Genomic DNA, 123,421 nt, shown 5'->3' with positions numbered 1-123,421 from the left:
ATATATACATATAAACACATATTATAGAAGATAAAAGACAGTCCATGACAAGAAAATAATTAGACCATGCGAAACATGTTTAGCAGTCTTTCCAGAAGACTACCATACTACTGCTGTGTGTCCATTCTTTGTCCAATGGGAGGTTGAGGTAGTCCAGTAAACGGACCCCTGCATTGCACCCAAATCACCTCCACCCTCTTTTCTGACAGCCCCCCAAGAACAGGCCACAATGATCAGAGTGTAAACATACATTTTAGCTACCATGTAACAAATACAATCTTAAGAACATTCCCCACTTCTTATTATATTTATCCATGTTGTTTATCATGGTATAGAACATTCTGAAAATGAGTGAATGTTAAAGCTGTAGTGTAAAGCAGCTTTGAGTCGTCATCAAGACTAGAAAAGAGCTATATAAATACAAACCACTTACTTTAACCATATATTTCTTTACACTGGTCTTGAAACAATAATGAAAGTTTTGCTTTCAGCACAATTACAAGTTTTATTAAACTTCTCACTTAGGGTTTGTGTTTTATATTTTTGGATGTCTTAATTAATAGATCCAGTTAGTCATAATTTACTTAACATCAGTGATCTCGATATCATGCTGAGAATTGAGCCAATACATGAAAAATTATTTGACACCGAAGACTTTTGCATCACCCTCGATGTTTCAGCAATATTTGGTAATCTTGTCTGTGAGCAATGTCACTGCTTTCACCGTAACACCTACAGTACAGGGGCACTAGAAATGGCACTGCTTTCACCATAACGCCTACAAGATGGCACTGCTTTCACCGTAACGCCTACAATACAGGGGCACTGGAAATGTCACTGCTTTCACCGTAACGCCTACAATACAGGGGCACTGGAAATGTCACTGCTTTCACCGTAACGCCTACAATACAGGGGCACTGGAAATGTCACTGCTTTCACCGTAACGCCTACAATACAGGAGCACTGGAAATGTGTTGACTGCTGGTGTTACTTCGGGGAAACGAATGACTGGCAGTAGCACCGTTGGTCAAAGGTAAACAAGGCTAACGCACAGCGGCTAGCGACTCTTCAAGATCCCGTTTCCACGGATTTAAAGAGGAAATGGCGAAGACAGCGGATGTCTCTGATGATTTATGGAAGCGTTTACGTTAAACAAATCTAAAACCACAGTATGTGTTTATCTTTATTCTTCGCTTCTGTAGCTATAGGTAGCATTAGCTTGTGGGGAACTAGCCGGGTGCTAGTCGGTTAGCTAAGCAACTTCCTATTTATACTGTGTTGTGGGTGTGTTGTTGTTGTTGTTGTTTGGCTCTGCTGGAACACCGAGGTTCGACATTTGTTTTTACATTTCTAACCCCCCCTGCGATACAGAGGGCGTGGACTTACTGTAAAGCGTACACAGTGGAAATGACTTTCTAAGTTGTGCTGTGTGTGTGTGTATGGGCCATGAGCAGCATGAGCAGCAGCAACTCTGCTCTGAGCTGTCAAGTAAACTCCGCTGGCACTTGATTAGAGCGAGCAAAAAATAGAGATTACGAAAAGAGGTTAACAGGCTGGCTCAACTCAATATACTTATGGTACAAATGTCTCCCAGTAGCAGAGTATTTATATATATAAATATGTATATATAAATATATATATGTACTCAGGATCCAAAATGAGCACACGCTTACTGCCATGTGTTTACCTAGAAGCCATAAGAATCGCATGCGTTCTAAAAAAAATGTCGAACGAAACAGTCTACATATATGAATTTTACATGTGTGTGTGTACATACATGAAGGAATACAAAGATGAATATAAATGGCTTCCAAAAATGTAATGTGTTTTTTATTCTTTCCAACATCCTTTCCGAGAATCCACTGATATTTCAAGAACATTCTAAAACCCTTAATGTTCTGGTTATTTTTTATTTAAACTTCATTAATTTCGGGGATGGGTGATCATTTATGGCCTAAAAATTTTACTCATTAACTTATTTGTTCATGTATTGCTTTTGTTAAATTTACATTCATAGACATTTTTGAAAATGTGATGTAGAGGCTATTATCATATTTAGTCCCTGGACAGATGTAATACAGATGTAATACAGATGTAATACTGTCTGTTTCCCTATAAACCAAACACAAATTGGAAAACAGTGTGCCAAAAAAGTACAAAATGAATAACAGAAATAAATGTGAAATGAGACATTCAAGATACCATGCATAAAAGCAGAAAAAGAGGAAATACATTCACATGAAATGAAGAAAACACAACAATTCAGTTTTTAGTGCTGACTAGTAATGGTTTACTAGTAAACCATTAGTTGTCTTGACAGCTGGTAACTTTCGTCTTCTGAGCATTCAGGGAATAAACAGCAGCAAGACTGGCACTGACCAAAGAAGTCTATTCAAAAATCATAGTGTGTAAAATTCTGTTAAATTTATTTGGTATACATTAAAGATAAAAGATAAGTGTACTTAATAGTTTGATGATTGTACGAATTGTTGTCTTTCGTGACCCCAGAATGAGCCTTTTTTAAATTTCTATCCAGAGCCAGGTCAGCTTTATCAAGACCATCATTTTGACCACTGTGCTTTTACAACAGCCCAAAATGAAGTGAAGGCTACATAGCACACTTGGAAAGAAAGGCTGAGGTGAAAATTAATTAGAATAAGAATGAGTAATTAAATGATATGATTGAAATTAAAGAGCCTATATTTAACTGATTCTAAAATATGACGGCAAAACAAAAAAAAAAAAAAACTTGCCCTTGCACCTCTTTCTGTGTAGGCCAAACACTCATCCTAAAATGTTACATAAGACAGCCATCACATTACAGATGTATAGATTTATACATTTTATCATGTCCAGCATCATCTCTCTGCAAAGTCATCCAAACAAACGTGACTGCAGTGTTTTTGACTCAGGCAGTCACAGCTGTGTTCAAAACAGTGAAGATGGTGTTTGGAGGCGAGTGTCTTTCATTGTGTAGCGGTAATCTTCAGTCTGCCCACCTGAAGATTACTAATTACTGATTACTGAAAGTAATCTTTCAGTAATCTTCAGTCTGCCCGCCTGCTGAAGATTACTGAAAGACGGCTAAAAATTATGCCCATGGTTTTCACCACACTTTCTGTATAAATATTTTTAGCAGCTCGTTCTCGCTGCAGTCATGAAAACTTTCAGAAGTCTGAATATTTCCTCACCTGATGAGACATCATTTTATAGTTTATTACTAATTATTTTACAGACCCACAGGCGATGGTTCATAGAGCCCCAGGCATCCTGAACCCCTCTTTGCGTAATACTGTTTTAGAGAAGATCAATGCAGGTTGGATTAAGAGAGTAAAATAGTAAAAATGAGGAACTAACTCTGAATTTGCTCAATGATGAAAGCAACATTTTGCCACAATCAGCTCAGAACAATGACGAATGTTTTAAGTAAAATTAATTAAGTCAAAACCATTTTTACAGCAACAGTTGCAAATGTTTTTGCTATGATGTATGGCTTGGAGACAGTGGATCTGTCCAAATGACAGGAGGCAGAGCTGAAGATGCTGAGATTTTCATTGGGAGTGACCAAGATGGACAGGATTTGAAATGAGTATATTCCAGGGACAGCTCAGGTTGAACAGTTTGGAAAGAAAGTAAGAGAGTCGAGATGAGATGGTTTGGCCGTGTGCAGAGGAGGGATAGAGATTATATTGGACAAAGAATGTTGAAGAATGTCCTGCTGGGCAGGAGGAAAAGAGGAAGACCACAGAGAAGGTTCATGGATGTTGTGAAGGAGGACATGAGGACAGTTGGTTTCTAATGGTCTGCAGTTTTCACTCATTGCTTCCTTGGTATTTAAAAAACCTCCACAGACTGAGCACAATGACTGATAATGAAGCAAACAATCATCTCTAGAGTCTCTATAAAGAGGAGCGTTACAGGATGGTGGTGCGACGGTGGTTGAGGTCAACTCTGCTAGTCTACATCATGCCGATGTGTCCCTGGGCAAGTTGGTTAACTTGGAACTGCTCCTGAGTCCTGACTATGAAAGCTGTTTGATAGAAAATGTGCGGCATGTGGATCTGCTGCATAAGTGTGTGAAACTTTGCATTATAAATAATAAGATCAAAGTATAAATGTGGGTTCTGACGATCATGGTAAGTTGTGACTGTCGTAACCCTAACCCTAACGTAGGCATCGTCCTGAAATATTAACAGAGGGCTGTACTACAAAGCAATATCAGTGGTTAAGCCAGTATATTTAGTTTAAAGTCAGACTTTGCTGTCATTTTGGTCACTTTCTATTAACCTGGCTAAATCGCCATGGTAACTTTTGCTGTGGACAGAATGGACCAGGTTGTGTTCAGCTTTACAATCATCCTCATTGGACAAGGTTCTGTCATTCTAATGAGATTTAGTGGAATTAGGTAGCATAAACAAAAATGTGATCAGACCCACTTCTCTCTCTCTCTCCATCCATCACAGTATCTGCACACTGATACTGACCATTGCTGCATGCTGTACACTATAAAAGAAAAGGTGGGAAATGTCTATGCGTTGCTTCATGTGTTTTGTCAATCTGCAGGTTTGTATACACAACAAAACCAGTGTGAATCCTCTGTCTTTATGGAGACGAACCATGTCTGATGCTTTACTGCTTCAGTGTCAGCCTTTGTGCTTGGGTCTATAGAGTTTTATAAAAAAAATAATGGGAAGCGATGAGAGAAAACTAATTCATTTCCTCAAACTCTCAACACAAGTACAGAAGACTCTGCACTCTGTCTTTATATTAAAACCACACTCGACTGTCAAAGCCCCAAATCGCCCGCTGAATCTATGGGAGGTGAATTGGAGCTGAGACTTCTGTGAGGGGGTGTGAGTGCTGGCATCTTTGATTAACTGTTCAGTGTTTGTCAAACCTGGAAATGGTGATGTTCTTTAATCTCTTGTTTTGTCCACAAACCAGAATGATTCAGTTTGAATGCTTTTTCTATAGCATATTATTATAAGGATGGAGTAAAGTAGTTGTTTGTACCTACTGAATGTGTGATACATGTTTTATTTTTCAGCTCCGTCCCTTCATCTGCACCTCTGTCCTCAGTCATGTCGTCACGTGTGCTGCTGCGGCAGCAGCTAATGCGAGAACAAACCCAGGAGCAGGAGAGACGTGAGGCCCAGCAGCAGGCTTCTGCCTCGCAGCTCCGGGCCTCGGACTCCACTCCTGCCATCTCTGTCACTCTTCCCCCAAATGCTGCTCGTCCCCCGCCAGCACAGGTGCCTGTGGAAGTGCTGAAAGTAAGCGTGATCATCACCTGTGTTCTTTACAAAGTGAATATATCAGAACATCTGCCTGACAGGAGTTTAAATATTTAATAACTCTCTTTAACCCTCCTGATCAGGAAATAGGACATATGTGATATTTTAAAGACTTGTTAAAACTGTTTTAATCTTTAATATATGTACATGGAACTGATTTACAAGACGCTGTATTCACTTAATAAGCACCATTTACACCAAAACCATTTTGAATAAACATAACCACAAAATAACCATTGTAGCCAAAGACAAATTTCCACATGTGTAAGCAATAAATGATTATTGTTATCGACCGGAAATGATTAGGTGCAGACTCATCTGGAGAACCCCACCAGGTACCACATCCAGCAGGCACAGAGGCAGCAGGTGAAGCAGTACCTCTCCACCACACTGGGCAACAAGGTGGTTACTCAGACCTTGAGTGTGTCTCCTGCACCACAGTCCAGTTCTGCCCCTGAAACTACCCCGGTCGCCAGCAGTGTCCCGAACAGCCCCATGGCTCTGCTCAACATCGGCTCCAACAAGGAGGAAGTAAGAGAAAATCAGGTCCAGCAGTTCCATTGCTTGTGTGTTGTTTTGGTTTTACAGAGATTACACAGCCTTGTCAAAAGTTGCTTTTCTCCAAAACCTTTAAAAAAGAGATTTGCTTCCTTCTTGTTTAATGATATTTAGTTTGTTCTTCAATGATATGAGCAAAGTTCCCACTGTAATGATACATGCCCTTTGTTATCATACTCTTGTTGACCTGATGTCACAATAAGATGTGAAATACTACACCCACTTTTTAACCGTGCCACACTTCTGTGCCTTGGAAATCATTGAAGCTGTTCCATTGGTTTGTTAAATGTCTGTGTTCATTATCAGTTATTTTCTAGACATGGTATTGTGATAGATGCAAAGCTTTAATCAGGAACTGGCAGAACTGAAAGGAAGAAACAAAAAGGCATTTCAAAAAAACAAAAAGTAAACTTCCAGTGTTTGATCAGGGAGCAACAATACCAACATTTCCCGTCACAGTTACCCTGACCACATATCTGTTATTTATTTATGTTAATGTAGTGTTGTAGATGTATTATTGTGATCATTGTAAAAAAAAAAAAAAAAAACTCTTAAAATGTCTCTAAAACCCAGCTAAAATCTCTTAACCTTACATTTTGCAGTGAAAGAACAAGACACTTCATTAAGGTCATTATAAAATATCAGGTTGTAATAAATCACTGGGACTGTATGCTGGTGGGATAGACAGCACCTGAAATATTATCAGTCTTCTCCATTTGTGATTATCCTGGTTATGGGACGTTTACCACAACCAATGTGTTCCGAGTGCTTTTTATTTCAATACACAATGAAATTCTTTATTGTCCAAAATGAGTTTTCTTTATTTTCACACATTTAACCCTGAGGGCTCCACTGACTTTTCACAACTGCTGTTTTCTCTCGTCTTTATCCAGATTGACGATGTGATCGATGACATCATAAGTCTTGAATCCAGTTTTAATGATGACATCATAACGTTGATTGACTCCGGTCTTCAGTTGCCCAGCACGGTACGAAGAACCACTATTTCTTTCAGGTTCTCTCGCGACAGGGACCGGATAACACTGTGGATTTCAGGCATTAACTTTTTATACTCGACGTGCTTTTTCTTTGTGTGAATGTATCTTTTCTGTGTGGAATTCTCAAGTCGTGGGAGTAAACATACACTTTTGGCACTGGGATACTATTCGTCACTCAAGTGCTGCTTGGGCGTGTTGAAGCTAGAGGCTACAAGAGAGGGAGAAGCCACACAAAGTGGATTGTGCTCATTAAACAAAGCGCATTAAAAGGCTGCCGGGTTAAAAGCTCATTTTCCCAGACATTCCTGTAATTTAGTGGTGAAAAATGAGGATTATGGTGTTGTTGGAGGAAAAGAAAAAGAAGCACATTGAGGTAAAGACCATCTCTGATTTCTAACATAGCCATAGAATTTCATCCTTTAATTGCATCTCATTGTTTCAACAGTAGATTTAAATCTAACATCAGTGTCTGCCTTTTCTTTGTGTATCGGCTGCTCTGTGTTTGATGCTGTGTTTCTGTTTTGTACTGGTAGCTCTGAACATCCGAACAGACATGGGATATTTGCGTCTCAGTTAAATATAGGATTATTTGGGTTGTATGTCTTAAGCATGTGTTGTTGTTTAGCTCCCAGGAAATCTGTTGGATGTGTACCACAGCCCTGGAATGGCAACAACTACAATGACCATCAGCAACTCGTGCCCTGCTGATCTTCCAAATATTAAAAGGGAAATTACGGGTACAGTAGCATACATATTATTTTCATGTTTAAGAAAGTTTGATTTCTTTGCATGATATGGAACTCTAAGAATGATGTCTTTCAGATGTGGATGCTAAAGTGCTAATGAAAGAAAGGCAGAAGAAAGATAACCATAACCTCAGTGAGTCAAGCTTCACCTTTACTTTGATGAATCTGAATCCAATAATAAGCAAGTAAAACATGCAGAAAGCAGATTAACCTTCTAAATGAACTGTTTTCTTTAAACTGCAGTTGAAAGGAGGCGGAGGTTCAACATCAATGACCGTATAAAGGAGCTGGGTGGTCTCATTCCCAAGTCAAGTGACCCGTAAGTGCTGTCTGATTTCCTTCACTTCGATAGTTTTATGTTTGTTTAGCTTTTTAAAGTGATGTTGTTTCTCTTCTTCTCTACTTTATTCATGGCATAATACGACAATGACGACAGAGAAATGCGTTGGAATAAAGGCACCATTCTGAAAGCTTCTGTCGACTACATCAGGAAGTTACAGAAAGAGCAACAGAGAGCAAAGGACGTCGAGATGCGACAGAAAAAACTGGAGCAAGCAAACCACACTCTGATGTTACGCATCCAGGTCAGTGTCACCACAGCAGTATTTGTCATGGTAGACTTCACAGGTAGATTTGCTAATGTTGCTAATGTGATGGAGACATGGTGTTAGCCAGTGTTTGCTGCCAGCATGGAGAACCACTTTAAGACATGACCGAAGGCTCACATAATAAAATCTTATGTACAATAAGACCTCTACACCTCTATTCACCTGCTTGTTTACACAAATATCTAATCAGCCAATGACATGGCAGCAACTTCATGCATTTAGACATGTTCAAGATGACCTGCTGAACTTTTAATTGAGCATCAGAATAAGGAAGAAAGATTGTAATGTGGTTGTTTGTGTGTCAGACAGGCAGGTCTGAATATTTCTGAAATATTCAGAAACCGTTGATGTACTAGGATGTGTGTCTGGGAGCTAAATGTCTAACCCTAACCCATATAAATACCTCCGTGAGCAAGGGCTGTTAAGATGTAAATACAAATCTGAAACAGCATTTTAGCTGAATAATGCAGTGAGGTGGTTCTTTCTTTGAGAGCAGGCTGGTTATGGTGGTAATGCTACAGCGCAAATGTGTTGTTAACAGCTTAGAATTTAAAGATTTAAAAGGATTGCAATGGCCTGATGTTGGTATTTTGAGATACGCAAGGTTCTGATACTGGTATCAGTATGTTTATAAAAGTATCAGATTTAAAAAGTGCTTTTGAGCCATCCCTGAGATTTAGTCAGTGCTGACAATGTTTCACTGTGTATCACATTGAAGCAAAACTGGATTTCACTTTTGAAGTAAACTTGTGGATCTCTGTGCAGTTTTTATCACTCTCATCATGTTTACAAAGGCTTGCACCTCGTGCCAAAGCGCTGACCATTAATGCCACTCTACCTACGATTTATTGATTATAAAATGAGTTGACAATTGATTTATTAATCGATTGATAATTGGTTAATAGTTGCAGCCCAAATACATAATAGTAAAATCCTACACCACTCAAATGTATTTAAGTCGATCTACAGGCCAGAGGTTCAGGAAGATCTCATTGGGACCATTAAAAAAAAAACATGAATGCATGAATAATCTTTTACTCAGCCCCTTTACTCTGCTTCTATTCCTCTCAGGAACTGGAAATGCAGGCACGGCTCCACGGTTTCTCCCACTCCTCCAGCAACTCATCTGGTGTGAGCTCTGATCCCTCGCTGCTCCAGCAGCAGGCGCTCTCTCACAGCAGTCAGTCTCTGGCCTCCCCTCAGAACCTCCTCAGTCTTGGAGCACTTGGACAACCTCTGCCTGCCTCCTTCCTTTCCCCTCCGTCGTCAGACTCTGCTGCAGTCACCATCAGCAGCCCTCTGGACTTGGGCAGCCTGAGCTTCGCAGAACTCGACGACGCCTCGGCCTCGGCGCTCTACCCTGACGTGGGCTTAGAAGACATTCTAATGGATGACGGGTGCACCTTGTCTCCAGAGAGGATGGCTGACCACGCTGTTTTCTCCCCTCTGTCACCCGGTGCCTCAAAAAGCAGCAGTCCCAGGAGCAGCCTTGACATGGACGATGACTTGTAGTGAGCCCTGTGTGGTGATCAGAGACTGTGTGAGGACAAAAGGAGCTCCTCATTAGAACAAAACTAACCAAGAGAAAGGATGTTCTGGGTTTATTTTTTTTATATTTTCAAAACAGAAACTATTATTATTGATTTATAAATGCAATCTTATTCAAGCTAAATGTTGTATATACACGTAGAATGAGGTATGAAGTTAACATTAAGAAATGATACATTGCGATAGAATAATTTTTAAAAGATGTTTAACAGGGATATAAGGTTTTCTTGAATTTATTACAGCACATCCTGTTTGTTTATAGAGAAGAAAACTACGACATGACACCATTTGACTGTTAAATGGCTGGAATCAGGGTTTGTTAATAGCAGTCACATACGTGTGGTCTATGTTGGCTTCTTTCACCAGCAGCTACAGAAGGGATCTTTTTCAAATGAATTGGCTCATTGTGAAATATTTCCTGCATATTGTACATATATATATATATATATATATATATATATATATATATACATACATATACATATACATATACATATATATATAAGAATATTTTATTTTGAGCAATTATATTGCTAGGTAGTTGATGCATTTGAATGAGGGCTCAGTTTATATTACTTCGACACACAGTGTACATGTATCTGGAACAAAGCTCCAGAGCTGCACCTCGTCTTCCTCCACAGTAGCAACTCATTGCAAATCCTATTTTTGAATACATGCACTTGGTCAAATAGAAATGCAACACAGTTTGAGCAATGCAGAACAATTTAATATTATCCTCAAACAGAAGTAGTTTCTTATCTGAAGCATAGATTTTTCACGCTCTCTGTTGTCAGTGACTTTCTCTTTATTAACGTCCGTGATCACTCAGTCAATCTGACAGTTTAGGCTGTTTTTTTTGTCACTATTAGTTGTGTAAATCCTGCAATGCAAGCCATTATATTCTCTTCAATTTGTCAGATGCTTCACTCATTAAAGTAAATGAACTTGCATGTGTGCAGTTATCACATACAGTAAGTAATGTATCTTAACCTTCAAGGTATTGGCACTGTTAAACTGAACTATTCTATGAGCTTTGACATTTAGGTGCCCCCTGCTGTTCACTCGCAAAGTTAGGGTATTTTTTTATTTTTGACCCATAAACAGTCTCCAGAGCTCTGTTTCCCTGACTGCATTGTTCCCGGTCACCTGTGGTCAGCTTTTTAATCCATATCCACAATATGAATCATGTCTTAGCCTGATACAGCGCCATGACTGTTAACCATTAACCTAACATTTGTTGGCTTTCATAATATTTTCAAAAAATAAATGAATCAAATGATTCTCAGTGCTTCTGGTCTGGATTTGGTCATTTATTAGCAGACCGTGTTAGTGGAAGAGCATTTGAGAGATCTCCATAGCCAGGTCCAGACACTCTGTGGCTTGGATGCAGATGTCACAGAGGGTACAGTCACACAGGAGGCAGCGGATGCCCACACAGCTGCACAGATCACAGTAGTGCGTGGCGTCGAGGAGAGGCTGAAGGCTGGCAGGTTTGCAGCCACACAGGTATGAGCACAGCGACCACACACAGTCATTACATCCTCTCATAGTGGCCAGCAGGCAGTCCAGTGGATGGCAGAAGAGACATGCCAAGAGGATTGCGGCACACAAGTCTGTGTCACATACAGAGTGAGAAAGGAGCGAGGAGTTAGAGAGAGGAAAAAGCTCATCAGAGAGGAGGAGACACAATAGTCTGGCATTCCTACCCTCTCCTGCTTCAGTGTGGACACTCGTAGATTTCAGGCCTATTTGACTCTTGCCTTTTGATGTGAACGACTGATTGACTTCATAAATGATGTGAGACTCCGTGTTAAGTGGCAACAGTGCACACTGAGGCTGTGGCTGGACTTTCTCCACATAGCTTGGGCTGCTGATGGATACTGATCTGGACACTCCTCCGTCATCTGGGTTCATATGCAGGTTTGATTCAACAGGGTTTTCTGCAGAAGAAATAAGAATGAACAAATCATTAGGTCTGCACTGTGGTGAACACCATCAGGTTTTTGTGACTATTGTTTCATGCATAGCTGGCCCAGTGCACACTGTAAGTGAACTAAGAGTCTGCTTGGGGCCCACAACATTTTAACATATTAAAAAAGTCTAGATATCTTTAGATACTTTATATATCTAAGCATTGTTTGTCTTGTGTCATTTGGTTGTATTTTGTATTTTTTTTTTTTTTTTTTAAACCCAAGCAAATAAACCAGTTTACTACTTTATGAGCAGAGGGATTCATTTGTTTCATTTCAAATTCCATTAAACAGCATTGGCCATTGTTTATTCTGTCTCTCATCTCCCTCTTGTCCTTTCTCTCCCTGTCCCCCATTTTTTCCTTTCACCCCAACCGGTCGAGGCACATCTTTGAGTCTGGTTCTGTGAGAGATTTCTTCTTGTGTTAAAATGGAGTTTTTTCTCTCCACTGATGCCTTATACGGTATGACCAACCTGCAGGGATGTCCTGAGCAGTGTGGTGTGCCTGTACATCAGTGGTGTCACAGTCATGGAGGTGTGCTTTCTCTTCACTCCCATCCACATCCACCTTTTCACTCATATCTGCAGAATTCCCTTTGGCATCATCTACTTTAGGACAAGACAAACAGAAACATGACAATTGGTGTTGCTTTATAATGATGATGATCTGTTGTGTAAGTAAGAAGAAATAAGTGTAATCACTGTGTGCTTATTACCACAGAGCCACAGTCACATGTATGGCTGCGGTTCTCGTGGCTGTTGGGGATGAGTGGACATAATGGATGTTACAGAAAAGTTAATCTATTATTAATCTCCACTTTGGGAACGTTTATAATGTTTAGATGAAAGGCAGCGCACGGACATCCTGACAGCTATGTGAGAATGAGATATCTCCGCCATTAATAATTCATTTCCTTATTTGTGTTAGTTTTAAAGAGCAGGTAAAACAGTATAATATTTAAAATTGTGCATAGTATAATGAATGTAAACAAGATTGAATTTAATTTAATGTCCACCACCATAAAATCTTAAATATTGTGTTTATAAAGGAATTTAAGGCTACAGTGTAAAGTGTAATGAGTGTCGTACACAGGGATCCACAAAGCCTCTTTATCTCTTTATCTGTACTTATTGTTCACGTCTAGATGTTGGTTAAGATATATATAAAGTATATTGTACTTACCTTTCTTAGCATAGTGCAGAGGAGACGACGAAGCCTCCATCACAGACACATCCTTTTACTCAAGTGTCAGCACTGGAGGTACAACCCCCCTACTCCCCCCTCTCTCTCTGATATGCTGAAGCAGCAATTTAAAAAAATAACAATTATTATTGTAGTATTTATTTCTTATATTCCGTAAATGTAAACGGTTCAATTCAATCAAAACCAAAACAACATTCTTATTCAGTCCAAATACAATATAATAGTAATATAACAAATCATTAAACTTGGTGAAAAACCTGTGTGCTCCTCCTCCTGACTGAGCAACAAAAGTGGGGTTTATCATCAGGAGAGCAGGAGAACACATCCTCTCGATAAAGTGTGAATTTCTCTGTGATTTGTGAATTTATCTGTGAGATGGATAAAGTATCTATCTATCTATCTATCTATCTATCTATCTATCTATCTATCTATCTATCTATCTATCTATCTATCTATCTATCTAAAGGGTGACAAAACAACAAAAATGTTTCTAACCATTATTATCATTATTATTATTATTGTTGTTATTAATAATATTCGTGTTATTGTTATTAATATTTCTACACACGTGTCAGTTCCCCGCTCGACTTCAGTGAAATGAAAAATATGTTGCTTCCTGTGAATTTCTACACTGTAATGCCATTTCAAGCAAGTCCAACAGGTGGCGACAGTGTTACACGATAGACGGTAACTTTTTAGAAGAAGAAGAAGAAGTAGTACTGACATCATCCGATTGCGAGCGAGCTACGCTACATCCGGTGTTAGTGTTAGCGTTAGCGTAACGCTAGCGGTGGATCTTTCTCTGTTTTTCGTTTGTTGCCTGCATTTGCTCACAATTTTTTCACTGTATTTGTACACAGACAAAGGATTGTGAGATATCATACAATGGTAAGTGTTCGGTTTCAAATAAACCTCATTTTAAAACAAGCTAAGTCAATTTGGACAAACTTGTCGGTTCCATGGGCCCCCGAGTTCATATCCGACAGCAGCACGTAGTCTAATCTAATGTTAATTACTTCGTTTAAGTCCTGCAAAAGCAGAATTGTTTAATAAACGAATGATATGACACGTTTGTGTTTAATTTGCACAGCAACCTACGACACTTAGGAAAGTTATTTGTAAACTAATGAAGTGGCTGATGCTAACAGACTGCATTTGCTAAGCTAACGACTTGAGTGTGCATGTAAATAAAGCAGGAGGTTTTACAATATTACACCAAGCTCGTTTTTTTTAATAAGAATATTCATGTAAAATGCAGAGGTCTAGGAGATAATCTCCTCATTCAAAGGACTGTATCATCACAATGTTGTCTGTTTCAGCCCAACATGAATAAACGGTGTCTGTGTAGTCAACAATGAACTGAAAAGTGATAATATTGTCAAATATTGTGTGTGTATATATTTGTGTATATATATGTGTGTATATATGTGTATGTATGTATATATATATATAGATAGATATGTATATGTATGTGTGTGTGTATATATATATATATATATATATATATAGATAGATATAGATATGTATATGAAATTCTTCCTCCTGTTATTGTATCCAATTGAAATTGACTGATGCGCCTGGCTGTGAGTTGTCATGTTGTGAATTACTGTACACAATGTAGTTGGTGTGAATTTTCTGGACATCTGGTGCTGTTAAGGTTAGAAAGGTGGTGCTAGTTCATGTACAAATGTGGGAATTATATGTGATTTATCAGTGGTTGTGGGGCCATTTAAGCCTTGGCCTCAGCGTGGTTTGGAACAGAACACTCATCATACTTCTGTTTCCTCTGCAAAGTAAATCTCTTATCAGTCCAGTATCGTGGTTTGTGACATGTGTTCTGCTTTTCAGGACAGTGACATGTCTGACATGGAGCCTGTACGAGGACCTGGAAGAAGCAGTGTTGAGGGGGAGAATTCACCTGTTTACTGTATATGTCGCAAACCAGACATCAACTGCTTCATGATGTATGTTCACAAAATCACTGCTGTTGTTTCTGGCAATTCCTGACTGCTTTTAAATGCTAAAATGCGCATTCCTTGTTTTCTGTTTTGGCTCCTTCCACTGACAGTGGCTGTGATAACTGCAATGAATGGTTCCATGGCCACTGCATTAACATCACTGAGAAGTCCGCCAAAGCAATCCGGGAATGGTACTGCATGAAGTGCAGAGGTGAGTAACTTTCATTTAAATTTTCCTTTCTTACCATGAAATTAATAATAATAATAATAATAATAATAATAATAATAATAATGAATAAACGTGTTTTGTCTATTGCCAGGTGGAAACCCCTCACTGGAAATTAAGTACAGATTGAAGAAAAGCAGAGATAAGGAATCTGAATCTGACAGAGGTGAAAGAAATTACAGTACACCAAGTACCCCAGACTATAAGAGTGAGAGGAGACGAGGATCAAAAGTAAGTTGTGTTTCTGGACCAAATGTCCAAAGGGTTTTTTGCAGCATTTTCTTAAAGGGGAATTCCAGTATTTTTCAACCTGGGCCCTATGTTTGCAAATGTGTGCGTGTGTGTGTGAATAGTACTTATAAAAAGTTTCATAATTGGTCCAGTAGATTGCCTCGGGCAGCAGCTGCGCCAGGCTGCAATGGCTTCAGACTAATCTTACTGGACAACAGCACATTCTGAGTTGTGTCCATAAAAAGTGCTTGTTTTTGCCAATAAATGGCTCGGCCCAGCTTGTTATTGTAAGAGTCTCTACCTTCTTCCTCTTTATCAGCAGCACCTGCAGCCTCACTGCAGGAGCAGTGCTCTTCTATCTGTTCTTCTCTACTTAATTTCTTCATCTTAAGGAATTTTATATAGCGTAAGAGCTTTTCTGTGTGTTTTTATGTCCAGGCAAGACGTTTGTGGGACAAGGACAACTCAGCTAGTTAGCAAAACAAAGGCAGTAGTGTATGAACAGGTGCAGTGACTCGCGAGTGGACAGGAGACCGCAGTTAGGCGCTGAGTTTTTAAATTGACACCATGACATCATAAAAAATTATGAAAAGACTGCTGCTAACTTTGCATGCTCTTAGACACTATTTTCTAACTTATATAATGTGTGAAGACAAGAAATCTTTAACTTATAAAAGTTCCCAGTCTACTTTGACTCTTCTCTGTCCATGGTATTTGTTTGCTCCTCATGTCATCATTTGGTGACCTGATATGAACAACATATTAATCAGTCTCATTGTATTTCCCTCCTTCAGGTGAAGCGTTCAGTTCGAATGTGTGGTGAATGCGAGCCCTGCAGACGGACTGAGGACTGTGCCCAGTGCGACTTCTGTAAGGACATGAAGAAGTTTGGAGGCCCAAACAAAATCAGACAGAAGTGCAGGTTCAGGCAGTGTGAGGTTCGAGCGAGGGTAAGTGACTCTACCTCTGCATTATAGTATCAGGAGCTAATTTCTTCAATTGAGACACAAACATTCTTCTCCTTCATCTAATCATTTTCTGACAGGCTGTACACCAATGCTTCCCTCCACGGGCATAATAAAATAATATTTATCTGTAGACCATTTGCATGAAGAACTATACTGAAAATTGATTTTCAGGGAAAACATGAGTTTAAAAACAACTGTTGTTCTGTTTTGAATTGATCACATGAAATAAAAGATGTTTAATTGTCTCTGAATATCCACACTGGCACAGACCATCTGGTTGTTTCCTATTATTTTCAAATATCTGTTAATCCACAATGCCCTTATCTCAGTCTAGTTAGGACAACCCTGTACTTTCTCTTTAACTTAATTGAAAACCACTTATTTCTAACAGAAGGAGAGTGATAATATCGACTCTTCTGTTCCATCTCCCACTCCTTCTGCTGCTGTTTCACCACCATGTTAGAAACACTGTAATTGCCTATAAATGTCGTCAAATTCTGCTTTATATCTATTCTGTTTAATATTTAATTTATAATATTTAGTGTATTTCACTAATTTATATTTATTCTGTTTAATATTTAATTTATAATATTTAGTGTATTTCACTAATTTATTCAATATAATAAATATGGTGATTATCAATGCCACAGCCTTTCAAACCAGGAATAGTCATCACAGATACCTTATCACAATATGATGATGACAAGAAATGACAAAATCTAAGCCGATATCTTGTCTTGTGTCGCAATATAGATCAAATATCGCCATATTGACCTGCCCTACACGTAGGTTTTCATTATGGAATTTTCTTCCATTCACACACCCAGGAATTTGAAGACTCACTCTAGAGGACAATCATTGATAAACCTGGCACAATTACTTTATTTTTCACAAACAACAAAGAAGAATTTTGAAAAACCTTTTTCTGATAGTTAATGAATCCTGGACTGGACCACATTTCTCCGATTTCTGGCCCCTAAATCCTGCAAAATGTTGTCTTTTTTGCATTCTTCATAGTTCTTCCTGCTAATGCTCCACATCATCACTTGTATTCACAAGCATTTTCCGCAATAGGTTTCTTACATACGTTTCCGAATGCCAAGAAGCTTGTATTTATTCCTTCCCCTCGGGTCAAGTCAGAAAATGAACAACCTTTTGTTTTGTTGTTGTTGTTTTGATAGAAAATGCTGCGCGTAAAGGAGGAGGAAATGTCTTTGCGTGAAAGGAGAGGCAATTCCTACCACAGACGGAGACGCTACTCTGATGACTATGACAGTGAGGCCGAGCTGTACAAGCAGTACAAATCATCAGGACTCGACAATGTGGTAGAACAACTAACATGATTTTGTTGCATTGTACTGTAAACCTGCTCATTTCAGATGTACTCTCCTAGCAACTAAAACATGCATCAGAGACTCAGAGTTGAGTTACTCTTTGCGTTTGTTTCAGGCGTGGGCCAGTGATGACGATGATGAGCTGCAGTTTAGTCCCGTCATACGTAAGAAAGCAGTAAAGGTGAAGCACGTCAAGAGACGAGAAAAGAAGTTTGACAAGAAAGTAAGACTTGTATACTATTTGAAGTACTGCCAGATGTTCAACCATGTGAATATTAGTAATGTGTCTGGTAACATCTGGTCTGCTGCCATTGCTCTTCTCATTTATCCAGAAGGAGTCCCGCCGCCACAAACAGAAGCAGAAGCACAAAGACAGAACCAGACACAGTGAGAGGGGGGATCTGCGAGATAGCGCAGGGCAGCGTCAGTGTCTGGGACCCAGCTGTGTGGAGGCAGCAAGACCCAGCTCCAAATACTGCTCTGAAGACTGTGGCATGAAATTAGCTGCCAAGTAAGAACTCACTGTCACTCTTCATATGTGGTGTGTTTCCCTTAGCATTTGTGACCAGCCACAAGAAAACCAGCAAGTGGGCCCAGCACAAGTTGGGTAAACAAAGAAAAATTGTCTGTTTGGAAATACATGGCTACTTCATATGCAGCCGCTGCTGTTGAGGCTCATTACTGTTATTGCTGCTTCGAGAAGCTGCGTGTGTTTCGTTTTCATCATTGAATGATAACAGACCAGGAAAAACGCATTGTAACACATTGTCATTGTAACTTTTAAAAGAAAATAATCAAAATGTTAACTTTATTAGCAGTTTGGTGAATTTTATAGTACAAAAGACATGGTAATAGGCCTTCTGCTTTTAATTAAATAACTTTTTTACTTATTCTTTCTTCTTTTTTTTTTTAAATCTACAGCCGGATCTATGAGATCCTACCACAGCGTATCCAGCAGTGGCAGCAGAGTCCCTGCATTGCTGAGGAGCATGGTAAGAAGCAGCTGGAGCGTATCCGCCGTGAGCAGCAGAACGCCCGGCTGCGCCTAACCGAAATGGAGCGTCGCTTCCACGAACTGGAGGGCATCATCGCCAAGGCCAAACAGCAAGTGGTTCAGCAGGATGAGGAGGTGAAGTGGCAATAGCCTGTATGCATGTTACACACCTGTGCTTTATTTTCTGCAGGGCATAGTTTTACTTTCAATAATGGGTCAATTTTTCTGACAATCCTTTTATATTTGTGTGAATTTTTAATGTGGTTAGATTCACATTGACTGACTTAATGATACTGGCTGTCTCTTCTATTTGTAGGTGAACGAAGGGGATAGCGAGGACACAGATCTTCAGATTTTCTGTGTGTCGTGTAGTCATCCCGTTAATCCTAAAGTGGCTCTGAAACATATGGAGAGATGTTACGCAAAGGTGATTTTTTTGTTGTTTTTAAAGAATCTTGTAAACAATGGAAACAATATGCAATACTGGTAACAATGTTATCTATATTCATCTTGACAGTATGAAAGTCAGACCTCCTTTGGTTCCATGTACCCAACAAGAATAGAAGGGTAAGAAAGAAAAATGATATGGAGCAGTTTCATCCAGGTCACCTGCTTTATAAACATATATATTATTATTATTTCCCCACAGGGCCACCAGACTCTTCTGTGATGTGTACAATCCCCAGAGCAAAACGTATTGTAAGAGGCTCCAGGTTTTGTGTCCAGAACATTCCAGAGATCCCAAGGTCAGTGAAGCTCAGAGGGTTCAAGCTCACATGTTATACTCTACTATATTTATTGCAGTACTATTGTTACATTGTGATAGTAATGTAGGTGTGAGAAGTTGGTGTGTGGTTGGAAAGACACACTGTGACACATATAGACATATTTTCAGGAGGAACATGGAAATAAATAATGTGTGTGTGTGTGTGTGTATATATATATATATATATATACATATATATGTATATATATGTATATATATATATATATATATATATATATATACATACATATACACACACACACACATACACACATATATACTGTATATATATACAACCGTCAATAATTACATTTTTAAAAAGTCTGGAAAATGTTGTGATAGCAGGGTATGCAGCAACCCTTATATCCCAGCCTCTTTCCTGTCAAAACGCACACATGCACTGCCTGAAGCCTGGAGAACATGCAAACTCCACATAAAAAGGCCCTCGGTCAGAACAGGTCGCTAACCCAGGTCTTTTTACTGTAACGCAACATTGCTAGCCACTGACTCACTGACTGGCATGTGTGAATCACCTGTAAGAAGACACTAAACATTATCATGATTATGTGCACAGAGACACAGTTGCTTCATCTCATCAATCCAGTTGATCAGAAATAAATGTTTGGTAGTGTTTTTTCCTAAATGTTTCTTTGAAAGATGAAGGTTTTAAAAGCCATTCTAAAGCAGTGTTTTTCCTCCAGGTCCCAGTAGATGAGGTGTGTGGATGTCCTCTGGTGAAGAATGTGTTTGAACTTATGGGAGAATACTGCAGAGTTGCCAAACGGAAATGCAACAGACATTACAACTGGGAAAAGCTTAGAAGAGCAGAGGTCGATCTGGAGCGAGTCAGAGTGGTAAGTTTTGCTTCACGACTGTTCATTCGGTTTACACGTTTACGTTATTTATTTGAAATGATGTAGATTTTCAGTTTTAAATGCCTCTTAGCCCCTCCACCCACAATGAATAAAATGTTTTCCTGCTTTTCTGTCTGCTGTTGAATGCTCAGGCCTTGTTGAGCTCCAAATGAAGTATTCATATACAGTACATGTATAGTAAAGCTATGACTTGTTGGTGCCCCCGTCCTCAGCATTAACTAGTGTTTCTGTTTCCCACAGTGGTACAAGTTAGATGAGCTCTTTGAACAGGAGCGAAATGTCAGGACTGCTATGACCAACAGAGCTGGTCTGCTCGCTCTAATGTTGCATCAGACTATTCAGCACGACCCCGTGACCACGGATCTCCGTTGCAACAAGGATAGGTAGCTACAAGATCTGTGGAGCACTGTACATAATATAATTAGATTACTATTTTAAAATCTTGCTATGTTAAATTGGTAAATGGTTCTATTTTCTTGACTGATAAACTACTACTGATTTAAAAACTGTGTCATGAATGCTCTGCATAAACACCTTAGACTTCAGTTGTATGTATGTTGTGTGTTATTAATGTACTTGTTATTTACTCATTTAAGGGCTGCAACAATTAATCATCAAATGTTCTGATAATCAATTAACTGATTTGAGTGTTCTGTGGTTTATTTTTTTCCTCGATGACATTACACTGAATATCTTCTGTAGACATTTGACACCATTAATCCTCATGTTTTGCTTAACATTAATTAAATGACGACTATGATCATCATTTGCACCCCTTGCTAATCTCAAAAATGTGTGTTATCTGTGGGCCAACACAAGCCGAGATTGTTGAATTGTGAATGTGAGAAGTCACATTTTATTCACAATATTTTCATTAGGATAGGAATCTGAGGTATATCCTGTTAAACAAGAGAGACTTGCATGGACTGAATACAGTGTGTATGACAATATATGGTACTGTGCAAAAGTCTCAGGACAACATCATGTCCGTCTACTTCCATGATCATTGACAGTTGGATTGGAATGAAAGTTGCTCTTGTACATTAGCAAACTGTCAATTTGTGAGTTGAACTCACACGTGTATGTTTTGAAATAAACCTGGTGTCATAGACCTTTTTCAAAGCAGAAGTTTGACATGAAATAGTAGGACAAATTCAGGTTTTACCAATATCCTTAATCATGGTTCCAATCAAGGTTTAATAGAGCCAGGGCCATGCTATTGTTCAAGTGTAAGGGTGAATCACACTACTGTTATCTGTAGAAGCTGTATTTTCTTTTCTTGAAAAATGTGTTTGAATGAAGCAGGGGAATCAAACTTGATTACAGAAGGGGCCGAAATTTAAAACTTGTAAAAAGCTTGTATAGTAAATAAAGCAGAGACCAAATTTTAAATTAAAGATACAGTATGTCTGTGAAGATACACTAGTGAAGGGGGTACTTTTTTCCATCAAATAAGATGAATTGATTTACATATGGAATAGTCTCAGAAGGGCTAAATGTCAACATTGGACTACGTTTGTTTTATGCAACTTGATAAATATGTCAGTGGAGGGGTTGGAAAGACCACATGTATAATCTCATGGCAGTGATTTGGTCCACGAGCCTTGAGTTTAACACATGCAATAAAGTGATTGAGAAGTAATTATACTGAATTATTGAATCTTGAATCGTTGAAGATTTAAATTTTCTGCCATTTTCAGGTATGGAGTCGGATGTTTTGCTTTTAATAATTAGATAATTGGGAGGAGGAGTAAATGATTGAGTTTCAGTAAGAAACTTTTTTGTTGTATCATTTGAATCCATCCCAGTCAATGTCAAAGTTATGGCTTTAAGATCTGTGAGAGCTGTAAAAATAGGTAGGTAGGTAGGTTAAGGATTCTGGGATCAGCCGATGGCTTTGTCTGCCGGACCCTGAATCCCTTTTGACATGAAATGTTGAAATGTTTTAGAATTTTAATTACTGGTTCTCATAAAATAATCCAACCTTTTTTTAATCCTAAAATCGGTCCTAAGAGTTTGTATACTTGACCATCTATCGACTTCATCATTTACAGTAGCAAGTCTTCACAAAACCAATGTTCAAATCAGAAAATATTTTTAATATTTCCAAACGATGTATTTTGAATCTCAAATACGATTTTTTTTTTTTATTAGTTCAAATAAATTGTGTTATAACCAGGAACATTTAGATAATTGTTGCAATTAAATCATAAGGGAGTGTCCATTTCAATCAATTTAGACACTGATTATTTTCCCAGTGAATTGTATGTGAGGAGAAGGAGACCCAGGACATTTAGCTGTTAATATCTTTGTTCCTACATTGTTTCTGTCAGTGTTGGAAACCTGTTAGATTCCTTTAGCTGAGTCTTTATCTCAATGTGACGTACCTTCTGAAGCAAGCATTTCAAGATGATGTGGAATATAAAGAGGTAGTAATAGAAGTAGAGGTTTAAGTGGGTCCAGAATACTTCACAAAATGCAGAAAGGAACCCCCCTGGGTACAGTGTGGAGCCCCCTGCTATTTAACCCTAACCCTGATTGAGCATGACATAGGAAAGTTGTTATATACTGAGTATGGGGCACTTGGCATCAGAGGAGTATTTAAAAAAGAAGATACAAACTGCAATAAAAATGATATGAACAAATACTGGATGAAAGTATTGGAGTTAATATTAACAAAAAGCTGACCTGCGGTCAACATATTTACCATGTTAAAACCAAATATAAAAAGGTCAATTATATACAACAATGTCTAGGCGGAGATGATGGATTTATCAGCCACTTATAAGAGCAGTCCTGGAGTGATAGAACCAGGAGTGAACAGGTCTCCCAATTTTTTAGAGGAGCTTCCTCCCCATGTAATAGAATGTGTCTTCAACCTGAAACTGTCAAACATGTACTGATAGACTGCAAGAAAGACAAGAACTAAAGAACTAAAGAACTAAACTCATAGCAACATTAACAAATAGATACCATTCAGAGAAACTTAACAACGTTGTAATCAATTACTTCAGCGAAACAAGGGTCATCCATCTCCCCTGCAGATCCACATTCCAGTCCAGTAGATGGCGATAATGCACCAAGAAGAGGAAGAAGAAGAAGAAGAAGAAGATGATGATGATGATGAAGAAGAAGCGCCCCCAACTTGGAGGCTTCAGCACACACACACACACGGGCGCCATTAACGGCTAACGTTGGCTAGCTATGCTACTCCCGTTATCACTTATGTCTCCAGCCGTCTAACGTAGGTGTTTCTCATATCTCACTGCTTGAAGTAAAATACGAAATACGTATTTTTCATATTTAGTTGGGAAATAACCATAAGTGCATTCACGTTAGCCGGGGTCAGTGACGCTAGTATCTGCTGCTAGCCACTTATTCTGTTGATATTTCGTTAGCTACACAATCATGGAAACAAGCTAACGCTAACCACACTAGACTAGTGTCTCGTGCTAGTTATGAATACCACACATTTGCTTATTAAATAATTGCCACTTAAAGAAAGCGAATGAGTCCGTTCAAGCTACCGTAGCAAGACTATTTATGGAAACGTATGGCGTGTGACACCTCTGTTTATTAACACACTTGCTCATTTCCGGGTTCATAGTGATTTATTTTAATACAGATACAAGATCGACTGTAGAGTTTATCGTATTCGACTTCAAGAAATCACTGTGGGCCGATTGTCGCCCGAACTGATGCATCAATGACCGAGGAGTCATCAGTGAAGCTGATCCCAGGCTCAGCGCCTGTGCAGGAGGATGAGGAGGAAATGATGATCAACAAGGCAGCCCACGGCTCAGAGATGGCTCCAGTACTGTCACACAGCCTTCTTACACCGGACGTAGAAGAGTCTCAAGGAGATGCGAAGGCCACGGCTGGTGATCCTCCTGCTGACTGGTTGGAGCCCCTTGAGGATTTCGACGATGGTGATGATGCAGAAGAAGAAAGCCTGGCAGGAGAGAGTGAGAGGAGTGAGAGTGTGGCAGGCAGCGAGAAGGCCTTCAAAAAGATTTACCCGTAGGTTGACAAGTAAATCTAGTCTAAAATAATGTAATCCTTCACTCTGTGGTCATTTTCGCAGCCTTGTAGCCTTGTTGTAGTATTTATCCTATTTGTTTCTTTCATTATTTTATTTTGCGACTATCTGCTGCTGTGCCAATTAGAATATCTCCAATTCACATCGCTTAACTAATGTAGAGCCTACAATTCAATTTAAAATCTAATTAGCAAAATGGTGCAATTCATATTCGAATAAAGCATGTGGAAATAGATTGTTTATCAGCAACCTCCACGAGATAGCTTTATGTTTTGGAAATCTGAAAGGTAAAAGCAAAGACATGACCACATAGCTTATATCAACATTTTCTTGGATGGCTTCCTGTGCAATCTATTTTCCCTGTGTGATACAAAGATTTTTACATCTCTTTCAGGATTTATGCTCCTCCGCGAAGGCAGTCACATCCTGATGAGGGATGGGAGGAATGGCCTGCACTTGGAGAAGGTTGGAAACGTAAAGAAGTTATTCGGCGATCAGGGAGCAGTGTTGGTCAGAAGGATATATATTATCTAAGGTGAATACTGTCCCGTCCTATCATAAGTTGATGACATCTTCCATTTTTGGCAACATGGGCTTAGAGCTGTCCACTTGTGATCAGATCACTCAGATCAATGATGATACCAGGTTTGAATGGGATCATAAATAAATGAAAATGGTTTGTATTTATGTGGTGCTTTTCTAGTCTTGATGACCACTCAAAGCTGCTTTACACTACAGTCATTCACACCCATTCACTCACACTTTTCATACCCATTCATGCAGTGCCATCACAGCCGTCAGGAGGAACTTTGGGTCAAGTGTCTCAACCTTGATAATTGACTGATAGCTGATTTTTTCCATGGACTTTATTGCAGGAGCGTGACCAGTTTACAAACTTGTAATGGACATTCTTTGGATATCGTAGAGTGGGTGTAGATTTTATTTGGTGAGCCTTTTGTTAATTGGTTAAAATTCTTGGCATCCCCACTGGCAGCCATGGCATAGCTGTGACCACAAACTATGTTTCTCTACCTTTATGAGCTGAGCTGGGTGCAACTTCTGTGGTGGATGACAGAGGCACGCCTCCTGCAGCTTTGTGACACCAAGGTGGAGGATGTCTCAACATTTCTGTGGGCACATCTTGGCATTTGCAGCCAAGCAGACGGGACAGTGATTTTTCCCCAGCTGACTTTTATTCATATTAAAAAGTTACACGCTACAGCTCACAGCATTTTCTTATTCAAGAATGTCATGACCAAAAGCACCTCAAACAGTCACATCAGCATGTAGACTAGCAGAGCTGGAAATCAAACCCACAACCTTCTAGTAGAAAGACAACTCGCTCTATCACTGATTCACTGTGTGAACTACTGTGGCTCTCAATCTGCTGGACACACACTTGTTGACCGGTGAACTCACTGTGTTACGCATATATTCACACACGGTGCCTTTCCTAGCCTAGCAGAGGAAGAGAGAGAGAGATGCTATTGCTTAAAAGTAATAGCAACTCTCCTCTCAGAACCATTATTGTCACGTTAAACACAACTGTGTAAGTAAATGACGTGAAGTGTTTAAAAAAAATCACACACACACACACAGTTATTAGAGGGAGGACAAAGGCAGTAAAAAAATGTATATGTGCCAACAGGGTAGATAACTTTTGCTGCATGATTTTGTCTGTTGGTGAGGTTGTGGTAACATCACACACTGCGCTGCTGAGCCACTTTCACTAACTGCACTAAGAAAATTAATTTACCATGACAGCCCTCACACAAAATAACCCCAATTCACAACTACCATGGTCAACTTATCGTGAGTGCCTTTATACATAATGTACAATAAAGTCATATATCATGCATGCCATCTGCAGTTAGGGCAGAAGGAGAGAGGCATGTTGTTGTAGTTGGCTGTGTTATGCTGTTGTAACTGCTTTTCTCCTTCACAGCCCAAGAGGTGGACGAGTGAGAAGCCGCGTAGAACTGGTATCAGTGCTGGATGGATACGTCGACATATCAACCTTTGATTACAGGACAGGGAAGTTCTATGATGGTGCGGTACCCCCGGCAAGGGTTCGAAACAGAGTCAAGGTATTTGCCTCCCTATCTATGGAAGATCAGGCCCTGATTTTCTTAATCTATGAGTAATCATGGTTATCAAGTTCAAGTTGACCACCAATGTTTATCACAATAACCAAACTCATAATTAGGTAGCTGTTGATAACTTACTTTCAGATCATTCACATGATCCTCCTGAGACCCACCAATGCGTTTTTGTCCCATGAAACGTGCAAGGGTTCACATCTTTATTTCACAAACAAAACAGTCTACAAGAATAAAACCAGTTTTGCTCTGGAGAGGACATTCTGGATGTATCTAGTGAACCACAAGATCTCTCTTTCCAGAATTTTCATACTGACCAGCATGTTTTATGGGCATAAGAAAAGTCAATAATTACATTTATCCAGATATTGTCTTTATTAAGATAAAATGTTGCTTTTTAATCAATAGTTTGAGGTGGTTTTGGTAATATACAGTCATTTTTAAGTTCCTGAAGACGACACATTTTTCCAATGTCCTCTGTGGTGGACATGGGGACTTAAACAAAACGGAGAACTGTCTAGAATCTTACTAAGAAGATCCAGAGTTCTCAGAAGATGAGATGCAGCAAATGTGACATTTCTGTGTAACTAGGAAGAAGAAGTGCGTCTTGAAGTGTTATTAATAATATGATTGAAGAAGTGTGACATGAAATTTAGAAAAGTTCAGCATGTTGTTTTCCCCCAAGACAGTTATTTAATGGAACATTGCAACATGTTTATTTTTCTGCGTCTCAGGAGGATGTGTGTTGATCAAAGCTTTTAAACCAAACTTTGTTCTTGGACAGTTGACCATTAGTGGTCAGCTCTGACGATGTTAAAGTTATTTTCCCTCTCTTTGTCATCCATTAGAAAAAGATGCGGGAGCGTTCTTCCTCAGAGTCCAGCTTCATGGAGAGAGGAGAGGGGGCAGACACACCTGACTCTTACTACAAACCCACACCCAGCCTGGGGCCCAAAACTATGTTTTCCTCTCAGTCAGGCGTCTCCTTGAACAATACACTGGGCACACCAAAACAATTCTCCCGCAGTGATGATACTTCTGATTCAAAAGATAAAATTAGACTTCCTTTCCCCTCATCATCCAAACCACTGCGGCTGCCGTCCATTAAAGGAGAATTCGGGTCAGAGGAGAGCACTCTGTGAGTCTGTGACTTCTGCTGATATTCCTAATGATCATTATTATTATTGTTTGAAGTACATTATGACTCTCATCATGTTCTAAATGTTTCACTGCAGGGTCTGTGCCAGGTGTGGCATTTCCTTCACTGGCACATGGTATGACAAACAGAGGAAGAGGCCTTGCTGTCCCTCCTGTTGGGGTATGTACACAAGTGTACTATTGGGTAAATTAGGGCTGCAACAATTATTGTATGTTGATTTACAATATTTAATGATTTTACTTAAATGTCACTATTGTGATTGTTTTCTCCATATAAAAAATGAATCATTAAAGCTGGACAGATTCATTGAAAATGCTGCAGTCCTAACAGTCCGAGTAATTCTCTGTCCAAACTGATGTGGAACAATCAGATAGTAGAACATGCCTCCTCCGTACAGCTGTACTCATCCTACTCCAATTTGTCTCTTTGATTAAAGCATCTTCAAAGACAAAGGAGCATCCGATGATTCGTTTCAGAAAGGTAATTCATTGTTTGTGAGCATGATGTGTGCATCAGCAGCTACATTTTGTCCACTTTAGTGATCCAAGTAATAGTCATAGTCATGACTTTCGACCATATTTAAATAGGTGTTTTTTTTTTTTTCAGAAGAGGATGTTGTATTTATTTGGGAAAATTAAGACAGGAAGAAAATGTGCACAGCACAAAGAAAACTTTGAAGCCCTCTAGTTCTGAGAGGACAATTTTCCTGTAATTTCTCCCAGTATTAAAGCCAGACATAGCAGCATTGCTAGATTGATATTAAATGTATGGTCTCATGAAAAGCAATGCTAATTGTATTAAAAAGAAAAATGCAAATGTGCACAGCTGAGATTATTAAAAGACAAACCAGACCTTACTCAAATCGAATGTCTGACGGACATCTTAAAGTCCATTCTGACAAAGTGCGATAATAAAGGCCCACCTCATCATCATTTCATGCTGACATTCCTTCCAGGAAGCAATTTTTCCCTAAATCTATTAATGAATGGTGTTATTTGAAGTGTCATGCTCTTTATTTGCATTATAACACTAATGTATAAACAAAACCACTTCTTTTTTTTCCGCTCCTATTAACTGTAGTGGATTCCTTGTGGACAGTGTGTAGGATGTCACAACACTGTCAATTGTGGGCAGTGTGCGAATTGCAAACATGGATTGCAGAGCCCCGAGTCCCGCAAACGTATATGCCGAAAACGCAAGTGCATATGTCCTATTCGCAAGGTAAGCAACATTAGACACAACAGCAGTTGTGCATGTTGCTGCCTAATATTAACCTTGCCTTCACTACCCTACTTTTTGTATCTCTGTGTCGCATCAGGGACCTGGCAGTGGGGGCTACCAGCAGCAGACATCCGATCCTGACATCCCCGACAACTTTGATGACACGAGTTTAAGTCTTCAGGTAGATGAAGCTTTTATAGCCAATGCAAACTAATTCATGTGTTTACTGTTGGATGGTCATAGTTGTAGAGTTCTGTGTGTTAAGTTAGTGTCACAGCAGCACAAGTCTTTCAAATACACCAATTCTGGGTCAAGAATAATCTGTACATACACAAGTTTATGGATCAGATCAGACTTGTTGTACACGTTTAATATATACTGTAAACAGCTTTAAAAATATAATATTAAGTAAAATAAAGTTCTAATGGCAACCATTTTATTTTACAGAGTGAATTTGCAGACGCACAGGTAACATTTTTTGGAATATGAGATGAAATTTGATCTTAATTCACAGTAGTTGGTGTTATAGCTTATTGTCTGCCTCACTCACTCATGTTGTTATTGCCACAGCTCCCAAGTTTCAAAAGCAGTGACACCGAGAATTTCTCTGTCAATATTGACGTAGAAGATGATGAAGATATGTCAACGGACGATGACGATGATGTGAGTATTTTTCTTTTTAACTGACATCTCTGCTGCTGCTGCTACTGCTGCTGCTGCATATATAAATGACATTGTAGTTCTATAAACATGTCATCACTGATTCAGAACTGGTCCTGGTCTCTTTCTTCTGTCTCTACCTCACCTCTCCTCTGTTTCCCCATTTTCACCTCAACTGGCTGAGGCAGATGCTTTTTCTCCTCTTTATAATATTATGAAGGTTTTTGCCTTATATACAGTGCCTTGAGATAATGTATGTCGGGGTTTGGCACTATACAAATAACATTGAATTGAAGTGTATCTGAAGTGTAACACATGACGCATTCAGTGTGAACCAGGCTTATTTGAATCAGTATTGACTGACCGATGGAAGTAAAATACATCAGATTAAGTTTGATGGACAGTATCATGAGCTCCTGTAACTCCTGTAACACTAACATTTTAGGTTAAATTATTTCATTTATTATCAAAACATTTGTTTTCCATTGAGGTATATTTTTTTATATATATATATGTACTGTTAATTATAATCCGATTTTCTCTTTTCTTATTACTCAAGCCAATACACATTACTGTCTAAGCAGGATTTTGACTTCTTTATATCGACCCAAAGTTCAGCAATACTCTCTAACTTAGGGGCCATACACACAAAAGGTTTACGTTTTTTGTCACATTGGCTTTCTTGCCACGTGGGAACCAGTGTTTGGGAACCCTAAAAAGATACTTTTTGAAAAGGGAGGCCAAAGTGGGAACATTTCAGAATGCGTCTCTTGCCATTTTTTTGTAACCAAAGTTCTACTTTGGGAAAGCGACGTCTTGCTCTGGCATTAGCAGTTGCTATCATTCTCATTTTTGTCGCCCTCTTGTGTTTGGAGATTGTTTTGTTTATTTCCTTAGTTGCCCTGGCTTGGTCAGTTCTTTCTGTTTCTGTGATTGTATACATCGTAATGTATACTTGTTTGAATAAAGCTTTATTTAAAAATAAATAAATACACAGCAACCATGCTTTATGCACATGCTCAACATCCCTGTTTTTGGTGTAGCAGCGTTACAGTGCCACATACAGGCCTGGCATATTTACTGCAGCGTTTAGAGTTGTGTTCTCTCATGTGGATGAAGACATTTCCTGAAGTGATGCTGTGTTAATGGAAATCTTTTTAAAAACAATGAACAACACAATTGTTTCGGGTGCAAAGTCATTTGATTCTTCATATTTACAGTGGCACAAGAAGCGGAAACGACGCTCGTGTGGAGAGTGCAAAGCCTGTATGTGCAGGAAGGACTGCGGCACATGTGATTTCTGTGTAGACAAACCAAAGTTCGGAGGCAGCAACAAAAAGAGACAGAAGTGTCGTCTACGGCAGTGTCAGAGACAGGCAATGGTGAGACCATAATCTTTTTATATGACGTACTTGTTCCTTGAAGGAATTATGTCATTGTGTCGTCTCTAATTATCTCTATGCCAATGTTTGGCAGAGACACCTATTGCCCTTCCAGATAGGACAAGGAGACTGTAAGCCAGAGGGTCCAAGTCTTCCAGGCAGGCCCAGACCCCACTACACATACAGTCGCAAATCAAATTTAAAGAAAAACAAAGCACCGCAAGCTGGCTTGGACCTCACTGACAATGAAGATGATGACAGTAACTTCCAATCAGTGCGTACACAATGCTCCTCTTAGCTTATAATGAGTGACATTTTAATCCTGCCGGCAAGACGTTTGATTAAAGGTTCCTTTGACTTTCTGGCTGTAGATGAGTTGGAGCTCTGAGCCTGCCAGCAACAGTGAACACAATGAGCTGGTCACGAGAAACCACCAATCACCTACGCAGGTTTGTAAATAAGTTGATATCTGATAGAAGCTTAACAACTTCAGTCCAAACACAATGTTAACTTTGTCTTTCAGCCAATGAATAATGCCAGATTGGGACAGAGGAATGGACTTGACAGAGTTCCTCACATCGGCAACCATAAAACCGATCAGCAAGTAAGTTGATATTGTTTCTTCTGTTTTGTATGGGTTTTCTCTTTAAGTTCCACCATCGATGCTTCCCTCGGGCTCTCGTAGTTTACAGTGGGCTGTTCCCTCCCCCCACCGGTCCATACATGCACACTGCACGGCTGCAAACAGGAAAGAGCCGCAAGTATTTAAAAAAAGGCGTGATCTGTAAAAAAAAAAGACAAAGAAAATAAGCAAATTTCTACCCGTTTAATTGGGCCAGTATAAGCTGAGCTTGGACTACCACCTTATCTTACCCCTGACCAGAAGGAGTTCATGGATGAGTTTTGATAGAGAATATACTGGAAAAAGAAAAGGCCACAGACCGGGTTAGACGATAAGCGTTGGTATTTTGTGCCCACTTGACGAAACATTGAGGTTTTTGATTTTGTAAATAAAGCAAACAGTTATAAGACTTAACTGACCCCCTGTCCGGGGATGCTCGTGTCTGTGTTTCCTGAAATAGACCAAAGGAGGGAGACACTGAGCTCACTAAAACAATAAAAACAAACATTCTGTGGTACCTTGACGACAAATACAGCAACCCTGTGACAAATGAACTCCTGCGACAGATGACCTGGCCTCACTGTTGGACCCCAAGTTCTGAACAATTTACAGTATCGTGCAAAAGTCTCAGGGCACCAGCAGTTTGTCAAAGTCTGTGACATAAGACCAACTGTGACCGAGTTGGACCAGTATATTAGCAAAGCGTGTGTATGTCTCTAAAAAAAGTGGTTTAATAGATCAATTGCACAGCAGATATTTCTCAACATGAAATAGTAGGACAAACAAGTTTTACCAGTAATATTAATTCAGTTCCACTTCAGGTTTAAGAGACCCAGTGTTAAGAACAAGTCACAATAAATACGTGTGTTTTTATTTTAAAACTGCATACAGGTTTCCTATATTTTCTGGATATGTTCCAATTAAGTGATTGAGAAATATTAAACTTTATGGTTTGTATAGCATTTCTAAAAAAGCTAATAGTGGCCTAAAACATTTTGCACAGTATTGTCTATTTTCACAATTGGGAGATAAGAACTCTTAAAGTTGGGACAAAGTTTGAAGCCAGTACAAAGATATCATCTTTTTTAGCTTGTCTCAAAGCTTTTTTTTTTGTTGCACCTTAAGCGGTCAATTTTGTTCAAATCCCAGAATGGAAAATCAAAACAAAATAATGTCAAAACCTGTTTTTGAATAATTTCTTTGTCATTTGTAGTTTGTTTTTGAAAAAGGAAAAATATCCCTTTTGAGAAGGTAAATTGAGATTTAATCTTTAAACCACATCGCCAACCGTAAGTGAAGCTGACCCCCTGTGCGAGGATAAAGCGGTAGAAAGTGGATGGATGGATAAAGCCCAATCACTTAAACACTACAAACCAATTCAGTAGTTGAATGCAAGAACATGTTTGTGAATAGCACAGCTTATTATTGTTAAACAACAACTGAATAATTTACATTCCCATGGCAAAAAACAAAAACCTTTTGTGGTATTTTTGTTGGACTGTGTAGACACAGACATGGAACATGTAGAGACAAAGGGAGAGGAATAGGACACACAACAATATTCTTTGGATGGCTCTGCTCACAGTGAATGTGACGTCCTTGTAAAGGACAGATTCTCTTCTTATCTGTCCTTCCCTTTGACACTGTGCTCCCTTGTTTTGCCTTTAACTCTGTTGAATAATCTGATTATCTGAGATGTGTTGCTAATGCTGTCATAAGTGAGGTTTTCATTTAAATGTAACACAGTTTTCAACGATTCTGTGAAAGAAAATGTGCATTTATGTTTTTCCAACAATTGCTGTGAAGCAAATACTAGTGTGGTGGTAAATTCACTGAGATGAGCAGTAGGTGGCACCAAAGTCTACCTAACTATCTAATCTGTTTATGTACTCAAAGTTTGCATATGGAAAATATGCCTAAAAACAGGCTGATGAATTGTATCAAAGCAAAGTAGAAGTTATTATTTGTTAATTATTTTATAAGTTTGTTAATTTGATAATTCAGTGAAGGTTTTTAATGTTGATGATTAGATTTCATGATGTGGATCAAAGCACATTTCTTGTATTGTTGTTATTATTATTATTTGAAATATACACAAATTAGAGTTAGAACTGACAAAAGGTTCAGTGGAAAGTTAAAGTCATAATGTCACCCTTGTCAACTAGGACCAGGAAAGATGTGATGCCGAGAGGTCACACTTTGGCAGAGATGGTGAGAAGCATGTTGAAGAGGAAGAGGAGGCACCGATGGTAAGTGTCCTTCTGAGGCCAAATCCACACGTAAGAGGAGCAAAACAGAAACAATCTCTTTCTTTGTCGTTTTGAAAAAGTTACCCATAACCACGGCATCGTACGTGGCGCTGCAAAGCTGCTGCACCATAAATGGAGACAATGTTGTACACATTGCAATATATACAACCACAGAAACAGTGACTAAATTAACCAAGTCAGGGGAAATGAAGGGGAATAAAAGTCATCATAAAGCAAACGGGCCAAACAGTGTTGCCAACTTCCCGGCTCCTTTAATCTACATGCAGATGTGTCCTTAGGCAAGAAACTTAACCCCATGTTTCTCCTGACGAGTGTCAAGGCCCTGGTATACTTCCACACACAGTGCACACTGACCCAATGTGCAAGTTGCACCATCAATGTGAATTTTGGAACCGCATTGATGGTTCTCCCACAGATAATTGTATTTGCAACAACATATTTGCAATATAAAAAAAAAGTCAACTGCATCCTGCCACGGGACCGCGCCGTGCGGCATCTGGAGAAAAAGTGTTCAGGTTGTCCCGCACCAACATTGCATCGACTCGCTGTGCATCCAGGAGGCCGTTGTCACCAAGCACAAGCTGTTGTCACTCTCCCATCAGCACATCTCTATCCACTCTCATGTTGTCAGCGTAGTCTGGTGGAATGCATCGGTTGGTTCGCTCGACAGCTCTTCTTCTACTAGTGTCCTTCTTGTTGCCATGGAAGCTCTCCACTTCTGTGGATCCATGCATTTATCATCTTTGGTAGGAATGCGTTCTTATACCCTGTGTCCAGACTTGTACCACCACCCGATGGTGAAGTGGGATACTACAGGACACCACAGTATACCAGGGTCATCTTGAATTTTGAATCTTTGAAAGTTTTTGTCTCACTGTGTGACCACTCACCACTTACCCACTGCTATTTTTAACAACAGTGCATTGGTAATAAGAAACAAGATTTAAATTAATTTCCATGTGTAAACTGGAAAGTTACAACAGTATTTGTAAAGAAGTAATATCTTAAATCACAATTCACATATTTAAATATATATATATATAAAATGTAAAATTAATCACGCTTTTATGTGCAATATGTTTAACAGCTCAGCGTCATTAGGTCCTGTGTGGCTCTCATCCATTCATTTATTGCTCTTGTTTGGAGCACATGTGACATTAGTGCGCAGTTATAGTGACGCACGATACGGTGGCAACAGATGTCCAAGCATCACATGTCATTTCTATCCTCCCCTCTTTCACCTGTGAGGCCGTGACCTCTGTTTTGGTTTGGTTGTCGCGTGTGGCGATGGCCGTGTCAGTGAAATAGCGCCGCTGTATCACAGCTCCATGCTTCTGTGTTATGTGCTCCCCATAAAGTGTCCGGATGACGGCACATTGCACTTCCGAGGTCTGCCTTTTTTTGTACCGTCTATTTTACGTTATTTAACATTTAAATAATCAGAATTTGGACATTTGCGAATGAATTCAGAATTGCCACCATCTGAATGGTGATGCATCCAAGAATCGTTGAAAATACCATTTCAGGTCTCCCAAAAGGCAGTTTCCATGTGGCCCTGAGACTTTCATGTTGGTTTAACGCAGTCTAGCAGGCTTTATTTGGGATGGATTCTTCACATTATTTTTATCACTTGTAAGCAGCAGTTGAATTAATAGTAACACTTTTGTGTTTATGTTTTTTTCTGCAGATCACACAGGTCTTCAGTTTGGATGATGCCACAGCAACAGATGGCGATAGTGAAAACGACTTGATGAAACTACTCCACTCTTTGCGCTCCTCCGCTCTACCGACCCTATGGTATGCCATAATGGTGGCAGGCCCACAGCTGCAGCTCATCCAGTGTTCCAAACAGTCCAGCATGACCGACACCATGGTGCTGATTGACCCGGGCTTCTTCTATCAGGTCACTGTCCAAAAGCAGCCCTTGCTCCCAACCCACCCGTTGTATGACAACTACCCTCCTTGCTTAACCTCAGCGAATGAGGTGGTCACTCTGCTGTTGGACCTGGAAAAATTTGTTGTGTGCCACGGCCTGTCCCCCAAAGATCCGCTGCCTAATAAAGACCCAATCATACTAGAACGGGCATCCACATGTGATTTCTTGGTGAAGAAGGATGTGAGCATCTGTTCTAAGTGCAGAGTTCTACAGGGACTTTAACGTCGGCACAAACAAACTGGGAATGACGTTTCACCGGTGTAATTTGTTCAGTTTGTTTCAACAGTAATATCATGATTTAGTGATTGCAGGAATCATCCAGGTCCCCGTAGCTTTTTATAGGAAATGATACACTCTCTGTATCATGTCTGTATAATTTTTCTCTAATTTTATATTATTTGATGTTAATTCTGTCCATGTGATACCACTTTCTGTTTAATAAGATGATGTTTACTCCTCTTATTTATTGCTTATGCAAATGTTTTCAGATTAAAAAAGGGATTACACACCTTAACTCACACAATAGAGCACAAAGTCAATCAAAGATGACTTTTATGCTCCATAAAAACTGTATTTTAGATGATCTCATTCTGACCATGTTTTTAAGTCGCTCATAGTGCAATAAAGCTGAGAAACATGTTCAAATCACTAAATCACTGTTTTTAGACCACACTTGATTGTAAACAGAAATACAGACTTTTTTTTAGATGCTCTTCATGGAAATCATTTTTAGGTTTTAATTGCTACATTTTTCCAAATAATATCTGGTAAAAAACTAAAAGCATAGCATTGCCTATTAAACATATTCTTGTGTAGTATCATGATGATGGATGGTGATTGTTGACTGTGTAATGACTCCTCCCCCTAATTGGATTAAATATCCCTGAAGATTTTTGCATTGTCAACATAAATCAGGTTTACATATTTGGGTTTGGGAAAGTGTTTATTATTCTTTTACAGTATGTTATTTACTTGTGATTTAAAATTTAAAATAAATACTTTATTTCCCAATGGTTGCCTTTTTGAGGGCAATGTCCAAATAAACTGTTCTTGTGGTTCCTTTTCATCACACCTGTCAAATGTGTGACATGTGACCCTCTTCTATGTTTGACTAACAAAGCTTTTGTATGAATGTATTAACATTTTCATATATGTGTATATACATATATATAAACATTTCATTTTAAATGTTATTTCAATGTTTTCAAGATGTGTGAAGTGTGCATTTATTTATTTATTTGATTATATGTTGTTGTGGTGTGTGTGTGGGGGGGGGGGGTAGAGCCCCTTAAATCCCTTGAAACGCGTTTGCCTGAATGTTTTAGGTGTGTTCAGTTAGATCAGCGTTCCCTTGTAATTGTCTTGTGCCAAATGTCATTGAGTGTGTTCCTGAATGGGGGGAGGGATTCTGTGATTCTGTGATTCTCTGCTCCTCTGCTGCGCAGCGCTTTTACGCAGCTCGGCGCTCGTAACTCCTGCTGCTGCTGCTGCTGAATTCCAAGCAGGCACGCAGTCATCATGAACCACGGGCTGCTCTCCTCCACCGTCGTCTACCGCACGTTTGGTTTAGGAGAAACCGTGTTCTCTCTCTTCGGATGACTCGGTGCTCTGTTTCCGACGCAGCGATGATTTATCGGGGCTTGGTTTTGCTTCAGAGGAGCGCGGACATCACGGAAGACATCGATTCTACTCTGTGGTGAGCAACAACAAGTCTTTTCCCCTTTGAGAATGAATAGAAATCGTCTGTGAATAAGAGGTCTTTTTTTAATAGTTTTTTATTTTCACCTGAACGTGAGAGCCGTGTTTGTGGCGGTGACAGCAGTGACACACCTGCAGCGACGTGTGGCCTAGAATCAATGAGCTGTGTTCCGTTGCAGAATGGATGCTGCTGCAGAAACACATGCGTTAACTGTGATTGGGAATGGCAGGAGACCGTTAATTCATGTGTGGTTTTCCCTGCGCCTGTTAACGAGAACACGATAATGTGGCAGCGCGTTGGTTACGCAGATCGTGAAACATGAGCACCGGTGAAATCAGCGTCATGATTATTGTTATTATTATTATTGTGTTATTGCAACGTCTCCTTGTGGCTGCTGCTGTTGTGCATAAGAAAAGCATGCGTGAGGTTTGAACAGAATAACAGCAGTTGGTCAGAGCTGCTGCTGCTGCTGCTGCTGGGCCTCATTCATTCCACTATTCTCATATTTTCGTGGAGCAGTTTTAACCCCTGTTATTAACAACTTCCTCAACACAGATGTCTGTCTGGATCTGTGTGTGTGTGTGAGAAACACCACTCTTGTCACATGATTGTCCTCTTTGCTTCTTAGTTTCTCTGACAGTGTTGATTGTTCCTATTTTAGGGTTCATGTATTTACTGGCTGGTGTTCGTGTTCAGTGCTTTCTGTTCACCATTAGGAGCACGGTGCTCCTCATCACACTTTTGGTGTCACAATTCACTCAGGCACTATAATTGAGAATTAATTTCCCACTTGTCATGTCAAGGTGACCCTGCTGCTGCTTTTGTGATGGACTGACATGATTTGAGCATCTGGTTCACTTGTTATTAAATAAAACACACACATTTGCATTTGCACATAAACCCCAAACCACTTTTCATGTGAAAACCAGTGTCTACTGATGTTATTTGTTGATCCAGGTGCAAATCCTCGCAGTTTAATCTATGTAAGTATTCTGATTTTGCCAACTTTTGTCCATGCATGCATCAATGTTTTTCTCTTCTCATCATCTCTTGTCTAATCAGCATGAGGCTCATTGTCCCAGACTATTTTGCCTTTCTCTCTCCACCACCTGAAGCACTGAGGTTTAGTTTAGTTTATTTCACATATAAACAATATAAAAAAACACAGATGATAACACATAAAAATACAAGTGAGGGTGCAGCAGAAACCTGTGAAGGCTTATATGAAAACCACACCTAAAAACATTTGAATACGAAAATACAACAAACCCTAAACCTAACAATATAAAAATAATCAAAATCCTAAAAACAAAAACAAAACAATCAAATACATATGTTTGAATCTAATACAAAACAATCATAGTGTAGGGCAAATACAACACAAAAAGTCAAAACAAAACAAAAATAGTAAAAATCATGAAAACAAATATAAAACATAATACATATGTTTAAATCTATTACGAAACAATCTGGGCATAGGGCATATATGAACCTGATAAACAAACAAATCAGGTACAAAAATTAGATAATTAGATATAAACCTGATTTATTAAAGACAGAACCATTGAAATGACGGTGTTGCTTTGGGTCACAGACATGCTAGTAGTTCGTTTTTCAGTGTTAACGTCACAACGGCATATTTAAATTATGGCTTTTTGCTACTTCTACTTTTACTTTTTCTGCAACAAGATGGTCCACCCCCTTTTTTGCTGGCCCTGCTCCTAAAAAACATTTGTGCATACACCGCTGCTCTGAACTCCCTCCAAAATCAACAAAGCAGATTACAGCCACAGTGGAACATGAAAATAAGTCTTCCACATACAGAAATCCCTCCAGGTGTTAACGGAGCAATGGGAAAAATATAGTTCTAATCCCTTCAGATGTTGTGGCCACATTCCTTTCTTTATTACTATGTCTGACCTCACCTTAGCAGAATCCAGGTGGATATCATAGCAGTCACCAAGACTGCTTTGTTTCACTTGTGTCAGTGTGAAGGCTAGTGAGGTGGAATGTTGAGCCATAAGATCGCTCAGTCTGGACTTAGCTCCTCCGCTGTGTGCTGATGAGTATTTTATTGACACAGAATGTACCTGAAGAGATGGTAGAAGGTGGAGTCACCTGACCTTCCATAAGCCTTCTACACTTCCTCTGGTGGGGTTGGTCAGTTGGAGGTCGTTCAGTGCTAAAGTCTCTTTGCTGAATCAGCTGGAAGATGGTGGATAGATGTGCCGGGGGAGGCCAAAACAAACAGAGACAGGCTAATGGGAGAGTGGAGCATTATGTTTTTGAAATGAGCAGTTAACGCACAAATGTGTTGTTAACAGCTAAGTCGTTGAAAGCATGTAAAGTAATCAAGGTAGTAATACCAGTCTGAAAATAGTGGTATATGGAGCCGTCCCTACTAAAGTTTGCATTGCTTTTGTCTTGTAGAAGAAGGAAGTGAGGTTAAGAGGTCAAATACGTCAGGAGTCACCACTGAAAGTGTCATTGAAGCAGTTGTGACACCAGTCGTAACTGCTCTGGTTACCATGTGTGACTTCACAGCAGCAGCTGTGTCAATGATGTAAGTCAACATAGGCGCTCACGGCCTCACCTGTCCACGTGAGCTGGAAGTGATATTTCAGCTGTTGTGTGCCGCCTGTTGGAACACTGAGCAAACATACTTAGCTTCCGTTGTGAGCATTCACACCAGGGTAGTCCGGGAGACTTCACACCGTCTCTTGTTTTGGTTCACTTTCACACCGCACTTTTGTAAGCAGACCAAACAGACTGGACAATGTCACGCAGTCAAAACAGCTGCTTTAAAACCAGGAAGAGAAAAGGCATTAGGGAAAAAGAAAACCTGGCTCATCCAAGAACCGAAAACAGAAATCCATCCTCTTCAGCTGACTTCACCACAAAAACAAACAATGAAGCAACACCAAATGTATGCAGTCTTGGGGTTTGTGTTTTCGAACCTAATTGTTTTTTCATAAGACGCTTCCCAGTATGAGCAGGAGGAGAGGCAGCGAGCTATCCTCACTTCCTCTCTTTGGTTCACTGATAGTCCGTGTGCCTTTCCCACTGTAAACAAACTGCACCAGCTTTCACTTGCAAGCAAACCGAGATCCATGTTTTCAGGCTGACCAGAGTTCGCTTTTTTGGTCCGCACCAGAGAAGCAGAAACTGAGGTTGGTGCCAAAGGTTTCCTGTAACCCTGGTGCAATAATCGACATATTAATCCATTACGAACATAATTGTTAGTTGCAGCCAGGTGCAAATAAATAAACATATGGGCCCTGAGAGGTGAAAAGCTTGGTTTGTACGAGCTGCAGCATGATGTCTGGCACAAGGATTCACATTTTTACACATCCTAGCAGTGCAGATCCTACTGAAGTGTACTCTATACTGACCATATATGCATCTGAAGCTACTCTTAGGGCATGTGGCTGTCTGTGGAGGTCTGTGCAGTGCCTGGAGTTGCTTGAGTATGAACAAGGCCAAATAATACTTTGAGGGTGAGGGTTCAGGGTATTGTCTCACTGTCATTTGTGAAGCATCTCAAAAGGAAACTTTTCATTAGCCCAGAGAAACAATCTATGTGTAGTTTTATATCCTGATATATGTCTATGTCTTACCGTTTAAGCTTGACAGAAAAATTGATTCAAATATCAAATTATGTAATCGTGATAAGATTCCCCATGTTGCCCAGCCCTAGGGGGGATGTTAATACCAGTGTTGACTGTGGTTAAAGTAGGGCCCATCATTTTACGTCTTGAATATAATGTAAATGCTGGTGCTACCAGCAGGGACTCTTGGACCAGATAAAAGCTGACAGCACAGAGAGTGAACCTGTTTTTCGACGACTGAATGTCCATAAGTTCATCCTCAGTTGTATTGTAGCTTTGATCGTTGATGTATTTTTGCTCAGAAATGACTTCTAAGCTAAAGAAGGAGCAGTGGACACAGTCGGTTTTGGTTTACCTTACAAGAGTAAGCGTTTGGCCTGTGGGACTTGAATATTAAACTCCACGCTGATTTGCATTCATGTAACGATGCTGCACGCAGGAGCAGCTCGCTCTCCTCGCATAGCTCATGTTTATTCAGCACACCCTCTAAATATCTATACTACTAGTGCTTCATGCTATGTCAACATGTGTTTGATAATTGTGTCATAATTGTGTGTCTTCATGTCTTCCCCGAGACTCTGTTTATCCACTTCCTCCTGTCCTGCCTTGTCTTCTGCAGGCTGTGCTCTGGAATGTGAGGCATTTGTTTTACCTGCACTCCAGATGTTTGAGAGGCTCCACGTGAACCAGTGAGACCACAGATGCTTTCAAGTGTGTTATGTGTGTTTCGGGTGGTAGACACTCATTCTTAATTTATGCTCCTGTCATTTGTGACAGCAGTGCTTGAGACATTAGAGGGAGAGTGAAGGAGAAAATGAAGGAGAGAGGAGGGACAGAACTGAAAACTTAATACAAACTAAATAAAACAAGCATTTTTTGTGGTATTTTGTGATAATGTGATAGTATTTCAGTTCTGGCATATTTTGTTCCCGTCGCGTTGTGGCTCACTTTTGTCTTTGCTTTTATTTTGTGTGGTTGCATTTTCTGGGCACTTTTTCATTTCACTGGTGGAAGTTATTTACAGGTACAGCAGCTGTAATTATCTGCTTAATTGTGTTCATTCCAAAACAATTGCTAACAGTTGACCTTAAGTGTAGCTAAGTAGCAAATGTAAAGGCTTTCATGAACTGGTTGGTTTTCACAGTAAAACAAACATGTGTATGTAGTACAATATACAGTTAAACATAGTTTTAAGTGGAGCTCACAGTGGTTGTTATGAACAGCTGTCAATAACACACTGTATGTATACTGACAGGGACAGTAGTTAGCATGTGTGAAAGTGCTGCTCTATGGAGAGTGGTTATGTTAAAGGCATACTTCACTGATTAGCATTTAGCTTTGTATTACTAGAATAGAGGTAGTATTTCTGAAAAATGGTGCTTCCTTCTTTATTTTCTTTGTTACGTGCCCACCAGGGACACTTGTTAGTGTAACTGTTAGCAAAGATGGCGGACACTGTTTACATTCTGGGAATGAGGTCCCGCCGCCCCAAGAGTGAGTGCGGAATTAGCGTCGCAGTTTCAAGCTTCGACCAAGTGTCACTGGTGGGCACGTAACAAAGAAAAGAATGAAGATATTTCTCGACTCAGGGGAAACTGAGGTTGGGAAGCACAATTTTTCAAAAATACTACCCCTATTCTAGTAATACAAAGCTAAATGCTAATTGTTGAAGTATTCCTCTCAAGTGAGACAGAAGTGTATCTTGGCGCTTTTCCACTACTCAGTTCCAGCACAGTGTGACTCTGCACCGTTGTTTTTGCGTTTCTATGAGCGATAGTACCTGGTACCTGCTCTGACGAGGTTCCAAGCGAGCTGAGCCGATACTCTGTGTGATGTCGACAGCCTGCCAGCCGCTGATTGGTCATAGCGTCGGCACTGGATTCTGGAAGATTAATGAGCGCGACGTCCGACACAAGAATCAAACCGAATAACGCCGATTGTATCTCTGCCATAAATAGAAAAAAAAAAAAAAAGTAAATACCTCAGATGTTTTTTAAATGGTGGCTCATTCAATACCGCAAGCTAAGAAAATGATGATGCATCATGAGGCAACAATACTCATTATATCCTTGAATTATGAGAAGTCTAGTTTATAAGATTAACTAAATCAAATATCCAGGGGCCTGAATTTTGTGTAACAGGATTCATGTGATGAGCTTTTGTCTGAGTGGAAATCAGTGTTTATTTTTGTGCTTAAAAGGGCTCCTAAAAGCGTTTTCATGTAGGAGCAAACAGCACAGCAATTACTGGGTCAGTTCTAGGTCAGGAGACAAACTTTATATTTAATGTATGCCCTCACACACACACACATTGAGCCTCATTCTGTATGTTGTGGATGTGGATATCGAGTTTCTACTGGGTTGTATTCTATTGAAGTATTTATAGTCTCATGTTATAATCTAGTTTCATATTCAGTTTATAGCAACAGAATCCTCCACTGGAATCAACCCTAAATATTGCTTTTGTTCCTTTGCGTCTCTTGTTTATTCCCCCATCTTGCATGTGGTTGTGTGGCTCAGGCTCTGAGACCTGTTGTGTTGGTGTTGAGCTGCAGAAACATAAAACTCTGGCTTTAAGGGGCTGTCCACACAAAAACAGGTCTCAGTGAATCTGCTAAAGTTTTTTTTTATCATGTTGGCATTTATCCACATGGCAACAGCATTTTGGGACCCCTGACATGCTATTTTTTTTTTAAAAACTGGTCCCAGAGTGGGAAAGTCTAAAATCACAACCCTTGCATTTTTGTTGTTACTTTGGGAAAACGATGAAATCACAGTCCCACCTCTCACTTATCTTTGTTGTCATCGTCATCCTCTTATGTTTGGAGGTTGTTTGGTCTGTTAACTTTATGATAACTTTAATTTTCTTTCTTCAGTCATCCTGGCTTTCTTCAATGTGTCTCTGTTTCTGTGATTGCATTCATTGCAATGTTGAATAAAGCTTTATTTAAAAAAAAAAAAAGAAGCACATATGCACATGCTCAACGTCTTCTGTTTTCTCCATTTATCTCCATACTTCACTCACCATTCTTGTCCTGTCTTGTTTTTTTTCATTATCTTTGCAGATCAATTGGTTGCTAAGTGTGTCTGTGAGCAATTTTGCATCATTTCACACTGACAGTCAAATAAGGGTTTTACAGAGATTTTAATTGTGTGGAATACTGGAATAGCAGTTGGCAGAGGCATCTATTCATTTCTTCCCTTTTTTCCTGTTTCAGGATTTGTCTCTAGTTACCTGAGCAGAGCCAACTTTGTCCTTCTGATGGCATAACTGAATGAGATGCAACATCTGACTCCAACAACACAGCTCATGGCTGAAAGTACAAGGTGAGGGAGGAAACACACACACAGTTTGTTGATGATGTGTCTCAGTAAGAATTTGACGTTGTTTATTTAAATGTCTTCACCAGGTGAGGGTGTGGTTGAGAGTGTGAGCTGTAAAGTCCCCACAATTACATCACATGGAGGTCAAAGGACATCTGATCACATCAATGGGTCTGGGGGCTCCTGGTGAGTGTCAGAAATTTCACGTTCATGTCTGGACAAGCCTGAAACGGCGTGGCAGTGTTTTTCTAACACTTCAGCAGCAGGGACATATTTTTCCTAAGGGAACAGCCGACTGAAAAATCAGCTGTCTGTGTGAAAACCTGCTGTTATCACAGTTGTCAGTTCACCTGATCAGAACACCAGACCTCATGCTGTTTGAAAGAAGCATAAAAAGACAGTTTTAATGAGCAAATGCCTCAGTTCCATTCAGTGATTTGACCTAGAATATATTTGTAAGTGGAGAAATCCCTTGTTTTTCAACTAATTTTTTGACAAGAAATCTATGACAAAACAAAAATGTTTGGTGGCAGTTGTCATTCATAATGTTTCATTATTGCCTGCTTCTTTTCTTTTATTAGTAACTCCAAAAACTTGTTTTTCTCTTTTCTTTTAGAAGCTCAATATTTTTCAAAATAAAAAGTGACCTTTTTTTATCGATTTTTCTCTCCTTTAAAGGAATAGAACAGAGGTAGTATCCGTTTCCCCTGAGTTGAGGAATATCTTCATTCTTTTCTTTGTTACGTGTCCACCAGTGATACTTGGTCCTGTTAGCATAACTGTTAGCAAAGATGGCGGACACTGTTAACATTCTGGGAATGAGGTCCCGCCCCCGTACAAGTTGGTCTAAAAGGTGCAGAATTAGCATTGCAGTTTCAAGTGTCACTGGTGGGCACGTAACAAAGAAAAAAATTAAGATGTTTCTCAACTCAGGGGAAACTGAGGTTGGGAAGCACAATTTTTCAAAAATATTACCCCTAATCTAGTAATACAAAGCTAAATGCTAATCAGTGAATTCATTTATTCATTATTCATTTAAGTGCGGATGGGTCGGCCATTTTTAGACTCTAGTTTAGTCTAGTTTAGTCATGAGAGCTCACTTCATTATTATTCCCATTTCAATTGTCTACGTGGTGTCATGAGTGATATGGCACTGATAACTGCACAACACTGTGTTTTTCCCACTCTTGCACACCCCGCAGAAAGTCACACTGGGGGCGTGGTTAAATCCCCAAATCCACCTTTGCTTTCGAAGGTCGAGATTGTGACGTCATTGCGCTCAATATTTGATTAACAATCGTGATCGTGACACAGCGCACGTCTTAGTGATCACAGTTAAAGTCAGGACAGTGTGACAGTGAGTGATCCTGTAGGCTGAAGGAAGGAAGCTAAATGGAACTCAGCCATCATTCATTTAATTATGTACAGTATGTGCCTTTCCTTCTGTGACTGTGATGTTTCCACCGGGCTCCACTTGCCTCGGCTCGGCACGGCACGGTTAAGTTGTGTTTCCACTAGCATAATACTATGTACCAGCTACTTTTTTTAGTACCTGCTCTGGCTACGCGTGACGTGGTCAGACTGCCGGCCACTGATTGTTCAGAGAGCCGTCACAGGCAGAGACGCCCGACACAAGAATCAAGCCGAAGTGTAGATCAGTTAAAATATTAACAATCCTAAAAACGTGGGTTAATCTCCAACAATAACCAGGTAAAAAATCTCAATATTTAACAGAGGAGTCTGGTATATTTAACCACGGCACTGCTCATCACGAGTGGCATCACAAACCCTGCTGCTGTATTTCAGTCCAGTGACTGTGTCAGACGGAGTCTGTGCTCCGGTCATGGAGGAACAACTGAACAAATCTTTTTAATTAACTGATTCTAGTGATTTGATTCAGTTACGCTGAGAACAACTGCTTTACAAGTCACTAGTCACTCCTGCACAGCCGTGCAGTGATGACTCCGCCCACGCTGAGTAGGTATATAAATGGGACCATTAATGACTCAAAATTTAAACACCGTTCATGTTGAGTTGAACATGCCAACCTGTGTAATTGTGTGGCTCAAAATATTGATTATTTACATTCTCTGATGATGATGTTGTGTGATGTGTAGATGTTCAAGGCAGCCAGGAGAACAAGCTGCAGGCTGAGAGGATTGCAGTGCTACAGGAAAGGAAACAGGCCCTGGAGACTCTGCTCAGCACCAGAGTGGGAGAGCTGAAACAAGTCTGTCTACAGGAAGCGGTGAGCAGCTCTCCTTACACCACTGAAACACCTGGCATTAGAATGTGTTTGTTGTAGGGCTGTCCATAGATTAAAAACAAATGAACTAATTAATCTCACGCTTTTCTTCTAATGACTAAATGAATGAGTAATCAGACAGTGTGTGTGTCAGGCGCCATTGTTTATATGTCTCTTTCTGCTTAAACACAGAACGATGTGATTTCAAAGAGACTCTGGTCTGTCAAGTGCCAACCAGGTCATGTTAAAATAAAGGCTCAACATGAAGGACTGCCATCCTGTATGCAACAAGAACATGTGTAAACATCACAACCAAAAAATCCACCCGAGGGTTAGGGTTAGCACATGGGTTAGAGTCAGGGCACATATTTGGCAAGAGAGAGAGAAGATCTTTTATTTACTGAAGATTTTTTTGTATAATTTAGTGTTGCTCATAAGTACAAGGGGAGTGCTGGCACTTATTTATTTCTACTTCTTGCACTGGGCAGATTGGATAACAATCCATGCTCGGGTGTATTTACACCTGTACTTACAAGTGGTCAGGCGCTATCTGATTGCAGTCCGATCACAGAACATGCATTTTAATGCCAGGTGACTCAAGTACAGCATCATCACTCGTTGGGTGCATTCACACCAGCCTCATGCGGTGTCTTTACCACCTTAGTACATTATGGTGTGAATGTAGTTTGAGACCAAACCACCAAACTCTGGTCCGCTTGAAAGAGGTGGTCTCCACCTCTGGAGTGGTCTCATTACTGTTGTTAATACTATCCTCACCTTTCACTGGAAGCCAAGTATTAATGTTCTCATCTACATCCACCAGTGAGAAGGGTGAACCAGGAGGATATGCTGAGAGATTGAAATGAGAATGAGACATCCATCCTCCGAGTCCGGCAGGTCCCATCTCTTCCTCCTCTGCAGGCAAACTAGCACATTTAGCAGCATCTTCACCCCATTTATTTGTGGTTCTATCTTTATCTTCTTTTTTTTTACCTGTCCTGTCCAGCAACTTAGGCATGCAGTGTAACTGATGATGGATTGAATGCTCAACATTGTGGCATATGAATGAATATGCAGCTGTTGTCAGTGCATCTAATCATCTGTGATATTCTCTTTTTGCTTTAAATAATGAAGGAATGATAGGCACTGACACATAGTATGCACGGTTTCCCCCTCCCTTGCACCACCACTTTACAAGCTTCAGATTCCACTTGAAAGAGGCTGTGAGATAAAGCAGCAAGCATAAGATATTGGTGATGTAGGTGGTTTTATTACGTAGGTAGCACCCATGTTTTCACTGAGATTGAGTCTCTGTGACCTGAGTGACCCCTGACAGGCATTTAAGAAGGATTTTAGTAATCGGAGGTGAATCAATGTCCTCTACAGGAGCTGACTGGGAAGTTGCCACATGCTTTCCCCCTGGAGACAGGAGTGAAACCACCACTGGTGCAGCGCAGAGCTGGCCTGACGCCCAACACCAAAGCTGAGGTAAGTAAACATGTTTAATATCAGCTGTGCTTACGGAGCAGTTGTGCCGGCTGTGTATACTTACACGATCACCTGTCCCTGGCTGCAGGATGAAGCTGCCCAAAGGAAGCAGATTAAAGCCATCTTCACTAGTGGTCTGTACAGACAAGCGGAATCAGACCGAAATGTCCCAAATAGCAAGAGGACAGTTCATCGGGGCTGTCACACAGGTAATAATACCATATAAACAGTAAATGGATAAAAAAAAAACAAGCTACGTTGTCAGTAATATTTCCTGTGTTTGCAGTTTACACTGATGGCAGATATCATGTTTGTCTTTCAGAGGACACTGTCATATCAGAGAGTACAAGCTCCATGTCAGACTCAACATCCCATGACAATGGTGAGTCAGACATATGCACCTCACTCTGATGTACATCCATATATTTAGAAGAGGCAACCAGTGAAAATAGCAGCAAATATTTGATAGTTACTTTTCTGTATACACACAAAGAGAGAGAAATAAAAGTGAGGGTCTTTTTTACTTCATGTGTGAAGACATTAATCCAGAACTTGTAGTTGCGTCTCATTTGCACAACCATAACACATTCATCAGGCTGTGCCTGCAAAGACAGTGATCGTTTGTCATCCATGGTTGTGCTTTATTCAAAGACTATTCCTTTGTTTTTCTTCTCCCAAAAGAGTCGTCTCCCAGCGTGGCTGCTGATCAGCGCTCTCTGTCTCAGCCTCGGCTCACTGTGGGCAGCCCTGACCACAGAATCAGCAGGAAACTGTCTCCAGTAGAGATTTACTATGAGATGAGGACGCGCCGAAACTCCGTCACAAGCTCTGTTAGGTACTTTGTGCAGTGTGAGAGTGTACATACTGTATTCTTATGAATCATGCTAATAATCATTTTTATATATGAGTGACAGATCAGTTATGCATCCGTGTTCTCTTGTGTTGCGTCTCGCAGCCCAACTCACTCTTTGCCAAGAAGTGTATCCAATGTTGAAGGTAGAAGTGTTCCAGCGACTCCTCTGTTGGCGCGAACTGCTCCAATCAGCGTTCATGTCAGGTGAATGTGGCGGTGTTTTTGAATAAGCTGGTGTAATACATCACTCCCATCAAGGGCTCAAATTCATCATTTAATAATCTTACATCCTAAAACAATTTTAAAAAAGGTTTTTTGTGATGGTTGACAGTTTTTTCCATATAATGTAGAATAATAGACTATATAATAATAGTACATATGCGCAACTTACGTTACGACTACACCTCCAGTCTCAGTTTCATGATGTCATGGATGATAAAGTTCTTAAAAGTCAAAATTAAAGTACATCCAGTTATAATGATGTTGATATATTTAATGTTCATTGTGACTGAGCTTGTGTGTTATGGCGTGTTTCCAGTTCGGTTTGGTGTTTTGACTGAGAACAGTACCTTTACTTGGTAGCTGGGGTGTACGCTGTGCACGATGGTCACGTAGTGTTTGTACTGCTGCGCCGCCAACGATCATTAAACTCGACACAGTAAACAACAAGGCAATCAGAGATGGCAGACTTCACCCCATTCATGCAACAGGCCTCTGGCGCCTTCTGTTGTATAGTATCATAATATCATAGTGGCAAGTGCAAGCAAGTGCGGAAGACAGACAGACACACACACACAGAGCCTCCAAAAACAATACCCACTCATCCAGCAGCTCTTTTTTCTGCTGGGTTTGTGGCTAGGTTTTTCCTCAACAAAACGTCAAGCTTTGTATGAGAATTAGGGCTGCAAATCGGTGAAGTATTCCTTTAAGTGGGCCGTGCAAGGCAGCTGTTCAAATGGAAGTAGTTCCATGGCTGCAACCACCTTTATTTTTCCTTGATTTTCCATTTGTTTGCAACATCCAAACAATGGTTAGCACATGCCTCAGCATAGTGTCACTCGATGTTTTACTCAGTCAGTGCAAACGACTGCAAAGTCCAGTCTTTATCAAGGAAATGCACTGTGACGCCCAAGTAGTTGTGGTTGTTGACAGAAGTCCAGAAGTCCTGTGAGAGTCCTCCGTTGCTCGAGCATCCTCATACAGAGTGTGTATTCTTGACACGATGGTTCCTCTCGAGGGTAGATTATAAGAGGAACGCCAATGACTTTGTTCAGCCCTTCATCCTCTACTGCACATGTGTCAAACTGGTGGCCCTGGGTCCACATGTGGCCCTCCAATCAATTACATGCGGCCCCCCGTTCCGCCCACCACTGTGCGAGGTGATGGAATAGAGACAGAATATAAGACTAAATGTATGTATGCCAGCAATATTTTTATAATAGTAATAAGACATTCGGTTGTAATCATTGCTTTATTAAATGTATTACACTCAACATGAAATTACATATATTTAAGCTGTTTTAATCACAATTATCCTCGTCATTATTTGCTAATTTTTCAATTTAATTCTCCGTTTTTTTCATAAATATTTTTTTATTGTGAATCAGTTTATATCAAAACAAGCACTTTTACTTTGCAGTTCTGTCTAATATCATAATGAATATCTTATATTGCCCACCAGCTACTAAATAGTTTTTTCCACTTTTTTTCCTCTATGTCGGCCCCCACTTGACCAGACTAGATGCTCATTGGCCCCCAGGTCTTTGACACACTTGCTCTACTGGGTCAGTCGCCACCAGACGTAAACAAACAACGTTAACTGTGTTCATTTTAATGTGTTTACGTTGACAGCACTAATGAGAATACATTGCGGGCGTTGAAGAAACACAGGTCGCAAGGGAGTGGCACTTTTCTGTCGCTCAATCAGCTGACCGTTTCATCATGATGAATCATGAAACAGCCTCTGTCACAGTTGATATCCTTGCAGAAATCTAAGGCCGTTGGTCAAAGTTGAAGTGAATGGGCAAAAATGCAGGGTTGTGCAATGGTTATGGTAATTTGTTAGTGTAGTTGCATGATGGGGGAGAGTGAATGACCGCAGGTGGAATCAAACCCAGGTTGCCTTTACTAAAAAAAAACAAAAAAACAGCCCTAACAACTGGGCTACACGGCACACTGAAATTGAGCCACTTTTAAGTTATCTCTTGTAAACACAGTTACACGGTTTTGTAACCTCTCCTAATATGACCAGTTGCTCTCATCTGTAGGTCAGATGCATCGGGGGGCAACGGGTTGAAGCAGTGGTCTGGCAGCCTGGATGTGCCGTATATGATTCCACTGGCCCAGGACGGCTCGTCCTCTGACCGCCGAAGCTGCCCATACAGCTCCCGGGCCAGACGCAGTAACAGCTCAGAGGCCCTGCTGGACAGATCAAACCTCCCTGATGATCAGGCACCCAGGAACGGGATGCCCCCCAGAGGAGGGCCCTTCAAGAGCTCAGAGACACTCACTGATGGAAAACTGCGACACATTAATCTGGGCAGCCCTGAGAGACATGTGGACAGCTATGCAGAACAGGCCAAAATCCGTCTCTCCATGGGTGGCAGAGGTGCAGGTGCAGGTTACAATGAGCTATTAATGGACTATATCTGGGGAAAACACCAGAATTTGCAAGTGCAGCAGCAACTGTACCAGTCTACAGGCAGGAGCTGGCAGGACATGTCTTCTCCTCGCTCCTCCACAGTGGCTCCTCAGGCAAATGGATTTTCTCATTCCCAGGTGCATCTACCTAGCGCTGCACCTCCGTATAGCCCCATGGTGCTGCGAGGGTCCCAGGCCGAACTGCGCAGAGTCAAAGTCACCAGAACCAAATCTTGTGGACCTTTTATACCTTTGCAGCAACAACTCCAGGATGCAATCCTATTTTCAGCATATGAGTCTCCCCTTCCTGCCTCTGGCACCACATCCTCCATCCCCAACCTGCACCCTTACCAGACTGAGGTGTCTGGCCCCTCCTTCAGTCACAGACCCCCACAGTTTTCTCTCCCAACCCCAGAGGACTCGACTAGAAGTCTGCATAAAGCCCTAGCCCTGGAGGGGCTGAGGGACTGGTACCTGAGGAATGCCCTTGGTTATCCACCTGCCGTCTCAAAGGGCCACGATGCAGGGATCTCTCGCCTCTCACACCCTCACCCATTGGTGCATCAGGCCCAATCTGTTCAAGGTGAAGCAGCCAACCTCAAGAGGCCTCAGATGCCCCAGTCAGCCAGCTTCCACGGACTCCCATTGCATGGAAGGTCAGTACTTTTTATGTTTTTACTTTGTAAGAGTACATTTTCAGAACAAGTCTGGTGATTTGGTGTCGACACCCTTCCCTGAGCCAGAGAATCTCTCTCTCTTCTTAACATGACTCATATTTATACAAAGTCACTGCATGTCTCTGGGTTGGAAGGCTGTGTTCATTTGTGTTGCCTTCCTAACAGGTCGATGGAGTTCTCTCTCTATCAGGAGACTCTTCTTCCACAGATGCAAGAGGTGACCCCAAAGGAACCCAGTGCAGACCCCGGCACCCTCGTGTGATGCAGCAGAACACACACACACACACACACACAACACTAGCTTAACTCACTAAGGCCCTTTTCACGCCTGGTATTAACATCTGTCCTCCGTGATCCCATCACACGTGGACAGTGCTAAATACAACTGTTCACACTTAGTGTTCTGATGCATCTCCTGTGACCATGTGAGGTCTTACCTGGCTTCCCCATACTGTCAAATACACATTGACATGGCTTATTCTGATTGTTAGGACTCAACAGTTAAGAAAAAAATAATCTAATTGCAATTTATTATTTACCATTGTTGTGATTTTGATTTAATGTGTGACATTGTTTTATTTTTATTTTAAAGTTGATCTTATCTTGTGTGTTAATCAACAGTTTGAGCGTCATCGGTGCCTCAGTCAATGCTGCATCCTCCTTCCACCACCACGTTCTCATACAGCCCTGTCGGTCTCGACCCTGTCATCTTTTAGTGAATTTTCTGTAAGAAATAGAAATAAATATTGTGTAATTCATACATTACACACACACTCATATTCCCTCAGGCACAAAAACACTCATTACCAGTGTAATGTGATCAGGCCGTGTGGTAGCATTGGCAGCAGGGCCGGCTCTGCAGAGTACCTGCTGCAGCACAGCATCCTTTTTTTTCTTTTTTAAGTCGAAATAGTTCCACACAACCGATGTATTGTTCCTCTTTGACACTAAAGTGTCTGTGATGCCAGGTGCTGTTGAGCCTGAGGTCACTGTACAACACGTCGCCTCCTCCCTCCTCCTTTAACCACCTGCTCTGCCCACGTTTGCAAGTGTAATCGCAGCCTCTGCGGTTACAAATGGCGTGTTTCCACCGAATCTACTCGCCTCGCCACGGTTAAGTTACGCTTCCACTAGCATAGTACCTGGTACCAGGTACTTTTTTTAGTACCTGCTCCGGCGAGATTCCCTGCCGCTGTATTTCAGTCCAGTGACTGTCAGACGGAGTCTTTGCTCCGGAGACGTCCGACACAAGAATCAAGCCAAAAAATGCTGAACTGTAGATCAGTTAAAAAGACTTAACAATCCTAAAAATGTGGGTTAATCTCCAACAATTACCAGGGAATTTTTGTAGTGGAGATGCAACCTAAACTGTGCTGTGCCGTGCCGAGGCGAGGCGAGCTGGGACCATAGTGGAAAAGGGCCAAAAGTCTTTTTTTTATCATAATAATTGCAAGTGTGATTACTCTTTCAGCCCTACTGACTGTACAGAGGTGTGTGTCTGTGCAAGTGCTAGAGAGAGAGAGAGACAATACTCCTCTGGTAAATCAAAGCTATATTTGAGCTACTGTGACATGAAATAAGTTTTAGCCATCAGAGAAAATAAATATGGTAGTGGTCAGTGTCAATATTGTGGTGTTGGCTGCAAATAAATCAATGTATGGGAAACTGCAGCAGGTCAGAGGACATCAGCTGAGGAGGCGGTCTCTAAGCTGTCTTTTAGTCAAACCACCTCCAAATGATTTGTTTGTGATCAGATCTGAGGCCACATTCAGGATGGATTCAGAGGTGTTCAGACACCTGAACATGATTGGATCACTCAGGATGGACGTTAATACCAGGTGTGAATGGGGTTATAGTTACACACTTCCACAGATAAATGGATACAATGTGACCTCTACTACGCAAAGCAAAACATGGCAAGTAGCTGTACTGTGTGAAAAAGCCTTGGCAAGTTTCCTGTGTTGATTCTACCAGCATGAAAATCCAAACCCAATGCACACGTGGACGTGCACTGGTGTTGACTTGGAGATTATCTACCAACAATATGGTTATGCTTTTTTGCTTCCTTTAATGATATTTCTGGTCCAACATGAGCAGTGAAATCCTTATTTCCTCATAACCCCGAAAGATCTCTCGATATATACTTTTTTAAACAGAATATATACAAATTGAAATTACTATTTTGTATCTTCTGAGATATAAAGAACAGCTATATTAAAGTGGTAAGTCATTTCTCATTAATCCTGTGTGCTGTAAAAAAAGAAGAAAAAGAAAAAAGAAGGTATTATTAATACATGCCGGTGAATGTGTTTGTGAACTAGAGAAAATGCAAAAAACATGCTTCAGTCCTTATCAGCTGTAACTTCACAGCCATCTGTATTTTTTACATGTGATGAATGAAAAGGGGCCATCGACTGTAATGTAGTGGTGTAGCAGGATGGGAGTGCCTAAGTGTTTTCATATTAAAATGAAGCCTTGGTTAAAAACTTTAACACGCTTTCTGGTCATCTGAAATGGTAGCATCAAGCCTCTGTGAGCTTAGTCAAGTCAAATACTGAAAGCAGCTCATGATGTCTCTAAATATATACATATACACATATATGTGTGTGTATATATAGTGATTTTGTTTCGTTTTATTTTCTACATTCAGCTTGGTGCTGGCTGATTACTGTAGCTTCCTCTGCGCTGACGTTCCATGAAGAATTAGAGCAGTTTTTGGTCAAACCTGAGGGCTGCATGAGGGTTATTTACTTATCAAATAAATCGTATCAAATGATATTTTTCTGCATTCAGCTGTGGAAGGTTTTGAGTGCCGTACAGAGCACTTTATGAACTTCTTAAGCCTTAATTCCCGATGAAATTGTTACCTTGCAAGGTGAAAGGAACTGAGAAGGTAAGTCAGGGTTTATAAGCGAGTTTTGACAACATCTGTAGAAGGTCATTCTGAGTGTTAATCTGTAGATATTGTGGATTGAGGAGTTTTAAGACAATAAGTTATTTCCATACTAACATTGTCCATTGACCAAAAAAAAATCTATTTAATCTCAGTAACCTTCCCCAGTCTTTGCACCCCCAAGTGAGCCCTGTTTCAGTGGTTGATGGTGTAAAGAGAACAGATGTGTTGCAGTATTGAATGACTGTATGAGCAGGTCTCATACCAGTGAGTGGCTTCATGAGACTTCATGCGTCGTCATGTTTGTATTTGTTTTTATGTCGTGTCACAAAAACTAAAAAAAATAAACAAGATTGAGAAATAATCTGTTAAACTGAGAGTAAACATATTTCCGCTGGAGTTACATTACATATCTTTGCCCAGTTCATGTACTTGACCTTTGACATCTTTGGGCTTGTTTGAATGTCCTTGTTTCTGTGTAACGTCATTAAGGTTTTCTACTGTTACAAACCGTAGCACACCGATGATACCTGATTTCTTTTGCTGCCTGATGTTTTCACATCCTCTCACGTTCCAGCTTCATAGAGCTTCTTCCTGCTGGTTTAAACCCAAAATCAAAGACCAAACTGCTGTGCACTGGGGGTTGTACATATATTTTTCATAAAATGTACTGTATGTTTATTGTAAGTTTAAAATAAATGATATAAATTTAGCTATACAGCAATACTATATTTATTAACATAACATTTTGTAGCCATCGCCTATAGCGCTCCCTCACCAGTGCAGGAATTGGTAATGTATGTTAAAACCATGTCATTCAGCAGTGTGATGTGTTCATATTTGATTATTCTGATAACAAACAAACAAAAAGATATTTAAGTGCAGCTGTTTACTTTTTCACTCCTCTTTATACCAAGGCCTATGAGGTGAGGCTGAATAGACCTGTCCGTTACTGTATGAGATTGTGTGTGTTCATTCTACTGAATAAAGTGTCATGTTCAAATTTACACAGAATGTGGTCAATGTTTATGTCGTGACTTTTCACAGCCTTTGAACTCGTCATCGCAGGCAAATCACAGGTGAAAAAAGGCTGTGACTGTGTTTACACTCAGTCTGTGTGTTCATGGTCAGCGCTTAGGTCTATCCCTCTATGAAAGTCCCCATCCCTGCGTTGCTTGAGGGAATCAACCATAGTTCATAGCCTGTGGTGAACAAACAAATCTGCAACTTGTGATGGAAATGTAAAACAGTGTCAGAAAAGGAGTTGCCATGCAACCTTAACGTTAAATGACACGAAAAGGGTTTTCACTTAATGATAGAAAAGTAAGAATATGACATTAGGGATTATTAATCAACCATTTATAAAATTGTTTGCATGATAATGACATTCTAGGAAATAAGGAGGGACTACAGATAAGTGAACTGAAGGGTGGAACATTTCATTTCATTCATTTCTTTCTTGTGAAACACTCAATAAGAGAGGTACATATATTAGGGTTGTCAAAGTTAACATGTTCCTTGTTGTGATTAATACAGCCGAGATTAACGCGATGTTTGTTTACTTCTGGTGTGCGCTGACCTCTGACCTGACACCCGGGACTTTCCTGCAGTCAGTCAGACGTTACAGAGACACGAAGATAGTAGCTGAAGATAGAGAGAGGTGAGGGACTGTTGGGCAGAAGCTGAGCGACGGAACCATCGCTAAAACAAAAGTTATCTGGGTGTCTTGACACAATTTTTTGACAATGACTGGAAGTTGCGATCCTTTGCTTTGACTGTCAAAAAAACAGATGCAAGACTAATTGCTGAGACATCTCTGGAAAGTAAGTGGCAATAAACCACTCTGGACACCGACAGTGCCTGTAATTTGCTGGCAGCTGCCAGGAGACTTCCGTTTCAACAACTACCTGACTGTGCTTTAGCTCCCTCCCTCTCTCCCTCTCTCCCTATCTCCCTCTCTCCCTCTCTCCCTCTCTCTCTGGAACTAATGTCCAGCCACCAAACTCCATATCTTCATCCTCTTCTTCATCTTCATCCTCTTCATTGACCTGACTTGCCATTTCGATCCAGTCAATGAGCAGATTATGCCACATAGCTGAAGCAGAAGCTGTTATAATACCAAGTCCTAATCCAGGAAAGAATAACACAAACAATCGCCCTAACATTCAGCATCTTTAAAATAATGGAGAAAATGATAAATGAAAGACTAACCTATTGTATGGAAAGTAAAGGCCATATAGCTAAATACCAGAGTGGGTTTAGAAAAGGAAGATGTACTGTGGACCCAGTTATCTGCTTTTTGAGAGAAAGAATAATAAATAAAGTTAGAGTAAAGAAAAAACACTCAAGGAAATATTTAGTAGAGGGAAGCATAATAAGTCCTTTACTATTTTCATGATTATCATGATAAATGATATTTATAATGGAATTCATTTGCAGAGGTACAAGGGGCTATTATGAAAATAGAAGGGTGGGCATATAAATGGGGCCTTAAATTCTACTAATTGTTAATAAGACAAAGACGATGATATTTACAAACAAAATAATTAATGATGGCGTAAAACTGGAATTATACAATCAGGAATTGGAGAGAGTGAAATACTTTAAACTTTCAGGGATATGGTTTGATGAAAAAGTCACATGGAAGCTACATATTCAGAAATGAATGGACAAATGTAAGAAAATATTGAACATAATGAAATGGTTAGTTGGTAGGGAACCGGGAGCAGATAGAAAGGGCCATATATATGTATATACTGTATATATATAGATATATATCTATATCTATATCTATATACATAGATATTTATACACACACACACACATCCATTTTAAAAATACATATACATATATTTTACAGTATAGCCCATTTTAATCCACACTCCACACCAGATGGTGGCGGTAATGCACCAAATCGTTGTTTGCTCGAAGAAGCAGAAGATGGAGATGAAGAAGAAGAAGAAGAAGAACATGGACGTTTGAACAGAATGGCGGGGACGGCGCAGAGAAATGTGTTGTTTTAGTGCGCATTAGCAGCCTGAACTGCCGCAGTTTTTTTTTTTAAAACTAGGTTAAATGCCACGAATTAGACGGACGTGACTAGGAATGTTTCTGTCTTTGTTTGGTAAGTACGCTGATGGCTGATAATGGGCAATGTTTGCCTGCTGTTTAGCTAATGCTAATTTGTGTGACGTTATTGTTACAGCTGTAGCTTAGCATATTTGGTTTAGTTAATTTAACGACACAAAGATGGACGTATAATCAGGACAAATACGCATTGGTGTCAAATGATTGCCTCGTTGTCTCATTACAGGACGATCCTTGTGATATTAAGATGCCTATCCGAGCATATTGTACAATTTGCTCTGACTTCTTCGATCACTCCAAAGATGTCGCTGCCATACACTGCGGACACACGTTCCACTATCAATGGTGAGTAAACTGTGTGTAAACTGTGTGTAAACTGTGCTCACATTTCTGGTTTTATCAGCTGTTTTAGCAGCTGCTTACTCTGTTGTCTCCTCTCAGCCTGCTCCAGTGGTTTCAGACAGCTCCCAGTAAAACCTGTCCACAGTGCAGGAAACAGGTAGAGTAACTCATCATGTAATCATACTGTGACCCACTCTGAAACACTGAATATGTGGTGCTCTGTGTGCAGGTCAGCACCAGACACATTATCACCAAGCTGTACTTTGACATTGGTGTAGAGGAGGAGGGTACGGTGGACCCGGAAAGTTTGCAGGTATTTAAATTACGACTAAAGCATTGTGTCCTGTAAAAAAAACAACGTTTTTTGAGAGAAAATGTTCTGGATAAAGGATGGAAAGAGCATATTCTATACATAAGGATTCCTTTACATTGTCTCATCTTCTGCTGTCACTCATTCTTTTATCCTTAGAATGAGCTTGATCAAATGAAGGCTCGGCTAAGCTCTAAAGGTAAGAACCAACATTATCTAATGATGGCCCTTGATTCTTGAGAGTCAGCAGATGGGTTAGGCGGTAGTCACATTTCTAATACCAAAAAACCTTCTCCATATTTTGAGATGGTGTGCAACATTACCAGCACTATGTCATAGCGCTCAGTTGGAGTGTTTAAATAAATAAAAGTTAAGTTTAACTCAGAGTGGAGTCATCCTAATATGGGAGGTGTCCTCCCCATCTCCCCCTCGTCCATTGCCCCCACTACATGTCCCTCCACTCCCTCTCCCTCCTTTTGTCTCAGCCTAAGTTGCATTGTCAATCATCCTCATCGATTTGTGCACTGACTCACTTTCAATTCCTGCTTTTATTGACTTGCTGGACAGACACTCTCTTATTTTGGTATTATATTATGTATATTCAACGTTATATAATGACACCTTATGTATGCATACTGCAGAGCTGAGTTGCTGTTTTATGGGTATTTTTAGATACCACTGATATTAACATACTCTTGCCTAACCTTAGTAAACACTGTCTCCTTATCCAGAGCAGGAATGGTGGGACAAACAGAAAGTGATGGACAGTTTGAAGGAGATGGTGGATAAGCAGAGGAGAGATCTGGATAATGGAAGAAAGGAGATGATGGAAAAGGAGATGTTGTGCTCTGCTCTCAGAGTAGGTTAACTGTTTATCTTTGTCTGAGAGCGTTTTTTTACACCGACTCACATTGTCTCTGTTATTCTTATTCATTTGTATAAACCTCTCACAGAAGCAGATGATGTATCTAGAGACACAAAAGAATGACAGTCAGGCTGCCAAGGAGGAGATCCAGAGACTCAGAACTAAAATGAAGACTTTTGAAAGGTATCTGCAATCACATTATCATTCATGCTGACAAGGCCACTTTTACTAGTCACAAAACTGACTTTGCTTCATATGTGAAAACTGTTTGAATGATCTTGACTATGTCAATATTATAAAATTGACTATTTGTTTTGTTTTTTATTCTAAGGGAAAGTCATTCTGTACATTAAGTTAATAAGTTGTAAGTTTATTGTCCCCTTGGGGAAATTTGTTTTCACATTTTCTGTATATTTGCATATTTGCATGTCTCACTTACAGCAGAAAAATATATCGGACATGAAAAGATCAGACACAAAAGAAAAACATAACAAACTTTACATAGATGGCTTTGTTTTGGTGTAAGGTGGAGATGTCGGAAGGTGTTCGGCTCCTGCTGAAGCTGTTTTTATTGCATTTCATACTTTTAAATCTCCTTCATGATTGTAGGAGATAGAAATGACGATTGAGTGTGTGTGGTGTCCTGTGATGTGTGTGGTGGCCTAACACTGCTTCTTCTTTGTCAGCATGGATACCTTGTTACAGGGTCACAGGGCAGAAGTGGAGTCCATGATCAGAGATATGGGTGTCGGCCATGCGGCAGTGGAACAGCTCTCCATCTACTGCGTCTCACTCAAAAAGTAAGAGTTCAATCCTGTTTAATTATGCGCTAAAGGTATTTTCACACATTTGGAAATTGTTTGGAGAATTGGTTCAAGACTTCCTTTTGGAGTTTACTTTTCACACATTATTATTATTATTACTATCATTATTATTATTGTTGTTATTATTATTATTATTATTACTACTACACCAATAATAATAGATCACAATGGCTAATTGCCAAAAACGTGTTCTTTTTAAAGAAAAAAGAAAGTAAAATAATTTATTATAAAATAAAATAAAATAGAATGATTGTCAATGATGTGAAGGTTCTCAAATAAAAAAAAATCTGGGTTCATGAACCGGTTCTGCATGCAGTTTGCATGTTCTCCCCGTGTGTGTGTGGGTTTTCTCTGGGATCACCGACTTCCTCCCACAGTCCAATTACATGCAATATGGGGATTAGGTAAATTAGACACTCTAAACCAGTCATGTCAAAGTCAAATACACGGGGGGCCAAAATAAAAAGTGGAGGGCCGGGCTGGTTCAATGTTTATTAAAACTCGCAATTATTGCACATATTGAACCAATACCAATAACACAGCCTATATTGCACTTAACATTAATCATTAAATTAAATTAAATTAAATTAAATTAAATTAAATTAAATTAAATTAAATTAAATTAAATTAAATTAAATTAAGCGAAACATAAATAAAATCAGTTGCAATATTTTCTCAAGGCTCTTTCAATAACAAATTGAAAATGTTTTTTCTTCTTTTTTTTAACAGGTAAACGGCAAAGCTCAATGGCAAGATAAATGCAAAAATGAAACAGCATGCATTAAAAACAAATAAGTGTGCTGCTCTGATCCTCACCAATGTCTGTCTTTTATAATAAAATTAGAAAAGTTAGTGCAAACTTGAAAAAGTGCAAAACAGTTGCATTAATTTCTTAGGCAAGATTTGTCTTTCTGTGCGTCTGTGTGTTTCATTGATGTTTCATAGTGCCTTCTTAAGTTATATTCTTTCATAACAGACACGCTGTCTCCACACACAAGACACACAGGCTTTCCTTTTACTTCATTACATTACATTACATGTCATTTAGCAGACGCTTTTATCCAAAGCGACTTACAATAAGTGCATTTAAACATTTGGGTACAAATAAGAGCTAGAAGTAAGTAAGAGCTTCAAGTAAATCAAACTATGAAGTGCTAGTCATAAGTGCGATATATATATATATATATATATATATATATATATATATATATATATATATATATATATATATATATATATATATATTTTTTTTTTTTTTTTGTCGTTGTCATTATCGTCTTAGTCGAGGTAGAGTCGGAAGAAATGTGTTTTTAGTCGGCGGCAGAAGATGTGGAGGCTTTCCGCTGTCCGGATGTCGATGGGGAGCTCGTTCCACCATTTGGGAGCGAGGACAGTGAACAGTCTCGAGTTCTGTAAATGCCTCTGCGATCCTCTCAGTGAGGGGGCAGCGAGCCGGTTTGTTGATGCAGAGCGAAGAGGGCGGGCTGGGGTGTAGGTTTTGATCATGTCCTGGATGTAGGCTGGACCGGATCCGTTTGTAGCATGGAACGCAAGCACTAGAGTCTTGAAGCGGATGCGAGCAGCTACAGGAAGCCAGTGAACTTCGTTGCTCTAAACTGACTGTAGGTGTGAGAGTGAATGGTTGTTTGTCTCTATGTGTGTCCCTGTGATGGACTGGTGAACTGTCTGACTATCGCCCAGCTGAGATTGGCACAGCACCCCGCGACCCTCATGGTGGAGGATGATGTGGGAGAAAATGGATGAGATGGATGCAAAGAATCTAACAGAGTTGATGGGTTAAATAATTATACCATTGATGTTGGCTCGGGGAGATCTGTGAATGAGAAATAGTGTAAATAAATACCACAGATTTAATGATGCTTCGGTTCCACGGTTCGGAGCTGAGAGAAGTAATTCTGGGAGAGAGTTTGGGACACATAACTAACGGGTTTAACTATTTGCTTTTTGAAAAATAAAACTGTAAAGTCGCTAAATATGCACATGGAAACGGCACAAAAAGTAAACAAACAGACCATATGTGGCTTCAGTGCGTCGCTTCTCTCTCTCTGGTAAAGTTCCTTGTCTGTGTACTCTGGTTCATAGAGATAACCCGATGGATTTTCTCTACACGGTTCATCAGTTTCATAGTCAGGCGTGTTTTTTTTGTTCAATTTCCCTCACTCTCTCTGACTAAAACAGCTGAACCTGCCAGAAAATTGTGTTTTTATTGTTCAAACTTGTTAAAATAACGCATGTATGTTTGTGGTTCAAATCCTGTTAGTTATGTGTTCCAAACTCTCCCAGAACTACTTTTCTCTCAACTGGAGCCTCGTTAAATGATTTAACTACGTTGCATCCGCTCTACTTCTGGGTTCTCTGTGACTTAATGTTCAAAAATGCAAACAATCTCTTGCAGTTTCCATGTTTTTATATGTGTGTTTATCTGCACCTCTTACTCTTCAGAGAGTACGATAACCTGAAAGGAGGCCTGAAGTCTTCACATGACATGTGTGAGAAGCTGAAGAAAGAATTGCTCTCCTCCACCAACAAGGTACCGTTTTAAATAAATGATCACTCAGCATCCAGAGGAGCTTCAAATTCCTTCTTAATTTGTGTGTGTGCATTTGTGTTTGTTTTGTTTTAGTTACAAAAAGCTTCAGTGGAGGTGAATCAGACCAAGGAGGAGATGAAGTCGCTGCAGAATGATCAGGCAAATGCTTACAAAGAGATCTCAGTAAGTGAATCCACCAAATGTTTCTTTTGTTTTGTTCTGTAGAAATCTCTTGTGCTGATGTGTTTTTCTTTTTCTCCACAGAGTCTGAAGAAGAAAGTAGAGTTCCTTCAGAAGACGCTGAGAACGCCGACACGGACAAATGAAACCATTAATCGGCTCATCTTTGAAAGGTTTGTGTCACCACTGAACTGAAGCCTCACACTTGCGACGTGTTCATGAAAACAAATGGGCAGTGGTGTGAAGAGGTCTGTATTATGAAGCATATACAACAGAGCCAAGCTTTCCCTGAGTGACCTTGTTTGACAAAACCTGAAGCCTCAGTCGGAGATAACAAGTATCACGCTGACTGTTATCAACTTGCTTTGTCAACCAAGGTTTTAGTGACTGATGTCATGTAAATAAATTACAAAGGAGTCAGGAATTATGGGTTAGAGGCAACATGTGGACAAGAAAGGTTGAAATGATAACAGAATAAGCCACACCCCCTTCCTATATACTTTTCAAGTTATTTCATTTCAAATGTTAAGAGGTTATTATGTCCAGTTTTGTATGTATTGTATATGTATTGTTCTGTGCGTTTTCTACATCGAATAGCTTTGCCCTAGTGAAGCTACTTTAGTGGTCACTGACAAGACAAAACATTTTTAGCTGGACACAATATTCCCCAACATCAGCTGTCATTATTTATTTACTACTATGAGTAGTAATTTCGTTCAGGAAATACAAAATCAAATGATGAGATGACTTACTGTACTGTAGGCTACTCATCCAATATGTCTTTGAAGGGGTATTTTATCTGGATACAAAAATGATATTTTTTGACTGTTACATTCCTTAATTAATTGGCTGGTGCGTAGCAAGCTTCTTCTGAACTCTGCGGGAAACCCGCTTGATGCCACTTCGTCCTCAGTTAAAATTCGCGGCCCACCTTGGTGGGAGTCGTCCTAGTTATTAATCTGCGTGAGAAAAAGGTGTGAGCGTGTGTACTGGTTGAAATACGTGAGAGCGCCTTGCTAAAGTACAAAGTAGGGAGGTCACGTTTAAGAGACTCTTATTAATGTAACACTCAGGCACATGAAAAAAGATGATATGTCTGTGCCACGAGGGAGAAATGGAATGAACAGGCAAGGTGGTTGAACTGCACATTTTTGAATCTCGGATGGTGTTTCATGCTCCTTGATCTCTCAAGAATGGAGAGACCACATCCAAAGAGGCCGATTAGTGAAGTGCACCACTTTTTGTCGTCGACAACAAGCTGAAATTGAAAATAACCTGGTCTAGACCAAGTTATTGTTCGGTGTAAGTTGCTATGGTGATCTAGTCAGGTTGAAAGAGGGCCACCTTCTGATAAGGATGGTCTGTTTCCGTCAGCCCCGCCCCTCTGGAACTGAAGCAGCCGCGCTTCCACCAAGTCAGCGATAGTGAGGACGTCGACCTCAACATGACTTACGACGTCACTACACCAGATGACACTGCCAAGAAGTCAACGAAGGTCCCATCTAAGAAGATGCGTCTTGACCCTCAGTAAGTTGTGTCCTACAGTATAAGAGGAAAATGGAAAGCCTTATTTTGTTTTTGTTTTTGTTCAAAAGGACATTTACAGAACACTTTTTATTTGTGAGTTACTGATTGTTTTCCTTTTTTAAAATGCCATACTTTTCAGGATGTCCATGTCAAAACACAATGAGAAAAGTTCATCTTTGACTAAGGTAGATTTTTAAAGGTACATTTAAATTTAAAAAAAAAAATATGTACGTGTGTGTCATTAAATGTGTGTTTTTTTTTGTTTTTTTTTTAACCTTAGGTTCAACAAGAGGACGCATCTATGGATCCGTTTTTCAGGAACTCCCTCCTTTTCCGCAAAAAGTCCTTTGGCAGTATGTTGGAGCCGCAGAGGAAGCCCGGAGTTGTATGTTCAATGTGCTCACATTCATGTTTGAACATGTCTTTTTCCTTTTTTCCTGCTTTTGATGAAAGGCACCATTTCTCTTTGCAGGTGAGAACTGGCTATGATGGGCTAGGAGGCAGAACCAAATTCATTCAACCTGTATCCTGGTTTCTGTCATGAGGAAGGTTTGCATTTCTTTATTAACTCCACTTGGGGGTTTTGGAAATTATCTGATCAGGTTTTTCCAAGTTTTGCCAGATGTATGTTCCATGAGTATGATCTAGTTACTTCATCATTCATTTAACCATTGCTATTAAATGTACCTATAAATACTCATCTTGACAGTGTTGGGACTTACGCAGGAAATGTCAGTAGCAGACACAGTCTAAACGTTCCTTAGTTGCTCGTCAGCCCCAGATTTACTCTGTTTTTGATCAGCATTTGGCCACACTCCACTTGCTGTCTTAGTTTCCTTGTCTGCCATTACTGTGGCTTCTGATACCTGCCCAGCTGTAACCTAATGGTTACTGGCTGGAGGATAGAAACATCGTCTTCCAGAAATGTCCCAAACAAGAGCAAAGCAAAGAGAAAACACTGCAGTCATTTCACAGTTAAAGAAGCGACATTTCCTGCTTTAGGATAGAGTGTTTTTTTTGTCACATATAGATTCAAATGACTTTAAATTGCATTTGTGTCATACTAGTGTCGTATATTTTTGGGTACCAAAGGATATTCCAAAAATATAAAAGAACAGGGAAAAAGCAAACGGCCTCATTCCTTAACCAAGCACTCCCAGTCTCCTTTAGCACAGATCCGCCCGCTGATAAAAGTGAAGAGGAAAAAGGTGACCAGGCCTCCACCCAAGATTGAAACTTGCCTGACTCTGGACAGCTTCCTCGAGTGAACTTGGAAGCGGATGCTGCAGTAAAGCACTGACCTGCCCTGGAAGTGGTTTTACTTCCTGATGGAATATTATTTAAATGAAATAAATGACCGTTTAGCAATACAAGCATATATATTTTTTTGCATGTAGATAAATATGCATTTTATTTGAATGCTGTGATTTGCCCGGACTTTTTTGTTGTCCTTTCTAGTAATTAAATGTGTGCGTTAGTGTTTCCTCAAACAGACGAGTCAATTTATTTGACTGATCATAAAAGTAACTGCCTTCAGTCAGAAATGATCTTTTCTTTTTCTCTGCACTCTGTCTGCCATTATGTGGAAGTAAGGTAGCTGTTTTAAAACCTTTCGTTTTGTCAAATGTCATAACAATGCATGTAATAAACATTTTATTTTTTATGAACATGTGTTACAAACCATTCCTTTTGGATTTGTATTCAGAAATGTTTCACTGAGGTGTGCTGTCCTACAGAGGGCAGTGTGAGCTGTGCTTTCTCAGTCCTGCACTTGGCAAAGTAAGCCAATCGTATGTCGATAGAATTTTATTGAAACGGTTGCACCAGAACAGGAAGTCCTCTTATACAATTAGAACGCCTTTGGTAAAACCTTTTATTTTGTGAAATATGACACTGTTTTCTCCTGCTTTATGAGTGATGGTGGTAGCAGGAATAAGAATGTTGTGAGATGCAGATGCTTGTCTGATGTTGACATGTTGCTGCCTCAGCAGACTTCATTAATATGTTATGGATTTAACGAAGAAACAATATGGAGAATTGCAAAAACCTTGTTTTTCCATTGTGGTACATAAATGTTTTCAGTTTTTATTCACTGCGTTGTGAAAATGTAATTTCTTTGACGTATTTACAGTTTAACAGTGCAAAATCGGTGTCATCATTTCAGTAAAGCCCTGGGTCATGTTGGAGGTGGAGTGGTTCTAATTCAGTCATCCATTCAATACCCACAGGAGTCGATCAGAAAAAACAGGAAGTGGTAGCGCTTATTAAAAGCTACTTCATTCTAGCACAGTCAGAAGGAAGTCGTATCACATACAATCGTTCAAAACATTTATGTAAAGACAAAACATATAATCCATGCAGTGCCTTTCAATGGTAAGCAACCTTTCATTGACCTAGAGGGACTCCACATACATATACATCTTCTGTAGGGCAAAGGTCACGTTTAGGTTCAACTTTCTTTGTTTTTTCCCCCTGTCCAGGGTTTCCCAAGGAGAGTTAAAAGAAAAATCTGATGGGTATAAGTGAATACAAGATAAGAAAAATGTAACACCCTTTCAGTCTCTGTGTAAGCAACTAAAAACATCTTAAAGGTGAGAATCTGTTCTGTTTGTGCTTCATTTCATGTGTTAGCACTGAGAAATCTGAAGTTTTCTGCTGGTGTTTCAATCCATAGTTAAGGAGAAGGAAAAAATACTGCAAATCCTGCCAACAGGAATAAATGCTCTCTTTTTTTCATGATGAAATACAGGGTCTTGCTTTGTGCAGGATTTACTGCGATCTGTCCGGCACAATCTTGGACTCTCCGTTTTGTTTGTCGTTGGACTTTTGGGACAGATGTGTGGACGCGGTAGCTGCCTGCGCCACAGCTTTGAAGCTGCGCTTCCTCTTCTGGACGTTCTGCTCCGGGTGAAAGATGATGACATACACTTTGGGAATGTAGAGCATGCCCAGGGACACAGTGGCACTCAGGCTCATGGACACCGTCAGGGTGGTGGTCTGAATGAACATCTGCAGCAGAGACAGTAGTTCTTTACACTCTCATGTGGTTAAAACTGTGGCACCAACTATCAGTTCATTAAGGCAAACACATCCATCAGCATCAAGTTAATTGATTTTCATCATAATGCAGTTCAAGTAAAACACCATAGGCTGTCACAAGGCAGTTTTTTATATATATCTCTAAGCACAGGAGGCTGTGGTTTTCCCCAATTAATAATGTATAACCTGGCATATGTAGTCAGGGAAGGAGGCTCTATTTATGGGCTCTGACCATGTCTACTTCCCGCTGTTCCTTCTACTGAAAATTCAACTGTGATAATGAGAAGTGGCTTCTCCTGAGATCTGCCTCTGATAAATTATGAACTTATTATTCAGGCAGACTGTAGAGGTCATAAATAAATGAAGCCATGTGTGTCATAAATAAGATATATTTGTACCATGAATAAGTCATTATTTGTACACTATCCTGAGCAACAGCACATCATGGTATCTCACAGTCTCATGAAATAACACATGAGTGTGTCCACACACAAGAAAACAGTCTGGACACCATGTAATTATTTAATTTGGACACGTTTGATCTCGGTTCTTTAAGCTTTATTTTGTTGTGTTTATCTCTGACCTCTCCATTTCTACATGAAAGGGGCTTCAATGATTTAAAGGTGTTTTATGCTTTACCTGAGGAGAGCGGAAACACTGGCTCAGAGTCAGTGTATGTTGCTCCTTATTAAAATACAGGCATTGTGCACATATAGGTTACCCCCCTATCTAAAAGCTGACATGTGATGGGAGCATTACAGCAGCCATTATGATCCAGACAAAGGTAATAGTCTATTTTTATCTCTTTTTCTAAGCAACAATTAACTGAATGGGATGGCTAAGTCTATAGATGTTCTCCCTCTTGTCCCTTAGTTCATCTGACCTCCTTTCCTTTTCCGTATCGCCGTCATTTCCATTTGAAGGAGGTGAAAACACTTTGAAAGCACCTCAGGCTCATTCACAATACCCCTTCATTCGTTCAGAGTGTATATCTTTCTTTCTTTTTTTTTAATTTCTACCAACGTTCTTGTACTTTGTCTTGGCACAACATAGATAACTGAGTGAGTACAGTGGTCTGAAAGATTGTCATACTATTAGTAAATCTTATTCATCAGCAAGTCAAGTTTGCTTGGGAATACTTCACAAGGAATACTTCACAGCTTTGTATTACTAGAACAGGGGTAGTATTTTTGAAAAATTATGCTTTCCAACTTCAGTTTCCCCTGAGTCGAGAAATATCTTCATTCTTTTCTTTTCTACATGTCCACCAGTCTTGGTCCTGTTAGCGTAGCTGTTAGCAAAGATGGCGGACACTGTTTACATTCTGGGAATGAGGTCCCGTCCCTACGAGTGGGTCTAAAAAGTGCGGAATTAGCGTTGCAGTTTCAAGCCTCGGACCAAGGCTCTGACGGTTGAGGATTTTTCGGAGGGCTGTGGTGCCGGAAGTGACGTACTGAGGACTGTAGTGCGCAGGACTGTAGTGCGCAGGCCCAAGGACTTAGCTGAATAATATAGCCGTCGACACCTACAAAATATAGCCTTTACCGTGACATTTTTTAACTTGTTATATGGCCTTACCAGGTCATCTTGGACCTAACCCTAACTTCACTTCTTCTCCATGCCTAACCCTAAACCCCGGTGTGCTCTTTTCCCTGAAATTGAGTTGTTTCTTGTACGTGATATACTTAGAAGCCGTCTCTTCTCTTTTCTGAGATTACTCTCAAACTCCTCTATTGTAGAGAAAACCTTGGGACTTCTAGCTTGGGGAATAGTTACCGGTGCCGGCTTTTCATTGGCAGTCGGCCCTCAGTAAGTCACTTCTGGCACCACAGCCCTCCGAGAAATCCTCAACTGGCTCGGACCAAGTGTCACTGGTGGACACGTAACAAAGGAAAGAATGATGATATTTCTCGACTCAGGGAAAACTGAGGTTGGGAAGCACAATTTTTCAAAAATACTACCTCTATTCTAGTAATACACAGCTAAATGCTAATCAGTGAAGTATCGCTTTAATTTTAATCTAAGTGAAATTTCTACAATTCAGTTTTGTAGGCTCTAGAACGGGGGCTAGTCTGAGAGTTCTAGAAGAAGAAGCTAGTAAACCATGAAGAGATGTTGAATTTCCCACCTTCTCAGTCGACTGGGCCGTGCCAAAAAAGATGGGTACAAAAGCCAGCCAGACGATGCAGGTTGTGTACATGGTGAAGCCAATGGGCTTAGCCTCATTGAAGGTCTCAGGAACTCCTCTACTCTTGATGGCATACACCGTGCAAGTAATCATCAGAACAATACTGTAGCTCAGACATAAGATGAGGGACAGATCAGACATGTCACACTTGAGGACTCCACGGGCAAACTCTGGGTTTGGAGGTTTCTGCTCCTCGTAGTCGATGATGGTGTGGGGGGGCATTACACCAAACCAGATAAACACCCCAAGTAACTGCGAAGAGAAGAGTATGTAAGTGTGCAACAACATTTCAGGTTGGAGGAAAAAAAAAGCCCACTGACCTGTACAGAGATGAGTATAAAGGTGATAATAAGCTGAGAGGTAGGGCTGATGAATTTTGGGGGCGTGACCGACTTCTTCCCCTGTTCAAAGATGCGGTAGATCCGGTTGGTCTTGGTAAGCATGGCAGAGTAGCTGATGCACATGCCCAGCCCCAACAGCAGCCGGCGGAAGGCACACACGGCCACACTGGGCTCAGCTATCATGAGGAAGGTGATGAGGTAGATGAGGAAGATGCCCGTTAGCAACACATAGCTAAGCTCTCTGCCAGAGGCCCGAACTATGGGTGTGTCATTGAAGCGGATGAAGGTGGCGATGACTCCGGTAGTGGCCAGGATGCCCAGGATGGCCAGGAAGACCGGAATGATGGCCCAGGGAGAGCTCCACTCCAGTTTGATGATGGGTGTGGGCCGGCAGCCTGTGCGGTTCTTCATGGGCCTCATGTTAAAGGGACACATGTCACAGGAGAACTCATCCAGGAGATACTGATAGCCATCGCAGAGCTCACAGTGCCAGCAGCAGGGAACACCCTTCACCATCTTCTTCCTCTCACCAGACTCGCAGGGAAAACTGCAAACCGACTCTGGGATCTTCTGGTCACCACCTGACCACTGCATCTCCTCTGGCTGTAGGGTAAATGTACAAACACACAAACACACACACACACACACACAAGCAGTGAAGCACATTTTTCACATTCGGGAAACACATATTCTTGTTATCTGAAAAGAATGATAACACTTATACCTTTATGTTTTAGCTTAAGTGATAAATATCACACTAAGAACTTAGTTTAAATATTATAAATGAGAAAAATGTTCCCCAGGCTCTTGCTCATTCCATAAAGATCCTCTCCTGGGTCAAATCACATATAATACATCCATAATCCTTACAACCACAATGTGACTTGTGGGTTTAATATGCAATAACAGGCTGCTGGCTGTAGCTAGATAATCAGCTACTCATCATCAGTGTTTCATTATTAAACAATGTGCAATACAGTAAATACATTTGTGAGCGAAACTGTGTTGTGCTCAAACGGAATTAAATATATTTACATTGAGTCGGAGGTGGTTTGTCCATTGACCAATAATCTTGTAGCCTGGATTGCTGACATTGGACAGTTGGTACTGAAAGATGTCATATCGTCCCGGAGCATCTCCGTTCTCATTGAACATTACTCCAGTCCCTGCACTGCCTGTTTGTGGAAGACAAAGTTAAATGACCGGTTCCCTGTCAAAAGCAATCATGTGAGTCAGAGGAGATTTGCATTATCTAACATGAAAATATGAACCACCCCCAACTCACTTTTCTAAAAGCTGGTGCTCTTTTATGAAGGCTCTGCACCGTACATACAGCATTCAGTGCATTCTGCTCTGCTGCCCTAACAAGATGCAATCTTCCTCTCAGGTCCCTGCAGGCGCTCTATCACAAAATCTTCTATACAAGCCAAGGCCATTCAGCAAGAGGAGACCACTAAGTATGATGCTTTCATAGTTTTTTTTTTTATATGAAAGGAGAGGATAAAGTAAGAGTAGGTGGTAAAAGGAGGCCGCTCTAGGGAGGATATATGCTCTGAAGAAGCGAGGTACATTAGCAGAAAGACCTTCGTTTTCAAGTTGACCTGTCCTATTCTCCTCAACCATCTGCACTGACATAGAGCAGCAGTGGCAAAGTGAAGGTTCAGCCAACATACATTTTAAACTCATGATTTCGTATTTAGTTTAATTGAACTGAAATACATTTTTATTTTTATTTTTTTATTAAAAATGAAAGAATCACAGACAAAATGTTTAATGCTCACCATTGAAGTTGACTGCACGAATGTATTGCAAGAGCATCCGACCTTCTACAGGGTCCATCTTCTCACACACCCCCATGGAGCCGGGGCAGAGGTCCAGGTGCATGTTGTGTACGGCGTGGGCCATGGCATACACAGCATCGATCACAAACTGCACCTTGCCCTCCTGTTCATACTGCGAGTCTCGACTGATTCTCTCTTTGCCTGGCAAACGACCCAAAGTGTCACACAAGGCAAACGACAAAAAAACAAACATTTTTAATTCTTTGTATCATACCTGTACATTTTCTTCTGTCAGACTCATACTTTATACCAGGACGGGTCAGTTTGCACTTGAAGTCATCCTCCCAGAACTCTGCAAACCAGATGTTTCTCCTGTTGTTTTCTAGAGATCTCGACGTGAAGTACTGGTCAAACCCTAAATTGTTTCACAAACCTCTTTATTGTTATTTAATCAACAAAAAAACACATTAAATATGGCTATGACTTAAACTTTAGTGCCAGACCTGGAACTATCACTATCAGACACAACAATCATTCCTATGTTATAAGTTGCCCTACCATCAATAGAGGCTCTTTTTGGAAGGATGGTGACAGCGCCCTCAGCCACCTCCTCCTGATCTTGAATCGGGGAGTTTTTGGCCCCCCAACTGTCTGAGCCCACAAACAGGAAGTGTCCTGTCAGGTTGGCACTTTTGGCAGCCTGCAATACTCGCCTGGAAGAGGACAGAATATACTTTACACAGGCACTCTGTCTTAGATTCATGTGTGATGACCAAACAGAAGACGTGATGATCGTCTAATGTGGCATCGGAGCAGAGATTCACTCACTTGATGTCATCCTCATTGGCAAAGATTATGACGCCGCGAGCGTTGGACGTTTCCATGAGTCTCTTGATGATCTTTTCAAACTCGCCTGGTCTGGGCTCTCTGGGAATCTTTATGGACTGTGCGATACATAACCCTCCTGTCGCAGACACATTAGAAATGCCATTATTATTTAGGGACAATCAGCACTGAGATTACCATGTTTCCCCACACGATTAAACTCATCGTGACAAACTTGAAATGTCTCCATACATGTGTTTTACATGTATGGAGACATTTTTCATGTACAAGTACCCTCAACATTTTAAGCCTATTTCTCAATGTTTGACAGTGGAAATGCAAATAATTGCAAAATCTACCGTAGGCCTACTGAACCAAAATCCACAGATTCAAACACATGCTATTCATGTCTCATTGAGTGGGTCCCCCTGCCATGTTTGCAGCTTTATATAACAGAGGTTATTCTGTGGTAGAGTTGGCGTTAGCAGCTAAATGCTCATTTCAATAGATACATTGGAATTTTTTGATTGTGTCACAGAATGAAACAGAGGTTTGAAGTCTGAGTCCATTGTCTGTTTCTGAATCTTATTTTGTTGTATGCGATTCGTTGTTGTTGTGCCATTTTACTCAGAACAACAGATGTTTGTCTCTACGTAAAGTGAGGATTTATTCTCTATGGACCATGAAGGTTTGCTATCTAGTTTTTACTGGGATATTTCAGCCTGAAAACAATGATATAATGTGATTACAGATAAGATGCTGGTACTGTGAACTCCTCTTTGTAAGCTATTGATGTACAGTATACAATATGTTATGGAATTTTTGAAATGTGAAACCTTATAACATCATTTGAGCTTTTAAACCTATCGATTTCTCGTTTGTCCTGTTAGTCCTTGTGTATTAAATGACGTGTTGTCTGTTGCAGTCTTGATGACTGAAACAGTCCTTCTTGACTGAACTGTGAAATCACAAACATATATTTGGACGCCCAACCTGCTTCTCTGGATATCTGGAGGAAGGCGTCGACGCCGCTCTCTCCATAATTGCCCTCGGAGGCCAGCGTGGACACATAGTTCCAGCCCATGGCTTTGACGATGTCAACCATGGCTTGGGCTTGGTAGGAATCAGGAGGCACCACACGGGAGAAGAATTCGTAGCGACTATTATCACTCAGCTCTGGAGCAGTGGAGGCATAGCTGATCTGGGGGATCTGTGCAGGTCAATGTTGATTATTAGACCAATAACAAATCCATAGTAAAAAAAAAAAAAGACAAATGAATGAAAACCATGTCAAAAGAGGATTCACTACTTGCTTAACCGAACAATGTCTACATGGATGCCTGTCCTGTAACTCTTAACAAGTCAGAGTGCATTCAAATCCCCCAATTGGACTATCATAGGGGAGATGATCTCTTAACAGCCTGTGTTATCAGTGATTCTCAGTACAGAGTGATCACCATGGTGCTGTCTGCTCAGAGTAGGCCTGTGTTCAGACAGCACAGGCCTACTCTGAGCAACAGCACAGTGAAATACAGATGGTAGGAACTACAAGTGCAAAGGCATTTGTTTGGGGGAAAATGAATGAGAAGATTAATTTACTGCTGTGCTACTTCTTTAATGACACAGTTTATGTGGACAGTTTTAACCCTGACCCTGTTAATGCCATTCCCTCTGCATGGCTTAATGTTAGCCCCCCTGGAGGGTATGCAGAGGAAAAGGTAGACACAAGGGGTAGTAAAGGGAGAAGGAGAGAGGAGTGAGAGAACCATTTCACAGATTATCTGGAAGGATTAGAGGGTTTTAGTCAAATTATGTTAAGTACAGAGGGAGAGACAGAGATCAGGAGAGTAGAAAAAGGTCATCGTTTCTAAGATGAAAGCCATACAATATATTTGATTCTGATTGCCACATGCTGCTTAAATTTGCTTCTCTGTGTGTATAATATTACATTTATTATAATATTAAATGTTACATTTACTACACAAGTTACAGAGCACACCTTTAACCAGGGCGGAAGTTTCTCCACAGCAGAACTCTTCTTCAGTGACCACGAGAGTATTTGACAGGAAAGGGATTCAAATGTTTGCATATAAATTTTGCCTTAGCCGAGACGACAAGTAATCCTCTCTAAATTAATACCACACAGGCATCGGCTCTGATTCACTCTCTACAATCAATGAGACGTATCAGTAATGCAGGAAGTATCCCGTTACAGTCCAGTCCCATCTTCATTTACTGTCACTCACTCTGAGAGCAAGTCGCGGAGCAGAGCCATGGAAATGTGATTCTAATGATAAATTATGTTGTAATTAAACTTTACTTGTCATCACTGAACAGAAGCTCTGTTTTCAGATGCACGTGGTTTTTTTAGTAGTAATCAGCAAGAAAGAATTAGTGAAATATCAATGGTGAAACAGTGATGATAGTAATAATAATAATAATAATATTACTACTACTACTACTAATAATAATAATAATAACATTACTACTACTACTAATAATAATAATAGTAATAATAATAACATTACTACTAATAATAATAATAATAATAGTAATAGTGAAAACAGTGAAATATCAAGATGTTCAGGAAGGTTAAATTAACGGTATATAAGTATTTTATTATTTTCTAAGTTGTGTCATTGTATTGTTGTGTATTTGAAATGTAAATTGAAATATTTAATTATAATGAGTTTAAGTTGTAACTATAAATTTCAATCAATTTCTCTGTTAATCTATCAAGCTTTTTCCATCAATGATCTTAATTGGGTGAAGGCAGTTCATTTTAACATAGAGGACAAAAATGTGATGGAATTTCATTTAACAGCAGTAAAAATGACAAAAGCAGCCAAACATCTGACTTTAGAAGCTTAATGAACACTTCGTCGGTGGGTTGATTCACCCATTAAATATTGCAGTGACAATAATCTGAATGATTCCTCGAATGAAACAAGCTGAAATGTAAAACATATAAACTCCATGCATAAACTAATCCAGCGCTCATGTTCACTTAGTGTGTGTGTAGTAATAACAATGTCACTGATAGATACAGTGAAACACACCCTGCTGTGGTTAAGAGCAGATGTTTCTGTGAGTGTAGAAGCTGGAAGTCTGGACAGTGCGAGGAAATGCAGCATTTAGCTAAATCTGCCCCACAGTGGCCACAAGTTGCTAGAACCAATGTCATCCGCCATCCCGCTGATGCTCTATTTACAGCCCGGGGTCCTGAGCTGTTGAGAGGGGCTTAGCAGAGGTCGGGATCTATAATTCTGTAGGTAACATCTGCCTTGAGTGCAGGCTTCCCCTCCTTGGCTTTCAGCGTCCTTTCATAAAGAATGCAACAAAGATTTCCCTGGCGAGCAGAAATACATTTAAATGTAAAGTTAATCTCGCCAACAGGACTCCGATACATGCTGATTTTAAGATATATTATCTGTAGTGCTGGCAGACTGTGTTAGTAAGTCAATGAGAACATGACATAATATGGGATTTACACAGACTCAGTGTCACTTCACCGCCGTAAGCAGTGTCATCAATGACCAAAGGTCAGTCGTCTGTTCTAGAAACAATTACACACTACATTACACATTACATGGATTATGATGCAGATGCACCTGGATTCATAATAGAGTTAAGTGAAGTTATCAATACAGAGACTCATCCAAATGATTATCATACCAAGTGTTTAGAACCTTTTCTGGCATAAACACTGGCCAATAGCCCACTGCTCCTAATCAACTTTACTCTTTACTTTTGATTATGTTTGTTAGATTAATGTGAGGGACCATGCTTTGTTTAGGCTGTCCAATAAACAACAATAAACAACAAAAACCCACTGAAAGCCAAGGTCCCAGGTTCACGTTACTTCCCTGAACTGAATGAGGATCCATCCATCAAAGAGTTGGAGTTTGAATTCAAGGCTCCTCTACTCTACGTGCTGATATAGCCCTGAGCAAGGCACTTCATTTCAAACAGCTCCTGGCAGCCCTGCTGTCAACATGGCTCCTGGCAGCCATGTTGACAGCATTGTATTTCGTAGAAAATGCTCTACATTTATGTGCTGTATGAATAAATGGCCTGAAGATTCTTTTTTTAACCTGTTCTGTCCACTACCCAGGACATGTAGTGTGGTTGACTGCATGTGCGCAGGAAGAGTCTGTGATACTCTTATACTGATTATTTTTTACTCTTATTTATTTATTTATTTATTCATTCATTTATTTATTTATTTACTGGCTATTTGATGTGGGTAACTAGACCGGACAGGGGGGATGGGGAGTGGACAGACAGGAGGGAGGAAAGACGGAGGAGTGGGGGAGAGAGAGAGCGAGAGACCGCAAGGACATATTACGCATAAACAGTAATGACACTGATATTCATTTGTATAGTAAGCACAGTAATCGTTAACTACCACATTAACAAAAGGTAACCTAGTAGCACTTTCAGTGGTCATCAATCCTAAATATAGAGATGTTAAGGTAGTCAGATGTCGTGGTGTTTGTGTGGACACGTGTTTTTAGCTGCTAACCAACAAGATCTTACCTCATGTTTATTACATTAAACTTTTTAGGGTACTTCTAATGTATCCCTTAATGCAGGGGTCTCAAAGGCAAAATGACAAACAACAGTAGGGGTGGGCGATATTATCTTAAAACTATATCACAATATTACAATCGTGATACAGCAACAGCAATTTATTTTACACAATTTCAAATGAAAGGTTTTTGTTTTGATGTGTAACGTTATATGACTCACAACAGATGCAAAATGAATCTGTAAATTTAAAAAACAAAGGACCACATGTGACCTCTGACCTCAGTGATATCTTTAAGTCCCTGAAAGGATTTGAAAAATATTGCTCAACTTAATACTGACTTTTTAACAAAATAAAATCCTGAAAGGGTGATGGCCTTCACCGCGGTTCACTTCCTTTCCTGCACCAAACATGCTGCCCTGCCAATGTTTAATGAAGAAAGTTGGTAAAAACATAACTCACTGCAAACAGTCGGAGCACATTGGCCACCATGATGGACACTGAGCTGCCAGACGCCCCGATCACTCCGAGCACCCTCTCCGGTTTGGGGATGATGGGAGGTTCTCCGTTTGAGCAGCGGACGTCAGAGGTGTCTTTCTGGATGAGGGCTTGGACAAATGTGAGGGACTGCTCTAGGGCATATGTATCTCTGGAGCAGGTGTCCAGGATTCGGGCCCCCAGAGTGATGTTAGGCAGCAGGTCTGGGTCACTGTTGATCTGGTCCAGTGCGTACAGCATGGCCTCCAGGCGGTGGATCCCCTTCTCTCTTTTAACTTCACCGCAGGGAACCCCGGCAGGCCCTCGAGAGTGCACCGGGAAAAGCCCGCCCAGAGTGACGTCACCCTCGATTTTGATGGACTGGGGCTGGGTGCCTTGTTGCGCCCATGATCTTGGGCTGATACCCACGAGCAGCACCCACAGCAGCCCAGACCAGGTCCTGGATCCAGACAGTGAAATGACCCAAGAGCACTGATGGGACAAGCACGCCTCTGATGTCATGATGAGCAGCAGAGGTACTGACAGCACCGGGCCACTCCCTCTACCCTTGACACCTGAGGACAGTCAGAGTGGGTTTCAGGGTCTAATGATCACAATTGATTCATTTTTAATATTCTCAGTTTTTCACCGAGAACACATCCATGTTGCTATTCTGGATTCTTCCTTCTTCACTTACTTTACTTCTTTGGTCTGAAGATACTTGATAATTAAGTCACTTTAAACATGAAGGCATTGTATATTTTTGGATTATTTCAAAGATGAAGAAAAAAAGTCCGTCTTTGGCCTTATTCAGACAGAAACAGAACTTTCAGAAATGCAAACCTTGTCGTACATGTGTACAAACTTCAAACATTTAACAAGTATACGATCACAAAAAAACAGAGACAGAATGAACTAAAGAAAAGAAACATTATCATAATGCAAATGACTAAACAATCTCCAAACACAAGAGAGACAAGAGAGAGGTCATCATTTTTTTTTATCATCATTATTTTCCCGAAGTAGCATAATTGTTTATATACACCAATATATGCAAGGGTGGTGTTTTGAGATTATTTTAAAAAAAAAAAAAAAAAAAAACGTTTTTTGGGCATACAGCGGCTTAATTGGTTTGACCCTTGTGTCAATGTATAACCTGATAGTGTAGCTGTAGCCCTGCCACTGATTATGTCAAAGCTAAATATTATTTCCTGAGGCAACACAGTGAGCTGACGCAATTAGACCTTTTTGTTTGTTAAACTGCGCCTGTATTCTGACATCCCCTTTTTGTGGAATTACTAAATTACTAAAAAAAACAAAACAACACAAAATAGAGGATATGTTTAATAAAAAGCTGTGGCTGAAAAACAGATTTTAGACAGTAGTGGAAACTGTGATCATATAGAAGCTGACAGCCGGTGATGCAAAACATAATGCATTATCTGAGCCCTCTAAGTGACGGTAACTCAGTGGTAGAGAAAATTGTCTTTCAACTTGAAGGTTCAATTCCCAGCTCTGCTAGTGCAAGGATGTGTCCTTGGGCGAGACACCTGACGGTACTCCTGACGACTGTGCCGGCAACGTGTGAGCGGGAATGAAAGATGTCGATGCTGCACATATGCTGTATGAATGTGTGAGTGAAGCAGCTTTGAGTGGTCATCAAGACTAAATACATGCCCCAACAGCTATCTGCATGAGGATCACCGACACAATCCACAGTAATCAAGACAGAAACTTTTTTAAATGACTGCACTGAAAATGTCAGCCCTCAACCCAAAGTCATTTTAGCATTATTCTTTTATATTAATAATGTTTTTTTCTCGCGTTTTGGGATGAAATGGTATTCACTGATTGTATTATTTTTATTCTTCTCCTGTTTTGTGATGTGTTTTACATTTTGATTTAAATGAATAACTGCCGGCTTTGGCTCATATTCTATTCTGTGTCTAACATTAAGCCATATATAATTGTGTTCTGAGTTAAGGTTACTGTATTTCAACCTTAACTCAGATGTATGATTTTCTACACTGGAGCATTAACATTTAATTCAGAATAATTTGTAGAAAATGTTCTCGAAATCTATACAATCATAATGTACATATACAGAAATACAGCAGACGTTTTTGTTCATTACATAAATACATAACTGCACATAGAGGAATCCATTCATATGAAGGCACTTCTTACCTTACCATTCTTCATCGACGAGTCTTGAATTTGTCCATCACATGAGCTCCTCTCCACAGGCCGTCGTCCATCGCCACGAGTAAATCCTCTATCATCTCAAACAGCCTCTCAATAAATAACCACAACACACCAAAAACAATTGTCTAAAAGGAAACAGTTGTGGTTTGACTGACTTTTGAGGCTTTAGGGTCAAGTGAAGTGGCAGAGTCAGGGAAAGTGAAGAAAAAAACATGACATTATAGCAGTGAGACTCTACAGATCACTGCCAAATCCCTTAAAAGCTCTCTCTCTCTCTCATTCTTTTTCCTCTGTGTGCATCTCTGTTCACGCTCTCCCCCTCTCTCTCTCTCTCTCTCTCTCTCTCTCTCATTCTCTCTTTCTCTCTGTTGAATCCCCTCCTCGCTTTTTCTCTCAGTGCATTTATGGACACAGATTGGGATTATCATGCAGGCATCTGTGAAGGAAGCACTACATGGACTACCCCTTTTTATTTTAATAGAAGAGCCAAAGGCAGAGCCCCGCCAGTATGATGGAACTCTCACTTTGAGAGATTAGATGAACAGCTATTTGATGCACACACACACACACACACACGCGCGCACATGCCTCACACACACCAATGATGCTTCACATTCACTAGCTGTCTCACACACCTGTCACCATGGGCACGATGGTGGAGAATATCAGATAACAAAAAAAGGTTTGTGCACCACAGAATGCATATGGATTGGATTGAACTGGTTAATGATTTCTGTGAAAAGCTGCCCCGGGATCAATTTGCAGCTCACCGTCTCTAAATGATGAGCTCCAGAGTAGCATCACTATCACCAGCAAGGACTGCATCACATTCCATAATTTGGTGATATGAAAAATAAGGCACACAACACAAAATGTAATCCCCATGCTTCTTTCCATTTGGAGCTATTTTGGAGACACGTCAGCTGGGATACACGTATTTTGTGATATGGGTTATAGGTTTTAGTAGTAGTAAAAAGTACTTTTTATTCATTCAGTCACTCACCTTATATTCATGTACAAACACAGTATTTGGGTTTCACTGAATCAAGAATGCAGCCTCTGGAAAGCAACAAAACAGATTATTTCACATATGAAAACATACAACTAGGACCTTTCTCATGTGTGAACCTTTCTCATCTCCTACGTTCATGGTCCATTCCTTGTGTCTGCAGAACTCGTCAATGGCTTTGACCACGCTGCAAGGGTCTCCTCTAGTGGCGTTCTTTTGTACTGCACTTAGGAGCCGCTGAGCAGAGTTAGAAGATACGGAATGATGGCAGTGATCACTCATTGTGATTCTAGAGTCTCTTGGGGGCCCCTAGGCAAAAATTCACAGGAGGGCCCCTCCAACCAGTGTTCACCCTTATATGAAAAATTATCTGACACAAAAAATGTGAAATGTAAACATCGTTTTTTATTTGAAAAGTGCACATTAGTATCTTCTCAAAATTAGAATATAGACATTTACAATATGCAATTTAAGAATTCTGAAGAGCTATAAAAACATAAATTGTCTTGCTTTCTTTTCTCCTCTTCCTCTTTTTTCACCACTGTCATTGCAAACTCTCCACATTGTCAATGCTGTAGCGATTCAAAGTTGGTCAGCACTCAAGCATTTGCCTGCGTTACCCGTTGGTAAGCAGTGCCTCTTCTCATTGTTAATCATTCATTAATGCGTCACATCTTCTTCAGTATTTAGCTGTGGACGACTGGACTTGCTTGAGTTGAGTTGAAGACATTTGGTGTAAATGGGTGATTGGCAACACTGTAGTGTAAAGCAACTAAGAGTTGTCAAACACAGTCTAATGTTCCTCAGTGCAGTTCAAAGTTCTTGCAACACAGTTCCTCAACAGTCTGAAGTTTGTCAATGCAGTTCAGCAGAAGAGGGTGTGTCATAACCCATCATTGCTTTGATACTATTTGCTTTGATGTGACTTCTTTGGCTGTATAGAACTGTGGATGGCAGTATTGCGCCTCTCAATGTACAGTTTGCCAGACATAATTAATAAAATAATAAATAAAAAGAAGAACCTTATATTTTTTTCTCATCCATGTGATCATTGATTTACAGGCATTTAAAATATATATGTCTACAGAGATGAACATCTATTTAACACTAACTGAGTAGCTAATACCAAAAACCAAGAATCACAGTGTGGATTACATTGAACTCAGTAGTCAAAATGAAACTGTTTGGCAGACCACCAGAAAGACCACCCACAGAACTGATCAATAATTGGTCTCAGAAAATCAGGAAGGAAATGAGAGGGATTGACAAAGAGATTCGACACGTTCAGAGGGAACAAGAAAAAGTTACACGGTCCATTAAAGATGCTGCTAAAAAGGGTCAAAAGGATGTGTGCGTGATCCTTGCAAAGGGGGTGATTCAGTCAAAGCGAGCTATTCAAAAACTCCATGCTTCCAAAGCACACATGAACTCTGTGATACTCAGTATGAAGAATCAGCTGAGTGTGCAGCGTATAGCTGGGGCCGTACAGCAGAGCACAGAGGTGATGGAAGCCATGCAGCTCCTTGTTAAAGTCCCCAAGATCCAGGCTATCATGAGGGAGCTATCCAAGGAGATGATGAAGGCTGGTATGATTGAGGACATACTGCAAGACTCATTTGAGAGAATGGAAGACGAAGAGGAGATGGAGGAAGCAGCGGACGAGGAAGTTGAAAACATCCTCTTCCAGGTCACAGCAGGTGCACTCGGAACAGCTCCAAACAAAGTCACTGATTCGCTGCCCAGTGTGGAGCCAGCTGGAGCCTCCACGGCCTTAGATGATGAAACTGAAAACCTTGAAGCGATGCATTCGAGACTGGCAGCTCTGAGGAGCTAAGACGAACTGCTACTGAGAGTTCTGGTGCAGGATTTACAGTGCTTCAGATTAAATGTGTTAGTCTGCATAAATAACTTGGATTAAAGTGCAAATGCGTAACTTTTAATTACAAAAACAAAAACAATGTCCGTCTCTACATGACATATGACTCGGGCCAGGTTGTGTATATGTATATGTATATGTGTATACTGTATATTACGCTGCATACATCACAACGCAGCAAGGACAGGAGGCTTTTCTGACTTTGAATGACTCGGCTCTGGTCTCAGCTGTCATTTTTACCTTGTTGCTCCACTAATTGACTAAATGCATGGTCACTCCCTGGTTTTCAATAAGCCAGCCTGACTGATGCAAAGATGCAGACAATGGAAATGTTTTAGATCAATATTGGAATCTTTATAATCTAACATTACCTTAAAAAGACCAAGTTTCCCCTTAGTAGCAACTGACCAGAAGGAGCTGCCTCATATTTCAGCAGGAGTTGCAAGTGGTGCTTTTATGTGTGTAATGTTACTTGTAGAGCTGCAACTAACCATTATTTTCATAATCGATTAATCTGTCGATTATTTTCTCGATTAATCGTTTGGTGTTCAGAATATCAGAAAACTTTAAAAAATGTGGATCGGTGTTGGTCAAACCTGGAAATGATGATGTTCTCAAATGTCTTGTTTTGTCCACAAACCAAAATGATTCACTTTTATTGATTTCTTTGTTATCCAGAGCAACGAAATTAAGAAAATATTCACATTTAAGAAGCTTAAACAATCGGAAATCTTGTTTTAATTAATAATCGATTCATCGATTAATCGTTTTAGCTCTTGTTACTTGTCCAGACTCCAGGAAGTAACTTTTGATTAGTAAGAGACTTATGATTTTGAAAGATTGTTAAAATACTATTGTGCAGCCCTACTGAACATCCAGGTTCATGTTTAGCAGTAGAAACCACTTCTTTTTTCACTTGTTTTATATATATTTATTAACCAAGTTTCAGATATAAAATCATACAAAAATCCGGTACAACAACACGTCCACACCATAACTATAGGAGAGTCATATTCAACCAAGAAAGTCCCTTGACCTAAGAGATCAGCATCGGGACACACTGAACCAACAAAGGTTCCTAGACTACATAGGAAACGAATCAACAGGTATCTTGTATCGGCTCTCACACAGTGAAATAAAGATATATACAACGTACAATAATTGTTTTTATTTTAATGTCAATTCAGAAGGTTCATTCAACATTTCAATTTTTAAAGCCACTTATTTTTAGGCTGTTAGACACGTACTTTATCAGAAGTAAGCAAATACAACTGATTCCATAACTAATTCAGAGACAGATTTAATCATAAATCCTCATTCAACTTGTCTATATGGATCAGACTGGTTTTTTTTAAACCCACTGTCATGGCCAAGATAATGAAATTAATTCCACACTATTTAACATAGTTTACACACCGAGGTTTTCTTGTCGACGATGTGAACGTTGTTGACAAAACTCAACCCAAAATATTTCCACACCGGTGATTTCAGGGAAGTTACCATGGTTACTATTAGTTGGCAGCAGCTTGAAATCAAACATTTCACATAATACTGCAGTTATACACACTCTCTGCTATGTCTTGGTGATATAGTCCAGAATTCATGTCCTGGTATCTTTATGCTGAGAGGAGATTACCAGTACAATGTTGATGTATTTGATATAATTGTTCAGTTTTAATTCAAAGCCATTTTGTAGCTGGTATCCTTGGCTGGCTTGAGAATGCCTCATTATCTTTCTGCAGGAGTTAGTGGTCAGGGATGAGCTGAGAGCGGCTGTCCTCAAAACCTGGACCCACATAAATTGATGAAGACAAGACAAGACAAGACAAGACATGTGCAGGCTGAATCGAAATGTTCATGGCTTAAAAATAGCAGATTCACAAACCAGTGAGAAAAATCATTGTTAGTTGTTGCCAACCTAAAGTTGACACATTTGGCCTTTCTGGTCTATGCTTGGCAGATGTTAATAGAGTTAATAATAAAATGCATTTGTGTGCCATCTGACTTGTTCTTCTTTGGGGGTGAGTACGCTTTACCACCAGCATTGTCCTCTTCTTCACTAATCTCTGGACTGCACGTGAGGAGAAACCCGGGCCAGGACTGCCACATCATTCATGAAGCCTTCTTCAGCCTCCTTTTTAAGACAGCAAAGAAGAGCTTTTAGAAATGAATTGTTCACATCAAAGTATGATGTTGAGAAAGACAGTCGGTGTGAAGGAGACTGACCAGTAGCTGCTTTTTGAGACTTTCCATGGTTTGATCTTGGGCCACTTTCCTCTGCTTTAGTTCCTCATAGATCATATCCTGTTGGAGGTAACACTGTTCCAACACCCTCCTTTTGTGAAGTTCCACCCTGATACAAATTAAAACAAAGACAAAATGATGCTAATTTAATGTGAAATAATTCACTCTGCCGGGTTTTTTTTTGTACCTCTGTTGGAACTCGACCGAGGTGGGTTTTTTGCCCCAGTTCACCAGCTCTCTCTGTAAAGCTGTGTTCAGCTGACTGCTGCGCTCTTGCTGCTCATTCACCTCTGATAGAAAAGATCACAAGACTAATGTAAACATGGAATTATTTGTCACTTGCAGTGGTATGTATATATATTTTTTTCTGTAAGTATAAAATGGTGAAGTGTCATATTTTTGTGTTCTCATGACACTAAAAAGACACGTATGTATGAATCTCTGCTATTAGGCTCTTGTCCACTTCACTGATTAGCATTTAGCTTTGTATTACTGCAATAGTACTTGCTTCCCAACCTCAATTTGAAGTATTCCTTTAAATGGCACTGTGTACGCTAATCTTTACCATGGTCGTGTTGTGATCATCTCACCCTGGTTCATGTTTGGCTGCTCCTGTGGTATCTTTCTGGTAACATCCTGTAGATGTGAGTAGTAGCGTTGGACGAGTGCACTGAGAGAGTTTTTGGTCATGTATACGCTCTCTGACACAGTTTCCATCAGATGGTGCTAATGAAAGTAAAAACACCCCAAGAGGGTTACATGGCAAACTTACACACAAGTCATTTGACAAAAACAGCAATTTGATACCTTTAAGCTATCATCCTGTTTTGGAGAGGCCAAGGACTCCATGGGCAGGGTCTCCATCATCTGCTGGACGGCTTGGCTGAGGGCATTGCCAACAACCAGCTGTGCATGGCACTGAAGCAGCTCCATCCCTGTTTCCAGTTCAGACAGGAACTCCTGCTGGAAGTTGTGGCCCACCAGCTGGCTCTCTGGACCAAGATGCCTCTCTGCTAGGCTGGCACGGCTGTTCTGTGATTAGTAAAGAGTCAAGAGTGTTTGAACCCAGACCAGCAGCAGCAGCATCCTCAGTGTGAGTGTGAGGATTCCTGAGAATCAAATCATCACTAAACAGCGACATTCTGTGATGAAACCTTGGACTCAGTGTGTGTTTATTGTTGCAGTGTATCTGTTGTAAGGGTGCATGCACCATAAATGATGTCATTGGGAGTGTTGGGTCTAATGGCGCTGTGTCATGCACCTCTGAAGTATTACGTGTATGAATATTTCATTTTCATGTTCAAACTGCATCAGCAGATATTATCTCCTTAACTTCCTATTTATCCTTTTATGCCAGCTTGCGGTTCAGATTATGAAGCACTATCTGTGCCTGACCTGTTACTGGAAACCCAATTTGTTCCACTACCTGTTACCAACCTAATGTTTTACAGCAGTTGTAAAATGACTACCAGAACAAAAAGGTGACATAAAACTGTGTGTTTTATTTTACAGAGTTAACTAACAGAATGAAAGATAAAAAATGTGTATTTTATTATGCAAGACTGTAAGCTATGTGTTTCAACAAGCATGACAGTAAAATGTTTATACAGAAAAAATAGTAAAGAGCCAATATCAGTGGCTATTATGTTAACAGCCAGGTTGAAATAATGTGGTGTTATGTTCTTAGTGAACATTTAAACCAATAAAACTTTAAAATTATAACACAAAAACTTGTATTTGTATTATACGAATATTTTATTAAATAATAACTACTATAACAAACATGTGTATTTTTGTATTTTAGTTACTACTAAATTGAAAAAAGGAAAAGAAAATTGTATTAATTTATAAGAATAACTACTAAAACCATGATATGACATTATTTTATTTAAAATCCCTGAACTTTGTTGCATACCTTGCATATTGCACTGTACAAATCTGGTTTCCAGTACAAACTGGTTAGTGCCGACCATAAGGCTCACAGCATCTGTGCACATCTGCACTCAGACACCTCTTGCCAGCACAAACAAGGCTTTACAGGGCTGTGTATTCTAACATAACGTAAATGTTTCCCACCTTGAAAGTTGCACTGACACAGGACTGGCTTTTACTGGGGTCGTCCATGAGCACAGTTCTGAAGTCAGTCTGAGAGAGGGCCTTCAGCTTTGACAGCTTCATCTCCTTCAGCATGTGCAGACAGAAGTGCCTGACCACAAAGCTCCTCTGCGCCGCCGCCAACATGTGCTCATGTTTCCTCTCCATCAGCAGTCCCACTCCACTTTTCGAGCAACCACATACAAATTGATTAGGAATATAAATGAATGACCTGGATCCGTCCTGTCATTCACAACCTAAACACACCACATAAACACAGGACAGGTCGCAGGTCCTTCCATCGTACCTGTTGAGTGCGTAGCTCTGTCTAGCCACCATGTCTTTGAGAATCTTCATCTGTTGTTCGGTGAGATGTTTGAGACAGGCCTGTGCCAGAGACATCTCCTCACTCCACACCTTCAGAACAATAAGACGCCCAGTTAAACACAAATATCTCATGGACTTAGATTTTAAACAACATGGAAGTATGTTTAAAAAGTGTATCTGATGCAAGGCATGGGCGTGTACCTGTCCATCCTTATCCACTTCAGCCTTCATGTCCTCCAGGTGCAGCTTGATGGTGTTCTCCACCTGCTGCAGCTGTGCGACCAGCTTCTGCTCCAGATCCAACCACAGCTTCTCACAGCACTCAGCAGACAGTTGAGACTTGGCAGAGACCAAGGCAAGAAAGACATTTTTGGCTAGCTCGCCAAGTTTCTTTGACCAGGAGATACGGAGTTTCTAAAGATACAGGATTTTACATATAAGAAGAAAAAAATACATGATCACCAACCACTTTATTAGGTACACAAGGCAAGGTGGCATGAGTAGCAGCTGCTGTGGATTTCTATTGCTGCAGCCCATCTGCATCAAGGTGCTGCGCTTTCAGAGACGGTCTGTTTAACTCAGATATAACAAGTGGTTACTGTTGTGAGTTACTGCCTTTGCTGTCTTTTTCAATAAGGCATAATTCACCCAGAGAACAGCCACTCACTGGATATTTGATCATTTTCTGTAAATCCTAGAGATGATTGTGGAAGAAAACCCTAGAGGATAAGCAGCTTTTGAAATAGTCAAATAGACACACAACTGACTCAATAATATTGTTTGTGTCCTGGATGTATGCATGCATATACAGTGACGGTAGATCAGATTTTTTTTTTTACCCTCCAAAGTTCAGTGAGAGCTTCGGCCACTCTGTTCTCGTGCTGCAGGTCGAGATCGGACGACTGTTGCCTGTGTTTGACCAGCAGCTCCTGGTGCTCCTGCAGGAAAGGTTACAGTTCACATTATATTTTTCTCGTCTCGTCTGTCTTTATTCACTTTGTGGCCACTAACAGTGAAGCTAAGAGTGGTCATCACTGCATAACATCTTAAACTTGATGAACTGCCCACTTGCTTGGCCTGTTTATTATGTCACAGTGCATTCTGATCAATATGTTAACATGAAGGAGGCGGCATTTTGTGACCTTGGCGAGCTGCTGCAGGTCTCCGTGAGTCTGCGTCAGTTCCAGAGCAACGGCCTTTCCCTTGGTCTGACTCCTCTGAAGTTTTTTCCGCTTGGACACTATTTTACTGCACTTGTCATTCACCAGCTCTTTTGTCTTCTGTGTCCACTCTGCAACATGACATGGAAACATGTTCTTATAAAGAATGTGCAGTATGAGTAACCACTGACTGTTACAGTAACATCTTGTATTACTGGTGTAAATAGTCAAAGAAATGGCAATCCATCGCAGGGCGGACATATGGAGACAAACGACATGATCTTTTGTTCTTCATCGTGGGCGTCTTACCCTCGGTGCATTGCTGAAGGCCCTTCATCAGAGTGGCCTGAACTTCTGAAAGGATCTTTTCCATGTGGTTAAAGGTTAAGACATCATCACTGGTCAGCTGCTCCAGCGTTGTGGCTATCAAACCCTGCATCAGAGACATTTCCCACTTAAGCACTGCAGGTTGGGACTGAAGAAGCCCCGTTAGCTCCTCCCACCACAGCAGCTTCTGCTGGATTCTCTAGAAGCATGAGACATGTCCAACCTTTTTTAGTATATTTAGTCCATCCAGTTCCTCACATGTCATGAGAGATCAGTGGTATGCAAACGAATGGCTTGTATTCCTTACTTTGAGCTCAGCCTCTTGAGTGTTCACCAGGTGGTTCTCTACTAACAAGAGAGTTTGAATGAGAGACATAATCACATCCTGAGCTTCATCCCGAGAGAAAATGCTGGTCTTGCTGAGCAGATGCTGAAACAGGTCCTCCACCTGTTTGCTGAAACCTTTGGACTGCAGAGAGAGATTTGTTTCCTCACTTGAACTCACAGTATTTATATGACTGTAATATCATTTTCATTCTGTTATGTTTTTTCTGACCATTTGAAGGCTGCGTTCAAGGTGATCTTTCTGAGCTCTCTCAATCTCCTCCAAAGTACAGGGAGCATTGTCGTTTTTCTCAACAACAATCTGGTCTGACGACAACAGTTTCTTCAGTTCGTTTATTTCCTAAAATGACAGGTGGCAACATACTTCATACAGTTTACTTTCCTGTGGGTTGACATACAAATTTTGATCATTCAATTCAAAATTTGAACAAAAAGAAAGCATTATGCATGTAAGTGTAACTAAAAAAAACTGTTTTGAATGTGCGTTTTTGTTCTACCTTTTCCTGCATTTGTAGAATATTCTTGCTGAAGTCTGCATCATTTTTGTCTTTTGGGAACCGGCGGCTAAATATCATTTTCACCATTTGAAGAAAAATCTACACAAAACAACACACAAAAACATTTAGAACATTGCACACATATGCCCATATGTGTCTTATAAAACTACATGAGTAACATAAATTGAATAAAACAAATGACAATTACTGACCAGAAATTTTTCTTCCTGAAGGTGAGAGCAAAGGTGTTGTATGTCCTGCAGGGCCAAACAGTAAAGACTAATCCTGCCTTCAAATCTGCAGGAGTAACAAGAGTCGTATCACTTTTTTTTAGTAAATGCTGGTTTGTACACACTTGCTGCAGATTAGGATAAAGGGTAATGGCTCATGTTACGGACCCTGTTTGTGTCAGTGTGTGGGGGTAGTGAGACACCCGAGTGAAACTCTGGTTCTGCAGACTTTTGGGGACCAGCGAGTAAGAAATAAACTGACTGCTGTCATCATTGTCTTGGTCTTGGCTCATAGAGTCTCCGTCCGTGGAGGACGATGACTCCTCCACTGCCATCTTGGTATGCTCATGTAGTGATGGGTTGGATGCTCCATCTGCTAAAGGCTGACAGGTGCAGGTGCAGGTACAGGTACATGTGCATGTCATCATTCAACAACTGATTTCCTCACACTTTATTAAATTGGCATTTAGCAAAAGTGATAATCGAATATTTGATTCAAAGGTATTATTTGTTGAATATGCAAATATTCTCAACTCAAGTACATGAGAGCTAGTGGAAGTAATGCAGTGTTCACTGCATGTTGTGCTAACAGGAGCAGCTAATGAGATGCATTCAAGGAATCTCTGACACTTTACCACTTCTGCAAACACACATGAAATACATTAACTGAATTATTGCTGCTGCTGCCACCTTGTGATAATAGATGCACCACAAATTACGTAGTCATTATGGTAGCAAAACATTTGTTTTTTATCTTTTTAACCTATCACATAGAACAATAGTCACAGTCACAGTAACTGATCGACTTCAAACAAATAATTGAATTCTCATGGCCCTCCATCATAATTACATGTATGTTGTCAAAACCATTATATATAAATATATATATATATATATATATATATGTACATGGACTTACTCTGTATTTTTGGTTGATGGGATAAACCACCTTTGCTCTGGATGCAAATGCAGTGATGTCACTGTTCATGGGTGGCTGCTTCTTCTCCTGGTCAATGAGTAAACAGACTTAAATGGTTTAGTGGGAAGTTAATAAGGGAGCATATTAATGCAAAACAAATCAGACCACACACACCACAAATGAAGCGATGTGAGATATGCGGTTTGAAACCAGGGCTGCCACCAAGGGCCTAAGTCTGGTTACAAGACTGGTGGGGACAATTCAATGACATTTATTGTACTTAAGTGTCAAAAGTAAATTATCAGTAAATATCAAAACACTTTGAGAAGTTTTGAAAGTATTAAAAAAGGGAGGAGTTAGGATTGAGCCATGGTAGCTCAGTGGTGGAAGGCATGTTGAAGCATGTGAATGGCAAAACTATAGTATAAAGCAGCTCATCAAGACTAGAAAAGCTCTATATAAATACAGACCATTACCAACTCTTCTTCTACTACTTCTAATTTTAAATTGGTAGTAGTGAAACTGCCATGACTTCTTTTTATACGAGACACACACAAACTAGTGACTAGTGAATTATAAAGTAGTTATTTTAGTTAACAGCTGTTGGAGCTTCCTCCTGTTGTCAGAGATTTCTAGTTCAGGGAAGGTTTATTCCATCTTATTTGACTGAGTTCTGTATGTTATGAATATTCTAAAACTAGCAGCATTGTTAATTAAAGTAAAACATATTAAAGTTGTTCATAAAGTAATGAAAACTGTGACGTATTTTAGTGGTGAGGGGTTGGCTTATTCAAACAAATTACGGGTCATTATGAATTCATTTGAACTTCATTTTTTGGGGGTAAAAAATGACAGATGGATTTCAATGACGCTACAAGTACAGACTTGATACAAATTATGATTTGTATCATAAGGATAAGGATATTAGGTTTTTACTGGCATTTGTCTGTTTGTCTCATCACTCAAAAATGATCTTTATTGATGACATTCCTGATTTTTGTGGTGATATGTATATGAATCACCTTTTGAGTGTATTGACACTGTGGGAAACTGAGCGGCCTTGGTAGAAGTTTTCACTCTCTGAGTGCTTTCTCAAGGTAAGTTGTGATTTTTTGTTTCAAGGATTATCTTTCTTTCTATATGCAATTATTTACACCAAAACGGTTATATTTTTGGCCATGTTTTTCTGTTTATAAGCAGCGTAAGTCAAAACGTAAATGACAGATTTTAATGACATTTTCTGGGGATGTAGGTTATGTAAATTATTTGATTTTCTTTCCACATGGACAGTTACAGTTTCATGGACAACACAGTTAACTGAAGGTAACTAAATAGACAATTTTGAGCACTTTAACATCACATATGTATGAGTCTAAAGTTACCAGCAATATCATTACCTTTTCATTTGTGGTACCACTGGGAGCCTCTTTTCTGCTGTTGCTAACACAGTCACTGTGGTTGTTGTCCAAATCCCCATCATCAGGGTCAAGCAGCCTCCTTGCATTGTAGCCCTGATGAGACAGTGATTGCATGTACATTTCAAATTCAAATTCAAAGAATTGATTACTAGATCAGAAGCTACATAAAGTTGAACCGACTTCATGTTCTAGGTGATGTATGTAACTGTCAGTCTCATAATAATATGTATTAAACAACATCAATAACAGTAAAAAACTGTTCACTTCCTAACTTCACTGAGAAAAATGAAATGTAAATAAAGTAAAGTGGCGGTGGACAATAGATAAACCTATTGTTATAAATCTGTTATTGCTTACTTCTGCTTTATTAACATATAAAAACCTTCTTTTTCCATAAGCTATTTCACAAGTAATTCATAGTTTTGAGATTGCAGCTTGTAATAAAGCTTGTAAAAAAATAAGGCTTGAAATAAATAACTCTTTACACCTCTTACTGAGAGTTGGCATCACATTTCAGCTGATGATGGAACACTGTGCCAAGATGTTTATAAGAGTCACTCCACTGACTGGACATCCTTACTATGAACCACACTGGCTTTGTGTTCAGATTTGCAATTTCTGAAATCTATAAATCAACTTTGAGATCAGATTATCTTTTAATTTGTATTAGACCAGGTTCAAAAACACAATGTAGACGTGTGTGGAGACTGATAGCACAGAAACTTGATGCTTACTTGTCTAGTTAGGAGCAGGGGCTTCAGACAGAAGACGTAGAGCAGAGCAGCAGCTAACACTGCGGACAGTGCTCCACTCACTGTAGCCACACACAACACTTCAGTATTCACATACAACGACTCGGCAAAAAACACCGTCACATCAGCCTCGCATCCCGCTATCGCTTCCTCTCCTGACATTTCACAACTAATTATAATTCGCCATTACACTGAAGTCAAATTGTGTGAGTTAGCTAGCAAACGTCATCTAACTAATGTTAATAACAATGGAAAGTCACCAAACTCCTGTCTGTTCACCGCGCTGAAGTTTTTTTTTTTTTTACTTAGCCTTCGCTTTTCCTCTCTAACATTGTTTACAAAAAAATCGCTTGAAAATAATCTCGATTTATGTCAGAAGAACTTTCCGCTAAAGGACAAATTTGTGTACATTTTAGCCAATGGATGCGCAAAGATTCAAGGAGTCTGCAAAACTAACTAACGTTAGCAAAACACAGATTTATTTTTCCTTCAGTATAAATGCACAGTAATGACCCGCGTTTCCAAAAAATTGGCATTTTGTAACGCGGCCGGGCAATAATAATAAGAGGAATACATGTTTTTATACATGTTTATGTATATATAATATATATATATATATATATATATATATATATATATATAGCACATTACATAAAACATTACGTAATGCCAACTTCAAGGATTGTTATACCAGAGCCTCGAATCTGCCCTATTATTTTGAAAGCAAAGACCGGAAGTGAATGCGTTTACTTTCGTGAACTTAACAATTCCAGAGGAACTGCCCGTTGTTCCAAAGTTTTGGAATCTATTTCCGAAGTGGGACATCTGCGGTGATCTCGTGCGCGCGTTTAAACCTTTATAATGCGACTGAAACGTTAGCGCACGGATATTAAGATGTTGTTGTTCTTAAGGAAGCTGGGGTTCCTCTACAAAACGCCACGAAAATGTTTTTTTTCTGGAGTCATCCACAACATTCCACACTCAGTACAGACGGCTAGCTAGCGGCTCTGCTTGGTGAGAGCTGCGGCGGCACAACAACGACTTAGCGAATGCTTATGCGGGTACACGGGACCGCGGCGGGGGCCTCCATACTGTCATTATTATTGACTGTTCACGTGTCATGTTTGTTTCCACCTCCTTTACATCAATGTTGGATTCACGGTGCAAACTTTCATGAGCTGGAGGAGAGTGCTGGACGTCATCAGCTCGGCTCTGAATGCACATCATGGTGTTCAACCTCATCACCAGCACCATCCCCTCAGTGGGACAGCCCGGAGGTAAACGTGCCTAAACCTCTGTCATGTGTCATAACCTACTGTACACACACACACACACACATATATGTATATATATATATATATATATATATATATATATATATATATATACATATATATATATATATATATGCATACGTATGTGAGTGTGTGTGTGTGTCTGTGTATCATCATCATTTTCGTTCATTTGTCCCTTTTTTTATTGTCAGACTCTCTCCTGGATCCATTTAATGCAATATGATGTGAGAGCAGCACAGCTCAAGATGGATGGTTTGTGCTTTTCTCTCATTATTTTACTAGGAAAATATCTTAAGAACCACTGCATGAGGACAAATTTGAGTGTGTGTGTGTGCTCTGGCTCTTTCTGCCACTTCAGCCACTGTTCTGTGAACTTTAAACTTGGGATCTATGCTTCCAACTGTATCTCATCTCTAGGGACATTCAGTACCTTTACTATCTTTTTACTTACCTTGTTTGTGTGTCTCTGATAATAATAAATTATATGCAAAACTGGTTATAGACAAACAGTTATTGAAAAACCCTAATGGTCTGTCATCCCAAGCTACACTGCCATGTGTTTATATTAAATATAAATATGAAAACATGAAAAGCAGATAAAGCAAATAAACTTTTGTTTGAAAAAAAAGTCTTGAGTAACTTTGCAGGAGCTTAAACTTTTTAAGTTTTTGTCAGCAAAAATGTAGAGGTGCTACGACTAATCGATTACCAAATGAATTGTCAGCTATTGATTAATCGTTTATTTACAGCCTCTTAAATTTGGATATTTCTTTGCTCCATATAAAAAATATACCATTTAGAATATTTTTTGGTTCGTGGACAAAACAAGACATTTGAGAACATCATTTCTAGGTTTGGGAAACACTGATTAACATTTTTAAAGTTTTCAGAAATGTAATTGTCCAAACTAATAATTCATCAATCAAGAAAATAATGGACAGATTAACTTGTTATGAAAATCGATTTAGTTAAATTTGGCTTAGTGCACTGTCTGGTTATACAAGTTTGAAATGAATGTACAGCTTCTGATGATCTTGAGATGCTCTGTATTTTATGCCAGTTTCAGTCTCATAATTGTACTTTCTGCAGGTGCGATGGAAGCGAAAAGGCCCATGGAGTTTTCTTCAGAGGGGCCCCTCTCTTCTTCAGCTCCTGCTGGTCCATGGGGACATTCAATTTACTCATCATTCGCCTACATGTCAAACATCTTGCACCCCCGGGTCCGCAGGAGCACACTCACCAGATACAACCTGGGCCGCACTCTGCCTTTGGTGGGTTTTTTTCTTTATTTCGGAAACAATATGAGAATGGTTAATAAAGGGTTATCATGACGTATACATTTGTGTTTCCACAGGTTCAGACTGTGGCACACCCATCTGCGTTCAGGGTTAGATTTAACAAGTGTGTACAGGTACAACAAAGTATTGTTTCACTAATGTGCATTAAATTCTGCTCAACCACATTTTAATCTGTAAATGAACATCAAGATTTAAACTCTTCTCCTTTATCACGTGGTCCTCAGGTGATGCGTGACACTGATCCTCCTCAGCTGACATTCTTCCTGCTGATTCACAACATGGGCCCAGCCGGTGGTACCAATCTGTCTCAGGTGGCTGTGCGGGACTCTCTCTCTGGAATAGTTCCCCTGAAAACTGAAGGCAGGGTGGTTGAAAGAGGCTACCAGACATTTGCCATCGATTCACTCTCTGGTATGGCTGAATATCAGAATCTTGTAATCTATGATTTTAACTGAGGCTGCAACCAACACTTAGTATTCAGGTATACTGTCGTAGAGGTAGGCCGGAACAATTTGGGGAAAATATCTCGAGTAATGGTGATTTTTGTGACAGATATTTCAGATATTGCGTTTTTATTTGCCAAGTAAGTCAAGCTCCAGTTCAGTATTCACTGAGTAGGATTTTTGAAATGTGATGGAGCATTACCACATGATTTACCATCAAAATATTAACTACTACTACTCCCATCACGTCAATAGAAATTTGGGATTGGCATTTCTAGCAAAAATGCTATTTGAATATTCAACGGTATTATTCCTCAATTATTTAAATATTCTGAACTCCAGCGCATGAGAGCTAGTGAATGTAGTGCAGGGTTCACTGTGTGTTCAGCTAATGGGAGCAACTACAAGATGCATCCAAAGACCCTGGTAAATTGTATCACTTCTGCAAACACATGAAGCCCACAAATTAAATGCGTGCTGCTGTTGCATATTAGGTAGTCAATGGAGTAGAAAGATTTGTTTTTATAGATGCAATCATGTTTTTTAATATATTATGAATAGTCACAGTAACTAATCAACTTTTTAAAATCAAGTTGATAATAGAATAATCAAATACTTATGCCCATCCCTAATAGAAATATGAAAATATGAATAATCATGAATAACCGGTGGGTTACATATCCTCCATATCATGTCCTAAATGGGAACCTTTGTAATTTCCTAATTGGAATGTTTCAAATTGCGATTCAGATTTCAAAACATGAGTTGATTGAGGGGTTGGAAAAAACAATTCACTTTTAGGAATCTGTAATCATAGAACTTGTAGTTATCTGTCAAACATGGAAACTGATGAAATATCAAAATATTTCACTGACAATTTGCTAATCAATCGTTGCAGCCCTAATTTTACCCGAAACATTCGTTAATTCATTTGTTAGTCGGGATTGAACTATTTCATTGCTTTTTTTTTCCCTTCCTCAGCTGGCTCTCAGATTGTTGTCAATTACACTGCCCTAATACTGAGTCACAAGAGCGAGGTCCTGGACCTTCCAGCTTTTCTCACCTTTTCTAATGCCTCACAGGTATAGACCCCCCGCCACCAGACCTTCCCAGATTTACAACTTTTTGAAAATGAAATAACATTTATTCTTTTAATTTGATTATTAGCATCATTCTCTGTTTGTTTCTGTTGTGTTCTTGCCACCACAGAACGATGTCAGTATGTTTGGTCCATTAACAGCTAATCTAACACTGAGGGTGAACTCCACTGACAGGGTGAGTTGGGGGCACTCACTTTTTTCTCTGTTTGAGACTTCATGTTCCCAGAAGTCTGATGTTTCTGCTCACCATTTTAGATCCATCCCAACCACAGTGTCCATTTTGCTGGATTTGTTGCTGGGTTCTTTGTCACGTTGGTGCTGCTGTCGCTGGGATTTCTGGTCATGAACCTGATAGGCCTCAGAACCAGACTGCACCTTCTGCAACAAAAGGTATAACACACTGCTTTCCTCAACTGAGTTTATGTTTTTGTTTGATTTTGGTTCTTGACTTATTCCTGTGTAGGATTATGCAAAAACTGCTAAATCAATTCATAATGGACTTGGTGGAGAGATGAGGTTTGGGCCCTGGAAAGACCCAGTAAATGTTGGTGCGGATGAGAATTGAGGGGGCAGATCAAGGCCTTTTATTAAGTTTATTTTTCATTCAGTAATGCACAGATCTTGAAGAAAAACATTGATTGGGATAAGATTCATGATTATTTCTACATAAGAACAAATCATGTGTAGTATTGTTCAGCCTTGACAGAGCTATGTGCTTTGTCAAACTATTATTTTGCTAACTTCCTGTTGGTATTGGTTTTGGCTTTAGTTCAGGCTTATTATGTTGACATACTATATTTTCTATGTCTCAGAGAAAAAGAGGGGACTCAGACCCAGAGTATGCAAACTGCAACATGAGTGAGACAATAAAAGACGAGGCAACATTTGAAGACAAGATGGTGGACATCATGGTGTTGGAGGATCCACAGAACATGTATCAGGCTTTGGAAAAGTGAGTAAATGCTGTAGATTTCCACTGAATGAAGCCTGAGGTTGACGCTCTATCCGTTTTGGAAGTGGTCCAGGAAAAATTTAGTCAGCAAGAGAGAGAGGTAAAAAATCAGCATTAGAGCCTTCAGTGACTAAATCTGCCCAGATACAAAACACCAATAGAAGTTTTCTTTATATTTTACATTATCCATAACCTTTTAAATACAATTATTAAGACATACGTTGTATACTGTTTCTACTACCAATAATACAGTTTCTTGTGAACTTAAATTATAATGCTTAAAAATATCAGATTAAGTCAGTAAGAAATAAGGTTATTATCTTTTAAATGATGTCCTTTAATTGACCAACATTTTGAATTCTACATTTTTCTCTCCACATTCCGTCCACATAAGCCTTGAAATGTCTACACTGCTGCGTGCCACCAACAACCTGGAGGCCACCCGCATTCAGATCTACAAGGATGTGATATCGTCGCTGCTGGACGACCTGAGGTCCCGGGGCCAGACCACAGTCCAGGCTCAGCAGAGGCTTCTCAGTGTGCTTCATGGACAGCTGCTGGGCATGGAGGGGCGGCTGAAGGAGGTGCGTGGGTCTCGCATGGCTGCTCTGGCTGGTCAGTGTAACCTGGAGACTCGGGAAGAAATGGAAGCGGAGCACCGCAGGGAAGCGGCTGAAAAAGCTCAGGCTGAGCTGTTGTGTCAACATGCAGATCAACAGGTAACAGTAAAGAGTCATTTGTTGAAATGTTTGTGGTGGTGTTGATGGAGACAGGGATGGTGAGTGACAGAAGAATAGCAGTGAAAGGGAAGGTCTCTTTAGAAATAAAGTAAGAGAGTCAATGTTGAGATGGTTTGCTCACGTGCAGAGGAGGGAGAGTGACTATATTGGACAAAGGATGTGGAAGATGGAGCCCTAGTAAGTTGTGTTTATTGCTTCCATTAAAGTCTACATCTTGTGTACATGTTGTTTGTAGGAACTCCTCCAGTGCAGTGCAGTGCTGGAGAAGCTGCACAAACTGAGCCAGAGTCAGCTCCAGCGCATCCTGTTGGTCCGACATGAGGAAGCCTCAGCGAAGGTGCAGAGGCAGATCATTGAGTGGCGCCGGGTGGAGCTGCACAAGATCTTCTCGGAGGAGCTGGACGAGGCCACCAGGATGGGCGAGTTGGAGAAGGGCACAGCCAAGAGTCTTCAACACGATTATTTTACCTGTCAGGTGAGAAACCAAAATTGACATGCAGTCTATTGATACTGTTGTACTTCTCAGTAGTTTTCATTTGTGGTAAAACAAATGAACATGTATAAAAAATGTTTTGGTCTAGGATCAGCTCGAAGAGGTTCTGGATGTGGTCCTTGCCAATCAGCGCTATGTTCTGACCGAACGCCATGCACAGAGGAAGTTCCTGCTTCACAGTCTCCACAGCCTCAACAGCCTGATTTCTGACACCTTCTCCAGCTCCTCCAGCAACTTGCACCAATGGTTCACTAACATCAGGAGGTAGGGGCATAGTTTTTCCCTAACCTTTTACTTTCTAAAGCTGATAAACCACAGGCTTCTAACCAGGATTTTATTTTAGCATAACACACTGCTCTTGGGGGGGGGGGGGGGGTGTTAGGGTTTGAAGATAATATTCAAAACGGTGAATGCATACTCTTTAAACTTTAAACTTACACTTTAATAAGCAGCTATTACCATAAATTAAGTGATATAATTGAAGTGATTACCTCACCGTGCTCTTTCACTCGGAACCTGTGCACGCGCTCACAGCATTCATGGAAGGTGCAGCAAGTTTTAATACTCAGCGTGAGAAATGTCATGTGTGGTGTAAAATACGATGTGATACTACGTTGCGTGCGTTTGTTGTCTTCCCACGCTCGGTTAGATAGATAGATACTTTATTCATCTCACAGAGAAATTCACAGTGGCATGATTAGATCAGTAGCCACAAACACAACATGTTACAGCCAGGAAATTGGCACGGTATTGACTCTGACGCGCAAAATTGAGTGCATTCATTTTTAGCGTAACACACGCAACTTCTTTGTCACCTAATGTTACTGAAAACATAAATGGTTAATGGTCTGCTTTTATATAGCACTCTAGTCTTGATGATCACTCAGAGCTGCTTTACACTACAGTTTTGACTTTCACCCATTTGACACCCATTCACTCACATTTCCATACAGCGCTTTTTCTGTTGTACGTCTTTCATTCACATGCTGCCGGCCCAGCTGTCAGGACCAATGTGGGATTAAGTGTCTTAGCATGTGGACTAGTGGGGCAGGGAATCAAACCCACAACCTTCCAGTTGAAAGACAATATTTATATGGGGTCAGGAAGAGAGTAATTGGGCTTGTAACTAGAGGGTCGCTGGTTTAAATCCCTGGACAGGTCAAGGGCTGGGGGTGCCCGAAGCAATGCACCACATTCCCCATAAGTGCTGCCCACTGCTCCTGCTTCTACTCCTGGTGTGTGAAAAAGATAGCACAGGTCAAATTCACCATCACTAATTAGTGTGTGTGCAAATAAAACAAATTATAATATTTGTTAATAAAAAAATAGACCGAAATAAAGGTGCTGTATTTATTAAAAACAGTGTAAAGATACCAACAATTTTCCAATATATTCAAGTTTGATTTATTCTCACTGGTAATTTAGAGACATGTTTTAACCTGGCATGCTTTTCTTCTCCACCAGAGGGAGCACTCTGCCTGTAGAGCAGGTAGACCAGCTGCAGGAGAAGGCCCAAAATGAGCTGGTGATGGTTCGGCAGAGACTGGATGAGGCACTGAGCCAAGAGAAAAGAGCCATGCGCTGCGGCCTGATTAAGACAAGAAGGGAGCTCATCTCTGACATGGTGACAGGATCATTTATAGTTTTAAAGTTTTATGACAGAACAAAACACATGAATGTATTTCACCACCATGATCCTGTCCCTACTGTCTCCAGCTGAGGGTCCACAAACAGAGACAGAAGGATCTCTCGTGCCTGTCTGGAGGTCTGGAGGGAAGGATGGAGGTCGCTCAGAACCTGCACTGCTGGCAGAACTTACTAACTGCTCACAACCTGGAGCTAGCTGAGCTCATCAACAATCTGGATGAGGAAGCTACTGCTGACATACGCAAGGTGCTCATTAATGATGTAGGGTTGCGTTTGCTCCAGTCTTGTTTAGTGCAGTTGAATCGAACCCTGGTTCATTTACCCTCATAGTACAGTGAGAGATAGGGGAGACAGGAAGCTCAGTTAAATTCACTTTCTTACTAGGAAAGGAAGCTAGGAGGAAGAGTTGGGGCCTCTAAGTCCTCTAACTGTGTTTCGACCATCAGTGGTTCTCCTCCCAGTTCTCTCAGATCAACATAGATGCCGTAGCTATGCCACCACACCCATCCACCAGCCACATGCCAGCCTAATGAGAGCTGCTCATCACCAGAGCAGCAGGGCATCCACAGGTCTTAAAAACTCTAAAATCCATTAATTTAAATGTTTTGAATTACGTTACGTTATAATAAAACAGAACAAACATGGAACCAGTAACTACTAACGTTAATTGTAGAATTTACCGGGTCACACCCAGCACTAGTCATTCTCTGGGAAAGTGAGTATTACCACTCACACCACACACAGCCGAGGCAGGTTCTACAGTTTTCCTGAAAAATTTAAGAAAATAAATATCCGTTCAAAACCAACAGAGTTCATATAAAGTTATTCTGTAATGGAAATTTAATTTTGAGGGCTTTGTATTTTTACCAGCCTACATGTCTGACCAATAACTGAGCATGTTTTCTGATCACATAACTTTTATTTACAATTCATAATGCGTTTGACATCTGCCTCTGAGACTTGAACCGAACAAGCAGAAAAATTAATCAACTCAAAACAGACGTAGTTGTGAATGCACCCTTCAAAATCTTAAAATCTTTAAAATCGGCACGAATATAGCACTTCATTTACTTTAACTCCCAGTCTTGATCCTCTATTTATACCATAGGTGATCATGCGTGTGATTCAAGGAGCCATAGCAGAGGTCAAGTCCATCCTGCCGTCAACAGCCCAGGCACTGCAAACTTCCTTGCCATCAGGGACACAGCTGTCCCTGATGCAGGTGGAATCAGAGCAAGGAGCAGCAGGGCAGGCCCCAGGGCAGGGAGCGAGTGGTTTCCTGCAGGGTCAGGAAAGGCTGCACCAGGAAGGAAAGGCAGCCTTACGCACACTGAGCTGCACCAGGGAGGCTCTGCAGGAAGCCATGGACAGAGAGCTGCAGGAGCAGAAGAAGATAAGAGAAAACTGCAGAGCTTTCTTCAGGTCAGTGGTAGCAAGAAATTCTGCTTCTTCTTCTTTGGCCTCTCCCTGTAGGGGTCACCACAGCGGATCATCTGCCTCCATCTTGCCCTATTCCTTGTGTCCTCTACTGTTACACCAGCTGTCCTCATGTCCTCCTTTACAATACCGGTGAAGCTTCTCTGTGGTTTTCCCCTTTTCCTCCTGCCCAGCAGCTCCATTTTCATCATCCTTTGTCCATTATAATCACTCTCCCTCCTCTGCATGTGACTAAACCATCTCAACCGTGCCCTCTTACCTTACCTGCAGACCTTTCAACCTGAGCTCAGAGCTATCCCATGGATATGCTTGTGTCTAATCATGCCTATGGTGAGAGTGAGAAATACTAGTTATCTTATTTTAGGAGTATTAAAAAAGGAAACTGATTACAAATATTTTAAACCTTTAACTTATTTAAGGCTAAGAACCCTCAAGGGCAGTGGGTGAGGGGCCATTTAAAGAATGCCCGGTCATCGGATCTTTATGAAAAGAAGAGAACTGGCATCAAATATACTGCTTGGGGCCATCAGACTAAAAGTGCACAGTAGTGACCAGTGGGTTTAATCAGTTATTAAGACAGATCTTCTGAACATGCAAAAATGTTACCTTTTTCTGTGTTGTTTGTTTTCTTTCACGCAGTAACTTGTACAGTAACTCACACCAAACTAAATAAGCTGATATTTCTTTAGAACTGTGCCAGATAAAGCTAACATCCATTGATGACTTGATTCTGCATACGCCTGGACTTTCTGGATCTTTCCTGAGCATTTCTCCACTACTTTCTCCGACGTCTCTGTTCCCTTGCTGACTTGTATTTTTTTATTTAGAACTTATCCTTTCACCTTTGTCATTTCCTTTCCAGATTTCAGATTTTGGGAGCACTTTTCAACTCCTTCAGCTAAATGTCAACACCGTTAGACATAAAACCTGATGGAGTTGACAAAATGAAGTGTTTTTCCAATGTAATCACGCCTTATGAACTGTAGCCATTTAGATTTTCCTCAGCAACTATCCGTCAGTTTAACCTTCACTAAAAATACCAACATTTATTCAACAGTTCTTAACAAAGATGGATCATAATTGGAAGACGGTGTTGACACATTAAAGCTGTGACCGCAGTTATACAAACTTATAGCTGACTATTATTTGCCTGAGCTTTTCAGTGTTCTTGAAAAATTGGACATAAAGTGTTATGACAATTAAATTTAAAGTTCTCCTTATGAATTAGATGTTATTTTATGTAACCATTAGATTAATTTCATATGGATATTTATGCTTTTTTTTTGTAGTTTGACACTGTGACCTCTTGCTGAGGACATTTAGGCATCAGTGCCGGTCTTTTAACAAACTGCAGTGAAATTGTACAAATATATATGAAATGAATTTCATGATTATACACAGGTCTTACTAATTGAACTTTCAAAGTCCTTTAAAAATTATTACTGACTTTTCAATGTAGAACACTGAAAAGCTCATGAGCTAAATCTGCTGTGTCTATAATATGTCATTTGTCTTTTTCCCTTTTATTCCTTAGGTGTTTGTGTTCGTCCCAGCTGGCGTTGTCTGAAGACGACCGGCTGAGGATGAAACTGGAGTTCCAGAAGTGTCTGTCTGTGATGGACCGCTGCCTGGTGCTGCCTCACGCCGTCTCCAGAAGCAAACTCCACACATACCTGGCAGCGTGGAGAAAGGACATTGAGAAACAGATGGTGAACACATTCTTTTTATTCAGTTATTTTAAATATATTGTGTTTAACACAAGCAACCAGCAACCAACTGCCCAAAAGACTAAATGAACGATCTAGAATAAAAATGTAAAAGTTGGATCCGCTCAGTCGTTTATAAAGACAGATTATTTCATATTTTAGCTAGATTTAAATTAAAATGTATTCTAAATTTTCACAATTTATTGAAAGGAATATGAGCATTCAGCATCCAGCTTCCAATATTTTAGAATTTCTAGACATTTTTTTTACGTATAAATCAAAAACAAATATAAAAGCCAACTGGTCCACACTTGTTTGAGTAAAATATTCAAGATTCCTGTTTCAGAGTGTTAAGAAGTTAAGCTTCTTATTTTTTGCTGTTCAACTTGTACGCAGTGTTTGGAATGGGAGGCGTTTATCAAATCATACATCATTCACATTGAGCATGGTAGAGGAAAATGTCTCTGTACTTTGCACTGGAATTTTTCATTAGAGTCCGAATCTTTTTTTTCTTCTTTGAATCTCCTCTCAAAACATTGTTCATCCTTCTTCTTTAGTTAGCATCAAGATATTTTTGATTAAGATCTCCTCATGATAGGATTCTGGAGGTAATCTAACCAGAGGAACCTGTGTGATTTAAAACACAGCAATAGTAATGGTGCATTTAATGTTTTCTCCTAAGAATAAGAGATGGAAAATGGCCACCGCTCCAAACCACACTGTGCTCAGCCTCAGTTGTGTGGTTGCTGGACGAGAATGCATTGTTATTATGAAATAATAAATGGCTCCTCAGAGTGGTTTCATTTCTAATCACATCAGAGCAGCGTGGTTGGAGTCACTTCACAACCACCTTATGGATATTGTGGTGTTTCCTTGCAGATAAATGTGCAGTCCAAGGGGAAAACCGGCAAAGCCAGACAAAACACAGACACGTCCAACCTGCTGCTTTTCCAGAAAAGGCTCGAGGATAGGATCCAGCTGTTTGAGAAGGAGAAGGAGATGGAGAGCAGTATCATGAACAAGGTGAAAGAGAGGACACTTGGGCTGTTTTTGATACCATCGGTTAAATTGTATAAGAATAAGTGACATCTAACGGCGAGACTGCAGATCAAAACAAACACAGAACTGCTCCAGTCACCCTTTTTGCAAGCGAGTCAAGGAACGACACTGGCCTTTGCATGTCCGTTCAGGCTGCTTGGCGATGCAAGATGGCAGCCTCTGTCATAAGTATTAGTAGCAAAGCTTTATCGGGAGTGAGAGGGAATTTTAACCGCTGGATTCAATCCCAGGACAGGTCAAGGGCTGCAGATAAGTTCTGCTCCTGGGCCTGCTTTGTGTGTGTTCACTACTGGTTTGTTTTAAAAAAATAAAAATAGATAAATAAATAGTTTGAATGCAGAGGTCACCAATTGGTGTGTGTTCAAATAAAAAGAACGACATTTCAGAACTTGGCACGCACAGAACATTGAAGAATGATCATCATTGCTTGACAGAAAAGTGCAGAAAAGTGCTCCAGTAAATAAAGAACTAAACATGGAAAAATGGAAATGATGATGCTCTCAAATGTCTTGTTTTGTCCACAAACCAAAATGACTTTATCCTGAGCAAAGAAATGAAGAAAATACTCAAATATTGAGTATTTCAAAAATACTTTTGAACCGATTAATTGATTATAAAGTAGCCGATTAATTTAGTAATCGATTAATAATCGATTCATCGGATTTCAGCTCTAATATTCAGTTTCTGTCAATAAACGTTCCCAAATGTTACACAATTGGTGATTTTAACGTGCTGCCAGTGTTTCAGTTTGACGATACTGTTGTAATATTGGCAGGTGTTAGAGGAGATGCAAAGGGAGAGGGAAGATGCTCTGCACTCGCAGGCGGACAACCTGGCGATTCAGATGGCGACCATCCACTACCAGAAGGCTGAGAGGAGGAGCAAAGTCTTGGAGACGTCTAGATCCATGCTCACCCTGCACAGTCTGCTCATTCAGCAGCTCAGAGAGAGAAAGAGCCTGGACAGGCAAGACATGGCTCAGAGCATACAGTGCCACTGCTTGGTAGGTAATGCTTTGCTCAGTATTAATCCCTGTGTTGAACAGGGCTCTAAGAAAATGTTTTCTAGACTGAAATATGGCAGTATTTTCTTGAGTGTGACAGTCTGCTACAAAAGAGACAGCGGCACTGAGTGAGTGCAGCACAGAACATACGAGAAAGTGTGTGCTAAGGAGAAACAAATACAAAATGGATGGTGATGAAAACCCAGGTGGTAGTTAGAATCTGAATCTGCTCTTTTAAAGTTGTTTAATGGTATTCTCCTGGCCACTGACTCTGGTCATGTTGTCATTTTAGTGCTCTTAGACCTGACTGCTGTTTCTTATACAGTCAGTCCTTCTGTCCTCCTCTCTCGTCTGGAGCTTTGGGTGAGTATTAAAGGGGCCACCTTGGAATGGTTTCATTCTTTTTTGGCTGATCGAGGCTTCTGCGGTAAGATTGGTGAATCTAAGTCCTCTATGGCGCCACTCCCCTGTGGAGTGCAGCAGGGTTCAATCCTTGGGCCCCTCCTGTTTGTATCTGCTTCCCCTGGGCTCTATTTTTGGTAAAAATGGCATGCCGTTCCATTTTTATGCAGACAATTTTCAAATGTATTTACCCCTGAAGGGTAACAGTGCATTCTCTGTTGACTTGCCTCAAAGACACCACAGCATTTATGGCTTAAAATTTTAAAGTTTTAATTAAAAAAAACCCAAAAAACTTGAAGTTATACTATTTGGCACTGGCGGCAAGTCTACGACGACCCCCTGTTGATCTTGGTCCTTTGACTCTTTACAACAAACCCATGGTTAAAAACCTGGGGGTGATATTGGACTCTGATTTTAAGTTTGATAAGCAATAGAGATGCACCGAAACATATTGGCCGAAAATGGCCCAAGAGGTATTTTCGCAGCACACGCCTGTCTATTCCCGCTTAGAGTCTGTCCAAGATCAGTTTGGAACACCGATAAAACAGTTCAAACTAAATGCTGGAAAGTCTCTTTGCGCAAAAGCGGAACTCGGCTCAATATAGCGCAGATTATGAACGCCCCGTGACATTGTTGCATCTGTGGCAGACTTTATTCCCTTAACTGCAGCTCTAAAGTGTCTTCTACACAAAGAGGTTGAGACAGACCACGGAGTGAAAACATTGAAAATTGGGAAAGTGTTTCCTGATTTTCGGTTTTGGCCAACAATTTTCATTTCGGTGCATCCCTAACAGGCAGATCAACTGTGTTTATTTTGAGGCAAATAGTCATGGTTAAATCAATTCTGCCGAGACACCACCTTGAAAAACTTCTGCATGCCTTCATGACTACTCGACTGGATTATTGTAAGTGTCTTAATGGACGTGCTCCACCTCGCTGACCTACTTCAGCTTGACACTCCATGAATTCTCTTGTACTACTTTTTGAAAAATTGGGGGTGCTCTCTGCAATAAGGTTCAGATTTAGGTTTTAAAAAAGTAAACCACCCTTTTCTCTGAGACCTTTACCTTCTTTCTTATATTAAAAGGGATGATTTGTGTTCTCCTACAGGGCCTAGAGGAAGCAGAGCAACAGCTTCAGAAGGATAAGACAGAGTTTTGTGGCCTGGAGATTTCTCAGGGCAGAATTGAGCTGAATAGAACACACACTGAAGACTTTGATGAGTCGTCGGAGGAGGACAAAGAAGGAATGTTTCAGCTGCAGCAGGACTGCAGGATGTCATCCATCCTCCAGGAGGCGCTCTTCAAGTGTGATCAGGTCATCGCTCTGTTGGCTGAGAGGTGAGCTGCCTTGTCAGCATTATCTCAGAAGTAATGAGGAATTCTGTGGGTTGACACAGGCCATTAAATTCTCCAGTGTTGAAAGACTGTTGTTTTCAGCTCACAGGAAAGAACTGCCAACAATCAAGCCATGGAGGATTTAAAAGAACAAATGGAGCTCAAGAGACTTTATGGTAACTGCGACCAGGTGGGGCTTTAGTGAAGAAACTTTCCCAGTAATATGAAAACATGTTGATGGCCATAGAAATATGAATTGATAATCCTCACTTGTGTGTGTATGTGCCAGTGGGAGAAAAGGAAATGTACAATTACTCTGGCCCTTCGCTTTTCTTTTCAGGATCTAGAGTTTGCGTCTCAACTGGTGAAGCAGAGTCAGCTGTCTGTTGAGGTTCTCCTCGAAACGCTGCGTCTCCTCCTCCCCACCCTGCCTGAAAGTGAACTCCTTTCCATCACCTACGCCCTCTGCCCTAAACAACACCCGGGTTCAGTGTCGACAGAGCAAGAACACATAGGGTAAGAACCAACGCAAGTCAGCATTCTTGTAAATGTCTCATTAGGGATCGGCACCGTGTGCTGGTAGTGTGTGTCTGTGTGTAAATGGTGATGGAAAAAGCACTGTACATACATGCAGATGTCCATAGATTAAACAGTGTTGTGTAAAGCAGCTTTCAGTGGTCATCAAGTATCAAGTGTAACAAAGCACTACACAAATACAGTCTTTGGTTGAGAAGAAGTCGATAAGTGACTATATTAAAAAGATATAAAATAAACCGTTTTATCAATGATTGAATTGATAAATTTTTTTTTCTGTTCTTCAATTACTTCCTAATTTGTGGTGCATGTATTATGACAGCAAGAGTTTTTGTGACAGTCTTCTTCCAACGAAACCTAACTATGCAGAAATTACAACCCATAGGTATGTTTTTTTAAAATAGGGCCCCCAAGCGGTCGTATGAATTACAGCAATCTGGTACCTTGGGTATGTCGTCATCAAGTAGCTTTTCATGAGGTTTCCATGAGTTCGCTTAGTGGTTAGCATTGTACTTTGTTGTGGTCCACACTGTTACAGACAATACCACGCTAAAAATGTTTATGTCATTGTCTGTAACTTACTTCCTGGCCCTTAACCCTAACCTCACTCCTCCTGTGGGCCCTAACCCTCAACACGCTGAGTAATAACTAACAGATGGGATTTTTGCATGAAATGTCGATAATAACCCTGTTTAATAAACATCACACGAGGAAAAGTTGAAAATAGACTAATTATGGCCAGTTGTTGACAGATTAATTCTGTCAGCAGAGAGCCATATCAGGACTTGCTTGTCTGTAATCCTGGTCCTTTCTACTTCACTTTGTGAAGACGTGCGTTATAGCGTCAATCATTGGTTTGGGGTGATTTTAGGGGAGTAGAAAGTACTTTTCTTACCAGCAGATGGCAGTAGTCTGTATTTTAAAAACCCCAAAAACAATCTATGGAAGTCTCTGTATTTTTTTTATAATAGATTTGTTTTACATCATCATTACGTTCTGATTGTGAACTATTGTGAAAACAGTTTGATTTTGAAATTCTGTGAATACAGATTTTGTTATTGCAATATCATGACAGAATATTGTTATATCAATTTAAGCTCATATTGACAACCCCTACTCAACAATTACTTTTTTTTCACTTAACTGGCCCTCTCCTGACCAGACTAGATGCTCGCTGGCCCCCAGGTAATTTGAGTTAGAGCCCCCTGAAACTATCAGGGCAATGTGTGCTGTTGTACATACCAAAAAACTTGTATACCTAAGGAAGTGAGGACATTTTGGCTGGTCCTCACTTTCTGACACCCCTAAAAATTGATTTTTCAGGGTTAAGACCTGGTTTTAGGGTTAGGGTTAGAATTTGGTTCAGGTAGAGTTAGGCACTACGTTGTGATGGTTAAGGTTAGGGTTAGGGTATGGGGATAGGGAATGCATTATGTCAATGAATGTCCTCACTATGAGTGCTATATAAAAGTGTGTGTGTGTGTGTGTGTCCGACTCTCCACCTGCTGTAAATATAGTTAGATGGATCTCACTCGTGCAGCTGAATTGTGCTTTTCCTTCTCAGACATGATTTAGGTTCATGAGAGAAAGTCTCTAGATTTGTCTCCAGTTGCTTTTTTGATAAAGAAAAAGTCTGTAAAGTTGCTAAATATGTACACAGAAATGGCACAAAACACATGTGTAAACAAACAGACATTATTTCCCTTTCTTTCCTCTGGCTCGGTTCATTCTGTCTCTGTTGAGAGAGAGAGAGAGAGAGATTATTTAATATTATCATACAGCCCTCTACTTCATGCATATCCCCTTCCCCCTCTTTTATTGAAATTAAACAAATTTAATAGTGTGTAAAATTTTTTGATTATATCAATTTGATGTGATATAGCCACTGATTAAATAAAAACAGTGTTTGCACAACAGCTGGCTGAAATGCAGCATTGTCTTCATTTGAAGTAACAAACACTGGCTGCATGCGGTTCCACACGGGCCATTTCCCCTCAGCCAGAGATGGAGGGATAAAGGATTGGACTCAACACTTCATTCCCCTTGTCGTGTTGGGCTCCTGCTGAGTTTAGAGGGGAATAATGTCTCGCGTGTTAAGTCCTGCGCCGTCTGGACAAATGACAGGGGAATGAAAGAGCTCAGTTTGGAACAATATTCATATTGTATTTCATGTATTCACATGTTCATGTTATTTTTAACTGCTGTTTGTTTGTGCTTCTCAATAACGGCATTTATCTTTAAGACACTTTTAAAGAACTTTCTCAAAGAATATCCTGTATATCAAATGTTTCTTTGATGCATTTATGTTTATAGCATGTTCTTAAATGTGTAGGAACATGTGCCCAGAAGTAGCGTATTAATTGCATCTAAATCTAATGCATAACTTTTGCATGAAAGTAGATTTATATAGATTGATTCAGTTTCTTACAGGTACTGAAAAGTAATAACTTGAATGAATTGACTGCCTTAACTTGCAGTAATCTACTAACACACGATAGTAACATATTAAAATGTCTTTATTTTCCTTATGCCGTGATGGTTTTCACCAACTCTTTCTAAATCAAAGCTAGTGTTCTGCACTTTGTTACTGTATCACAATCCCCAGGCTCATACTGTAACGTTGATGCCTTTCTGACCAGGTGTGTTGGGGACGCCGATCGACTTCTCTCCGACAAACTGAGAAAAGATGTGGTGAATAAAAATATGCTAACTATGCAGAGCTGCACTGAGGAGAGAGGGAGGTGAGTGTGACATAGTTCTGCTGTCATTTTAAGACTCATTTGTAGTTCAGTGGTCAGTAACACCACATACTAATCCTTTTATTGGAGTGAAATGGGCTTTTCATCAGAGGAGTTTCATGGCTGAGCTGCACTGACCACATACATGAGGTAAGCACTCGAACACTAACAACAGCCTCTTTGTCCTCCAAATCTCACAGACTCCAGGAAAAGAGGCAAAGCCTCATGGAAAAACTGCTCCCCAAGTCATGTCCTCTGCTTCCAAGAGATGCTGAGGCAGAGAGGGAGAAGGAGGACGGTTGCCCCGGAGCACAACGGCCTGTTAATAGATCAAACCTGACTGAAAATACAGTTCAACAGCAGCAGAGTGAGCCAGCCAAAGAGAAAGCTGGACCCAGTGTGAGTGAAACATTACACGGCTCAGCAGGTGAATACGTGAATTCAGCCTCTGCCAGCTCTGCACCGAGCAGCTCCTCTGCAGGAGAAAGGCTGTTTGTGTTTCGGGCTCCTCCTGAATCACATGACTGTGTGGACGTCCCCAAGAGAAAGAGGAAAAGAAACTTTCTCAATCTGAAGAAAGGCTCAGTGGCCCCGACAAATGTAGGTTGAGATGTACAGTTGTTGTTTTACATATATACATATATATATATATATATATATATATATATATATATGTCTTACATATATATCCACACAATATATATGTGTATATATCACAATTGTACTTTATGTTGATGCTTACATACACAATCATTCTGTAATTTTGCTCTGTAGCCTCTTTTTTAAGTAAAGACAGCTGACTTCACTGTTTCCAGTCATTTGCTTTTTCTCATTACTGTTGTTTATAAACAGGTTGATTTGCAGATGCAGATGATTTGCAGATGATTCACGGGTTATTATTTCTTCATCTGTGATATTTTGGAAAAGTGCACAGAGCCTTAGGCTCACAAGGCTGCCTCTCAATTTATTGGAGTAAGACCTCAAAAAAAGAAACATTTAACCCTTTAAAGATGAATGCTAATTGGGTCCCTTTCCAAACTTCAGATGCACACATGTATGATGTGTAATCTCACCCCGCTGCAGTGTACAGTGGTTAAGTTATTTTGAATCCTTGAATCTAGTGCTGTGTGATTAAAATCAAGTTTTGTTTGACTGTTGCATGCAGCATGAACAAAATAAAAGATGGATTTTGATGAGATTTACTGGTGATGTAAGTCATGGCCAAGGACAAAAAATGTCATCCAGTTACGAATCTGGGTACGGGATTATTTTAAAACAATTGTTAATCCTGCAAAAGCAGTCTGGTGGAGGTTTGCACTCTTTGAGTGCTTTCTCAAGTTGTCATTTTTCAACTGTAATATATCGAAAAATTCCACACACAGTATATATATATATATATATATATATATATACACATATATATACACATATATAATTTTAAAGCATTGTGCAAACAGTATAGGATGAAATCTATTGAGTGACCTGAACGTTCAGATGTCTGAAATTTACTGGCACAATCTTGTTGTTTTCCTCTTGCTGTCTCGACATGAAACAAATCACTTCCTGTGTGCAAGGATTAAATCAGCACTGTATGATCATTTTAAATCTCTCTTCGGCCTCTTCCTCATGGTGCCAGGACTGCTGCAGATTCACTTGAGAAGGTATGTGTACAAGTGTTAGAAATGATGCTGAAAGTTTATGTTGGAGTGACTCTAGTGGAGAGAATTCTGCCTGCCTTTTTAGCCTTAATCCTTGTTTGTTTGTCCTTTTTTGAGCCCTGCGATTAGGGCAGAATTCTGACACACATTTCACTGTGTGCAAAGTCATTGCTGCAACATGGAAATACATATTGCATAACATGTTTTATATACACATGCACAAAAGGAAGCTCAGAGCAAGGTGAGTGGTGATCACTTGAGTTATTGGTCAGAAGTGAAAACATGGGAAAATAGAGTAATAAAAATAGTAAAATTAACAGATTATATATGTTGTATATCTCAGGTTTGGGATTGACATACAGTACCTTAAATAGATCTGGGGGGAGTTAAGATAATAAAAGGTTTCAAATCAGTCCATGAAAATAATTATAGCCATAAAATGTAAGGGAATCACATTCACTATGGCTTTGTTCACTTCCTGTAAATCAAGACAGGGTGACAGTTATGATGTGATGATGTCAGCCAGTTAAGAAGTCGCAAGTGCAAACATGTGTTAGCCATTGTGAACAATACCAGTCAAAGCAGCTTAGCAACTAGGGTCGCTGGCCGTTGTGTAAAATAAGGATTTCAATTAGTTGTTGGCGCAATCTCAGGATTCAAAGATGTTGACTTCAGCAGTGCTGTCTCTAAATACACCAGTCTCCTCTGTTAAATACTGAGATTTTAGACGTTTCCTTTGCTAAATGTTGGAGATTAATCCATGTCTTTGTGATTTTTAAGTCTTTTTTAACTGATCTACAGCTCTGCATTGTTTGGTTGAATCTTGTGTCGGACATCGCACTCATGACTCTTCCTGTAACAGCAATCAGTGGCCGGCAGTGTGATGATGTCACATACACTACCGGTCAAAAGTTTTAGAACACCCCAATTTTTCCAGTTTTTCATTGGAAATGATGGATTTTAATGTATATGATGATATATGATGGTCTGTCTCTCTTCCATTGTTAATTGACTTTTTCTTGCCATTTATATGGTAACACACTACTTTTTGCAGTACAATACTGTTCAAATGATGCTCACAAGGGTATGGTACCACAGTGTGTTCCAACACTACTTTTATGCAGACAGAGGGGGTTGTACGTAATAAAGAAAAGTTGGAACACCTGTAGTAATTGGTAGAACCAACTTTCAAGGCTTGATCAACCTCCATTGCTGCAGAACAGCTCTAAGTTGTTAACCCATTTCTTGTTCCCTGAAAAAGGCCATTCTGAAATGTATATTATTCTTCAGTTTTGGGTAACCTTACATTTTTTTTTTTAACCTAGCAGTTCAATATTATTATATTCACCTCAAATCTAGCACGGATTTGTCAGAGGTAAAGTTACAAAATGCTCGGGACCATTTCTCATCATCGGTCTGGTTTAGTCCAAAACACAGCAGACCCCCCCCCCCCCCCCCAACTGTTGCTGCGGCGCTTCCACGTCATCGTCCATCCCCTCCATATTTTTTTAAAAACCCTCCTGCTGATTAATAGTTTTGATAGTCCTGTGCAGCTGGAGCCAGACCGCGACCATGACGCTGAGAGTGGCCGCTCCGCTGTGTCTGCTCGCCGCTGTGTGGATGACGGAGTGCGCGCCTCCGACCTGCTACTCCAGGGCGCTGAGTCTGAGCAAAGAAGTCATGGCTCTGCTGGAGAAGATCCACACCTACCACCGCACGGTGAGACACTGACGGTCCATCCACTTCAACACCGGCGGTTCAATACAACTGTGTTCTAAAGATGGTGTTTGTTTTTGCAGAAAACATGCGCTGAAGTCCTGCCCACGATCTTCATCGATGTGCATGTAAGTTTGGAGACATTGATGATTTTCTTTGGAAGACCGAATTCTACGGAAGAGGATTAGGGCATTTGTTTTGTATTTGTTTTTTTAAAGAAAGTATAAAAATAAGTCAGCGTGAATTCTGGAAAAAAAAGGTTACAAAATTCTCAGAATTCTGACTTTAATCTCAGAATCCATGCTAATTTAGAATCATCCATCCATTTTTTTTTTTTACCGCTTTATTCTCCACGCAAGGACACTTTAAAAAAGTTTTTCTCAAAATAATTTCACACGTGGCCTCAATCCTCCTCCATATACATGGGCCCACAGGGATAACATTAAAAGCAGTTTCCTGTTTTAATGTTTCTACAACTCTTCCCTACACACATACAGTATTTCTATGGAAATAATTGCCTCAGGTGCCACAGTATTTTTTATAGATCTTTTCACATAGAAAAAAATCCAGCTTTGACATTCATATATCACTGTGTATTATAAAAGTAAAAAAACTTATTTTGTAAACATCAGTTTACCTATTCACATTTCTAATATTTAGGTATAGCTTTATTGGCTTCACGTATGATTGTGATACTGGACTTTTGTCAGTTGCTTTGCCCATGCTGCAACCTGTGCACGTTTTAAATAACGTGTATATTTATATATGTGTACATATAGCATTGGAAAAATCCTGTGTGTGATCTGAACAAGTTTGTTTGTTTACATTGGTTTGATTTGTAACATGTCTGATTGGTTAAATCCCTGTGTAATGGAGCATTAGCACATGAGATGCTATTAAAGTAGGAACTCTCAAGCAACGACTCAAGGACTTGAACTTTTTATAACATGTTCTGCGTGAGCTACATTTTACATTTGGTTGCAGCCTTTGCAATTTACAGATTGCATAGTTTCAAGTTGATAAGACCCAAAACAATATGATTTCCATAATCCCCCAAAAATACAATAATCAGATTAAGATGTGAGCCATAGTCAGGCCGTGTTCTGTTATGTGTTAATGGGATAATTCATCAGCAACACGTGTAAACATCATCATTCTGAATAAGTTCACTAGTCAGATTATTGGTGTCCATGTTAACATAGTTATTCATAAGCACTGTCTTATGTCCAGAGTATGAAGTATGAAGTATGAAGAGTTGAAGTTGTGACACAGTCGACAAAGACAATGGTCCCAGTGAGCGAGGAGCTGTAGCTTTTCCTTTCACAACACACATGAAACCAATTCCTTTGTAATTGAATCAGACCAGTGCTTTGTTTGGTTTGGTGTTTCCCCCTCATGACAAACCCTTCTGATGTTTGTGATGATGACTTTAGGACGACGACGACGATGATATTTCAAAAGATTTACGAACAATGTAAGTGGTGCACAGACGTTCTGTTTAAAAAACAGTATTATGGTTTTGTAGAACTCGTGCGTCACCACAAAGCTGCGTGACCTTCTCTACGTGCTGCTGAACCACCCCAGCCAGTACTGCAGGGAGCGTCCCAGGATGGTGCTGCTCAAGCGTAAAGTCCAGAGCCTGCACACCATCATCACCAGAATGTGCTATCGGGTGAGAAGTAACCGTCTGTGTTCCTGCTCTCGACACAACTGTTGTTCTTTTCTGTAGCCTGAGAGAATGTGACCGCGTGTCTTTGTTTCTCGTTGGCAGGACCTGGTGTTTTTCACAGATGACTGTGAAGCCATCGACACTGGCCACAGCAGCCCTTACTACGCAGAGGACCGGCTTCAGCTTTTGCAAGAGGAGAGATGAGCAGCACAGACACCACTCTATTACACTCATATAAAACACATATCAACAACAACAACACTACGTACAATGTGTCTTTGACTTTGGCAGGACACGCTGCGCTGGAGCTCATGTTAGAGGACATGTGTGATTACATTCCAGCAAGGAGTGCTGAACTTTCCACAGGAAACTTGCCGAATGCCAACCGTACCTATGAAAACCTTGAAATAATAAACTAATAAGAGACGCTTGTGGGCCCTTTAACCACTGCTTACTCAGCAAAGGTCCATGCGTCATTAAGAGAAATGTGTTGTGTTGCATTTACCCTTGGCCTGACATTTAGTGGAGTTGAACGTCGTGTTTTTAAGTCTTACGTGAGGAAATAGGCGCCCTTACATTGCTCTGGTTGCACACTGTGTTCCCGCAGAGCAAATATGTTTCTAAGCAACTGAATACCAGGACAAAACATCACATCTCCATCAGGCAAAACTAACCTTTTTTCTTATTATCTAAACTATTCAATCATGTACAACAATTACTAACTTGAATTTGCCACAGAATGTTACTAGTGTCTTGAAACTCTGTTCTTCTTAAAGAATGAAGTATCTGAATCCTGAACGACTAATGGTTTTTGTGGAGAATAAACTCACTGTCATGGACACATTAGAAAGTTAGGGCTGTTCTTTGTACATCTCCATACAGTATCTCTCAATAAAACTCATTGATATACATTTTTTAGTTTTATCTCTTATATTGTCTCTTTATTTCTCAGTCCTGGACATGAATGCAGAGTTATCAGTTATTTAAAAAAAACAAAAAACATTTTCTCTCAACAAATGAAAAATAAACTGGTGGTTATAACTATGATGAACAATGTGGTTTTACATCAATCATGTTGTCAATGTTCTTTTCCACTGACCCAATGGAGGCCAAATACAGTCCATAATAGCAAGACTAGTGCATTGCCTCCGCGATGATCATGGCCTCTTCTGCTCTCTTGTGGTCAGACGGTGTAACCTGCACACTGGGGAATAATAGTTGCTTAATAAACCTTAATCATGTCAGAGAATAACTGATTTATCTGGGGGGTTTTTTCTCTGCTTTCTGCTGGTGGATACAGTTTTTAGTCGTACTGAAACACTACATGTGACATGTCTACACTAAACAAGCAAGGGATTAAAGAAAAGGTATAGTCTATGTGCATTATGTACAGAAGGAGTTATGGACATTATATATGGAAGGACCAATCAGACCAGCAACAGGCCCCAAAGCATGCTGGGAAGTCAAGTGGTTTTGTTGCGGTGAAAACAGCTTGTTTTGCTCAACAACAGAGGTAAGACAACATTTCTGGTTGTATTCATTGAAAGTGAGTTGTTGTTTTGCTCTTATTTTGATCGTAGAGTGATATAAATGGTACCGTTGTAATCTGTGAAGTCTCAACTGTCTTTTTTTCAACATGACGGCGCTGACTCTCCGGTGCCTTTTTAAATGTTTACACTGTTATGGTGTTTTCGGCTTGTGTTGGTTCGATCACTTGGCGTTTAGACTGTGTTTGGTGAACATAAGAATGTTTTTTATGACTTTTTAGCCGAGTTTCTGAGCTTTCTGTCGGTATGCAGCATGTCAATATATGTCAAAGGTAAACGTGCCTTTGATAAGTGTGTGTTGCAGTGAGTTTCACTCCCCCCGGTACCGGGTTTTTGTGTCTACACAAGTACCTTGCACATCCAACTCAACAGTAGTTTTTATTATTATTATTATTATTATTATTTTGAAGTGGAGATGTATAAGCTACTAATGCTGCCTGGTCTCTGAGGTCAGCTGATCAGCTGCTCCTGCAGATACACTGCACTGAGATGTTAGACACGCCCCTTCACTGTCCACTTTTAAAACACTTCTTAAAACCCATTTTTACTCTTTGGCTTTTGACCCAGTATAAGACGTTGGTTTTATTGTATGACTTGTTCATTTGTGTTGTATTTATACTTTCTACAGTATTTTATTGTATGTTTTATTGTTTGTTGTTAGGTCTATGATGTCATTTTTATATATATTTTTATATACATTTTTATAGAGTGGATCAACAGTAGAGTGAGTTGCCCGTCAACTTTAAGGTTGAGAGTTTGATTCCTGGCTCAGCAAGTCTACATGCCAATGTGTCCCTGGGCAAGACACTTAAAGTAACAGAGGACACTTTTACCTTAACAAAAAAATATATTGTCATTTTTTTTGTTACTGTTATCAACTGGAAATATGAATGATCGCTCTACCATGACCTGGGGGGCCAATGAGTATCTAGTCTGGTCAAGAGGGGGCCGGTGTAGAGGGAAAAAAGTAGAAAACAACTTCAGTAGTATTATAACATATATGTGTGTGTGTATATATATATATATATATATATATATATATATATATATATATATATGTATATGTATATATATATATATATCTATATGTGTATATATATATATATAAAGACCGTTTATGATGATATTTCACAGAATTTCAAAGTAAAAGTGCTTGTTTTCATATGGAACGATTTGTAAACTTCACAATAAATATGTATTTATGATGCAGAATAAATCTATTAACATCCAAAACGGACAGAAATAAATCTAAGATTTTGTGAATAATAATGTGGACAACGGTAATTAAAACAACAAACAAGTTTCTATACATTAAATTTAACTTTGAACGTAATACATTTAATGATGTGATCATTACAACCAAATATGTTTTCATTGTAACATGATATTAAGTAGTGGGCCACATGTGACACCTCTGCTCTACCATGTTTCCACATTGTCAGCTTTTCTCCTCCTTAGACTGACTCTGGTCCTCCTGCGCCGCAGGATGGATCTCTAGGTCCAGGTGTGTCCAGTCTCTGCTGTGCAGGCGTCTGCAGACTGCATCGCTGTCCTCCACTGAAGTGCTTTCAGTCACCTTTTAAGTGTTTTTGTGGCAGCACTTTAAATGTGCAGCATGAAGAGCACGAGCCTTGATCCACCACAGGGTGGTGCTGGTTCTCAGATAAAGATAGTGTTCCCATCATCACATGATATTTGTTTTGCAAATGACTAATCAGGAATATTTTATTTCTACTTTTAGTAAAGTAAAATAAAATAAGAAATCAAAGTGTTTTCAGTCTTTTTTGATTTCAAATCATCACTGCTTTCTTTAAATACATTATTATCATACATACCATGAAACACCATAAACTAGAGTACTGTGTCTTAGGGCAGCACCAGCTTTGTTTTTTTATGTCTGTCAAATTCTGTGATCCTTGGCATTGGATTGGAATGATGTGACTTAAAGTCTCTGAGTTGAACTCATACAGCGTGTGTGGTAACGCTCAAGCATGTCATGAATAAACCTGGCGTAATAAAATAAAACAGTGGGTCAAACACAGTCACATTATTAGGGTTCCACTCACAGGGTTAAGAGAGCCAGAGTCATGCTGTAGGTCACACTTTAACCTGTACAAGCAGTTTTTTCCTTAAATGTATTATTTAAAACTGCATACAGGTTTCCTGTATTTTTTGGATGTGTTCTAAAGAAGTGATTGAAAGATAATTATACTGTAATGTCATGATAGCATTGCTCAAACAACAAATCTAATGGTGACATCAGACTCTTTCTACTGTCCCTGTGTCTGCTGCGTTACCTCGTCCCTCAGGTTTTGCACTGCAGCTTCGCTTGTTTATGTATTTTATTACATTCTCCTGTCATGTGTAAACTCATTTATATTATTTCATTTGTTTACAGGTTCCACATGGTGTTTCTCTGTTTCCTGCAACTTTCTGGCACAAATGAAAAGCTTCCATAACGAGCATGTGGTCCGGCCCTGGCTTCTTTTACTCAACACATTATAGAGTGTGTGACCCCACAGGTTACAACCGTCCTACCGCACCTATTTATTAACTACTCTCACTCCACTATGCAATGACCTCTCTGTGTGCTATTGTTCAGTTTCGTTGTCCCCGTTTTAAATGTTGTTATTTCTTGATGCCGACGTACACAGAGGAATGGAAAACCACAGTCATATTCTTTGTAGGTCTGATTCATATTTAAGCAGCGACATATTGATGTCAAACACGTCATATTGTCTCACTATCTGTAGCCAATAATGTTGTTATGATAAATCAATTGATATTGATAATTATTTGGGATAAAATGAAAGATTTAGTTTGTGAAGTTTGAAGAAACCAATCCATTGTGGTTTTAAACTTTTTTTTTCGGGACAAAAAAACAACATCAAACATTAAATAGAGAGACATTGAATCGTCTGTCGCTACATACTGAACCTGTTTCATTTTCATGTGGAAGAAAATTGAAGAAACATGTCAAGAGACAAGAGTCAGTGTAGTTGGGCAAAGTCGCATTTACGTTACAAATAAAAACAAAACAACCAAAAACCACTGTGCTATATCTACAGTTACGTATCCATCATGGATATGCACACAAAGACTCCTGCAGGTGGTGCTTAACCAATCCCTCTTTGACCATTAAATAGGCCATTCTTTAATTTTTTTATGTTTAGTTTTATTTGTTAAGTGGCCCTTTGCATCGACTCTCGAGGAGCAGTGTGAAAAAATTGCATGTGAGCTGTGACCTCTGTGACACAGCTGACAGTTATTATGTAGACACTTGTCGAACGCCACTGCTGACCATGTCTGACCTCATACATTTAGGATTTGATGGTCCAGTGTGTAAAATTTTAGGTGAAATTATGTATAAATATATATATATATATATATATATACTAATGTTATTATTATTGTTGTTATTATTATTATTATTATTATTTTGTTTAGAGTATTGAGGTAAAGTTAATGCTACACATGTTCTCCAACACAATTGTAAGAGACAAGTGAGGTGAGGGATATGTCGCTTGATTGTATGCACTATACCAGAGGTGTCAAACTGGCGGCCCGTGGGCCACCTGTGGCCCCCCAATTGATGTGGCCCACCACTTAATATCATGTCATTATGAAAACATGGTCCTCTACCTTTAAACACAGCGTGTGTGGCTGAATAGGTTTGCTAGCAATTTTTACAATAGTAATAATAATAATACTTTTGGTTGTAATTATCGCATTATTAAATGTATTACAGTCAACATTAAATTACATACATAAGCTTGTTGTGTAGTGTTTTAATTAAAGTTGTCCATGTTACTATTAACTTAATTTGAGATTTATTTAAAAATAGGGTTTATTTTGGTTTTATTGAGACGTATACATCATTCCATATCCAAACAAGTGTTTTTACTTTGAAATTCTGTGAAATATCACCATGAATATTTTTAATAGTGACATCCTGATGGAATATTATGTTATTATTTTAAGCTACTGAACTTTCCTGTAGACCGGCCCCCTCTTGACCACTACACCTTAAGTGTTTCGCATACTTTCTATATTTCTTCTAAAGATGGCAAACTATTGTGACCCAAAGCACAATATAAATAATATAGTTAATGTAGCGACGAATTAAATCCATTTGCATAACACTTCATATCATTTTGAATAATTTCTCCAAGGTGTTTGGTAAATATGCATGTTACTTAAAACATAAACACATAAATCGTATGGGGACCCCCAAATTAATCTTTGATGGCCCATTCATAGGGTCCTAATCCAGACTTTGAGAAACTTAACACACACTGTATCTGTTGTTGCAACAGGAATTTAGAATCCACTTTGTTGCCCCTTCACTGCCATGATTAAAACTCAGGCTACAGAAACATGTGAGTTAATGTGTGTTGTGTCTTGTTAAGAGGTTGAACCCACAGTGCACTTATTGTAAGATGTATTGATCGTCATTAAAGAGCTGCAGAATCCTCCCTATCATCATCATTAAGCTAAAAACCACAACAGATCATTGTAGCTGCATACGCCGCCCGGCGTTTTTATGATCTGTGACATCACAGTGAAAACTCTAAATGCTGCAACGATTAAGCCTGAGGGTGATAGTAATCAGTCTCTGCTCTGCTTGTAAAAGACTTATCAGAGACCTATTTTGAATAAAAATTTCCCTGATGTATTTTATGTTTGTTTTGTTTTACGATGGTTTCAGGCCATTTCCCATCACTTTTATTGCACCTTTAAAAGAAACGTTGCCTCATTAGTTCACATGAGAAAACGTTTTCCTCCTAATTTTACAATAGACCGTTGGCACAGAGTGAACCTGGCTGTGAAGTTTTTTCATTGTAGCCTATACTGTAAATCAGGCATGTCCAAAGTCCGGCCCACGGGCCAATCGCGGCCCTCGCTGAGGTTTTATAATGTATAAGCATTGCCAGATAGAGACTTGGACACCGACTTGACACCAGAGGAGTCTCAGGGTTTGAAAGCCACCTGTGACAGACAGCTATATGCACTCATATTATGTTATTTGACTCCAGATGTGAAAGAAAGGCATTTTTTTCTCTCCTGCGTACGTAGCTTAGATTTGGTTACATTTCCATTTACAATTGATAATTGTGACAATGATAATTACATTGTTTATAAAACAGTGCATTGGTATGTAAATGTCAAAGGTCGGAAGTGAAAATTGGCCCCTGGAGATCTTCACATTATCAAATCTGGACACCCCTGCTGTAAATAATACATCACTAAACCCTTTCTCCCTCTTTGTGTTTAATCTTTATT

The 123,421-nt window shown here is 40.0% G+C and overlaps 11 protein-coding genes across 17 annotated transcripts; 8 read left to right on the top strand and 3 right to left on the bottom strand.

The window, feature by feature from the left end:
- Positions 1-890: 890 nt before the first annotated feature.
- On the top strand, positions 891-11,040 carry tfe3b (transcription factor binding to IGHM enhancer 3b). Of its 2 annotated transcripts, none has more exons than XM_058631388.1 (9): positions 891-1,033; positions 5,048-5,273; positions 5,601-5,840; positions 6,746-6,841; positions 7,476-7,587; positions 7,673-7,729; positions 7,840-7,915; positions 8,033-8,180; positions 9,276-11,040. In XM_058631388.1, the coding sequence occupies exons 1-9, from the start codon at positions 1,005-1,007 to the stop codon at positions 9,714-9,716; spliced, it is 1,425 nt and encodes a 474-aa protein (XP_058487371.1). In that variant the 5' UTR covers positions 891-1,004; the 3' UTR covers positions 9,717-11,040. The 2 variants fall into 2 exon arrangements, with proteins under 2 accessions (XP_058487371.1, XP_058487372.1); XM_058631389.1 differs by having other exon boundaries at positions 894-1,033; positions 5,601-5,825.
- Positions 11,041-11,049: 9 nt separating this feature from the next.
- si:dkey-245f22.3 (uncharacterized protein LOC492819 homolog) lies at positions 11,050-12,946 on the bottom strand. Its single transcript, XM_058631209.1, has 4 exons — positions 12,907-12,946; positions 12,198-12,332; positions 11,459-11,692; positions 11,050-11,365 (listed from the first exon to the last, which is right to left on the bottom strand). The coding sequence occupies exons 1-4, from the start codon at positions 12,944-12,946 to the stop codon at positions 11,079-11,081; spliced, it is 696 nt and encodes a 231-aa protein (XP_058487192.1). The 3' UTR covers positions 11,050-11,078.
- Positions 12,947-13,662: 716 nt separating this feature from the next.
- On the top strand, positions 13,663-21,931 carry cxxc1b (CXXC finger protein 1b). The gene is made up of 14 exons (XM_058631387.1): positions 13,663-13,815; positions 14,776-14,891; positions 14,996-15,096; positions 15,206-15,342; positions 16,137-16,292; positions 17,492-17,635; positions 17,760-17,867; positions 17,977-18,155; positions 18,566-18,773; positions 18,955-19,065; positions 19,156-19,205; positions 19,288-19,384; positions 20,106-20,258; positions 20,520-21,931. Exons 1-14 carry the CDS (start codon positions 13,813-13,815, stop codon positions 20,664-20,666), a joined length of 1,710 nt encoding a protein of 569 aa, XP_058487370.1. The 5' UTR covers positions 13,663-13,812; the 3' UTR covers positions 20,667-21,931.
- Positions 21,932-23,390: 1,459 nt separating this feature from the next.
- mbd1b (methyl-CpG binding domain protein 1b) lies at positions 23,391-36,860 on the top strand. Of its 4 annotated transcripts, XM_058632317.1 has the most exons (17): positions 23,391-23,523; positions 23,905-24,299; positions 24,713-24,853; positions 26,264-26,405; positions 27,266-27,555; positions 27,653-27,735; positions 28,013-28,056; positions 28,657-28,797; positions 28,895-28,978; positions 29,245-29,265; positions 29,368-29,460; positions 30,678-30,839; positions 30,934-31,113; positions 31,211-31,288; positions 31,363-31,443; positions 33,627-33,710; positions 35,419-36,860. In XM_058632317.1, exons 2-17 carry the CDS (start codon positions 23,986-23,988, stop codon positions 35,887-35,889), a joined length of 2,409 nt encoding a protein of 802 aa, XP_058488300.1. In that variant the 5' UTR covers positions 23,391-23,523; positions 23,905-23,985; the 3' UTR covers positions 35,890-36,860. The 4 variants fall into 4 exon arrangements, with proteins under 4 accessions (XP_058488300.1, XP_058488302.1, XP_058488299.1 ...); XM_058632316.1 differs by having other exon boundaries at positions 23,398-24,299; XM_058632319.1 differs by lacking the exon at positions 30,934-31,113 and having other exon boundaries at positions 23,397-24,299.
- Positions 36,861-36,994: 134 nt separating this feature from the next.
- ccdc120b (coiled-coil domain containing 120b) lies at positions 36,995-53,582 on the top strand. Of its 2 annotated transcripts, XM_058632163.1 has the most exons (11): positions 36,996-37,363; positions 44,192-44,300; positions 44,384-44,483; positions 46,415-46,545; positions 47,929-48,030; positions 48,119-48,239; positions 48,353-48,412; positions 48,712-48,865; positions 48,986-49,087; positions 51,151-52,179; positions 52,366-53,582. In XM_058632163.1, exons 3-11 carry the CDS (start codon positions 44,435-44,437, stop codon positions 52,460-52,462), a joined length of 1,845 nt encoding a protein of 614 aa, XP_058488146.1. In that variant the 5' UTR covers positions 36,996-37,363; positions 44,192-44,300; positions 44,384-44,434; the 3' UTR covers positions 52,463-53,582. The 2 variants fall into 2 exon arrangements, with proteins under 2 accessions (XP_058488147.1, XP_058488146.1); XM_058632164.1 differs by lacking the exon at positions 48,986-49,087 and having other exon boundaries at positions 36,995-37,363.
- A 4,470-nt stretch (positions 53,583-58,052) lies between these two features.
- Positions 58,053-66,446, top strand: traip (TRAF-interacting protein). Its single transcript, XM_058631583.1, has 16 exons — positions 58,053-58,217; positions 58,407-58,525; positions 58,622-58,679; positions 58,752-58,835; positions 58,992-59,031; positions 59,564-59,691; positions 59,786-59,880; positions 60,384-60,497; positions 62,985-63,072; positions 63,166-63,255; positions 63,337-63,425; positions 64,627-64,779; positions 64,919-64,964; positions 65,060-65,164; positions 65,252-65,302; positions 65,940-66,446. The coding sequence occupies exons 2-16, from the start codon at positions 58,428-58,430 to the stop codon at positions 66,045-66,047; spliced, it is 1,347 nt and encodes a 448-aa protein (XP_058487566.1). The 5' UTR covers positions 58,053-58,217; positions 58,407-58,427; the 3' UTR covers positions 66,048-66,446.
- A 648-nt stretch (positions 66,447-67,094) lies between these two features.
- Positions 67,095-80,465, bottom strand: grm6b (glutamate receptor, metabotropic 6b). Its single transcript, XM_058631582.1, has 11 exons — positions 80,154-80,465; positions 77,947-78,536; positions 73,947-74,163; positions 72,957-73,092; positions 72,687-72,841; positions 72,403-72,543; positions 72,129-72,329; positions 71,383-71,522; positions 70,327-70,950; positions 69,947-70,258; positions 67,095-67,788 (listed from the first exon to the last, which is right to left on the bottom strand). Exons 1-11 carry the CDS (start codon positions 80,161-80,163, stop codon positions 67,549-67,551), a joined length of 2,766 nt encoding a protein of 921 aa, XP_058487565.1. The 5' UTR covers positions 80,164-80,465; the 3' UTR covers positions 67,095-67,548.
- A 1,731-nt stretch (positions 80,466-82,196) lies between these two features.
- LOC131460798 (charged multivesicular body protein 3-like) lies at positions 82,197-84,159 on the top strand. The gene has a single exon (XM_058631584.1). The coding sequence runs from the start codon at positions 82,350-82,352 to the stop codon at positions 83,007-83,009; it is 660 nt and encodes a 219-aa protein (XP_058487567.1). The 5' UTR covers positions 82,197-82,349; the 3' UTR covers positions 83,010-84,159.
- Positions 84,160-84,197: 38 nt separating this feature from the next.
- LOC131460794 (evC complex member EVC) lies at positions 84,198-93,791 on the bottom strand. The gene is given in 20 exon segments (XM_058631581.1): positions 84,198-85,122; positions 85,124-85,185; positions 85,278-85,404; positions 85,483-85,585; positions 85,886-86,021; positions 86,103-86,327; positions 87,372-87,573; positions 87,697-87,806; positions 87,918-88,130; positions 88,556-88,654; positions 88,859-89,007; positions 89,186-89,402; positions 89,511-89,672; positions 89,760-89,888; positions 90,046-90,144; positions 90,258-90,342; positions 90,444-90,658; positions 91,195-91,281; positions 92,592-92,705; positions 93,347-93,791. Coding segments are annotated over 20 exon segments (2,838 nt in total). The 5' UTR covers positions 93,527-93,791; the 3' UTR covers positions 84,198-84,998.
- A 358-nt stretch (positions 93,792-94,149) lies between these two features.
- LOC131461203 (limbin-like) lies at positions 94,150-112,831 on the top strand. Of its 2 annotated transcripts, XM_058632272.1 has the most exons (23): positions 94,151-94,641; positions 94,851-94,911; positions 95,749-95,930; positions 96,014-96,070; positions 96,182-96,368; positions 97,382-97,482; positions 97,610-97,675; positions 97,756-97,890; positions 98,313-98,452; positions 98,847-99,171; positions 99,428-99,667; positions 99,774-99,949; positions 101,150-101,309; positions 101,402-101,578; positions 102,441-102,754; positions 104,304-104,478; positions 105,355-105,498; positions 106,310-106,537; positions 108,050-108,279; positions 108,379-108,466; positions 108,617-108,792; positions 111,450-111,551; positions 111,749-112,831. In XM_058632272.1, exons 1-23 carry the CDS (start codon positions 94,414-94,416, stop codon positions 112,155-112,157), a joined length of 4,101 nt encoding a protein of 1,366 aa, XP_058488255.1. In that variant the 5' UTR covers positions 94,151-94,413; the 3' UTR covers positions 112,158-112,831. The 2 variants fall into 2 exon arrangements, 1 of the variants encoding a protein (XP_058488255.1); XR_009240454.1 differs by lacking the exon at positions 111,749-112,831 and having other exon boundaries at positions 94,150-94,641; positions 108,379-108,452.
- Positions 112,832-114,728: 1,897 nt separating this feature from the next.
- Positions 114,729-117,502, top strand: LOC131460948 (cytokine-like protein 1). The gene is made up of 4 exons (XM_058631880.1): positions 114,729-114,925; positions 115,006-115,050; positions 116,448-116,594; positions 116,694-117,502. Exons 1-4 carry the CDS (start codon positions 114,779-114,781, stop codon positions 116,793-116,795), a joined length of 441 nt encoding a protein of 146 aa, XP_058487863.1. The 5' UTR covers positions 114,729-114,778; the 3' UTR covers positions 116,796-117,502.
- The last annotated feature ends 5,919 nt before the right edge of the window (positions 117,503-123,421 follow it).

This window comes from Solea solea, chromosome 6 (genome assembly GCF_958295425.1).
Source record: "Solea solea chromosome 6, fSolSol10.1, whole genome shotgun sequence".
In the NCBI taxonomy this organism is placed as follows: Eukaryota; Metazoa; Chordata; class Actinopteri; order Pleuronectiformes; family Soleidae; genus Solea; species Solea solea.
The sequence above is the reverse complement of the archived record's forward strand: the minus strand, read 5'-3'. Positions and strand labels throughout refer to the sequence as shown.

Excerpts from the sequence above, each read along its gene's own strand:
- cxxc1b (XM_058631387.1), top strand. Across the intron at positions 15,097-15,205 it reads GTACTGCATGAAGTGCAGAG|GTGGAAACCCCTCACTGGAA; the intron begins GTGAGTAACTTT and ends GTCTATTGCCAG. Across the intron at positions 16,293-17,491 it reads AGTGTGAGGTTCGAGCGAGG|AAAATGCTGCGCGTAAAGGA; the intron begins GTAAGTGACTCT and ends TTGTTTTGATAG.
- ccdc120b (XM_058632163.1), top strand. The coding sequence starts at position 44,435 with ATGGAGGTCAAAGGACATCTGATCACATCAATGGGTCTGGGGGCTCCT. Across the intron at positions 48,240-48,352 it reads TCATCGGGGCTGTCACACAG|AGGACACTGTCATATCAGAG; the intron begins GTAATAATACCA and ends TTTGTCTTTCAG. Across the intron at positions 52,180-52,365 it reads GGACTCCCATTGCATGGAAG|GTCGATGGAGTTCTCTCTCT; the intron begins GTCAGTACTTTT and ends CCTTCCTAACAG.
- traip (XM_058631583.1), top strand. The coding sequence starts at position 58,428 with ATGCCTATCCGAGCATATTGTACAATTTGCTCTGACTTCTTCGATCAC. Across the intron at positions 58,680-58,751 it reads GTCCACAGTGCAGGAAACAG|GTCAGCACCAGACACATTAT; the intron begins GTAGAGTAACTC and ends CTCTGTGTGCAG. Across the intron at positions 64,965-65,059 it reads AAAGTTCATCTTTGACTAAG|GTTCAACAAGAGGACGCATC; the intron begins GTAGATTTTTAA and ends TTTTAACCTTAG.
- si:dkey-245f22.3 (XM_058631209.1), bottom strand. The coding sequence starts at position 12,946 with ATGGAGGCTTCGTCGTCTCCTCTGCACTATGCTAAGAAAG. Across the intron at positions 12,333-12,906 it reads TCTGCACTATGCTAAGAAAG|TAGATGATGCCAAAGGGAAT; the intron begins GTAAGTACAATA and ends CTTGTCCTAAAG. Across the intron at positions 11,693-12,197 it reads TGCTCAGGACATCCCTGCAG|AAAACCCTGTTGAATCAAAC; the intron begins GTTGGTCATACC and ends TTTCTTCTGCAG.
- tfe3b (XM_058631388.1), top strand. The coding sequence starts at position 1,005 with ATGACTGGCAGTAGCACCGTTGGTCAAAG. Across the intron at positions 5,841-6,745 it reads AGGAAGTAAGAGAAAATCAG|ATTGACGATGTGATCGATGA; the intron begins GTCCAGCAGTTC and ends GTCTTTATCCAG. Across the intron at positions 8,181-9,275 it reads CTCTGATGTTACGCATCCAG|GAACTGGAAATGCAGGCACG; the intron begins GTCAGTGTCACC and ends TATTCCTCTCAG.
- grm6b (XM_058631582.1), bottom strand. Across the intron at positions 72,842-72,956 it reads GCCAATGAGGATGACATCAA|GCGAGTATTGCAGGCTGCCA; the intron begins GTGAGTGAATCT and ends GTCCTCTTCCAG. Across the intron at positions 70,951-71,382 it reads CAAACCACCTCCGACTCAAT|CCAGAGGAGATGCAGTGGTC; the intron begins GTAAATATATTT and ends TTTACCCTACAG.
- mbd1b (XM_058632317.1), top strand. The coding sequence starts at position 23,986 with ATGACCGAGGAGTCATCAGTGAAGCTGATCCCAGGCTCAGCGCCTGTG. Across the intron at positions 27,556-27,652 it reads GGGTCAGAGGAGAGCACTCT|GGTCTGTGCCAGGTGTGGCA; the intron begins GTGAGTCTGTGA and ends GTTTCACTGCAG. Across the intron at positions 31,114-31,210 it reads ATGACAGTAACTTCCAATCA|ATGAGTTGGAGCTCTGAGCC; the intron begins GTGCGTACACAA and ends TTCTGGCTGTAG.
- LOC131461203 (XM_058632272.1), top strand. The coding sequence starts at position 94,414 with ATGCTTATGCGGGTACACGGGACCGCGGCGGGGGCCTCCATACTGTCA. Across the intron at positions 96,071-96,181 it reads GATTTAACAAGTGTGTACAG|GTGATGCGTGACACTGATCC; the intron begins GTACAACAAAGT and ends CGTGGTCCTCAG. Across the intron at positions 108,793-111,449 it reads ACAGAGCAAGAACACATAGG|GTGTGTTGGGGACGCCGATC; the intron begins GTAAGAACCAAC and ends CTTTCTGACCAG.
- LOC131460948 (XM_058631880.1), top strand. The coding sequence starts at position 114,779 with ATGACGCTGAGAGTGGCCGCTCCGCTGTGTCTGCTCGCCGCTGTGTGG. Across the intron at positions 114,926-115,005 it reads TCCACACCTACCACCGCACG|AAAACATGCGCTGAAGTCCT; the intron begins GTGAGACACTGA and ends TTGTTTTTGCAG. Across the intron at positions 116,595-116,693 it reads TCACCAGAATGTGCTATCGG|GACCTGGTGTTTTTCACAGA; the intron begins GTGAGAAGTAAC and ends TCTCGTTGGCAG.
- LOC131460798 (XM_058631584.1), top strand. The coding sequence starts at position 82,350 with ATGAAACTGTTTGGCAGACCACCAGAAAGACCACCCACAGAACTGATC.